This window comes from Pithys albifrons, chromosome 23 (genome assembly GCF_047495875.1).
Source record: "Pithys albifrons albifrons isolate INPA30051 chromosome 23, PitAlb_v1, whole genome shotgun sequence".
Taxonomy (NCBI): domain Eukaryota; kingdom Metazoa; phylum Chordata; class Aves; order Passeriformes; family Thamnophilidae; genus Pithys; species Pithys albifrons.
In genome coordinates, this window is record NC_092480.1 from 1,193,410 (window position 1) to 1,333,914 (window position 140,505).

The window sequence follows — 140,505 nt, forward strand, 5'->3', positions numbered from 1 at the left end:
GGGGAAGGAAGAGTGGCCACATCCGAGGGGTGACTGTGCTCAGACACTGCCACCACCACGTGTCCCACATCTGTGCTCCTGTGGCCATTGTGTCCCTCTCTGACCCCACTGGGAAGGGTTCTCTGTGCAGATGTGCAGTCCCACTGGAGCATCCATTCAGCCCTTTGCTGGGCTGTTCACAGGAGGTGTGCAACAGCCATTCTGGGAATAACAGAGGGTGTTACACAGACCACAGGGGCACACAGTGCAATTAAAGTGCACCCAGCACAGCCCGATGCACTAACACAGTCTGTGACCTACTCCATGCCTCTCACCTGCACCTTCTCCTCCCCAAAGCAGCCAAGTTGTACCACTGATGACAGGCCATGTCTGTCAGGGTGCTCCAGCCCTTTGACCTCCTGGGGTTACAGGCCAGCCTGTGCTCTCAGCCCTCTCTTCTCCTGGCCTTTCCCTCATGGGGGTATTTTCATGTCTTGAGTGAAGGAGCCCAGGTTTGAGTGATGACCTAACAAGGGCATCTCAATCTACCTGCTGATGTCACATTTTCCTGCTGAAGGACCCGACAGAGTTCAGGGTTGGCTTGGCCTAGGGCTGAGCTTGAGTGTGCATTTCCCTTGCAAAATATTTGCTTTCTCCCATGGCAGACACGTGGCTTGCAGAGCAGGCAGGAGCTGGTGCCCTTCCCAGGGAGCACTCCCTGGCAGGCAGCTGTGGCAGAGCCAACCTCCCCTGTGCAGCCACTGCTGCCATCTCCACTCAGAGACTGAGGCCTCAGCGCTGCAGGCACTTGGAAGGAGCCTCATGAGGGCAGGCAACAGGGACAAGGTCACCCCAACCCACGCTGGCACTCAAGAGAGAGCAGAGGCACTCCCAGGAGAATAAAAGCTGGCACCAACATGCCAGTAGTGATGAGGTCTCCACTTCTGGACAGAGCTGTGATGCTCTAACTGACCTCAAACCACCCTGGGAAAGAACATCAATCCCTGCAGGCTCTGAGCAGCTGAGTCTCCAGAAAGGAAACTGCATGGGGGTAGAAAACAGCAGGGAAAGCAGGGCTGGTGTGGAGGGGATACAGGCTGAGGTGGCTCATGAGGGACTATAGGACAGCATGGCTGAGTCCCAGAGGACCACAGGGCAGAGTAGAGAGGGATGGGAGGGCTCCCAGCCCACTGCAAGGTGTGCAGTGCCCACCTGCAGTCTGGACACATGGACACCAGTCTCCCTTCACTGCAGGGAGAGACCTCACCTGCCACCAGAGCTGCACTGGACACCTTCCCAGAGCAGGGGGCAGAGACAGCAGGTCCCAGCTCTGCCTGCCCATGTGCTGGCTGCACTCTCAGGAGATGAAGGATGTTTGCAGAGAGGGGGAAACAGCAGCTGACAGGAGCTATTCCCAGGCAATCAGCCCCGAGAGGCCAACGAGGGCTGCGATTGCTGCATCCCTGTTTTACTGTGCCGTTGCCAGGGCAGGGGGAAGGAGCAGGAGCTGAATGCACAGAAATATGTGGAGGAGCTCCCACTGCTCTCCTTAAAATGCAAGGGAATTTCCACACAGGATCCAGGAAAACTGCAGCCCTGAGACCTGGCCCTTGGCTTTGGCTCTCATTGCAGCGACTGGGAAGAGCTGGGTACTTCAGAGGCTCATTCTTCAGGGAGCAGTTGTGCAATCCCAGCTGCGTGCAGGGACACAGCCCAGCTCTCTCTGAAGAACTGTTTATTCCAAAGATGACAGCATTTAATGTTGGTTTGGGGAGGAGAGGTTTATCAGCAAGGTTCTGCTCCCAAGCCAACGTCCTCGTGCTGACGCAAGAGCAAGTGGGGAATGTCCATCCAGAACAGACACAATGAAGCAGTGTTTGAGATTTCTGGATTTTACTTGCCCCATTTTATCAGAGCAAGGCCAAGCACAGTGGCTCCAAGAGCCAAGTGACACCACCAGCTGATGCCAGTGCCCATGAGAGACCCGCCCTCCTGCCCTGCCCGCAGGACCCCCCTGCTCTGTGTGGCTGCTGCCAGGGCTGCAGCAAAGGATGGGTATTGGCAGGGCAACCCCCCCTCCTGCCTGCTGGCCCTGCCCACTTCCCACTCCGCAGAGCTGTCCCCGCGTCTCCGGCGTCGGAGCATCAGCGTGATGTGATGTGACACCTTCCCCCACACTTTGTTATAAATATCGTGTTTCACTGTAACTGTGTCTGACACCCCCTTGGAGGCATTTTCTCCTGCTCCCAGCCGGGATGTGGGCACGTGCTGGCTCGGATGGCACGGGCTGCCCACCCCGATGCCCACCATGCCCTCTCCCTGCCCAGCACCCGCGGGATCGGTGCCAGTGGGACGGGCCAGGGCTGGGTGAGCCTCTGCAGGGATTCCTTTGCCTTCAGCCTGATTCTCCAAGAAATAACGCTGCGAGACCGCACATCTCTGCCTTTCTGCTCCCATGGGATGGTCGGCGGGGCAGGGGATGGGGGCTCAGAGCTCCTGGTGCCCGCGGCCGGTGGTTATTTCTGTGTTGGCACCGTGCCCTCCCCACTGCCCGGGGCACCCCCTCCTCAGCCACACGTGCCTGTAGTTATAGAAAATGCCACTAGATGTCTGTCAGGGTCCTGCACATCGGCAGCTGGGGACAGGGCTGGGGTGCCAGCTGTGCCTGGGTCGGTACCGCCATCCCAGGCAGAATTTCTGGCATTTTGGGGCCTGTAGAAAAACCTTCGTTTGACGTTTCACAGAACACAGAATGGTTTGGAGTGCAAGGGACCATAAAGATCAGCCATGGACAGGGACACCTTCCACTCCACCAGCCCAGGGTGCTCCAAGCCCCATCCAGCCTGGCCTTGGACACTTCCAGGGATGGGGCAGCCACAGCTGCTCTGGGCATTTGTTTCCTGTTAAGGGGAGAGCCCCCTCCATGCCCACATGCAGACTCATCTCTTCCCTGGTTGGGTTCCCTTCCTGCAGGGCACAGCGATGCCCCTGGGAAGGGGCAGTGGGGCAGTGCCTCTACCCAGGGAGTGCTCCATGGGGCTGGGAGCAGAGGCCAAGTGATGGATCCACTGCCCAAAAGCCATCAGTGAAGCTTCTGCCAGCCAAAGGGCAGCTGTAGCTTTGTGGTTTCACCTCTTGGGTATCTCTCTGCAGCAGATGCCACACAATTACCATCACTGCTGAAAGGCAATTACTGCTCGAGCTGCTTGAGAAATGCCAGTTAGTTTTCAGAGGAAATTTGGGAAGGAAATCATCTCTTTTAGTGTTTGGGGGAATTTGAAGTTTCCACTGGCTCTTCTTTTTGCTCAAAAGGATGGAAAACATGCTTTTAAAAATACTGTTGATGCAAAAACATATTAAGGAAACACAAGGATAAAAAGAGAGGAATGTATTTTTGAGCAGAAAAGAGAACACTTTACATATTTTACTTTTTTTTAATCTATAACCAAAAATTTTATTTTTTTTTCCATTACAAGAATATTTATCTTGCTATGTAATATAGTTTGTAAAAGTAGTAACCAGCTTTAGGTCCAGGTCTCTCCTGCAGAGGTCAGGATAGCACAGGAGCCTCTGCATTCCGAGATGTCTCTCCCCATGGCTGCACAGCCCAACTCCAGGCCAAGAGGGCCGTGATAGTCATGGAGCAGGAAAACGATTTCCTTCCCTTTCCCTCACAGCTGCCAGCCCAGTATGGCACCAAAGGTAAAACCTCCCAGAAAGGAGCTGGCTGGAAGGAAAAGCCAAAGGCAGGAGAAAAGTAACAGAGAGGACAGAAGAGAAGAACAGAGATAGAGACTTGGCTCCCAAGATCTGGCAATGGAAGGAGCACCGAGCATTTGGAAATGTTCAGAAGTTGTGTCTGAAAAGCTGCCCTGGCTGGTGTGTCAAGGAGCTTCCAATCGCCTCTCAAAACTTCCCTTCCCTCTGCTGCCTTTGTAATGGGTGGTTGTTTCTAATTATCTGTAAATGTTAAATGTTCTCTAATTCAATCAGAACAACTTGTTCACAGATGGCAAACCCTTCATCTGCTCAGCGTTCAGCAGAGTCTCTGACTCAAGAGCCATTGATCTCTCCCTTCCTGGAGAGGTTGGCTGGAGGTGTGGAAATGAAAGGAGTGTACAGGAACAACTCCAGGTCTTTCCCTTTTCCCTGACAGCTCTCACACCATGCCCTGCTCCCGTGCAGCCCATCCTGGGCAGGGCACAGCAATCAGAGGCTGGCAGAGCATGGCTTGGGTTCAGTCTCTGCTCTCTCCCACTGCCATGTTCCTCATCTCGTCTGTGCAGTCCTGTCCAGTGCCACCTCATCCCACCCTGCAAGAGGTGCCCCGTGTGGATTGCTGGATCCTGCTGCAGTTATGTCACAGGCTGGCAGTTTCCCCCCCTCCATCCCAGCTCCTGTCACCACCATGCCAGCTCATGTCACGCTCATGCCCATCTGATGCTGATCCCGTCGGACTCCACATTCTTATCTCGTTTCCTGCTGGTGAATGGCACATGCCAACACTCTGTCTGTTCTCATTCACTGCTTCCAGCACATCTATCCCCCTCAGCCACAACGCTTTCCCCCCTGCTGCTGCCCAGGCTTGGTGGGTAGGGCAGAAAAGTGCTGCCCAATGCCCAGGAGCAGCTGTGACAGTATCAGGTATGCCCATTCATGCCACTGGGATTTGCAATGTGCACCACACAAAGCCAGGGGCACCAGGGCAAAGGAGGAGGGTGGAGAGGTTTCCTCATTAAACCCAAGAGAAACTCTGCTGCTGATTCTTAATGATTTATTGAAGCATCTCATCTTCCACCCAGACCTAGAAAAGGGTCTTGTCTTTGATCAACTGGTGACTCACCATCTGCAGCCTCGGTGATTTACGACAAATGCAAGTTATTTCTGCACATGGAAGGGGAGCAAAATAGGCCTCCTCATCAGCGAGGGGGTGGCAAGGATGGCAAACAAGCCACCCACGGGCCAACGGTGGCTGGGCTGCTCCCCTGGCACCTCACGGCTCCCCATGGCAAACACACTGTGCTGCTGCTGCTGCTGCTGCTGCTGCTGCAGGGGCTGTGTGGGGGCACTCTCACTGTGTGGGGGCACTCTGACGTCTCACACAAGTGGCTCCCTGCCAGGATGGGAATAGAACAGCTGAAATTATCCTCCTCACGGCGCACGGTGGTGCTGGGTGTGGGTCTCCATCACTCACGATGCCAGAGAGGGCTGAAAGCACAGCCCACGGTGAGAGGAGTGTTGGCAGACACTGCTGAGCACAGATCCTGATGGTGCTGCCATGGCTGAACCTGCTCTTTTCAATGCCCATCCTTCTCTCCCTCATGGCACAGCCACAGCCTAATCCCTTCCAGACTGGGAAACTGTGTTTCCTAGAAGAGCTTTTCTTTTGAAGACAAATCCTGGCACAAAAATGAAATCCTTAAAGACCCCCATGTGCTTTCCATGACATGTTTAAAAGCTGAAGTGTCACCTCCACCATCCCCAGACTCCACTTGGTGACTAAATGCCTTTAGCTGAAAGACCATCCCCTCTTTGGAGAAGGAAGATGTCTGGTTGTTCAGGACTTGAGCAGATTCCCAGCTCTCCTCAGCCAGCCCTGAGAGACTCCCAGCACAGCGAGCAGTGCACAGTCACTGCTCCACAGCCTCCAACGACTGGCTAAGAAGCAGCAAAGGCATTAAAGTGTGTGTTATACTGGCTGGAAAAATCCTTGGGAAGAAGCTCCATGCAGAGCCCCACTGGGCAGAGTGCTCTGCTGCTCAGGAGCAGTGATTAGGGAGGGTTTGTTAATGAAGCAGATTTTAGTGACTAAAGGCAAGTGGGGAGAGAAGAGACAGAGCAGGCTGTTCATCAGATGGTATAATGTGGGCTTGCTGCAGCTGCTCCTTGATGGACATAAATCAGCTCAGTTCTCCCAGCTTTTACCAGCTGAGGATCTGATCCAGGAGATGGGGGAACCATTGATGGCCACAGGACCCTCACACCATACATAATAAAACTGCTCAGCTTTGGCCACTGCAGGTCTCAAAGCCTTTTGCAGACATCCAAAGCTGCTCCAGAGCCACAAAGCTTTTGCTCACTTTTCCAAACTTGCCTTTTTTCATGCAATCTCTGAAAGTTCAGCTGCTTTAGAGGAGGGTGATCCCCTTGAAGCAGAGCTGTAATGGGACCTTGAGTAAAAGCAGAGCCAACCTTGCTGTTCTGATCCCACTGGGCCCTCCTCCTCTGGAATGACAATCAGCACACCCCGTGGGCTCCAACAGAACATGCCCAGTGTCCCCTGCCTGGGGCTCTGCTCCCAGCTCCATGGTACGTGTTTTTCCCAGTATGAGAGATGAAAGGGTGGATCAGTGCCCTTAAAAGACCCAACAAGGCTTTCCCAGTGCACAGATGGTGTGTACAGGAGGATTGTACCCAAACATGCTGAAAAATATGCTTCTTGTTCCCTATTTCCCTCTTCCAACCTGTCATCCTCCTCCCCACCTTCACACCTTTCCCTTCGAGCAGGAGCCACACAGGTCATTCCCATTCCCTGCAGCAGATTCCCAAATTGCAAGGTCTGAGCTTCTCCCTCTTTCCCTCAGTGATGGGCAAATGGTCCAGTCACTGGGAAAGGAGCTCATGGGAGTTTTCCAGCCCAAGGGAAGGGCTAGTAAAGTCTTGCTAGTAAGACCAAGACAAGCCCTCCCCCAAAAAAACTCTTGTTGGATGCATGAGAAATGTTCCAAACTGCTTCAGAGCAGTTCCCAGACACCCAGAGCATGACTTTCCACTGGCTCTCTGGTCATGCCAGCCTTTATCCTCTGCATTATCCAGAGTGGGAGCACACCCAGGAGTTCTGATCTCCCTCCCCATGCTCAGCCTGCTCTGACAGGAGGAAATTAGGTTTGCTGGGAGCAGGGATGGGTGGTGTTGGAGAGACAGCTCTCCTTCCCAGAGGGAAACTGGGCCATCCACAGGGAAAGAAGACCCCTGTGGAGGGAGCTGGTGGACAAGCACAGCAGGCAGAAGCAGAGAGAGTGCAATCAGCTCTTACACAGGTTTCCACACATCCTTCAGGCTTTGGCAAGCCCTTCTAAATCTCTGCAGTTAGCAGCAAACCCAAGGCACTTTCCCAGCCACCATCTGATCCTCTTCATCAATCACTGCTCTGCACTGCCCACCCAGCCCTGCTCATCCTGAGGCTGAAGCCCATTTAGCCAAGCCCCTTCCCATCCAGCCCTTCATCACCAGGGATCGATATCCCTTATTGACTAAGCAGGGCCCAGCCATTAACGAGTTCATTTTCCATCACTTAGATGCAGATGGATTCCCTCAGGAGCCCCAGGGTCACCAAAGTTTCATTAACAGAGGCTGTAAAAGTATTTAAATACATTTAAAAGAATCACTTGACAAATGGTGTGAGCCCATAGTCCTACTCCTCTCAGGTTATCTGGAAAGAGAAGAGAGACCTTTGGTGCCCACAGAAGGACAAAAAGCCCTTAACAGCTTGTCCCTGCTATTATCCATCTCACAACACATCACTTCCAAAGAGATCCAGTTTCCCATAATGCTCCAGATGGAAACCAGCTCCTCATTTATCCCAGCTCTGGCTGAGCCTGTTCCAGCCACTAAGGCCTTTTGGATTCCACATTTTCCTGTTGGCTGTGACATGTCTGGTGGTGAACTGAGGCACGAGATGAGGGAGACTCAGCCCTAGATCTTAGTGACTCATGAAGTCACTTTGCAACTCTCAGTGGGTGCCCAGGGTGGCAGGGGCTCACAGCACTTGGACACGGAGCCACACCAGGAGGGAGGGAAACTAAGCTTAGTTCCCCCAAGTCCAAAGCCTGCATGAATCCTTTCTCCTCCTGGGAAGGCTGTAAAGCACCAGAGAGCTACCAATTTTCTTAGTATCTTTTTCCATCACACAGAAACCCCCAACTAAACAGCTAGTAGGAATCAGGAGATAGAGGATGAGTCTTTGGCTGGTTGGAAGTTTGGATAGACTTGCCATGGGGACAAGTGCCATGCTCGGTTCCAGACCAGCAGCTGTCCCAGGGAGAGGGACAAAGCTACACAGTGCTTTTGGAAAGGCCTCAGGGTTCCCTGGGAGCTCAGCATGGGGAAGGTGACCTCCTCCCTCCAGCATCTGCAGGAGAAAGCAGAAACTCCTGGGTGGAGGAGAATGATTGCTCCCACAATGAGGCAGGAGGAGGGAACTGGCCCACGAGGAGAGGTTTGTCCTCTGGGAGAGAGCAGTACCATCATTCCACTGCCCCTCTGCAGTCATTCCAGGCTGACAGAAACATTTCCCTTGGAGCCCCTCCAAACTCGCATTGCTAACTCCTCAGACTGCAGCAAAATCCCTCTGAATAGACATCAGCCAGCCCCAGTTGGCATTGACAAAACAGGCTGGGAGGGGGATTACTCTGGGCTCACACAGCATTGTTTGGAGCAAAACCCCTTCCCTTCCTGGGGGGTGGAGGGACGTGCACAGGAAACCTCCAGTGCCAGCCCAGGCTGGCAACAGCCCCCCTGCACCCCAACAGGAGAGCCAGTAATGCCAACAAGGTAAACTCAGCCTTTAGTATTCAGTCTGTGTTTACCAAGGGGTTATGCTGACACCCTCGAGGGTGATAAATCAGCATTCCCTGGATGTGTTCCCGTGGCCCATTTGGAGGCTGCCAAGGCTGACGCCCACCCGGCCTGGTGGATGGGGGCAGAGGGGCTGCAGGGGAACAGCTCATTTGGGACAGCCAGGAATTAATGGCGTGGATGGAAATGAGGGATAGGGAGAATAATCTTTGCTGGGTGTGCCTTAGATACCAGAGGCACAGATTGAGAGGGGCAGCCCACAGACAGGGAGTGGGGCTGCTCCATGTTCACAGCAGGGATTGGGACCAGCTCTCTCCAGATTTACACCAGAAATTCCCATGTCAGGGCTGGATTTGCTAAATGTAACACACCAGAGCTGCTCCAGAGATAACCTTGACATGGGGGAGTGGATCTGGCCCAACCTCACAGATTGCAGGGGGTGACAGTGGCTTTCCCCTGGTGAAGGCAACATCCCCTCCACACTCGTGATGGCTGCAGGAGCATCACTCCCCTTCCCCAACAGCAGCTCTACAGCATCAAACTGACACCCTCGTGCTGTTGGCTGACAGCCTGCAAATGAGACAGGCCCGCAAACCTCTCGCCTTCTCGCCCTGTGATCCACAGATCAGGTCCCAAAAGAGCTTAGGCAAGAAAAGAAGCCTATTTGTCCAACCACCGAGAGCAAAAGGCTTATTTCCACTTGCGCATTTGCAGCGTGTCCCGCTCCCGAGTCCAACCCGAAGCAAAGCGTGTCAGAGGATTTCCAGCACAGCAGAAATCCTCTCTGTGGCTCTTCCCTCACGGATGGCTGCACAGCAGCTCCTGACACCCTCCGTCAGGAGGCTCTGGGCTGGGACTCTGTGCCCTGCCTTCCTCGCCACGCATGGGCACTGCCAGGGCCCTGAGGAAGGCAGGGCACGGAGCTGTTCAATAATACATGCCATTTTCTAATACAATAAGTGCCTGAGCTGAAGGGCTGTGCTGGTGCTGGAGAGCACATCGTTCAGATGCTGGAGCTGAGAGACACCCCCGAAGAGCAGAGAGCGAATTCCCCTTTTGCTGGACCTCATCAGCAATGCCCTTTGAAGTGTTTCTGATGGTTTCATTTCTTATTTCTCCTCTGTTTTTTCTGCCCCCTGTGCCATGGGGTCTCTGTGGATGCTGTGCCTCATCCCTGCCTGGTGCTGGCCCTCCATGGGCACGCAGACACCACGCCAGTGTTTGTGAGCATGTAAGACAGACCTTCTAATTCCTTCTTCCATGTCAGCTCCATCTGGGAAGATGACAGCTCCCTCTCTCAGGCATTTCATCAGCTTGGGCAAAGGAATTATGCTTTGCTGGTTGGAATAGACTGACACAGACCCCACATTAGACAACGTACCCATGTCCAAACTGGCAGCTCCCTGCCCGTGTGCCCACCTCTGGTTTGAGCTAGAAATGCTTGCTGTTTGCAGCAGTCTTACCCATGGGAGAGCCCAAATTCAACCCAAATTCCCCCCTGGTGGGTGGCTGGTTGGATTAAAAGCCACTCAGTCCAGCCCTTGTGGGGCATTTCCAAGATGTGGGCTCTCCCAAGCCCACCAACCTTGCAATTCCAGCCGCCTTCCACTGAAAGCCCAGAGCAGAACTCATCCTGCTTTCTGCAAGTCTGGGATTCCTAATCTCCCTGGGCTTCTTTTCTCCACGTATAATGAGGATTACGGTTTAATTCCGGCCTCACAAGGGGGTGCTGTGGGGATTGCGAGGTTGAGGCACTCAGACGGCATTGCAGCGAGGCTGTTACCGACCCTTCAACGGAGGGGGCCACAAAAGCCCCAGTGCTGTTTGCAGACTGCTTACAACTCACATCAGCTCCCATTAACTGGGAGGCAATTTTCTCACCAGTTCAGCCTTAATTCCTTCTCCAACTGCTGGCCCTATCCAGAGAACAGCAGGGTAGCAGTGACTATCAGCGCCGAATTGCCTTATAAAATAGGATGGTGCTTTCAGGTCTGAAGGAGTGCCTGCTGTCTGTTCAGTGTCTGTGTCTGTCTGTCTGTCTGTGCATGTAGGAGGCTGAATCAGGAGAGCTCAGAAGTGAAGCCAAGCAGACAATCAGCTCAGGAAGCCCTTTGCACCTCTGATCCCTCATTGTTGACTGTGCTGCAGATGCATTGTGTGTGTTTACAGATGAAAAGGCAAAAATAAAACTGGTGCCGGCTTTAAAATTCTGTTCAGCACAGCCTTGTGCACCGATTCCAAATGTTTATAAACAGAGGAGTTAATGTAATCAGCACTGCAGCAAATACACACCAGGTACACGGCGCAGACAGGAGTGTCAAACGCGCTCCCAGCTCGGAGTGACAGGTCTCTGCTGTGGGCTCTGCATCAAACAAAAGCAGCTGAAAAACCCCACTGAGGACTCTTTTAAAGAGCATTTCCTTCCCTGCCCTTCTTCCCTCCTTCCAAGCCTCTCTGGTAATCATAACTATAAATAACTAATATAAGATATCCATTCCCACTGAGCCTTTCAAGTCTCAGGGAGCCACTGGGAAGGGGCCACTGCTCAGGAAGACACTGGGGGAATCCCTGAGTTCCCTGAGGGATTTCCATCAGCCCAGCCCTGCTGTTCCTGTGCTCATCCCAGAGCAGACAGGAGCTATTTTACAAAGATTTGGATGAACCATTGTGCCTCCACTCCAGCCCAACCACTGTTCTGCCCAGGGGAAGGATGTGCATCAGCTTGCCAGGGAAGACCCCGTCCAAAAGGAGTTGTGTCATTGCAGAACCCTTCCCAAATCCATCCAAAAGGAGTTGTATCATTGCAGAACCCTTCCCAAATCCATCCAGAAGGAGTTGTGTCACTGCAGAACCCTTCCCAGCCCCATCCAAAAGGAGTTGTATCACTGCAGAACCCTTCCCAGCCCCATCCAAAAGGAGTTGTATCACTGCAGAACCCTTCCCAGCCCCATCCAAAAGGAGTTGTAGCACTGCAGAACCCTTCCCAAATCCATCCAGAAGGAGTTGTGTCACTGCAGAACCCTTCCCAGCCCCATCCAAAAGGAGTTGTATCACTGCAGAACCCTTCCCAACCCCATCCAAAAGGAGTTGTGTCACTGCAGAACCCTTCCCAAATCCATCCAAAAGGAGTTGTCTCACTGCAGAACCCTTCCCAAATCCATCCAGAAGGAGTTGTGTCACTGCAGAACCCTTCCCAAATCCATCCAGAAGGAGTTGTGTCACTGCAGAACCCTTCCCAACCCCATCCTGTGTCCTCCTGCCAACAGACCATGCTTGGCCACACTGGGCAGGGGGGAGGATTTGGGGAGGTGCTGGTGGAACAGCAGGTTGCTGAGGAGACGTTACCTCACATGGCAGCATCAGCAGAAAACTCTTGTGCTGGGGGAGCAGCCAAAATGCTGGGAGGACAAAACACTGCAAGCCTGACTTGGTTTTTTGTGGTTTTTTTTCAGCCAATTGTTGTTTCATGCTTTAATGGCAATTTTCAAGAACGATATGAGCGTGACAACCTATGGAAGTGGCAGCCAAGTTCCTACACCACTTCCAGTATCTGTGCCTAAAACAGATTTCACAGGGGTGCAGAGGAAGGGGCTTGGTCTGTGTTCTGATGGTTACTTGCCATCTACAGTGAGACTTCTCCCATCTCTGAAAATCAAGAGGGGGTAAGTATCACGACATTAGAAATTATTTTCCTTGGAGAACATGAGATTCCTCACAGTCCAGTTCTTCACACCGTCTGAAACACCTGCTGGGCTGTTTTACTCTCTTTGTTTCTAGTGGAATACGTTTATAGATTTATGAAAGGAATTTCTGAGCCTCAGAGGGGTTCATGTGTTCCCATACTCAGAGTGCAAAGGATGGGGAACTTTTAAAACCCCTGACCTGTTGTTGCAAACATCGTGGTATATAAAATAGTGAGGGCTCCTCTTCTACATCTCTGGCTGGGATGAGCTTTAGAAACCAACCCACTGCTGTGAGGGTTAGAACAAGGAAAGAAACAATTGGCTAAACCAGCTGATTCAGCAAAGCAGAAGGCAGCCCCTGCAGCCCCTCAGAGGACATGCACACAGAGACCTGCCCAAACCAAAAAAATAAGTATGATGCAATTAAATATGTTACATATTATGATCTTCCTCCCCTAGAAATAAGAAAAAACTGCCAAACCAAAGTGTTCTGCTCCTGCCTTTCCGGCTCATGCAGAAGTCCCCTTGGGCTTCACAGAAATTTTGGACTCACAAAATGCAGCAGAACAGGGGCCCCCTGGCACTGTGTAATAAATCTTAGAAGTTAACAGCCAGAACTGTGCCAAATGTGATGGGTTCTGCTTTGTGCAGGATCATGAAAATAACACATTCTGGCTCAATAAGTCAGGCCTGATGCACCAGGGCTAATGGCCTACTGCTGCTGCTGCTAAATGGATTTACAGTTTCTTTCTCACATGTTTGAGGTCTGTGATTTGGGAGGGCCAAGGCCCAAGGCTCCATCTCAAGGCCAAGGCCCAAATCTCCCCATATTCTTGAAGGGAAATCTGAATTGTGCCTTGGACGTAGCACTGAAGTGTCACCAGGAGTGCAGGAAGCTGAAGTGTGGCTGCCCCACACACCCCAGCAGAGGCCACTTCAGGTGCAGGGACTGTCCATTAAATGAGAGATGGGACAGTGTAACACTGGAATAATGTAAGTTGAAACATTGATAACTTGAGGGACTCTGGTAACTCAGAGAGCCCTGCCCAGGGGAGCAATGTCTCATTGGAGGTATCTCTTTAATGGAGTTGGGAAAAGAAATAATGAGATTTTATGGATTAAAACTGATATTAAACAGATAAACACCCCACAAGGATTCTGGGAACACTCCATGGCCTGCCTGTCCCCAAGGACAGGGAGTTGCATCCTAAGCTCGGGTCTGCAGCTCTACAGCAGAGGCAGGAGGCACAAATCACCAGGATAAGCTCAGCAGTCTCAGCTCCACAAGCAGGACGTCCAAAGGAATCCCAGTGGCCTTACAGTCTGTGAATCTATTAACTAAACCTCATTACTACGCAATAACTTTTGTTATTTCAGAACAAACCTTGTATCGGGCTAATCCGCTTTGTTACAGAGCTGTCCATCCTTCCCTCGACCAGGAATTAACTTCTAAAGGAATTAAAGGGAGGAGGAGACTGCCGAGGGGTCCTTAGGGGTATCTTTTTATAGCTGCTGGCTGCCCCCACCTCTCCCTTTCCCACTCCGTGTGGTTTCCTTCCCCACTGGTTCTGTCCTTTGCTGCTTGCCAGGCATTGATTTGTTCCTGTGTTGTTCTAATGGAGCTTGAAATCAACATGACTTTGTTGTTGGTTGTTGTCGTTGCTGTTCACATCTTTGTTTGGGGTTCAGCATCCTCGCCGAGGCCAGGGCAGCTCCGGCGTTAGCAGGCTGAGCATCTCCCCGGCAAAGGAGCCACAAAGGCTGTGTCTGTGCTCATAATAGAGCCTGTCACAAAGCACAGCAAACGCTGCCTCCCTCCTCCGGCTCATCAGCCCCCGTGGCTCTGAATTCCTCGCTTATCAGCGCAGACGGGGGGTGTCCCGACCGAACAAGCTCTTTCTTTCAGGAGGCCCCATGAAAATGCCGTAGTATCTACACCCAAGGCGTTGAGAGTGTAAATTTATCTGCCACGCGATGGTTGTGCCTGTCTGTGGAGGGTATTTTTGTGTGATGTATCGGTAGGTGGGTATTCATCGCTGGCAAAGGGCACGGCCCGGCCGCTCCTCCGTCCGAAGGGAATTCAGGAACAAGCCCCAAGTCCACCAAACCTGGGGGTGCTGAGGCACCTCAGGACACCCACAGAGAGGCGCCCCAGGGCTGCGAGATGCGGCCGGACACGGCGAACAAAGCCCAGCCGCCCCCAGCCAGCTGCCAACAGCTGGAGGGGCGGGAGCCGAGCGGGGCGAGCGCGGCCAGCCCTCCCGCCCCTTCCTCCAGCCCTCCAGCCCTCCAGCCCCGCATCCCGCACCCCCGCGGCGGGCGAAGGGTTAACGCAGCGCCCTCCTTCCGCCGAGCGCTGACATCACGCGGGAGAGGCTCCGCCCGCGGGTGTGCGTGTGTGTGTGTGTGAGTGTGTGTGTCCGTGTGTCCGTGTGTGCGTGTGCGAGCGCGGCCGCCGAGCCCCGCAGCCCGCCCGGGCCCCGCACGCCCCGAGCCGCGGCCGCCCCCCGCTCCGGCCATGCCGCGCCGCCCCGGGCCCCGCCGCGGGCCCCGCACCGCCCCCCGAGCCTGAGCCGAGCCTGAGCCCGAGCTGAGCCTGAGCTGAGCTGAGCCCGAGCTGAGCCCGACCCCGCCGGGCGCGGCGCCCCGCGCAGGGCAGCGCACGGGCGGGGGCTGGAGAGCCCCGCCACGGCCGCTGCCTCGCTGCTCTCTGTTTGCCTTGCCTCCCCTTCCTTCCTTCTTTCTTCTTTCTCCCCCTTTTTTTGATCTTTTTTTTTTGGAATCGCGTGTTTTCCCCTCCCCTTCTCGCTCGCCGGGGCTCTGCGGAAGGAGCGCTGCCCCGCGTACGGAGCGCCCCGCGGATGTGCCGAGCTCCCCGCGGAGCCCTCCCGCCCTGCCGCCGCCTCTTTGTCCTCCCGCACCTCCGTTTTTTAAATTTTTTTTTAATATTTTTTTCCGACCGGACCTGAGCATCCCCCGGGGGCGGGGAGGGTGGGGGGCCCCCGCGGCGCCGCCACACCGACCCCTCGCCCATCGCTGCCCAGGAACTCTCATGGCTTCACGGCTGCAGACAAGTTGCCGTGCATCGTGCTGGACTATCGGAGTTTGCATCCTGGCGGCCGCGCTCCTCCCAGGTGAGTCGCTCCGGGGGCGCGGTGGGCACCGTCGGGGCTCCGCGGGCACTGGGGGGCAGCCCCGGCGAGGGGGTGCCCGTGCGGGAAAGGAGTGCGGGGAGCGCCGCGGAGGTGCGGGCAAGGGCGGCATCGGCGTTGTGGGGTGCGCGCCCGGGGCTGGAGCAGGTGTGGGAGCATCTGTGCGAGGGTGGGAGAGCGTCGGGGCCGGTTTCGGGTCCGGTTTCGGCTCGGCTCGGCTCGGCACAGCACGCCCGTGTGTTTGGGAAGCAGCTGCAGCCAGAGAGCTCCGCAGCCCTGCGAGCCGAGGCCGTTCGGTGGCTGTTTTGGATGGAGCAGCGTCTGGCGAGGCGCAGCAGCCAAGGCTGCCCGGGAAAGGCAGCCACGAGGCGGGCACCGAGCGCAGATGTTTCGGGAGGAGGGATGGAGGGTTTCAGCTCTCCAGCATCCACGAAATCCCCTTCACATACACACACACACACTTCCCACGGGTTCCTTTGCGGAGAGGCTGGACCGCTCCCAGGTTTCAGAGCTTCCTTTCACCGCCTTTGCGCTGGGCTGCCTGATGGCACCTTATTCATTGCTTTGGTTCTCAGCCATGCCTTTGGTTCTGATCCATCCCTGGAAAGGAGGAGATGGGTACAGATGTGGATCGGCTGCTCCCCAGCTCGTTGGACCCACCCGGGCGGTCACAGAACAGTCCGCGTGCCCCCTCCCTGGGCTCAGTCCGTCCCTGGGTTCCAACACAGCTCTGGGAAGCAGGAGAGTGACCCACTTTGGGAAGTGCCCTGCGGGGACTCATTTATTCTGCTCCAGTGCGGAGTGGGTTAATGCCATCCTGGAGGGCTTTCCGGAGCCGGAGCCATGGAAAGGGGATCGGCAGTCTGGGTTTACAGCATGTGAATGAACCGAGAGATGCAAATAGGGTCGGTGTTTGCCTTTTCGGGTCTAGGCTGCTGGTGGCTGGGGCTGGAGTGCTGGCAGCGGGCACATGTGCCACCCCGGGTCGGTATCCAGCGTTCTGCAGGGGGGCGAGAGGCAGTCGGTGCCTGCAGCAGGAGTGGGATCTGCATCTGGAGAGAAGTTGCAGCGAAGGCAGGGTGGCAATGCCTCCACTCCTCCTGTGTTTGGGCTGGGGCTGCGTCTGAGGAGAGCAGCCAGTCTGGCTGGGCTGTGACTCGGAGATGTGGCTGCAGTTGGCAAGGTCTGAGCCAAAGAATGGGCCATCAGGGGAAATGCCAGGGTCCAGAGTTTCCTGGTGCTGGCAGAGACAGAGATGATAACACTCAGGGCACGGGAGATAACAGAGCACGGTGACTGCGTGGTCTGGCTAAAATGGATGAGGACAGAGGTGAAATGGGAGTGGGTGGTGGTCCAAAAACCAGGGAGACTGTGAGAGGGAAAAGGTTAACAGGGTGATGAGAAACCAGGACTGGGTCTGCCTCTGTGTGCCTGGGACAAAGGGATCTGCTGTGCATTGCAAAAAGAGGTGACGGAAGGGACAGCCTCGGGCTGAGCTCCCTGTGCTTCCAGGCAGGTGCCTGGCTGAGCTCTGGCTCCTCACAAGGCGTCTCAGAACTTTCCATGTCGTTCTTCACCTGGTCTTCCCTCCTTCTCATCCTCCCACCTGGCAGCCCCATGCAGGAAACCCTCCCCACAACCCCAGGAAAAGGCACTGGAGATGGAGTAATGCTGTGGTGACTGCGCTGGGTAAACCAAAAGGGCTTTATGCTCTGCCAGTCCCTCTAGGAATTGCTTTCACCAAGGAGACACACAGTGACCCTGACACAGCCTGGCATCTCACCTTGTCCTGCCAAGAATCACTTTTCTCCCCCACTCATCCTGGTTTTGGCTGTTCCCAAGGCTTTGCTGCCAGGATTCAGGCGGACTCATCTCCTGCCACTGCAGTAGCGTGGTAGTTTGTCTTGCACTGTCCCGCTGACAGCTCTGCCAGGATAAGCCAGTGGTGCATCTAGTGGTGCCTTGCCAAGCCCAGGGTACAGCCAGCTCTGCAATGTTCTGGGAGGATAATCCTCCCCCAAGCCTGCCCTGATCTCCGGGTGCCCTGCAGCCTGTGTGGGCGCCACTCTCGGCTGGACCAGTTCAGTGGTGGGTGCCCTGCAGCTGCAGGGGTGTCTGATCCCGTGTTGCCCCTTTATTCATTCATTTGTTTCATTCATTTGGGTGCTTGTGTGTGCTGGGGATGGCTCCTGAGCTGCAGGGCAGGACCAGCACAGTGCTGTGCTCTGTACAGCAGACTGGCAGTCCTTGCTAGACCCCAGGTCTGGATGCCTTGCCGAGGCAGGTAATTCCTCAAGTTCACAATGTATTGTGCCAAATTCAACTGAGGAGATATATACAAGTATTTCTAAAACAGGCCATATGTAAGCTTTGAAGGCAGACAAGCTTTGCATATCAAGAAGAGGATAAGGGAACTCAGGATCCTCTACTGTAAGTGAAAAGTGCTGTGTGGACTTGTTGGCAAATGTGGTTTCTCAGCCTCTGAGCAGGATGAGAGGAAAGCAGGAGGCACTGCTTGACTTCTGGAAAACCTTTCATGTCCATCTGATCAATGCAATTTCATTTTGTTCCCATCCACGTATGCTGCTTCCCCTTTCAGATAATGTTAGCTTTTTTTTTTCTGATAAGGAAATAAAAGTTCCCTGCTGTAAAAGCTGTAAGGAGTCTCTTATAAAAATCTGCTTTACAAATTATCTTTAATGTGATCGGTTCAATCGTCCAGAACGGATTCAATTCGTGGTTCCTGCAGCCTTCTGTGCACATCTGCCCATCCATTTGAAACCAGGTATCAACTCATGCTACATTAGGGCTTCAGGATATTTGTATCAACAGGGGCTACTGAACAGCCCTGGGGGAAGGGCAGGAGAGTCTGAGAACACTTGCAGTTAAATTTATGCTTTACAAGTCTTAACAATCTTTTTATCCCTGCCATGAAACTCGAACAGCTTGAGATGCAACCACAGAGAGCAGAGGCATCATCCTGTGCTTGGTCCTGCATCTGCACGTCTGGGTTTCTGTTTCCGAGTGCTCCCCTCGGTCTGGGGATGAATTCCTGTCTGCTGTCCCTGGGCTGCCTCCTGGGCCCCAGAGGGGCCTGTGAACACTTTGCAAAGGGCTTTGAGACGCTCTGCAGGGGAGAGCTGCAGAGGTGGCTGAGGCTTTGACACAGGGTTTTTCCATCACGGCGTTTGAAAGCAGCATTGAAGGGAGCTGTAGTGACCTGGAGGGCTGAGGTCAAGCTTGGCTGCAGCTGGAGGGAGGGTTCGTTTTTGGGGAGGTACAACAGCTCTCTGGTGTGCTGGGAATAGTCAGTGTGTCACTGCAGGACCTGGTCCATCTTGTACTTTATAGAGCTGCTTTAATATCCCATAGCAGCTTCCAAAACGCAGAAACAAAGTTGCCAGAGCCTTGTTCAGCCTTTGGTTTCGGTTCTGGGTTGTTAATTGTTTCTTTCCCCTGCCTGTCTCCTCTCAAAACTCAGAAACAGTAGCACCAGGCTATTTCAGGAAGCAAAAGGGAGTCTTTTGCTGATATTTTCTCATTAAACCTGGCTTGTTGCAGTGGAACTGACCCATCAGGTTCTACCCTGGTGTGGTGAGCTGCTGAGTGTGACGTGGGTGAGGCGATGGCTGTGTGTGTGTGTGTGTCTGTTCTGTGTGTGCGTGTCTGTGTGTGTGTGTGTGTGTGTGTGTGTGTGTGTGTCTGTCTGTCTGTCTGTCTGTGTGTCTGTCTGTCTGTGTGTGTCTGTGTGTGTGTCTGTGTCTGTTCTGTGTGTGTCTGTGTCTGTTCTGTGTGTGAATGAGCCCCCTCCAAGCCCACAAGCAGGAGGGTGTGTGCCCGATGGCCAGAGAGCGCCAGGGCTGGCCCTGGTTGGTGCTGTTTGCTCCCTGAACCGGCAGAGTTAATCAAGCACGAGCTCCCAGCCCAATGCACATGGAGCCATTGGCAAAGAGACCACAGGGGCAGGGGCATCACCAGGTCCAGCAGCACATCCAGAACGGGGCGAGTGCTGGGATGAGCTGGTGCCCGACAGGATGCAGGTGCTGGCAGAGCCTGGCACTGCAGCTGGACCAGCCACAGAGCCAGGCCTAAAGGGAGGCACTGAAGGATCCTTGGGGCACCACTCACACTTGAGCTGAATCACCACGGGAACCAGAAGAGCTGGTTGTCATGACCTGCTTCCACAGGCACCTCTTGCCCCCTGCTAGTGCCACTAAGGCTGGGGGCAGTGGGCACAGCCCCAGGGGGAGAGCAGTCAGTGGCCACCACCAGCCAGGGGAAGGCTCTTTCCCCTTCTCCTGTGCCCTGAGGAGTTGCACAGCACTGCCAGCAGACAGGGATGGTGGGGCAGCACCAGGGCAAAAAGATGTTTTAATCATAAAATGGTTTGAGTTGGAACGACCTTAAAGATGATCTCATTCTAACCCCCCTGCCATGGGCAGGGACACCTTTCACTGGAGTAGTTTGCTCAAAGCCAAAGTTTTTGGGAAGAGCAGGAGCCAGGCTGCCTGTGAGTGCTGCAGGGATGAGTTGGTCAGTGCTCAGATGGATGGTCCTCAGGGCTGCTGAGAAAGGGTTTGCCTCTTGCAACATCATTGCTCGAGGTCGTGGTGGCTCTTGCTCAGTGCCTTTCTCAGGCTTATCAGTGCAAAGAGCAGAAACAAATGAGGGAGGGACAAAGGTGCTCCAATCTCACAACCCCCAGAGATCTTGCTTTTCCCAATCTGTCGGATTAAATCAGGGCAGCTCTGCTGAAGGGTGAGCTGGTGCCGCCAGCCACTGGAGCTGGGACCCGCTTTGCATTGGAGACACTCATTGTGTTAATTACCGGAGCTCAGCCATCCCAGCACAGAGAATTCGGAGCTGTGCAGCCAGGCCTCCCTAACCCACATCAGTGTGCCAGGTGAACATTTGTTTAACTAAGGAGTGAAACCTCTCATGATACATCCTCTTGCATTCCTCCTGGCTACTGTCAAGCCACAGACACTCTCCTGGGTGTACAGTTTTCTTTGCTTCTCCCAGTGAAGGTTTAGTCCAGACTAGATTGATGCAAACACTCACGTACCCTCCCAGGTGGGGTTTCAAGGGGAACTCCTCATTCCCATAGCAGAAAATTAGCCCCTACCCCAAGCTGCTCAAATGCAGAAGTATCACTCATGGGAGGAAGGACAGCTTCCTCTGTGGCAGCCAGGCAGTCACCTCCCTGTCCTTCCCCTCTGCCACCACGCTGGGTTTAAAGTCCTGCGTTTACAATCCCATCTCTTGTCACACAGAGAAATGGGAAGCAAAATCTGCAGGCTCAAGGGCTGCCCTTCCCAGCACTGTGTTACTTTATATGCCCTGTGCTGTCATCCTGTGTTCCAGCCTCCAAGGGCACCCGGGGACACGTGGGGAGTTTATCACCTGGTGCCCATCCAGCGTTTCTCCCGTCTGGAGGCTGGTGCAGCCGTTCCCACAGACTGGCATCATCAGAGCTGCCGCAGCTCTCGGCTCTGCTGCAGTCCCAAGGCAGACAAACAGCAGCTACTGGCCATGAGAGCGGGAGAGAGCTCCAGTGCCTCGCTGTTCCCCAGCCTGGGAGGGAGGACAGGAGGTCCCAGATGAGGGAGGGGCAGGGGAAATCTGGCCAGCACTGCCTTTTCCCTTCAGCATCTCTGTGGGGTGCTGGGGACGGGTAAGGAGGAACTGATCCAACGTGATGAACCATCTCTTCTCCATTCCCCCACCATAAAGCAGTCCCTGCAGGAGGTTTATAATCCTCCTTTGACATTATTTGGTGTGATGCAAGAGGGAAGCCTTTCTAAGCACTATCCACCCAACTCTGCTGCTCTCCCTCACTCTGCTCCTGGCCCTGAGCCACACTGCTTGGGTTCTGGTGTAAGCACTGCTTTCCATCCCCATTCAGCCTACAGGTGGGCAGGAAGAAGAGCTTAAGAGAGGCAGGATCTGTGTGACCCTCCTCCCTGGAGGTTAAAGCACAGGCATGGGGGGTTTCTGTTCCCCATCCCAGCCAGTTCACCTCTCTAGCTGCAGGAAACAGCAAAGTGCCTCCATCTGCTCCTGACCATGCAGGGATGCTACAGATGCAGTACAGGACCTGCAAATCACATCTCTGCCTTGGAGCAGCGGCAGGCACCAGATGGACCACCTGGCTGGGAGACAGCAGGTACTCCCAAGCCTGGTTAGTCAGGAGGACTCAGCCTCCATCTCTCTTCTCAGCACTTCTCTCTACCTGGGGAAGGTCTCTAATCAGGCAGTTTTTGGGTCCATTTGTCCTTTCTCCTGGAGGATCCATTCCTCACCCCCGTGCTGGAGTGAGGCATCCAGAGCTTGTCCAGGAGTGACAGAGTGTCCCTGCAGCTCCCAGACAGTGGGTAACACGCAGCCTTTCTGCTCTGGGGATGGGCGAGAGCCATTCCCAGCACAAAGGGCTGTCTGTGCAGGACATGAGGGGGCTGGAAGGAAGAGCTCGTGGCCACCTGAGAGCAGAGCCAGCTCTGTTCTGTGTGTGAGGCTGCACACAGGCTGCTGCAGTCTCGTGGATCCACTGGAGATGCTGGATCTCACCTCGTATCTACTTTTTACACACGTGGCTAAAGCAGGTTTTATTCCTTATCCCCTGGCAGGACACCCTCTGGATCCAGGGGGTTACTGCTTGACACCATTCTCATTGTCCCCAGGAAAGAGAGCCCAGGGGGACAGTCTGGGGACAGAGTTCTGCCTGTGGACTCAGGGTCTGATGCTAATGTGTAGAAGAGGCTGGTGTGACTCAAGAGCTCAAGCAAAGGCCTGTAATTAGAGGTTGTTGTGCTGAGTGTCCTGACAAAGCCAGGGGTTACAAATGGTCCATGATGGGCAGAAGTCACAGACCCAGGAGGGAGTTTAATATGATGAGCAGGGTTTACTGGGAGGCACATTCAGAGAGCTGGAGAGTTGAGGAGAAAGGTCAGGGTTTCTGTCACTCTCTTTTCCTGATTTCTGTGTAAAGCAGCTTGATACAGGATGGTTATGTTGGTCTGTGTGAGGAACTGTGGCACTCAGGGCAGGGAGAGCGGCAAGGGAGCAATGAACCCTTACCCTGTCCTTGAATAGCCAAAGAAATGAGCCAGCTCAGCTCAGAGTCCAGTGCTGGGTGAGTTATCAGTTCTGTGGAGTCATAACTCACCTCTCACCCAAACCCATGGCCCTGATGAAGGTTCCCCCTGCCTTGAAACATCTCCTCACCCTTCCAGTGGACTGGGACTAGAAGTAACTCCATACAGAGCCTGCAGTCAGGAGGACACTGTTTTCACTGAGAATTAAAGCTGCATCAAGCTATGACTACAGTTTTTCTTAGGAAAGGGCATCCAATGGGCTTTAGTCTCTGACTTCTTTTGGGCCAGGTAGTCAGCAGAGACCCCTTGCAGGGTAAGCCCAGTGTCACATTCCCACCAGTGCTGATGGCCTTCCTAGCCTGGAGTGGCCAAAACGAGAGGAAAGGTTTAGGACAGGCACTCAAGGTCAGTTTAGGGGTTGTAAGTACACACAGGAAGAGGTTGTATTTCCTTGCTGCTCCTGCCTCTCACCTTACTTAGCCAAAGCCTGTGCCATGTGAGAAGCAATGTTGTTTCAAGAGCTGGAACAGAAGGCAGCAGAGAGAGGTTTGGTGGTGCACAGCAGGGGCAACTGCACAAGCTGTTCATTCCTGGACCTCTTTGTGCTCTTCCCCTTGTCAGCTGTACCAGCACAGGGGCTGGGGGCAGTGCTGGAGAAAGGGGTATCTCTGCATATCAGGGAGAACCAGGGCTGTGCCCATTTATGGCCATGGAGGATCAGGGATGTGTTGCATAGCAGCATCCTTGCCATGCTGTAATTTCTCCCAGCTGCCAGTTTCCATGGGATACAGGACCCCTCTGGGCTCCCCAGCAGTGCTGCTGGGTGCTCCTGGTGTGAGCACTGCACCCCACAGCTGGGCAGGATGGGGTATTCCACTCAGGAAGGGTGAGTTCACTTCTGTGTGCCAAGGGGCTGAAGAAAGGGTGGTCTCAGCTCTCCTTCCTGCAGGACATCTGTGTGCTGAACGGGGCTGGTGTGGGAGCAGGAGAGGCCTGGAGCTCTGTGTGGGGGAGATCTATGAAGAGACTTCTACTGGTGATGGGGCTGAGCTTTGCCAAACTTATCTCATGCTCAGGTTCAGCAAGAACCCAGGGAAGGTGGGGAAGGGCTTACTGGGCTGTCCTTGCAGAGGGGATGATTACAGTGTGCTCTGATCTTCAGAGGTGGCTTGTTTGGGGATTTGCTTGGTGCTGTGATGCCTGATGTGCTCATGTAACCCTCTGATAGGAGTTGATAGGATCATTTTGGGAGGATGGCAGCAGTCCTGGCAGGGGGTGGGAGGGCTGGGAGGAAGAGGGACATGCACAGAGCACAGCTTGTACCAAGGGCAGTGTTCTCCATGCCCGAGAGCCCAGGGGAGAATGAGGAGCAGGGCTCTGGCAGGAGGAGGGATGCAGTGGTTGCAGGGGAAGGCAGTGCCCTGGCAGTTCATCTTTGGGTCCTCCAGGAGAGCCAGGCTGAGGACTCTCACATCATCACCTCCCACTGCAGACTTGCCATGCAGGCTCATTCAGGCTGTTGACAAGATTTCCTAGATGACCTCCAAAACATGAGCCCACCACGCTCCCCACCCTGCACAGGGAGGGAAACATGAATGAACTGGAGGACAGCAAAGTGTCAGAAAGGAAAACTGGCCTGGTGATGCTGCACAAGGTGGTGGGTGGATTCCCTGCCCCAAAGCTCAGGTGTCCTCAGCACATCTGCTCCTGTGGGCAAAGCAGCACGTGGGCTCTGCCCTGGCTCCAGCTGCAGTGCCATGTCCTCCAGCTGACACCCACGAGCTGGTCCCTGTGTGCTGGTGCCCATCCCTGCTGTGTCTGACTCCTGGCCCAGCCAACCAGGCTGCTGCTCCCACAATGGTGCTGCTGTGCAGAGCCTCTTCTCCCATGGGACCTTCTCCCAGACACCAAGCAGGCAGGAGCCACCCTCAGCATTGAGAGGTCTCCATTTGCATTTGCTGCTGGTTCAGTTGGGAGCTGAATTAGCAATTTGCCAGGGAAGGAACCTTCATCCCCTGACTACCCCAGTCCTTCTGGGAGTTTGATTTCTCATCTCTCAACAGAATGACAGTGGTAGGAATGAATTCTCTGGGGCTAATATTGCCAGCTATCACACTATAGAAAGAAAATTCTTTCTTTCATGGCATGGCAGGAACAGACTTTCAAAAATGTACCCTGGTTTTTAAATACCCTTTTCGCCTGTGGTGTAAATACTAAAATGTGTTTTTTCTCTCCCTTCTCTCTCTCGGAGTTTAAAAATATCGTTAGCCTGGGGAGGTGCATCTTTCAGTGAGATTTATAACTGCTGCTCTCAAGTGATGTGGAAAATGAGCCTCCCTCTGCCCCATCCAGCCTGGCACCTTCCAAGAATTTATTCCCTTTATTTGCGTGAGCCTAAGAATAGTTAGAAGCTGCATCTTCCACCCAAGCACTCTAATTATTTAAGTTCTGTTTATGGCCAGTCTCAGGGGAGCTGAGTAGGTCGGGGCTGCTGATCCCTCCCTCCTCTGGATAATTCAGCCCTGCATTACTGCAGTTTGATAATGCTCAACAAATCACAGCTGCTGGATCTATTGCCCACGATGGATTGCCCTGGCTCTGGAAATGGGAGCTGGGGGGAGCAGGATGTGCTTGGCCTCCTGTGTGAGCACAGAGCTGTGGCTCATTGATGCCCAGCCACCCAAGTCTGCTCAGTGCCCCGTGCCATGCCCGTGCCAAGCTGCCTCATGGCTTACCCTGTGATCCCACGCTCAGTTTTGGCTCTGGAACCTGCTTCCGTGGGGAGGCAGGGGCTGGGATTGCCAAGAGATAGTGAGGAGGAAGAGGGAGGCTCCTTCCTTGGCATGGGCAGGTGAATGTTTGGGCTCTGCTGATGCCACTTTCCTTGGCATGGCCAGGTGAATGTTTGGGCTCTGCTGATGCCACTTTCCTTGGCATGGCCAGGTGAATGTTTGGGCTCTGCTGATGGCCACTTTCCTTGGCATGGCCAGGTGAATGTTTGGGCTCTGCTGATGGCCACTTTCCACCTCTACAACCAACTGTGGCTGCCTCTGGTCTTACCCTGGTGCTGCACCCTCTTCCCACAGCATCCCTCCATCCCAATCTCTGCCATATCCCTGCCCAGCTATGGGGCTCCAGGCCATCTCTTCCATTTACCTGCTTGGCCAAGGGCAGGCTGGAGAGTTCTGGCAGTGAGAGGCTCCTTTCCCACCCCTTTCCAGCCTCAGGAAAGGTTCCTGAGCTGAAGGAATCTCATCTCCAGGAGCCTCGTGGCTGGCAGTGCCTCTGCTCCCGTCACGCTCCGTGACGGAGACAGCGAGAGAGAGTTTGATTACATTATGACAAGCAACAGGGAGATGGAGTGAGAGCTGCAGCCTGCCTATTGTGATTCCAATTAGCAGGGGTAATGTGGCCAAGGCCTGACAGCTGTATCGACCCAGCTTCGGGTGGGGAGGACCCATAGCTGCAGTTTTCCAGGATGCCCAGGGCAGGGACCGGGCACATGGGCAGCTGTGGGGCAGGGACCGGGCACATGGGCAGCTGTGGGGCAGGGCAGGAGGAGACAGGCCTGGTTATAGCTGAGAACAGGAGCAGGCAATGCATCTCTGCATCCAAAATGCCAGAGGCAGCCTGGTAGTTCAGCTCTCTCTGGATTTGCCTCACAATCTGTGCAGCAAAACCCCCTTGGACCCCTCAGGATTTCTCTGCACCTGCAGGGTGAAGCAGGTTCCTCCTTGGTGTGCACGTGGGATGGGTTCCTCAGGCCTCAGTTTCCTCTCCAGACAGAGTGTACCCAAGTAAAATCAATCAGCAGAGCTCTCCCTGCCAGGGAACAAAACCCCAGGGCTGCCTGGGAAGGGGAGGAAGGGGGAGTTCCCCTCTCACACTTGAAGGCAAGTCCTCAAGGTCAGAGCTGAGGCAGCCTGGCAGGGGCTGTGGGCAGGCTGGTGGTGCAGATGCTGGCTCAGCTGTACCCTTTCTGTGGTGAAGGGGAGGACTCCAATTTGCAGCTTTTTCCTGGTATTGATCTGAGACCTTTCACTGCCTCTAAACTCACTTTGGAAATAAAAGGCTGAAATCACTCTCTTGAAGTACATGTATTTTATTTTGTATTCTTGACATTTCAAATGCTGCCATGCCCGTGGAGTACCTTACAGTTCCTCACTGGAAATGGCAATATCTGCTGCCTCACACCGACTCCTACCAGGCATGAATCAGCTTTTACTTACAGGGAAAGAATGGCCTGGAGGTGATGGCAAAGGCAGGCTGAGCTCAGAAGGGCTGGCAGCAGTTCTTGGCTTTGCCACAAGCTCGCTGGAATCTCCTTGGCCACCTCCCTCACCTCTGAGTGCCTTCCCTGGTCGGGAGCTGCTGTCCCTGTCTCCTGTGCTCACATTGCCCCATGTCTGCAGGGTGTCCTGCACAGCTCCTCCTCCCCACTGGGCTCTCTCTGAGCAGGAGACCATTACAAAGCACAGGCAAAGGTGACTCCCCTTTGTTCTGTCATTTTTCAGAGCAGGCAGGAGCTGACAGCTCCTCGCCCACATGTTTTAGAAGACAGGAAGTGCTTTCAATGTACAAATATCCTGTCAGTGTGGACACTGGACCCGGTTTCTGCCTGCTCTGAGTGTGTGATGTGTGGGTTGACATCATGGAGGTGGGTGAACATGGGCCATTTGCTTCCCTGCCTGGTTTCATCTGAAGGTCTCTTGATTTCTTGCTCCACTGGTTTTGTTTGAGCCACTTCTGGTTTCCAGTCCCTGTCTGGGGGGTTGCAGGGCAGTGAGAGGTGTGGGCTGGACATCTCTCCCCAGCCCTGCTGCCCTCCCACCCACAGCCTGGCTCTTTGCTGGGCAGCACACCAGGAAAGGCTGTGACAGGTTGTGCTCTGTCCCTGGTGGATCTGTGGGTGCTGGGGCAGGAAGGATGCCATGCCAGGGCAACAGTGAGAGCCTTCAGATCCCTACAATGCGTTTTGCTTTTGCCCATAATTTCCTCCATGGCTGTGAGCAACATTCCTAACACTTCAGTTGCCCCATGGAGGTGACAGAAAAAATACCCTTTGCTGCATGAGTAGCCACTTCCAGAACTCTGGCCCTGCCATCAGAGGGCACAGGTAGCAGCAGACCCAGGCCTGACAAGCCAGGCACGTGTGAGCCATCACATGGCACTGATTATAGTTGCCTCAGACAGCAGATGGATTTAAACAAGTGTCTTGATGCTGTAAAAGCTTTCTAGTCTCTCTCCTGGGTAGAACACAATTTTAGCCATATGCAGGAGTCTGTGGCATTCCAAGGCTGGGGGGAACTGCAGAGAGAACCACAAGGAGCCATTTCATTATGTGGCCAAAAGAGCTGCAAGAGGCATTGAAGGAGGGACAGGAGGTTCATATCCAAGTTCAGTGCAGAAGAAAGAAAGCAGCAGAGTCAGCAGCTGCCTCCTGCCTGCCCACGGAGTCTGTCTGCACCCTCCTCCTCATCCCTGCAGCCCCAGTGCCCCCCAGCAAACCAGGAGGACTTATTGCAAAATCCTGTCAGGGCAGAGACAGAGATGGAGGGCCTAAAGTTTGATAATTGTTAATTATTACCCAAGCTTCCCAGGAGACCTTCTGGGAAAAAGACATGGCTCTTTTTTGCAGAGGTGTTATGTGGAACATCAGTCTCTGTCCTGGCCACACTAAACCCCTTCACTCCTCTTCTTTCTGCCTCCAGTGGGATTAATAAAGAGCTGCTGAAGAGCTGCTTATCCAGCAGCTGAATAATGTTTGTGATCCAGGGAGGGGAGGCAGCTTTGGGGAGAGGGAGCAGAGGGAATGAAGCAGAGATGGGCTGTTGGGGCAGGGGAGGGCGTGGGCCAGGCTGGGTTGTGCTGGCGCGTGGGAAGCGGGCACGGCTGCTCCTGCACCCAACCTGTTCTGCAGAGAAAAGCTGTGGCTTTCCGGGGCTTGGTGGGGCTGGGCAAGAACGGGCTGAACCCAGACACCAGCAGGAAAAAAAAATTATCTGGGAACCTCCTGTGAAGGAGGGGAAGTGCTGGAAAGGGGTGCTGTGGACAGACCCATCCACAAAGGGGTGCGCAGCCTCCCCTGAGCTGCTGCCCTGGCACGGAGCAGCCTGGCACAGCTCGGCTGCTCTCCCAAGCAGAAGTGGCCACATCCAAGCTGGCACCAAATGCCCTGGGAGCCCTCAGGGGAAGGGCCACACCTGAGAGGCAGGACGGGCTCTGGAGCTTCCCACGGGTGTGGGTTGGGAGCCGGTCGGGCCAGGCTGGTCCCCCGGGGCAGCAGCGCTGTGAGTGTGCCAGGGCCACGGAGAGGAGCAGGGAGGGGATGGCTGGGAGGCAGGAGGGGGTTGGCTCCCAGCACACTCATCTCCCACCCTGGCACCGCCTGCTGTGCATCCTCAGCCCCCTCTGGCTCTGGAGCCCTGGGAAACGCTGCTTCCCAGCGGGATGAAGTCTCCTGGGACTCCATGGGCAGGGAAGGCAGCTGTGCCCTGTGGGACTGGGCACAGGCTGCAGATCTCAGCCAGCATCCACAGAGGCTTGTCTGGAGCTAAGGAAGTTGTGCTAATGATGGTAACAGCCTCAAAACTGGCTCTGGAGAGCGAGTGCTGCTCTGGGTTTTTCAGGAGAAGATGGGCCTGAGCTGATGAGACAGCCTGTGAGAAGGGTCCTAAAGGAAAAGCCACTTCTTACATTTTTTTCTTTATTTCAAGAGTGTTTCTTGATGTCTTTAGCCTGTGCTTCCCCATAGAGAGTCCTTCTCTTCTGCAGGCCCAGGCAGCTTTGTAGGCTTTGAAGTGCAGCTTCACACTTGCTGATTTCCCCAGAAAAACAACCAGTTGTGGGGCTGAACACAACAAGCTGTATCAGGTCTGCAGCTCCTTCTGCAGATGCAACAAGGAGAGCCAAGGTGTGTTCCCCTGAGAACACCCTCTTCTCTCTGAGTGCCTGGCACATGCCTGGCTGCCTCTCTCAGACACTCCACAGGAGCTGTGGGAATCTCCAGGAGGGCTCAGAGGTTGTTTTCCTGCTCCAGAGCCCCACGCCACGGCCCCACGTGGACAGGCTTGAGGCTTAATCCACGGGGAGATTAGTGGCTGGGTTTTATCTTCACACCCCCTGGATCTCATGCTGGTGTGGTCAGATGAATCCCTCTGGGGAGCCCCGAGCCCTGTGCCCAACTCCCTTCAGGGGTGGGAAGATCTGTCCCCTGTGCAGTCCCCTGGGGCAGGGGGCAGGTTTGCCAGAGGTGGGCAGGAGATGCTCTGGCTTGCTGAGATGTGCCTCTTGCCATAGCTGGTGAAGCCCAGGTGGTGGGTGGTGGGTCTCAGAGGTTTCAGACCCGTTGGGAGGGGAGCATCCGTGTCCCTCCCTCCTGCAAGGACATCCCGAGGAGGCACCAAGCCTGGGGATGTCTCCATGGCTGGGAGAGGAGCGTGAGGGGTGTCCCCCCTGTCCCCAGGAGGGTGGCCCTGTGTGCTCCCCTCGAGGGGGATTTGGTTGCCAGGACCATCTGTTCTTTCGGCCCGTTGCCATGGTGACAGGGGGCTTGAGATGGGTTGATGAGCTGCGGGCTGGGCACGCTGGGAAAGGAATCCAGGCAGGAACAGTCTGCCTTGTTTTTCCTTGATGAAAATGAAGGGGAGAGGGAGGGACCCTTCTGGCTCCTCCCTGTGCCCCCCACAGGGCTGTCCTGGCCCCAGGTCCTCCTGCTCTCCCCTTTCCTTCTACCCCAGGTTGGGTCTCCCATACAGGTGTACAGCAGCAGTGAGGTGGGATGGGGCTGTACAGGTGTCTGCAGGTGTGTGCTGGGGCTGCTCAGGTGTGTGCTGGGGCTGTACAGGTGTGTGCTGAGGATGTACAGATGTGTGCGTGTGTGTGCTGGGGATATACAGGTGTGTACAGGTGTGTACAGGTGTGTGCTGGGGATGTGCAGGTGTGTCTGAGGCTGTGCAGGTGTGTTTGAGGCTGCACAGGTGTGTGCAGGTGTGTGCTGGGGCTGTACAGGTGTGTTCAGGTGTGTGCTGGGGCTGTTCAGGTGTGTTCAGGTGTGTGCTGGGGGTGTTCAGGTGTGTGCTGGAGCTGTACAGGTGTGTTCAGGTGTGTCTGAGGCTGTACAGGTGTGTACAGGTGTGTGCTGGGGCTGTAGAGGTGTGTACAGGTGTGTGCTGGGGCTGAACAGGTGTGTCTGAGGCTGTACAGGTGTGTACAGGTGTGTGCTGGGGCTGTACAGGTGTGTTCAGGTGTGTCTGAGGCTGTAGAGGTGTGTACAGGTGTGTGCTGGGGCTGTAGAGGTGTGTACAGGTGTGTACTGGGGCTGTACAGGTGTGTTCAGGTGTGTCTGAGGCTGTACAGGTATGTACAGGTGTGTGCTGGGGCTGAACAGGTGTGTCTGAGGCTGCACAGGTGTGTTCAGGTGTGTTCAGGTGTGTCTGAGGCTGTACAGGTGTGTACAGGTGTGTGCTGGGGCTGTACAGGTGTGTTCAGGTGTGTACTGGGGCTGAACAGGTGTGTCTGAGGCTGTACAGGTGTGTACAGGTGTGTGCTGGGGCTGTACAGGTGTGTTCAGGTGTGTCTGAGGCTGTACAGGTGTGTACAGGTGTGTGCTGGGGCTGTAGAGGTGTGTACAGGTGTGTACTGGGTCTGTACAGGTGTGTTCAGGTATGTCTGAGGCTGTAGAGGTGTGTACAGGTGTGTGCTGGGGCTGTAGAGGTGTGTACAGGTGTGTCTGAGGCTGTACAGGTGTGTACAGGTGTGTGCTGGGGCTGTACAGGTGTGTTCAGGTGTGTCTGAGGCTGTACAGGTGTGTACAGGTGTGTACTGGGGCTGTACAGGTGTGTTCAGGTGTCTCTGAGGCTGTACAGGTGTGTACAGGTGTGTGCTGGGGCTGTACAGGTGTGTTCAGGTGTATGCTGGGGCTGTGCAGTGTAGCCATGACCGGGCTCCTGCTCAGCCCCAGCCCCAGCTGAGCCCAGCCCGTGCAGCAGAGTGGGCACATGCCCTCCCCTTGCCCGTGGGTGCAGCCAGGAGGAGTTTGGCCTCTCAGGTTTGATGTGAAGAGTCACTTGTCAGACCAAGTTACTCCCAGTCTTGCCTCTAAATAAGCCTGGAATAGAGCGAGCCTGGTGAAGGTGGTGCCCTGCTGTCTGTGTGTGAATGGCTCTGCCTGTGTGTGCTTCAAGCGGAAAGGACTAAAAAAAACACAAAAGGGGAAACAGTAAATAACTATCTGCTTGTTGACAGTAAGATCTGGGCCAATTCTTGACAGACGAAAATGAAATGAACGCAAGGTGACAGATTGACAGAAAGACAGGCATGTTGTTGTGCTAGTTTAGCATCCCGACAGAAACAGCAGCTAATTCGGGTTGCAGAGGACCTCGGGAGGTCACTTACCTGCCTGGTGAGGTGGATGGGTGTGCTAAACACCTGCTGTCAGGAACTCCATACCCCTAATCCCCTCAGCTTGCAGCAGCCAGCAGGAAAGCTGGGGGAGATCTGTGGCTTGGCCATACGATGGTCACAAGGTTGGACTGAGTGATCTTGGAGGTCTTTTCCAACCCTAATGGTTCTGTGATTCTAAACACAGAGCTGCTTTTGGGCAGGACAGTTGCTGCAGAGGCAGTCTGGGGTTTTTGATGATGAGGCTTTTTGTTTGTTTCTCCTAAATCTGGGGAAGCAGGATCAATGAGATGAGTTATCTCTGTACTCTGTGGTGGAGTCTCTGTGCTGGCTGCAGTCCCAGACAGGAGATTTTCCCATCCCTGGCCTTACCCCTGCCCTGGACACAGCTCTGGACATGTCTGCTCCCAGGGCAGGAGGCAAGAGGAAGCATTTCAGGTTGGATGGGCCTTAAGCAACCTGGTCTAGTGGCAGGGAGGTTGGAACAAGTTAATCTTTGAGGTTCCTTCCAACCTAAACCATTCTATGATTTTAGGATTTGGAGCCAGGAACAAGTCTTGAAGGTAAGTCTTTGTTTCCCCAGTGAGAGCTGTGGGAAATGGAGAAGCAGACATAAGGTTCACTGGCCTGTGCTGGGAGCTGAGAGGAGAAACCAGAGGCTCACATGGCCCTTGGGAGTGCAGGGTGGCTTGAAGTTACCTTTCTCTTCCCTTGCATCCCAGGTCTGAGTGCAGCAGGACCGAATGTCACCTGTTCCCTTGTGACCAGCAATTCACAAGCACTCATCCTGCTTCTTGTTTGCAGAGCAAATGCCCTTTTCCTGTTGGCTCTGCCCTCCCTGCAGTGGGGAATCAGCATATTCTGGTCTTGAAGCTTCTCCCAGATTTATGAGCTTGCTCTCACCTTGAGAGTGAGGCTCCCTTGCCCTGGGAAAGCTCTGAAACCCAAAACACCAATTGCTGACTTAAGCAAACACCATTGATCCTCCTGCAAATAAAAACTCTTTCCTTTTTAGGACAGGGGTGGTTGAGATTTTTATTGTTGTCCTCTCTGTATTTCTCTTCCTCTGGAGACATGAGTCCCAAAGGGTTCTGAGCAAAATCAACGTGATTTGAAAACAACTCATCGATGGTTCTTATGGGGGATATTTCCTCCTTGCCAGAGACCAACAAACCCCCCACAAAAACCTCCTCTCAGTTTTCCTCCTCTCCCCTTGAAAGGCAAGGTTCTTTAATTGGCTTTTAATCTGGGGAAGACAGAGCTGTTTGCATTGAATTGGTAATAGGGGATAATATCTTACCCTGAGTGATGGGTTATTTGATCCTGTGCGTCAGAAACCTGAGCACATGTCTGGGAAACCGGGTGGGGAGGGGGATCCCAGCCTGGCTCAGGGCCCAAACAGGAGCACAGCTGCTTTTTTATTCCCAATAAGAACTGGAAATAAGGTGGGGAACAATGACCTTTTGTCCTGGTGCTCCAGGGGATCCAAAGGTACTGGGGCAGGCTGGGGAAAGCCTTCAGAGATCTTTGAGGACAAGGGGGGCTCCCACTGGGCAGTTCTGGTGTGGGGACATGGTGTTGACCTTCCAGTGTCCCACATTGGCCCTGGCTGTGGCTGCACAGGCACAAACATTGCCCTGGGTGCTGGCTGAGCCCTGCTCAGTCCCTCCACGGGCTCTGTGCCTCCTGCACACACTCACCTCCTTCTGTGTCCCTGAATGTCACTGCCAGGCACTGCCAGTCCCACACTGGGCTCTGAGAGGGGCGATAAATCAGGCAAGTCACCAGTTCCCTGGCACAAAGTGTTCCCAGCTCTGGGAGCACCACGGAGGGTTGTGTGAGACCCAGAGTGAGGAGCATTGGTGTCCCCAGCCCAGGGTTTGGGTAGGAGCTGCTTCACCCACTCCGGGGGTGCTGCTTTGGGTCTGGGGGAGCTGTGCCAGTCCCTGAGCACTGAGCCCAGTGAAACGTGCTCTTAAATGCCTCCTGGCTCAAAGCTGACTCAAGCACACAAGGGAAACTTGTTGATGTGGATGACACTGTTCGTTCCTGGCTGGTTCTGTTTGGTTTGGTTTTGTTTCTTGCTGCAGCTGCCTTTGGAGCAATAAATAGCTGTGGAGCTTGCCTGTGGTCTGTGCAAAGTAGTTAATATTTAATCAGAGGGCTGAAGCTGGATTTGTTCAGTTGGCACAAAGATAAAAATTGCTTTTTCTGGGTTTAGAGCTAGGCTGAGAAGGCCAGACTTTCAAAAAAAAAAGCCTGGGGTCAGCTTTTAATTAATCAATTTAAGATTGGAACACACTGGTCAGTGACAGATTTTGTAAACACCTCAGCTCCCAGCAAACCACTCTAATAAATGCCAAAGCATCTGAAATGACTGGCACTCAGCATGCCCCTGGTGTGAAATATTATTTATAGAGTAAGTCCTGCTGACACAGTCTAGCAACGTGTTATCTCCATCCACTCCCCTCCTGCTCCTTCTCGGGGTTTTCCTCCAGGTCTGTTCCCATGGTTGGATTCTGCTTCCCAAGAAACAAAAGCTGAGAGGGATTTCCTTCCTCTAACAAGATCTGGCTTCCCTCTGGCTTTGTTGGTATTAAGGATCCAGGCCCTTGATGACTATTCATGCAGAAACCCTGCTGAAAACTCCTGAGGGAGAGAGGTTGAGCTTTTATTTCCCCATTAGCAGTTCTTACCACCTTTCCAGCAGGTATCCAATCGGATTCCATGGCCACACTGCCTGGAAAGACAGAGACACACTGACCTTAGAAATTGGCTGTTCCCTTTGCAGAGACAGAGGAGTGAACCCTGTGGGTACCCAGGGCCAGCCAGACCCCCCTGCTGTGTTGGCAGAGCTCAACCCCTGCTTGGGGGATCCCTGGTTGGAGCCCAACTGCTCCTGTTTGCAACATCTCCACCTCGACTTCAGCTCGTTGTAGGAGTTGGGCAATCCCTGAGGTTCTCCAGTATATTTTGCAGTGCCAGGTCTCTGGATTATCATCCCTTGAGACTGAGCAGAGGGATGGCCAAGGCTCGGCCAGCTGGTGCTCTCCTTGTGTAGGAGGGCACGGCTCACTTGTGAGAAGGACCAAGCAGCAGCATGTCAGCTCTGGCTCCTGATGACTGGAACATCGGGCTGCTAAAACCCAGCGACTGGATGAGGTCATGGAGCCCAGCTGGCCACCCCCAGGGGCCAGGGCCCTGTCAGGGCTTGTTTCTGAGCGTGCTGGGGTTTGTGTGCTGGGCACTTGTGGAAAGGATGGAGACCTTGGTGCTGACCCTGCGGGTTAAAACACTCCCTGTGTGGGCTGAGCTGCCTCGGGGACAGATCGTGTCCAGTCACCCTGCAGGATGGGATGTGAAGGGTGCAGGATGGGATGTGAAGGGTGCAGGATGGGATGTGAGGGGTGCAGGATGGGATGTGAGGGATGCAGGATGGGGATGTGAGGGGTGCAGGATGGGATGTGAAGGGTGCAGGATGGGATGTGAAGGGTGCAGGATGGGATGTGAGGGATGCAGGATGGGGATGTGAGGGGTGGAGGTTTGGGGGGTGCAGGATGGGATGTGAAGGGTGCAGGATGGGATGTGAGGGATGCAGGATGGGGATGTGAGGGGTGGAGGTTTGGGGGGTGCAGGATGGGATGTGAAGGGTGCAGGATGGGATCTGAGGGATGCAGGATGGGGATGTGAGGGGTGGAGGTTTGGGGGGTGCAGGATGGGATGTGAAGGGTGCAGGATGGGATCTGAGGGATGCAGGATTGGGGGGTGCAGGATGGGGTGTGAGGGATGCAGGGATAGGGATGTGAGGGATGCAGGATGGGGATGTGAGGGATGCAGGATGGGGATGTGAGGGATGCAGGATTAGGAATGTGAGGGTTGTAGGACTGGGAAGGCAGTGATTGCAGGGTGAGGATGTGAGAGATACGGAATGGGGATGTGAGGGATGCAGGATTGGGAAGGCAGGATGGGGATGTGAGGGTTGTAGGACTGGGAAGGCAGGGATAGTAGGGTGAGGATGTGAGAGATACAGGGATAGGGATGTGAGGGATGCAGGATGCAGATGTGAGGGGTGCAGTGTGGGAATGTCAGGGATGCAGGATTGGAAATGCAGGGGTTGCAGGGTGGGGATGTGAGGAGTGCAGGATGTGGCTGCAGGGGTTGCAGGATGGAATGTGAGCGTTGCAGGATGGGGATGTGAGCATTACAGGATGTGGAATGTGAGGGCTGCAGGATGGAATGTGAGGGCTGCAGGAAGGGGATTCCGAGGTTTCAGGATGGGGTTAATGCTCTGCACCAAGGCATCCTTTGTTCTGGGCAGGCTGCTGAGGTTTGGAAATGGAGCGCTAAGGAGTGAGCAGCACAAAATAGATACGTCCGCACTTTATGCTGCTGATTCTCAGTTTCAACAGCTGTTCCATTCGGAAGGGATGAGCGCGTACTCCGGCTTAGCAGGAGTCAATTAAAAATAAACCGAGGGAGCGGATTGGTGTCGGAGCCCAGCGACGCTCATCGGCATAAAAGTTGCATCCTCTCCCGCTTGAATTCTCGCTCCAATTTGCCACGGGCGGCAGGAAGGGACCGGAGCTCTCATTAGCATGGACATGCTTTGGTTGCACCGATTCCCGGCTTTGTTCTGCTCCGGGTGGGCCGAGCCCCCCTGCCCCGAGCCCCTCTGTGCCGCGGGAGGGTACACGGCTGTCCCCGCGGGTGGCACTGCCCGCCTGCCCGGGCGGATTGGCAGCGGCCAGCGGGCATCTGCAGGCGGCGGGGAGGGGCAGGAAAGCGCTGCTGCCTTTTGTTCTTGCCTTTTTATTTTTTTTTTACCTTCCGTGGCCAGAATATGGCAATGGGTTGTGGCCATCCTTGGGGGACCTTCCCTCTGCTTCCCCAAAGCTCTGGCTGAGCCCCTCACCTGCACAGGTGACTTCCCACTGTCTGGGGTGCACAGAGAGCATCCTGCTGTCTGGGGTGGGATGCACAGGGAGCATCCTCCTGTCTGGGGTGCACAGAGAGCATCCTGCTGTCTGGGGTGGGATGCACAGGGAGCATCCTCCTGTCTGGGGTGCACAGGGAGCATCCTGCTGTCTGGGATGGGATGCACAGGGAGCATCCTCCTGTCTGGGGTGCACAGGGAGCATCCTGCTGTCTGGGGTGCACAGGGAGCATCCTCCTGTCTGGGGTGCACAGGGAGCATCCTGCTGTCTGGGGTGCACAGAGAGCATTCTGCTGTCTGGGATGGGATGCACAGGGAGCATCCCACTGTCTGGGGTGCACAGAGAGCATCCTGCTGTCTGGGATGGGATGCACAGGGAGCATCCTCCTGTCTGGGGTGCACAGGGAGCATCCTGCTCTCTGGGGTGGGATGTACAGGGAGCATCCCAGGGTCTGGGGTGCACAGGGAGCATCCTGCTGTCTGGGGTGGGATGCACAGGTGACATCCTGCTGTCTGGGATGGGATGCACAGAGACCATCCTGCTGTCTGGGATGGGATGCACAGAGACCATCCTGCTGTCTGGGGTGCCCAGGAGAGCACAGCTTCAAGCAGAGGGGTTTAATTACAGATAGGACTCCTCTTATTCCTGCTCTGACCACTGGTTTGGTTTTTTTTGTTGTTGTTTTGTTTTCTTTTCTTTTTCTTTTTTATGGCAAAAACCCCTCTCATCTTCCTGCTTGTGTGTTTGCCAGCAAGAAATTGCAAGCCAGGCATGGGCTACGGGGTCATTCAGGGATGTGTGTGAGGTGTGTGGAATGGAGAGGACCTGCTGGCCCATGGTGGGATATTAATTTTCATGCCCTTCCTATTATTGCTACATGGGTGCTCCCATTGAACCTCTCTCTGCCCAGGTGGGAAACATGGACAGGTCCTGCAGCATCAAAGCATCAGTGCCTCCTCCCCTGCAACAAACCCGTCTGGGTTTCTGCTGCCTCTGTCTCATGGGAGGGCAAGAGGGGGTGGGACCAAGCCTCATTTTACAAGGCTGGACTGAGCTGTGGGCCAAGATGCATCATCTTTAAGTGATGAGTCAGAAATCTGATCCACAGCCAGTGTCACTTTTCACAGAGGGGGAGTCTGTGAAGGGAGAAGAGAAAAGGCAGGGCCTTTGCTTAGACACTTGGGTGGCTCTGGAGGAGGTTCAGCTGATGTTCTCCCTGCAGCTGATGATTTGGGCTGTCCAGGTTAAGGCCCACAAAGGAGGGCAGCACTTCAGAAGTCATTTCAGACCTTCCTGAAGTGGGATCTCCTGCTCAGCAGCTCCTTTAGAAAAAGGTCTCCTGAACAAGTGTTTGGGAAGTCTCTGGATGAGCAGTGTCCAGGTCAGAGGGAAAGTTCCCTGCAAGCCCCTGCTTTGACACCAAATGGGAATATGGAGCTCATCACTCAGACTCCTTCATGTCCAGGGAAATAAACAGGCACGTTCAGGCTCAGATTTATCCAGCCCTGGGAGGGTTCCTTGTGCAGTGCCTGAATTATGTGGTAGGAATGTCTCTTCTTGACTCTGCAGTGAATGCAGACACACAGCCAAGAGGAAGGTGGCTGCACTCTGGGCTGTGTTTTTCCATGAAGGGGAGGCTGCTTGTGGTGCAGGCAGAGTTTCTGCTTCTCTCACCTTTCTGCCACTGCAACTTTAGGAGCCATTTCACTAGATGGAGATGCTAAACAGCTTCACAGAGGGGAAGAAGGCCCTTCTTGGAGCCTCCTGCTCCCCTTCCCTGCCTCCCTCAGTCACTCCTTGTGCCTTCCAACATTTTTAGCAGTGTGTTTGTGTGACAGGAAGAGAAAACACAGGGATTGGAAATTAAATCTGGAGAATATATGAGAGATTTATTAATTTATTAATATGACAGGAGTAATTACTGTCTCTCCAAGACTCATCTCCTTGCCTGGTTCCCACACACCAGTGGCTCGGTCCCAGGAGTCACATTGCTGTGACAGCAAGAGCTTTCTGGGGGGAGTGAAGGGCAAAGCACCCAGGCTGGGCAGGCAGGGCACAGAGGCAGCCTGGCACTCAGGCTGAGGGTGAGGCAGGGCAGGGATGACTCGACTGAAGCTGAACCATCATGTCCCTCTCAGCTGCCTGTGCCCAGTGCAGGTGGGTGCCAGGGCAGTGCTTCCTGTGGGACAGCAGCTGTGGTGCTGCAGAGGACAAGCCCAGCCAAGTGGCCTGGCTGGCAGCTGCTGCCTGCACTGCAGGACTGACTCTTCTTTTGTTTAAAGGAGGGGTTGACTCCAAAAGCTGAATTCTGGTACCAGCTTCGGTGGTTCTTGGAGCCGCTGAGAGTCTTTGCACTCCTCTTGCACTCCTGCTCCTGTTAATGTGGCATTTAACAGTGCTGTGGGCAGGATCCTGCAGTCCCAAGGGATGCCAACACATGCTGATGAATGCCTTGGCTTCAGCCCTTGGCATTATCAATGAGAAAGCTGTTTGTCCTCAATGTGTGCATCGAAAAATTCTCAGCTCATTTTATTCCTCAGCACCCTCAGAGCAGAAGGCCTGGGACTCTATTTAAACTCCATTTGAACAGTAGTTCAAAGGTTTCACAATGCCTTGGTGAGGCTTCCTGGGCTGGGCATTCAGTCTGTGACTTCTCTGCATCCCTCAAGATCTTCTGCTCTGCTTCTGCCTCTTTGCAAAAAGACAAAGGCCGTGGATTGAGAAGAGTTTAAAGCAAGTTTTGTGCATGCTTGGGCCTGATCCTTCCTCAGCTGCCAGTGGCAAACAGGGACAGTGGGTTGGGGCTGAAATGCTGTCGTGGTGCTTCCAGCTGGTGGATGGCTTTGCATTCATGGTTGGGAAGTGCAGAGATTTCAAGACAGGGGTGGCAGGGAAGTGTTTCTGCAGTGAGACAGGGTCAGATGAGGCTCTCCAGCCCTCCCCTTCCCACACACCTGGCTCCCTGTGTGCCAGGGCTGAGTTTTGCTGCTCTAAATTTGTCAGCTTGCCCTTTCTGGCACAGAGGAGCAATGCTGTGGTGTGCAGAGGTGCCAGAAGGGCAGAGCAAAAGGGTGGGAGGGTGGGAGAAAAGGGAAAGGACTCACCAGTGTGAGTCAGGTGGCTCTGTGCGTGTCTCTGAGCCTGGCACTCCACTGCCCTTCCTCCTGGGAGGGCAGAGCTGAGAAGCAGAGGGGGAGCCAGTGCTTTGCTGCCTGTCCTTGACATGCAGCAGGGAAATCACCAGCCTGGCAGGGACCCCAGGGAAGCAGCTCCAGCACAGCCTGTCTCCCTCACATGGCAGCCCCCAGGAGAAGGCAGGGCTGATGCCAGCAGGCCCTGGCACCACAGCCACGCTGAGCAGCTCCAGAGAGAACCCAGGGCTTCCCCTGGTGCAGCACAGCCCTGGCTGGGGGTGCTGGAGCTCAGGACCCTGGCCCCAAAACCAGCTGGAGCTCTGCTTGTGGGTGCATCAGAGCTGAGCTGTGGCACAGGTTGGAGTGAGCAGAGAGGGGAGCCCAGCACATCCTCCTCCTGTGGCAGGATCTCCTGGCTCTGCAGATGCTCCTGCAGTGACCTGGTGACAACAGGGCAGTTGTAAATGCCAGTGTGAGATCACTGTGGATGCCCATGGGGGTTACTCACCAAGTCATCCTGCACAGCAGCCACAGAATCAAAACACCCTGAGTTGGATATTTGGGATACACAGGATGGTGGAGCCCAGCTCCTGAGTCCAGCAGTCTGCATCCCAACAGGATGGGGAGAGTTACAGGAGCTGTTTGAAAACTGTTTGAAGTCTCTTCTTCGTGGGCTGTAAAACAGTCCAGTTGCTGGAAGGCAGCAGGATTTGAGCCCCACTTCTGCAGATCTGGGCTTTGGACCTCATCGTGCCTTTCAGCACAGAGAAAGGGGTTGGCACGAGCAGTAGCAAAGAAGGGACAGTAAGTACCATGCCTTGGAGGGGCAGTTCCTCCCTGGTGTGGCAAGCCATGATCAGCTCCTGCCCTGAAGCACCAGGGCTGAAGTGTTGCCTCTGTTCTCCTCCAGAGCTGTGGCCAAGGGTGCTTGTTAGAGGGGACTCCTGTGCAAAGAGCCCTCTCCACGTGTGCTGCACCAGGGCAGGGCAGGACAGACCCACCAGGCACCCCTGGGGGCTCTGCCATCCTGGGCACCTGGCAGAGATGACAGAGCTGTGCTCACAGCCCCAGGCAGCTCTGGCACAAATGAGGTCAGGCCAGGAAGCCTCAGCCCTGCTCTGCTCCTGCTCTGCCCAGCTGCTCAGCACTCAGCTGTGTCTCTAGGAAGGTTCCTCATCTCTGGGCTGGGTTTGTCTTTTGGCTGCTTTGTTTACAGGGGAATAAATGACACAATCAGGCAGCCTGATCTTCTGTGTTGGGAGGGAAGAGAGGATTGATGCAGATCTTCACTGCTGTTGCAATCAGCTTAGTTGTTCCCAGGATCAGGGGCTGGGGAGATCAGCCTGGGGAGGGAGACCGAGACCCTGCTCTGCCAGTGGGAGCATCACCAACTCCAGTGTCATGCTGGGGCTGTAGCCAGACTGCTTTAGTCTTCCAGCCCTCTTTTCCCCATGTGTTTTGAGGCCTGTCCCTGTGGCTGGGGCTGTGAGTTCCTCCCCTCCTGTTCTCTGTGCCTTTGTGCTTCTTTGCTCCATGTCCAGGTTTCTGGGCAATGCTCCTTCCCATGCAGCTCCTGGCACTCCTTCTCTCCCCGTATCTCACCTCTGGTGTTCCTGTTTGCTCAGTTGTGCTGTGGCTGGAGGGGTAAGGCAGAGGGAACAGGAGCAGTGCCCGCCCCCCTGTGCCCGCCAGCCCTGGGGGCTCACAGCTGGCACAGGAGCCATGGCCGGACGTGGGATGGGCAAGGTGGAGAGGGAGCGTGGGAGAAAAGGGCCTGTGCATGAAATATTCCAAGTGAGGAAAATTGCCATGATTGCTAATGCTCTAAAGGAGGAGGCAGCCCTTTCTCAAGGCCTGGGGCACATGGGTAGGCAATAAAGGAGAAAAAAAAACCCACTAGAAATGAGATCCGCCAAGCTGACGGCCCAAGCAAGCTGCAACCTGCCTGGTGAGGCAGCTTGTTCCAGAGTGGGAAGGGGCAGATTCCGTCAGGACTGACTCTGCACAGGGCCTTTCTCATGGTAATAGAGCCCAAAGTTTCCAGGAAAAACTGGGCTTTCAGTGTCTGGAGGGGAACTCTGCCCCCCAGCCCTTAACCTCGACTCTGGGCTGCTCCAGGCTCGAGGGAGCCTCTGGACCCAGTTTATGCCCAGTTTGAAATGAACCCAGTTTATGCCCAGTTGAAATGCAAACCCAAACCAACCATTTGTCTGTGCAAGTCACAGCTCACAGAGCTGTTATCTGGGTCCAGGCTGAAGCCACGCTGGGGCTGATTTGCAGTGACAGAATAGAAGCAGGTTCATTGCAGCTCCACACCAGGACCTTTCACTTGTGCTCCAACACTGAGAGCCCACCAGAATAGGAATGAGAAGGGAAGCCTTTCGGGTGGATCTGCTGTGGCAGCTGGATTTTTCCTTTACAGGAAAGCCCCAAATGCCACCCCACTCCTGGGCTGCTCTGCTCCACCCCTGGACCATAAGCAATGTGTGCATTGCCCTTGGTTGTCACACCAGCTGCATTCAGCCTGCCTGCCCTTGCTGAGGCTGCAGGAGGGGAGAGGAGAGGTTTTCCTGCACAATTCCCTTGTCCTTAGGGCTGGGAGTCAGGGTACATTCCTCAACAAGCCAGCACAGACTGCACACCTCATCCCTGTGCTCAGGATGGCCTTTGTGTGATAGGACCCAAGTGACAGGCACTGCTGCCATGTCCCTGCTGCTTTCCTGCTGACATTTCTCACTAAAACTGCCTTTCTGGGGCAAGTCAGAGCAGGCAGCCCAGTTTCTGGTTGGACAGGCTTTGTTTGTGCTCTGGGAGAAACGAGGGGTTGGGAGCTGGGATGGGAGTTGCACAGTTGTGGCCTGGGAGAGGTAGAGGGGACGTGCTGCAACTTGTGCCCTGCTGCTCCCCTTCTCCCATCTCAGGGTGTTTGAACTTTGGAAATGCCTTCCTGAGAAAAGGGGTGTGAAATGGGGCCAGAGGGAGGCAAAGAAGGGGAAAGGAGGAACAGCAGAAGCAGGTGATTGTCTGCTGGGAGTCAACGTGCTGGAGTCTGAGCACTGTCAGGGTGGTGTGGTTTGGAGGCACAGGGAACACCAGCTGGCACTCCAGGCTCTGGAATTAAATGGGGTCTACACTCCTGTCCCTTTGGGGAACACCACCCCAGTGGCACATATAGCACCTTGGTAGCCTCAGGAATGTCCTCTGAGTTCCCAGGGCCAAGCACAGCTGGTTCTTTGCCTTTGGGGGTGGACCATGGGAGGATGGTGGGAACCAGCCTCCCCCCTGCCATGTTGCTGTGCCCCTGAGAGCTCCATGTCACATCATTTCATAGACAGCTGGACTTCTGATGGACAGAGAAGCATCATGGGCACCTTGAAGATGCTGCTGAGGGTTCTGTTTCCCCTCCATCCCATGACTCAACCACGGGACAGGGCAGTGCTCACATAGGATGAGAAGGAATAGCATCGTTTCCCTTCCCTTGATTCCTTCTCTTCTACTCAGCTCCTTCTCCATTTTAAATGTGGCTTTTTTACCCCCAAGCCTTTGTGTTGCCATCACTCTCCTCTCTGTGCCATCCTTTTGTCTTTCTGGTGTCAGCCCCTTCCCTGCATGTCTGCAGATGCCTCTGCCCAGACACAACAGATGCTGAAGGGCAGGACTGGAACTACTCTAGATGCAATCTCCATTTTGCTCAAGGATCATTAATTACCTTGATGATTAAATACAATTAAATATCCGTAAGACCTTTCTGATATCAGAGCCTTTAGCAAGGGCAGCTTTTAGGAACCTGCACCAGCAGTAAAACAAAGGGAGGAGACAGACCAGTAAATCAGGGAATCCCAATTAAAATCCGTGCTTAGCTCATTAACCTAATTACACATCGTGTCTCGCTGGCCTCTGCTCTGCTGAGGGGGGTGAGAGGCAGTGGTGGGGGCAGGCTGGGTGCCATGTGCTCATCCTCCCAGGTTGGTTGTGGCAGTCTCCAGAGCCTCTCTGGCTGAGAAAATGCCCTTTGTGGGGGATCTGAGCCAGGCTGTGGAAGCAGAGCAGCGTTTGTGCCAAGCCCTGGAAGTGCTGTGTGTACATGGATTTGCAGCATGTGTTTCCTCTTGCTGGAATGTTCTTTCTGCACACACCCTGCTCTGTGCCCTGCTCGTCAGGTGGCTCCTTCTGCCCAGCTCACCCTCACCCCTTCCCCCTGGGGAGGCACTGGCAGGGGGAGAGCAGCTGAAGGGGGCTGAGGAGGACAAAGGGTCTCTGAGAAAGGCTGGATGAGTAGGTGCTGAGAGGAAGACTCCTGGGGAGCTGAGGCTGAAGCACAGCAGAGCCCTCTGAGCTGGGGTTGGCTCTGCAAGGAGCTCCTGATCTGGTTGTCTGCTGTGGCACGAGACATCCCTGTGCCTTCTCTCCTTCCCCCTTCTCCCACTGGGCTGCAGAAAGGCCTCCCATCTCCAAGGGTCCGAGGTCCTGCTCCCAGAACCTGCCACAGAAGATTAACCCAGAGTTTGTGCTGGTTGTTGGGAGGTTTGGTGTCCTGGGTGTGTCCCTTGGGGAAGGGGCACAGGGACATTCAGAGGCTGTTGGTGCTGAGGGCAGGTGACTCCTGGGTCTGTGGTTCCTGCAGCCCAGGGACTGTGGACTGGGTGCTGGGTGCTGAGGGCTGGGGGCTGGGTGCTGGGTGCTGAGGGCTGGGTGCTGGGGGCTGGGTGCTGAGGGCTGGGTGCTGGGTGCTGAGGGCTGGGTGCTGAGGGCTGGGTGCTGGGTGCTGAGGGCTGGGTGCTGGGTGCTGAGGGCTGGGTGCTGAGGGCTGGGTGCTGGGTGCTGAGGGCTGGGTGCTGAGGGCTGGGTGCTGGGTGCTGAGGGCTGGGTGCTGGGTGCTGAGGGCTGGGTGCTGAGGGCTGGGTGCTGAGGGCTGGGTGCTGGGTGCTGAGGGCTGGGTGCTGGGTGCTGAGGGCTGGGTGCTGGGTGCTGAGGGCTGGGTGCTGAGGGCTGGGTGCTGAGGGCTGGGTGCTGGGTGCTGAGGGCTGGGTGCTGGGTGCTGAGGGCTGGGTGCTGAGGGCTGGGTGCTGAGGGCTGGGTGCTGGGTGCTGAGGGCTGGGTGCTGGGTGCTGTGGGGAGCAGCTGTGCCTACGTGTCTGCTTTCAAAGGGCCAGGGAGGAGGCAGCAGGTCCCAGCATGTCCTCCCCAAAATCTGACAGATTGGGACCAGCAAGTCGGAGCTGGAAGAGGTCAGGGCGCGGCTTCCCACATGGAAACGGGAGAACTGGGGAGCCTGAGTCCCGTGGGAGCAAGGCTGGGGCTCTCCTGGCTCCTGCAGGCACAGAGGGAGAGGGGAAGGAGGCAAGGAGTCAGGAAAGCATGGTGGCCTCACAGCAGCAGAGCCATGGCCAGCTGGGAGGGGACAGAATTCCCTGGATTGCCTTGAACTGTTTGGGAAGGAGGCAGAGGGAGAGCAGAGGGGAGTCAAGCACATGCAGGGATTTTGGCAGAGGCTCAGCTTGCCACTGGGCTATTGGAGCTCGTGGTGGGGAGCCCTGTCATAGCCTCAGGTGACTCCACACAGGGCCAGGGTGGCCCAGCTGGCAGGTGAGTGGCCATCCCTGCACTGCCAAGAGTTGCTGTTCAGCATCTTAGTCTCCTGGGAAAGATCTGTGCCTTCCCTTCCCTCTGCCCACATATAAACACACCCAAACACCATTTTCTTTCACTCTGGGGACATGTGAGGAAGATGGCAGGGATATGAGGGGACCACAGACCGTGGGGATCTCCTGGGAGTTGGGTAGGGTGGGGTAGGATGGGGACAGACAGAGACCAGAAATCTGCCTCTCTGCGGTGTCAGGGATGGGAAAGCACCAACTTCAAACCCTGCTGGAGTTGTGGCTCCCTGGATTTTGCAGGGTGTGTTGTGATCCAGGTGGGAGGTTTGCTGTTCACTGCTCTGGGATCACAGACATTGCCCCAAAGCAAGCACTGGACTCTGAGGTGCAGGAAAGTTCTCCCCATTGCCATAAAACCCTGGGCCAGCTCTGCAGAAGAATTTAATCTAGCAGAGGATCAGGCTGGGTGAGCCATCCCAGCCCCTCTGGGACAGCAGGGCTTGCTTTACACACTGCCCATTCTTTGGCTGGTGCTCTGCTTACAGGTAATTAAAAAGGCTTAACCCTGCAGCCCAAACAGCTGCCTGCAGATAATTTGTCTTCCTGCCCAAGGGACCCTTAGCTCACTGTCTGCTCCAGAGAACCCCTGCACTGCAAGGCAGGTTTGGAGGAGACAAAGATTTCATTACATTGTGAGAGAGTGAAGGCAGAAACTCAAATACTTTTTCCTAAAACCAGTGGAATGGAAAGAAAGAAGGCAAAGGAGAAGAGAAAAAGCACATCCTAGAGATGTGAAAGAGCAGAGGGTTTGTAGATCCTGCAACAGGAGAATTTTGAGTCTGTTTCTCTGTTGTGCCAAGTGTGTCTGGAGTATTCCCAGAGCAAACAGTGCAATTACTTTGGATTCACACTATGCCACTGAGTTGTCAGGCCTGAGGTTCCAGCTCCCAGAGGACGCTGTGCAGACTTGCACAGAAGTTGTTATACTTTCCCAAGGGATATGGAAGCTCTGAGAAGAAAGGCCACGTTCACTTTTCTAAGGACAACTGTAAACTTCCTCTTCCTTTTGGGCTTCCTGTTGCTTCCCTGTCTGAGTCCTTCGCTCGAGGACATCACAGTCAAAAATGCCGGTCCTTTCCTTGGTGCCTGTTGAGCTTGTGTAGCCCCCAGGGTTGGGAGAAGCCTTGGGGAGCACACTGGGTGTCCTCTCAGCTGGCTCTGCACCCCACAAAGGGCCTGTTATTTTCCTTTTCCGGGGTGTTACTCCTTTGTGATGGGATCTCTCCTGAGGAAGGTGTGTCTCTCCCCTAAATGAAGGCTCTTCACTTCCCTTTGGGGCACATCATTCTTGTCCTCTGTGCTCTGTTTCCTCCCTCTCTCTGCCCCTGTTTTGCTGGGTTGGGGCACAGGTTGACTTCAGATGCAGAACTCATCACTTTGCATTCTTGGATGGATCTGCTCTCCAACTATTGATCTGTTCAGAGTTCCTTGTGACTGTCACAGATCTGGTGTTGTGACAGCCTCAGAAACACGAGATTTTCCAGTCTGGTGCCTTCCCCCTTTCAAGGAGAAACTTTTGGTTTACTTAACTGCCTCCTCTCAGAGTTCCTACAGACACAGTCGATGAGACCTCTACCCTTAGCTGAGGATTGAGCCTTTGAACTCTCTAAATCCTGCACTAACAGGAGTTAATGACATTTATCTACGTATTTATCTTTCTTTTCCCCTGCCTGCTTGTCACTCCTCACACTGAAGTATCTGGTACCTTACCAGCAGTCATGGTTTGTGGCATCCAGGTGACATTAACCTTTTTTCCATGATGAGAAATGTGCTGTTCAAACAAGTCAAGAAGCTCCCTTTAATCTTTTTCCCTGGTTTCTCTTTTCTTTTAATTTCTTTTCCATTCATTTAATACCCATGTGGTTATTTCTGGAAGTCTCTCTCCACTCTATTCTGGTCATTTTTTACCAAGCTGGAAATGGGACTTTTTGTCCTCTTTTCTCCTGCTTTTAGCTATTTATATCCTTCCATCCATCTTAGGTAGTCAAGCATCCAGCTGGGCTATATCTGTCCCCTTGCTACCTAAGCAACAAGTAAAGACGTTTCTGGACAGCTGTTGGTTCAAGCAGTGGCTGTTCTAGGGGTGGCAGATGGGGACACTGGAGCTGCTGTGCAGCTTGGGAACAGTCCAGGCCCAGCTGCCAAGCCCAGAGGTGGTGAAGCACCAAGGAGAGCCATGGCCTGGCTTGTCCCATCCTTCTGTGGAGCATCAGGACAGTGGGGGAGGTGGTTTTGTCTCCCAGGGATTCATTCTGCACAGTCCCTCCTTTGTTCCTTGGGTGTGCTGGTCCCCAGCTGGGACATGGTGTGGTAGGTTAAGAAAGTCAATGGTTTGGGTTGGACATAAAAGACCATTTAGTCCAACCTCCTGTCCTGGACAGGGACACCTTCCACTAGACGAGGTTGCTCCAAGCCCTGCCCAGCCTGGCCTTGAGCACTTCCAGGGGTGGGGAGTCTACAAGCTCTCTGGGAAAAGCCCATCACATCTCACCTGGAGGTCTCCCAGCTCTGCCTCCAGAATTGTGCCCCCAGAGCCATTTCCCCCATCTACTGGCACTCTGTGGCTGCCTCTGTGGGAGCTGGGGGAGGATCCACCCTGGCTCCAGCCCCCAAGGGAGCAGCAGGCAGGTGGGTGCTGTGTTGAGGGACCTGGGGTGCTGCTGTGAGGAGCTCCCAGCTCTCCCCAACCCCTTGGAGAACAAGCACTGAGCCTCCTGACTGCACAGCCAGGTGCTGAGAGATCTTGCCCAGTTGTTTCCAGCTTTTCCAAGACAAAAATTCTCCCAGAAACCCGGAGGACCCTTTAGATTCCTTGCTCTTCCTCCTTGGCTGACACCTTCTGTGGCAAAGTGTGTCTTAAATATGTAATTGTTCCTCGGGAACTGTGTCCATATTGTCGTGTCTGCTAAAAAATGTAATAGTCTGCTTTGTGTTCTCTCTCTCCCTCTTTATTCCCCCCTGTCTGAAAAGAACATAAGTTCTCTTAAATAGCCTCCCATGTAGTTGTCAGCGAGTGGCAAGACACAAACAGCAGAAGGAGGAGGAGGAGGAGGAGGTGGGCACTCCAGGCAGGTGGAGGGTGGGAGCAAATCCGTCTGTCAGGAAGGAGGAAGAGACAGGGAGTGGAGGGAGAGGTGCTGAGGACCCACACAGCCTGGGGAGGTGGCCCAGACCTCCAGAAAACTCCTGACCAGGGTGGGCTGAGACCCAGGAGAGAGTGAATCCAGATGGAACAGAGCCCAGAGGGGGCTGTGGAAGATAAAGGTGGGGAGATTCACAGGGAGGTGCTTCCTCCCTGGCTGTTGGGAAGGTTGGTGTGGGGATGACTAAACGCAGGATGGGCAGTTGTTGGGTGTTTCAGAGGGAGTTTTCCTTCTGCTTTGAAACCATCGTTTGAAAAATTGCCACAGAAATGAGATTTCAGAGGAAAAATGTCCCATTGTGGGACAGCCAAAACATTCCATTCTGGCTGCAGTTCTGGTTAGTGTTTTACCACGTACCACTTCAAAGAAATGAGGGTCCAAAAGCAAAAGTCATCCCAACCTTATCAAAAGGCTTTTTCTATTTTGTTGTTTTTTTTTTCATTGAATTTTACCAAAATCAGCACGTTCCAGTGGAGAGTTTTGGCTTGGACTAAATGGCACTTTCCATCAGAAAAATATGCTGTGCTGGAAGTTTTTCCACTGGCTCCAGTGATTTTTCCTCACATGCTTTCCATTTTTGTGGCAACTCCATCAGTGCCCAGTTTGAGCTGGGACAAAGCACACAGGAGTCCCCAGACAGCAGCTGACCTCCTGCTCTTTGAAGACCAGGATGATTCACTGCAGCTCTGCCCAGTGGCTCAGGAAAATCCATCTGCCCTGCTGAGCATCCACATCCTGTGGAACGTGGCTCCCAAGAAGGAAACAGGGGCCTGGTGCTGATGCAGTTTAACAAAGTCAATGAAGTAACTATGAAAGGCAATGAAATATGTCAGTTGAGGCCAACTGAGCTGTTTAACCCTCACCCTCTGGGGCTCGAGGCTGGAAATGGGGTGTTGGCTCTTGGCTGGCTCCATCCTGTTGGCTGCTCATAGATCTTTGTGGGGAACTGATTGCTCTTTGGTTCTGGCTTGTCTCTCAAGAGTCAGGGCTTGGGGAACAGTAAGTCTAGAGCAGATATGTGGCTGAGGTTTGCCATGGGGCTCAGAGCCACCTCCATCTCCTGTCAGAGCTGTTGGTACCCCAACAGGTGCTCAGGCACCCCCAGATTTGGGATAAAACTGAAACATGCTGAGAGAGGCCCCAAACCAGCCCAAACAGCAGCACCCAGTGCAGGTGGTTGTGTCTGAAGGGAACACCTTTGTACTTGGGCATAAGAGGTTGGGTGAGTCACTCAGCTCAGGGTGTCACTCCACCCCCGAGTGACATTTGTCATCAAGTTCCCCTGAGTGTTCTATCCCAACCCAGCTCCTCCCTGGGGCTACCTGGAAGCACAAAGCTCACTTTGTTTGAGAAGGAGATAATAAGATATGGAGAAACCCTTAGTTTCTCTTCCTGGAAGTCCATCTCATTGGACTGCAATCCCTAAGGATGTCCTACTCTTGAGTCCTGACCACCAGTTCCCCCTGTTTGCCCCACCTGGGAGAGCAGTGCTCCCACTGAGAGGTGTCCAGAGTGAAATGTGATGTGCCCCTGTTTTTTGTAAACCAAAGCAGGACAAATCATCTTTTTTTTTCCCCCAGAAGTGCCCTTGGACTCCTGCCCCTCCAGACTGTGCTCTGGGCTGAATGCTGCCTGTGTCTGCAGTGCCCTCAGCCCTTGCTGTCTGCCCTCACCTTTCTGGGCAGCCAAGAGTGGGCCTGGCAGTGTTGGTCTCCCAGGAAAGCAAAGCCACTGTCCCAAGAATGCCAGAGCTGTGGCCAGCAGGGCAAGCAGGGAGCATGACCCCGGGTGGGAGGTCTCCCTGCTGGGCTCTGACCCTCCCTGCCTTCCCCCCACCTCAGGTTCTGTGATTGGGGCCAGCACAGGTTGCCTTTAATGGGTGGTCTTGTCACTTGTTTACAGTCCTGGGTCTTAGAAGCTCAGCAGGCCCCCTGTAAGCCCTTTTGGAGCTCAGAAAACATTCCCCAGACAGCCTGGATGGAGGTTGTGACCTTCACAGATATGGGAGCTGCATCTCCACCCGGCCTGGGCATCCTTCTGCCAGCCACCCTCTGCTCAGCTCCCCATCTCCTGTGAGGTCTGGAGACACAGGGACCCCCTGAGCCCAAACCTGTCCTGCCCAGGTCTCTCCCATGGCTGCTGAGGTGTAGTGGGCTCTGCCAGCTCTAAACCTGGGTAAGAAGGATCACAGCAGCCCCTGATGTGGCAAGAGAGAGAGATGAAGCAAACCTGGAGAGCATGGCAGCTCCCTGGGGCAGCAGGGACTGGAAATCAGAATCACTGAATGGTTTGGATTGGAAGGACCTTAAAGGTCATCTCATTCCTTCCACTGGACCTGGATGTTCAGAGCTACATCCAACCTGGCCTTGGACACTTCCAGAGACGGGGCATCCACAACTTCTCTGGGAAATCTGTGCCAGTGCCTCACCATCCTCATAGTAAAGAATTTCTTCCTAAAAGTCTAATCTCAACCTACTCTTTTTCAGTATGTGGAGTATTCTCAGAAATGTGGAGCTGACTTTGCTCACAGGGTGAATGGGACACTCACTCTGAGCCTCATCTCTCCTATTTTCTGGCATGTTCTTAATGCACAATGTCATAGATTTGGTTGCAACCAATTTCCTCGTTGTAGAGACAAACAGAAGGCACGTTTTGGGAACCTTCAGCTGTTGACTGGGTAATGTTGAGGTTTGCTTCCAGGCTCTGTGGATAAAATAGGTTTTCCACTTCATCTCCCTCGGTTTCCTCAGCCATGAAAATGAGGGTGACTTTCATTTGCATGAGTGGTGGGTGGGGCTGTGGGGCCTTCCCAGAAATGCCTCCATCCTGCTTCCCTGGGTGAGAATTGCCACCATAATATGCAGATCCCACATCTAACCAAGCCATCCAGGGGAGATTGCCAGTGCTTGCCCGGGTGGCCTTGGGCACATCTCTTTGTCATTCAGCAGCTCTGATTTCCCCATCCCTGAAAGCAGGGGCAATAATGCCTTCCTGCCTCTCAGGGTGTTGGAGGATTAATTAGTTACTGTTTGAAAAGCCTTTTGAAGATGCAAAGCTTTCCATAAATATGCAGAGTTATTCCTACAGATGGGGCCCAGGTAGGGCTGAAGCTGCATCTGCCTCTGCACTGTGGAGTTCATAAATCCGGGAAGAGGTGAAATTTGTGGAATTAGTTCCTTGCACAGGGACTTGGTGATAAGGAAGCTGAGCAGCAGCAGGTTGGAAATCAGGCAGGGCACTGAATGTCGGTGTGTTTGTGCTCACTGTCCTTTATGGGCTGTTGTTCATGGGCAGGAATCCTTAAACAACCCAGAGAAGGTTGGGAGGTCTGAGGCTCCTCCACTGCCTGCAGAGATATCTCTGGGGCAAGATAAAACACATTAAAAGAGGGATCCCAGGCAGTCAGGCAGCCAAGGGGGTCTGTCCACTGCATCTCTTGGGGCCATGTTTGCATTTGTGTTGTTTGCAAAGATTTTTCCCTTCGTTGTCAGCCACCAGAACACACATCACATTTTTCTGGTTACAAAAAATCTCGGCTGTTTCTGTCTTGGAGCAAGTTACAGAAGAACAGAACGTGGCATTCCCACTTGTGATAGGAGAAAACATTTCTTTTTAACTTCAGGAAGGTAGTGAAATACCAGCAATATTCGTATCCTGAAAGATAATGGGAGGAGAGACAAAAGGAAAGCAAAGCCACAGAGAGAAAGCTGTGACTGTGAACATGCATTTGAACTGTAGGAAAGGAGAAGTTTTGATCTTCTCCATGAGAATTACAGGCCTGCCCAACACCAGCGTGGTTTGGCAGGGATGTGTTTTTCACCATGTTTTGGACACAAGAGCAGGGTTTGTATCCTTTGGTAATTTCCTGTGGCCTGGCATCTCCCGTCTGATAGAGGAGGCTTGATTGGCACGGGGCAGAGGGAACTGGGTGCTGGGGCAGTGCCCTGAGGTCTCACTTGCCCTGGCTGAAGTCACGCCTGAGTCAGCAGAGTTTCGGCTTTGTCGCCTTCCCATTGTGGGGGAGTGAGTCAGCCCTGATCCATCCAGGAGAGTTCCCTGATTCCTGCCCCAGCTCTGAGCCCTCAGCCCAGGCAGGGAAGGAAGGAAGGAGCTGCTGGGCTCTTTTTTCTGTGCCATCGAGTTTATTTTTGTTTTCATTGAATCTCTTGTGTCTCGAGTTGCTTCATTTCGGAAATGAGGCTCTCTCTGGATTACTATCTTGATCCCCTCTTCAGAGCTGCTCATTCAATCCCTCCTCCTCAGCACCTGGAGAGCTCTAACAGGGTATTGAGCATTGGACCAAAACTCCTTGAGCAATGTCCAAGGCTCAAAAAAAGCCCAAGAAAGAGGCAGTGCAGAGAAAACCCTCATGTACATTTGGGGACTGAGCCCATCGAGATAAAGTCTCGGGACAGTCTCAGCTTAATTAACATCCCTCTGCTCAGGGCTCCAGCTTCTTTCCCCTCCTCCACACTTGATTTTCCAGCTGCACTGTTCTTCCCCACCCAACCACCAAATAAGCCCTGGCTCTGCATGTGGTCCCCTTTCTCAGTCTTCTCTTTGCTTGCAGGTCAGACTTGGTAAGCAAAAACACTTTGGTTTTTCCCTTGCTGGCAGGGAATGAGGTGACTGGAGAGAAGGGTCTTGGGTGGTTTTGGTCTTTGTCCTTGCCTGACCAGATTCCCACTTTTCCCAGTGCAGAATTATGATGCTGACATCCTCACTGGTGCCTATCCAGAGGAACTAGTGGCTGGGAATGGGAAGAGGCAAGTGAGTGGCCTGGGATGTGGTGATGATGTTGAGGAGACAGAAGATGGATGGGAAAACTTGTAAGGCTAAAATGGAAGGGTAGCAAGTCAAAAGAACAAGCACTGTTGAGCAGGTGGACAGGCAATCCTGTCCCTGCTTGTGGAGACAGGGCAGAAGGAGATGTGACTTAGCTGTAAGAAGTTGGCACAAGGCCACTGGAGGAAGGAGAGCAGAGTTGTGAACGCAGGCACTGGGCAGGAGTGGGTAAAAACACAGTGGGAAAAGAGCTGAGGAAGGAGCTGGAGCAAAGTCCAGTCCAAAGGCCCTGCGGGGAAAGGCAGCAGGGAGGGGCAGGGGGTGCAGTGAGTGGAGGGGCAGGGGGTGCAGTGAGTGGAGGGGAAGGGGGTGCAGTGAGTGGAGGGGCAGGGGGTGCAGAGAGTGGAGGGGCAGTGGGTGCAGTGAGTGGAGGGGCAGGGGGTGCAGTGGGTGCTGTGAGTGGAGGGGCAGGGGGTGCAGAGAGTGGAGGGGCAGGGGGTGCAGAGAGTGGAAGGGCAGGGGGTGCAGTGAGTGGAGGGGCAGGGGGTGCAGTGGGTGCAGAGAGTGGAGGGGCAGGGGGTGCAGAGAGTGGAGGTGCAGGGGGTGCAGAGAGTGGAGGGGCAGGGGGTGCAGAGAGTGGAGGGGCAGGGGGTGCAGAGAGGTGCAGGGGAAGGTGGAGCAGTGAGCTGGAGGCACAGGGCAGGCTGGGTTGCTGCCCAGGTGTGTGGGAACTGGCAGCTGTGCCCAGGCTTCGCTGCTGTGCCGCGGGGCAGGACGGGATCCGATGCTCTCCGGGACGGCACCTTTGTGCTGTTTGCTGAGCATGGGCTTTCAGAGCTTTATTGCAGGAAGGCCTTTCCCAGTGCTGTGTCAGCTCTTCCTGCAGCAGCCCTGCTCTGCCAGCCTCCCTGCTTTTGCCATGGGGCATGTGTCCCCTCCCCTTGGCTGGGGGGAAGCCAAGCAGCTGTGTGAAGCCAGGGTGGGTATGGCAGAGAGGGAGAGCTGGGAGCAAAGGCACGCACTTGTTCCCATCCCACTCCTCTGGTTTCTCCCCTTTTGCTGGAGAACCGAAAGGCTGAGGCTGTTTGCAAGGCTGAAGCACAGACAGCAAGAACTCATGGTCAGGTCTGGTGTTCATCTCTGCTTGTCACTGTCCCTTCAATCTGTGGCCCATCACACTCTGGTATCTGCTTTCCTTTCATCTGTTTCTGTGAGGAACACCTGGGACAAACCTGGCCTTGCTTAGGGCCTCTGTGGGAGTCCCAATGGTGGCTCAATGGATAGACCTCCCAAACTGTAACAGAGAACAAGTGGAGCATCAATGGATGCTCCCTTTGGGAAGGAGCTTTCACTCAAGTGGATCCCGAGGCTGCTTTGTGCTCTACTTATCCGAGGAGGAAACACTGCACAGGCAGGAGGAGGCAGCCCTGGTCTGTCCCAAACACCTGGGCAGCCAGGGCAGGGCTGGAGAGCTCACTCAGTGCAGTCACTGACTGGTCACAACATCTCTGCTGCCCCTGCCGTGTGCCGGCCCTGGGGATGAACCAGGGACCTGGAGGGAAGGGCCCCGTGTTTCCCATTTGCAAACCAAAGCCAAGGCCATTCTTTTCTTATTGAAGAGGGATTTGGCTGAGAGCCAGCCCAGGCCATTGTATGCTCTGCCATTTCCCGTTTGCATCCCATGCAGCTCCTGAATTCCATACAGTTCCCAGATCCCTTACAGTTCCCAGATCCCAAGCAGCCCCCAGATCCCAAGCAGTCCCCAGATCCCATACAGCCCCCAGATCCCAAGCAGTCCCCAGATCCCATACATCCCCCAGATCCCAAGCAGCTCCCAGATCCCATACAGCCCCCAGATCCCATGCAGCCCCCAGATCCCATACAGCTCCCAGATCCCAAGCAGTCCCCAGATCCCATACAGCTCCCAGATCCCATACAGCCCCCAGATCCCATACAGCCCCCAGATCCCATACAGCTCCCAGATCCCATACAGCCCCCAGATCCCAAGAAGCTCCCAGCTGGGGAGGGGATGTTTGGCCATGCAGTTTCTCCTGGGGTGCCCCCATCCCATCACACCGTTATCTTTCAGGTGCAGCTGTGTCACCTGAGCTGTAATCTTGCCACATCTCTTTTCTCTCTCATCTCCCTTCTAAGGCCCCCTCCCTCTGTGCTGGAAATTCTAAAGTCTTTTAATCTCTGTGGTGCTCAAGCTCCACATTTAAATGGGGCAGAACTGAATCAGTGGATGACAGAGAGACCTCCAGTGAAACTCTGATGCCACAGGAAGTTAGTTCATGGTGGTGACTCACTGGAGACCACTCCTTCATTGCAGTGGGCTTCAAGCCATTGCCTGAGCAGGGTGAGGCAGGCACTGTGCTCTTGGAAGAGCAGCAGAGTCCTGATTTAAATGCCTGGCAATCAATACAAAGTCTCCCTGGCAAGAGGAAAGGTACTAACCCCAACTTCTTGGCCAAGTGCCACCTCACACCTTTGCTTCTTGCCACCTGAAATTCCCCTGCTGGGATCGAGGAGCTTCTTTCCCATTTCCCACCCTGCCTGACGCACCTGTGGCGTTCCTTTGGGCTGTTGGAAGCAGCAGGTGGGGTGTTTCAGACCTTGTTTTCCACTTAAAAATAGAGAAGACTTGAAAGATGAGCCCAGAATACCAGGAGAGAAATTTATAAGTGTCACCAAGCGGAAAGTTTTGAGCTCCTGTTCCATCCCCTTTTCCCCCTCACAGAAAATTCTTGGACATCTGTTTGTAGTGTCTGTGAGGCTTAGGGACCATGTATGGGACATTATAGACCATGGCCAAGGTGCTGTCTCAAAATCAGGGGCTTTTTGTAGGATCTTTGCAGGTTGAAATGTGATGCACTGGTTTGTCTGTCACTAAGATCTGGTTGCTGTGACCCTTCAGTTTAGTTCTGAGTGATGCAAAGACCATCAGGAGTGATTCCTCTGACATTTGCATCAGTCATGCTATTGCCACACCAAAGGGTGGCTCATCACACTTCTGCCAAGGGCTGTTTCAGTGCCCTGGGGGGCAGATGAGTATCAGGGAACAGCAGGGAGAGAAATTGGTGAGAGGCTCAGCAGAGGCAAAGTTGTGCAAAGCAGCGTGGAGTTCACAGCATTGTTAACAAAGAGGCATTGAATGGATTGTGACAGAGCTCACAAGTGCCTGGGGATCGTTTCCAGAGCTTTCTATATGGGGGAGCAAGAACCAGATTTGCAAGTGTGGGAGCCTCGATGTACCAGCACCTCCTGGGCTCTTGGGAGAAACAGTTTTCAGGTTCAAGGGCCACCACCTGCCACTTGGTCTGGTCCCTCCCCAGTGTCCCTCACACCAAGGGAGTCCAGACCTTCCTTCCCAGCCCACTGTCTGTGCCCCAGGGCACCCCCAGCTCTCCATGGTGCCCCCAAGGCCTTGCTCGACCTGGTGAAATATCTGGGTTTGGGATCGTGGGGAAAGGCATCAGCACAAACCACTTCAGAGGCCAAGGTGGAGGAGGAGGATCTCAGAGGTCTCCTCTAATGAGGCCTTGGCACCAACATGTCTTTGGCACACAGCTGGGCCTTTTTGGTCCTTGACAAAAAATAACACCATGAAAACTAATGAATAAAACTGCAGCTCTGCAAGCTGCAACCCATACAGCTAATCCTTCCTCGTGTGCTGGCTGCCCCTGGGAGGTGCCAGCGTGGATTGGTGGGCACTGGGAGACCTGGCACAGGACGTGCCAAGGGCAGGATGCATCCCAAACCCTTTCTCTGCTGCTCCAACCACACAGATCGTTCAGCAAAGAAGAAACGAGGTGAATCCCAGCACTGCACACACAAACACACACACACACATCCAGTTCAATGTGCTCCGACCTCTCCAGAGGCTGATTAGTGATTTTAGTTTCCCCTCCTCTCCCAGCCTTGCCTGCTCATTGCCATCAATTATCTGGGTGTTTTTCCTGATGAATTATTGAGTGGCAAGGGCAGACCCACCACCCCAGCCCTGGCACCGTGCAAACAAGTGTTCCCAAGAGATGGCAGCACTCTGAGTTTGCCCTCTGGTTTCTGATTTAGGATGGGGGACATGGGAAGCTGATCCAGCAACTTGAAAAAACCCCTTTCCTCCATCTGTTCCCTTCCTCAGCAGTGCTGTTGAGGTGAAGCTGCTTCTGCCACGGGAGGGAGCAGAAAGGGTGCTTTATTTTCCTGGTGACAGGCTTGGATGAGTGGAACATAAAGAGTTCATCCTGTCTTGCAAAAGAGCCATGAGTTATTCAGCCACCTGGAAAGGAAACACGATTTCCGTGCAGTGTTTGGCATTTTTCAGGGTATTTTTTGTTTGTTTTGTTATTTCTTCTGTTGGGTGTATTTTTTTTTCTCCTTTTCCCCTGAAGCCTCGAGAAAGTTTGGAATGTGTTTTTGTTAAAGCTGGTACATGTAAGGGCCTGAATCCCAGCCTTGGCAGCATTTGGTTGTTGGCAAACAGTTCTCACTCAACTGGCACAGCATTTTCCCTGGCCAAAAGTTTGGCTCTTTGCACTTGGAGAGGGTTCTGCAGGACCATTCTGGGGTCTGGTTCAGGATGAGCTCCAGAGTCCACTTTTCCTCCTCCAGTTTCTGTCCAAGTCCAGTCTGCACTGCTGCCTGGATCCCATGGCAGGGGGAGGGTGGAACTGGGCATTGGTGCTACCACTCAGGGTCAAGAAAAATCACTTGATTTTTAAAAGGGTCAGTTCATTAATTTGCAGGGAAATCACAGTAAAGGAAGGTCATGGCAGTGACTGAAGGGAGGGTGTGGATGATCTTCCTGTGCTGTGTATCACACTCCCTGCTAGGCTTGGCTGTACCTTTGTTTAAGGGGCACAGCTCAGGTGGAATGAGATGTCCCAAGAGGGAGAGACAGACTGTCTGCCCTGCAAGGGTGACCCCAAGGAGAAGCTGGTGGCTTTCCATCCTCTCCTCTCTGCAGCTTGGCTCATCTCTTGCTCTTCTGGCACCTCGAGGAGACTCTGAGCCTTGACTTCCTGAGTGCAGCCTCTTTATTGGGATGTGGAAATCCTGGTTCAAAGGGACCTGCTGAAGCCTGTGGGGGGTCAGGGAGCTTGTGTGGGAGCAGAGCCAGCTGTGCCATCACCCCAGTCCTGGCAGGCTCGGGGGGGACATGAGCCCTTCATGAAGAGGTGCTGATGAACTCTCTGTCCCCCAGCCCTGGGGGCAGGAGGGAGAGCTGAGCTCCCCTGCAGCAGGCAGTGCTGGGGAGGGTGCCAGGCTGTTCCCAAGGCCCTGGCTACGTGCTGGAATTGCTCCCCTGCAAGCTCCCACATGCTCTGGGAGGTTCTGAAGTCCTTCAGGCTGCTTGGCAGAGCTGTTCCTCACCTCCACACCGTGGGCAATGCTTGAAGAGGCTCACTCACCTCCGGGGGAGGAGGAGCAGCATGTGCTGCAAGGCATGTTGGAGTCACCTGCCCCCTCCCCATCCACCTGTTCTTTCCTCAAATCCCAGCATGGAATCATCCAACCCCAGCCCTCATTTCATCAGGAGGGACGTTGTGGGCACAGGGTCCCACAGGGCACTGGTGTCAGAGGAGTCCTTCCTTGTGTCCTGCTGCTGGCACATCCTCCAGTGGAGAAACACAGTCCAGATGTGACTTTTTCAGAGCAGAAGCATCCCTCCCCTCTGGTTTCTGGAGGGAAAACCATGGCAAAAATGTCCCTGGCTATGCTGGGAGGGGAGAGGAGCACCCTGCCAGCTGGGCTGAGCCTCAGAGGACACACTGGCTTCGTGCACGCAGGCACAGGAGGGCACCAGCGCTTTGCTGTGGCTGTGAGCAGCTCTGGAGAACATTCCTCAGCACCCAGCTGTGGTTCTGGGCTGTGGGGCACACCAGGGCTTGGCTCAGGGAAGGGGCAAGTCCACACAAAGCTCTGGAGCCCCAGTTTCGGGCGGAACTGCTGGTGGCTGTGGTCAGCTGGTGGCGTCTCATGGCTGGGCTGGGCTGTGGAGGCTTGTCCTGGGGTCACAGGAAGGAGAGGGGGAGGGAGAAGAGGTGTGGATGAGATGTGGGGATTGGGATAAGGCTGAGGGCAGCAGGCATGGAGTGAGGGGGAACGTGGAGCCTGAGGTTTGTGGGTGAGAAGGCTTCTCTCTGCCTACACTTGTGTGTGTGTGAAACTGCAGGAGGGAGAGTCTTGCTGAGGTTCCCATGGAGGAGTCCCAGGTACATCTGCCAGGGATCTGTGGGGACTGACACTGGGAGCTCATTCTGGCCTTCTCAGGGAGCCCATTCATGCCCTGGAGCAGCAGGGTAGGGTGACATTTCAGTTAGAAGATGTTGTCTTCTTTCTCTTACTTGCATTTTTCTTTCCCCAGCCTCTCTTTCATTCCCCCTTCATGTTCCTCACCCAACATCTTTCTCTTTTTATTATCCTTTCTTTCCTTTACTCTCAGGCTCCCAGAATAAATCCAATTCCAGATTCTGCCAGAAGCAGGGAGCAAAACTCGCTTTTCTTGTTCTTACCACTTTGCTTCTCTATTGTATTTATAATATAAATACTGGCTGTATAATTACCAGAGTATTATCTCTAAACATACAGATTAGAGAAAGACACAGTGGCAGCAAAGATGAATTTCAGGGTCAGTGTGGTGGGAGACATTTTTCTCCATCTGTCAGGGGAGGAATCAATTGAGACAGAAGAACTGTCATAAGCTCCAGTCACCACTTTCCCCAAGCACCTTTCATCTTTACTGCACAGAATCAAGATGGAAGGTTCCTAAATCCAGCCACTTTGGGGTCAAAGAAAGGCCACAGGAACGATCAGATGGTGCAGGTGATGGTGCAAGGTGGACAGGCAGTGCTGCAAAGAGATTTTTAGCTGGGAATTGTTGCTGCCCTGAAATGAGGGCTGAGTCTTTGCAGCTTCTTTAATTACTGATGCAGTTCCAGTGGGATTAAATGCATGTGTGAGTGTGTGATAACATATGTCAGGATGTGCTGAGCTGATAAACATCAGGCCTTTAACATGCCTCCAGATATGCATGCCCTGCATATTTACCATAACTGATCGAGTGTCACCCAGGGTTGAAGACAAAAGGAGGGAAAGGATTACTGATCCAAACTTCTGGTGATCCTGAGCCCATGGTTGGCTGGTTGTGGTGAAGGATTGTGGGGAGGAAGGTGTTTATGAACAGGAATGCAGCTCCAGGTGGATGCCAAAGGTACTGAGAGCCACAGACTCTTCTTGTGTCAGCCGTGCTAAGAAGAGGGAAATGGAATAAATAAAGGAGTTCAGGAGCCTGATGTGCAATAACCTCATTGTTTCTGTCCTCTCTCTGGGCAGCACACACATACCCCTGTGTTCCATCTCCCTGCAGGGCTGCAGGCTCAGACTGTGCTGGTCAATGACACTGTGTCAGGGTTCATCGGGACAGACGTGGTCCTGCACTGCAGCTTCACCAACCCTCTGCCCAATGTGAAGATCACGCAGGTGACGTGGCAGAAGGCCACCAACGGCACCAAGCAGAATGTGGCCATCTACAACCCTGCCATGGGCGTGTCCATCCTGTCTCCCTACAAGGAGCGGGTGACCTTCCGCAACCCTTCCTTCAAGGATGGCACCATCCAGCTCTCGCGCCTGGAGCTGGACGACGAGGGCGTCTACATCTGTGAGTTTGCCACTTTCCCAACCGGCAACCGGGAAGGTCAGCTGAACCTCACAGTGCTGGGTAAGCCTCTGGGGAGCCCGGTGGGGTGGGCATTGCCTAACTCCAGCAGAGCTGAGATTCATGGCCCGGGAACTCAGGACAAAGGGGAATCTTTGGGTGTAAATTTTACCAGTGATGGTCCCTGAGGTTGAATGGAAAGAGCAGGAACTCAGGTTCACTGAGCTGTCACACTTCTTTCCAGGCCTCAGTGCCCCTTTTCCCTCCACCTGCACTCTTAAAGCAGGTGCAGAAACAGTGGCCAGTTCCCTGTGGGAGTGGTGAGCTGTAATAAGCTGGTAACTGTCAAGTGAACAGGAAGAAAAACCAACAGTGACATCCTGAGCACAAGCAGAGCTTGTCCATGGAGCTTATTGTTGTGAATGAACAGACCCCACCCAAGGGCTACATGATTCCTTTGCTCTCCAATTTCAGTGTCTTTCTAACATAGGGCTGAAAACCTCTGGCAGGAAAGGATTGACTTTCTGTCATGTGTCTGTGCATCTGGGGCACTTCCACCATTCTTCCCCCAGAGATGGTGCAGGTGGATGGTGCAAGCATTTCTTATATAGGAATAATTGCTGGCAATTTGCAGCAGCTGTGGACTCACCACAAGGTCTGTCACAGGCTCAGTGGTGCTAGTTGTCCCTTGGGGGGTGGCAGACAGGGTAGAATTGCTCTTCTAACCATCCCTTTGCACCCCTCTCCTCCTGCCCCTTTTTGCACTCCCTGCAGCCAAGCCCACAAACTGGATGGAGGGCACCAAGAGGCCACTCATTGCTAAGTCTGGCAGGACAGAAAAGATCTTGGTGGCCACCTGCACCTCCTCCAACGGGAAGCCCCCCAGCACTGTCACGTGGGACACGAGGCTCAAGGGGGAGGCCGAGTTCCAGGAGATCCGGAACGGCAACGGCACCGTGACGGTGGTGAGCCGGTACCGGCTGGTGCCCAGCAGGGAGGCCCATCGGCAGCAGCTCATGTGTGTGGTCAACTACCAGCTGGACAGGTTCACTGACAGCATCACCCTCAACGTGCAGTGTGAGTGAGCCTGGGCAGGGCTGGCAGCGGGGTGGGAATGGGGTGGGAGTGGGGGGGGAGTGGGGTGGGAAGCGGGGTGGGAGCAGGGTGGGAGCAGGGTGGGAGTAGGGTGGGAGCTGGGTGGGAGTGGGGTGGGAGCAGGGGGAGGGAGCAGGGTGGGAGCAGGGTGGGAGAGGGGTGGGAGAGGGGTGGGAGTAGGGTGGGAGCTGGGGTCAGTGCCCAGTCCCTGCCATGGGTGGGAAAGTCTGTCAAAAGAGGGTTTTCTGGAGGGAGGGAGATGTTGGTCTGGTAGAGGGGCTCAGTGGAGGCTGCCCTTTTTTTTTTTTTTGAGAGGGGAAGTTGAAATGATCCTTTGGAATAATCATATGTTTTCTCTTTTTCACACCTTCTCTCTCTGCCTCTGCCATGTCCCTTTTGCTCTCCACCCTCACATTTCTTGTCCTGTCATCTTTCCCTTCCTTCAATATCTCTGCTTCTCCCACCCCTGCCCCCTCATCTTTTCCTATGTCATTTTCTCCTTCCTTTTCCACAACTCTTTCCTCTCCTTTTCCACAACTCTTTCCTCTCCTTTTCCACAACTCTTTCCTCTCCTTTTCCACAACTCTTTCCTCTCCTTTTCCACAACTCTTTCCTCTCCTTTCCCCTCTTTCCTCTCCTTTCCCCTCTTTCCTCTCCTTTCCTCTCTTTCCTCTCCTTTCCCCTCTTTCCTCTCCTTTCCCCTCTTTCCTCTCCTTTCCCCTCTTTCCTCTCCTTTCCTCCACTGCTTTTCTCTCTTCCACCCCCCTGCAGATGAGCCAGAAGTCACCATTGAGGGCTTTGATGGGAACTGGTTCCTCAACCGAAAGGATGTGAAGCTGATCTGCAAATCTGATGCCAACCCCCCAGCTCACACCTATGAATGGAAGCTGTAAGTGCCTCCAGTGCCTCTGCTCTCAGCAGCACTTGTCACCTTCCAGCAGGGCCAAGGAGTCTCTGCAGACACCTCACTCACCCTCTGGTCAATTAGGGCCCAGTCCCATTAGTGTCAGTGGTGTCACTCCAAGGCAGAACCTGTGCCTGAGATGAAACTTGCTGCCAGCCTCAATATCCAGGAAAACTTCCTCTTCTCACCTCCCTGGAATAATATTCTGTCCTGGTGTCGTGAAGCAGCTGAGATATGACAAGGTGATTAATTTGCCCAGCACCACCAAGTGCTTCAGTAGCAGAGCTGGAAGAGAACTCAGGATTTAAAGGGGCACAAATAGCACAAAATTTGTCTGTGTGTGAACAACCTTTCCTTGGAATCAGCTCCAGGAGATCCCCACGTGACTGACATTAAACAGAACCAATTCCTTGTCCTCCAGGATTTCAGCTTTTGGCTAAAAACACTAAAGGGAGATGAAAAGTGAGTGAGGGGTGTCTGGGGAGTCAGATGGGAATTGATACAACCTGATGTGATTCTCTCTCCTGCTCCCTCTCTTCTATGAGCACTCATGTAGCTTTAAAAGAGAAAGATCAAATGGATCCTTTCTTCTTTTCAGCTGGCATTTGTCACCAGGAAAGAGGCTCTCAACATGGCTTTGCAAGGAGCATATTCTCTCTCTTTTCACTTCCCAGATCAAACTGTTCAAAGGGAAAATCTGAAGATGATTGTTTTTCTTGCCTTTTTTTCTAGTTCTCATCCCAAGCTCTCTCCATCTGTTGGTTCTGTCAGTCTGATTTAAACTCTGAGGGGCATTTTGGGTTCCTCACAACATTTCCAGGAAAGCCTCAGAGACAAAGATGCACCCAGGGCAGAAGAGATGCCACTTCAGGCTATTTCTGTGCTCATGTTCCTCTTCCCCTTCCCGGAGGTCAGGAAGCAATTACTGCTGCTGTTGTTTGGCTCCTGCCTGGAATGTAAAACCCAGCAGTGCTTTCCTCTGCTCCCATTTGGATGGTGATGAGCAACAATCCAGGGAGCTGTCAGAGGAGACAAGGGCTCCTTCAGCATCCCACACCACTCGCTGTGCCCTTGTCTTTGCAGATTCAGGGCTCTGCAGGACCAAGGTTAAGGTGTTCAGTTCTTCCATCAGCGCTGGGAATTGGATTGATGTAGCTGGGAAAGACTGATATGTTTGCTGGACAAACCTGCCTGTGTGTGGATGTAGACATGCAAAATAAGTGCATGTGCATGTAGGCACTTCTTTACAATCCTAATTATGCCCCCATTGTTCCCTTTTGTTTCTTACAAATTGCTGACAATATGTGCACGTTTGGGTTGGGAGGAGGGGAAGGAATTACTTGAGTAATTTTTAATTGCCTAAGAGAAGTAATTACTTTACTTTGCTTCAGTAATTAAGAATAACCAGGCCATGTGTGTCTTTCCCTAACACACAGGGGCTTTTTTATTTTTTATCTGCCTTTGTTCATTTATTCTGTGTATCTCTAGATTTGGGTTTGCCTTATTCCAGCTTCACACAAGCTGTTTTCTGACATGGGCAGGTCATAGATGGCAGGGCTCTAAATCAACACCACTCTTCTCCAGCCTGAGTTGCAATTAACTCTGGCTGATCAGCTGCCCAGGAGTGTTCCATGGGCAGGAAATTGGAGGAAAGCAGGGTCAGGCTGTGTCCTTTTCCTGACTACATTAATGGGTGTCTTCCAGACAGCACCACCAACCTCTGGACCTGCCCAGGCACACCCAGCGTGTCGGTGCCACCTCTGCAACCCTGGGTGTCACCTCTGGGGCCAACCATGGTCTTTGTTTCCCCCAGGCCAAACGGGACTCTGCCAGGGAGTGTGGAAATCCAGAACAACACCATCTACTTCAAAGGGCCCGTGTCCTACAGCGTGGCTGGGACCTACGTCTGCGAGGCCACCAACGCCATCGGCACACGCTCGGGGCTGGTGGAGGTCAATGTCACAGGTAGGAGGACACCTGGGGGGCTTGGAACATGGTGAGGAGGAGGGGGAGCGAGAGGAGGGGGTGAGGGGCTGCCAGCTCCCCCTCAGTCCCACCTCCTTGGTCACCACTGTCTCCTTTCAGGGGTGGGGAGTTTCACAATGCAGAGGGAGCTGTGGAGTTCTTTGCTTGGACTGGTTTTGCACTGGTTTGCCTTGGGGGTTTTTTTCTCCTTTCCTCTTGTTGTCTTCTCCTTTCTTGCATTCAATTGGTTTCATGCTTTTCTTCTGCTTTGGATTAAGAGATCACTGGGCATGTTAACAGTGAAGACACATCAAGGAGATGTTTATTAGGAGGTGGAAGAGGGGTAGGCTGAGGATATGGACAGCACTGAGGCAGGAAGGCGTGAGATGGATGAGTCACTTGTTCAGGATGGTGTTTGCTGGTTCGGGTGTTGGGTAATTCCCACGGTTTTTCATCTGAGCTCCTTCCAGGGTCATGTTGGTCTGTGCACTTGCTCACCTGCCTGATTTCTGAGGGGCTGTGAGCACTTGAGTAACTTTGTCTGAGCCCCAGAAAGGAATAACCTCACTGGGTGCAGGCAGGGGGAAAGTGTTGCTAAGTGATGTCATATGAGACAGAAGGAATTTGATGACTTGCAAATCAGTGTCGCCACAGGAGTGAGGAAAAGACATGTGGATAAAGCTTGGGTAGTGTCAGGGAGAGAAAGGGGTGTCAAGAAATAGTTCAAAGAGAAGAAATAACATATGGCAATAGCCTGATTTCAGAGAGTCAAAGTGACATTGCAAGGCATCACCAAAGGGGAAAAGTGGCTGTTGGTGCTTTGAGAGCAGGAAGGGAAAGTTCACCCCATTTCTTTGGCGTAAAAAGAACAATTTGGTTTATCAGTGGGTTAGTGACAGGCAGTGACCAGCAGCTGTGGGTCTCAGGAGAGCTGGGAGTCCCTCTTGTAGCAGTGAGTTGGAGCATTGCCACACTCCAACCAGCTCTGGGCTGCAAATCCCACAGACAGCCCAGGTGGGGGGAGCTGGGTGGGGAACGAAGCACACTGGGGGCTCCCAAGGGAATGCAGGAGAATTTCCCAGGGTTTTTAGTCCTTCTGCTGTCCAGCCTGAGGCAGTCAGAGCCCTGCTGTTCTGCCAGCAGACTCCTCTCTGAGCCACCCCAGTGCATGGAGAGTTGTCTAAGCTGAGTGTGATGGAAGGATCTTCTCAGGGGGCTGAGCTCCAGCTCCCCCCACCCCCTGTCTGTGATGGCAAATGCTGAATAAGCACAAAGATGAGCCCAGGGCAGCTGAAATGAGCAACAGCTCTGTGTTTGGCACCCTCACCACCTCAGTTCCCCTCTCTGTAAACCAGACTGATCTTCCTCTATCCAAGTGCTTGGAGGTCAATGGATGGGATGTGCTAATTAGATGCTAATTACACAGTATTTATTTATGATCATTATCACTGTAGCAGGCCTTTAATTCACACCTCCTGTCCTGGATCCTTGCCTGCTGAGTTGTTCCTGCTACATGCTTTTCTCTGGGGGCTATTTCTTTTGCCAGGGAAAGGCAATGGAGTAACAGAGCCCTTGGTGCCCAGCCCTGCCCATCTGCCTGAAGCAGGGCAAGGTCATGGCCAAAATCAGCTGCTGGCCCTTCCATGGGAGTTGCCACCAAGGGCACAGTGTCCTGGGACAGTGCAGGCAGTGCCTGGAACAAACTGAGCTGACTCCCCTCAGCACAGAAATCCATCCCATGCAGTAACTTGAACATTGGGTCATGTTTGGAACAGTGGGCAGAGGGCAAAGCCTCCAAGCTGAGCCCCCAGAGGCAGAGAAGGAGGTGGAATAGGTATTGCTGAAGACTTTGAGAGAACAGGCTCTCTTCCCCACGTCTCCTTTTCCATTCCTGCACATCCTGGTGTCTGTTTCCTGCTGTCATTCTGTCTGTCCAACGCTCCCATACCGTGTGTGGGGTCAGGGCAGATGTTTCCAGACACCACACACTGCCCTCTCCTCAGGTTTCCTGCCAGTTTTTGCTGTGTCTCAGCACCACAACAGCACTGCAGCCCAGGGGGGCTGCACCAACTCACCTGCACAGGCTCCTCTGGGGATCAAGGGCTGTGGTTTCCCCCTCTGCCTTTTGGAAAAGCCTCTCTCTGGTTTTTCAGAGGACTGGTAGGACATTGTTCTCACGCTCCACCAGCCCAGAGCTGGCAAAGGAGGAGTGGGCTGGCAGGATCTGGGCTCTGGGTTGGTGTCTGCCTGCCTGTAATCTCAGATTATTCCCAAAGGTCCAAGTTGTGGGGTTGAGGTTAAATGAGACAGAACGAAGGGCACACCCACAGCTGCCCTGACAGGAGACTCTGCAGCCAGCCCAGTAGGCCAGGCCTCCACCACATAAAAAAAGAAAATGTCTTTAATAATTCATGGAATCTGAATATGTTTATCCAGCTCTCCCTGAGGACCGATTAGGCCAGTGCTGGGGAGGGCTCAGCCCTCCTCACTCAGCTATTACAGGTACATTTGTTTGGGTCTTGCAGGCAATTGAGGGATTGTCAGCGGACCACGAAACCTCTTTCAAGAGCTGCATGCAATAAATGGAGTTCAATCTAGTGAGCAGCCAGCCTTGGGAGAAAAAAAACAACACAGAAGGCTGATGCAGAAAAACCCCTGCAGCAGCTTTTCCCCTTTCTGTCTCCCTGTCTCCCCCCTCCTGCCACCCAAAATCCTTCCTCCAGGCCCCAGAGAGGAGCAGTGCAGGGATGGCTCAGGCCCCTGATGGGGAGGGTGACCTGCTCACAGGGAGAAGGCTGAATGCTTCTGTTCGAGTTATAGTGCATTAAAGAGATTGATAAGTGGAAATTTAATATTTTATTCCAGCAATCTGTTCCTATAATAGCTTCTCCTGCCTTGCAGGACCTTTGTCAGGCACAGCCAAGCCATGTAGTGTGACATGTAGCTATTTATTGCAGGCACTTGGGTGACATAATAAAGGGCTGTGGTTGCAGACTGCACGTGTGGCTGGGGGTCCTCCATGAGGGGCTGCCCATGGGCACACACACCTGAGGGACCCCATTTGAACCCTGGGCATGGTCACACATACACCTGAGTCACCACATCTGCATCCTGGTCATGGGCACACACACCTGAGTGACCCCAGTTGAACCCTGGTCATGGACACACACACCTGAGTGATCCCTTCTGCATCCTGGTCATGGGCACACACACCTGAGTGACCCCAATTGAACCCTGGCCATGGACATACATCTGTGTGACCCCAATTGAACCCTGGCCATGGACATACATCTGTGTGACCCCAATTGAACCCTGGCCATGGACACACACACCTGAGTGATCCCTTCTGCATCCTGGCCATGGACACACACATCTATGTGACCCCAATTGAATCCTGGCTATGGACACACACACCTGTGTGACCCCAGTTGAACCCTGGCCATGGACACACACATCTGTGTGACCCCAATTGAACCCTGGCCATGGACACACATCTGTGTGACCCCAATTGAACCCTGGCCATGGACATACATCTGTGTGACCCCAATTGAACCCTGGCCATGGACACACACACCTGAGTGATCCCTTCTGCATCCTGGCCATGGACACACACATCTGTGTGACCCCAATTGAATCCTGGCTATGGACACACACACCTGTGTGACCCCAATTGAACCCTGGCCATGGACACACACACCTGAGTGATCCCTTCTGCATCCTGGCCATGGACACACACATCTATGTGACCCCAATTGAATCCTGGCTATGGACACACACACCTGTGTGACCCCAGTTGAACCCTGGCCATGGACACACACATCTGTGTGACCCCAATTGAACCCTGGCCATGGACACACATCTGTGTGACCCCAATTGAATCCTGGCTATGGAGACACACACCTGTGTGATCCCAATTGAATCCTGGCCATGGACACACACACCTGTGTGACCCCAATTGAATCCTGGCTATGGACACATACATCTATGTGACTCCAATTGAATCCTGGTCATGGACATACATCTGTGTGACCCCAATTGACCTCTGGCCATGGACACACACACCTGTGTGACCCCAATTGAATCCTGGCTATAGACATACATCTGTGTGACCCCAGTTGAATCCTGGCTATGGACACACACACCTGTGTGATCCCATCTGCATCCTGGCCATGGACATGCACACCTGTGTGCCCCTGGTCTGTGCCCTGGCTGTGGAAAGGGGCTTCCCAAACCTGCCTGCACAGGGGTGCCCTGTTGCACAGTCAGGTGTGTGTGCAGCAGTGACACACCAGTGCCTTTGGATGTGTGAGTGTGCATGTGTGTGCAAACCTGTGCTTTTCTGTGTGCAGCAGGGCACGGACACAACCCTGGCTCTGTGTTTGTGTGTTCATATTCATTTGTGTGTGTCTGCAAGGGACTTGTGTACTGGCTTCAGCAGAAGGAGGAGGATGTTAAAGCACCTCTTGTTCCTCATGGACCACTAAAAGAGAGCTGGGGGAGCAGGGAGAGGCTGTGCCAGCCCCGGCCTTGGATGTGTTACAGGCTGAGGGGAGGAGAGGCTGGCATGGGCTGATCACTCCCCCTGTTTCCAGGCTTGCAGCAGGGAGTTATTTACACACCAGCAGTGCTCTGGTCCCAGCAAGGTCAGTGCAAACAGCCCCTGGGGCTGGCTGGCACCCACTGCCATGCAGCAGCAGGGCTTTGCTAAGGCTCAGAGCACACAGGAAAAGCCCTTTCCGGGAAGTTCTAAATCCCAAGCCTAAAGCAGGTGCTCCCAAAGCCTCAGCACCAACCAGGCAGCTTGAAGGGGGAGGATGTAGGGTTGGAGGGGGGGCTAAGAGGAGGAACAAGCCCGGGGTGGGGGTGTCTGTCTGATGCTAATCTCCAGAGTGTCTGCTGCATCCTGTCTGGTGGCATCTGTGCCAAGGCCCCGTGGGAGCAGGGCTTGATTGACAAGTGATAGGTGACCTGACAGAGAGATTAAAACCTAAGACACGTTTGGCATCTGGCCTGGAAGCCGTCACACTCTGAAATGCCAGTGGCAGCTGCTGAACTTCTGGATTAATTGCCAGTGGTTTTTCCACCCCCAACCACCTCCTGTCCATCCATCTGCACCAGGAGACCCCTGGAAGGGAGAGGAAAGGCAAGATCCTTTGAAGCTGGACATGGGCATGCAGAGGTGCAAAGGGAAGCAAAAAGGGCTTCTCCAATTGCAGCTCAGTCCAGGCTGAGGCAGGTCCAGAGGTATGTACGTGTGTATGTCCTTATCTTCACTCGTGTACACAACTGTAACCCAGGGCAAAGTCTGGGATAATTTGGCGTGGACTGTTCCGGCAGGGAAAGTTTGCCATCAGCAATCTGTCTCTTAAAAAAACACCCACATACAGCAGTCATTGTTGTATTTGCTGAGGCCATCTGGAAACTGGGAAGCCCCATGAATCCAGTGGAGTTCCTGCTCCTCCCAGAGCTGCTGCTCACCCAGCCTCCCATTGCAGTGGGTGTTGGATTTTGCAAGGTAGAAGGAAATCCAGAGCCTTCCTCTGGAAGAGCTTCATGCAAGAAGAAATTGGGCTGACACATGTCCAGAAGGTCATTTCTCATGGAGCTTGGCATTTTCCTCAGTGCCTGTGGCTGCAGGGAGAATTTTGGCTGGTGCTGGGTTGTTCCTTGGTCTTTATGATTGATGGCAAAAGGGTGGAAATGTGGCTGCAAGAAAAAGTGTGTCCACAGGAAGCAGAATCCTTTAAAATTTCCAAGCAGTGTGCTGAGCAGAAGGGCTTTTGAAAGCTGCTGTCCCGTGGATCTGCATATCACAGAAGAATTACTTGGTGTCTAAAAATACACTTTTTCTGATCTGGGCCCATCCTGCCCTTGGGAGCAGCCTCTTGTCCCTGTGGGTTCTCTGATGTCTAATGAGGTTTAGCTCCCACCTCCACCAAGGATCCCACTCCAGCTCTCCCCAAGAGCTTTATGATAGGGATGATTTTGGTTCATTTTTGTTCTGTCAGATAGCACAGAAATTGGCCAGCAGGTTCAAAAGGCATTAGATGAGGGATTGATGGGCAGGTGGGATGATTTGCATGTGTCTCATTTTTACTGGAAACAGCCATTAGAAAAGAGATGTGATGTTTAAAGTGTCTTATTTCTGAAGCCCCTCTGGTGATGGGGAGGGTTTGTCCCTGCAGTGGCTGCACTGCTGTGCCCCAGTGGGGTGCAGGGGCAAGGAGGAGGTGCTGGAGCCTGGGCTGGAGGGATCAAAGAGACCCTGTGGGCTGGGCCAGGTGCCAGGGTGGAGCACAGGGTGAACCCCTGGCATTCCCAGCTGCTGTCCCAGAGGTCCAGCTCCTGGCACGGGGACAGGAAGCTGGGCTGAATGCAACAGCTGGCAGAGCTGGGCACGGGCAGATAGTGTTGCTGCTGTAATTCCTATTCATACAGCACTCCCTCTTTTTATGAGGGCTGAGGGGAGCAGGAGGGGGGAGCCTTTTTATGCTGGTATTAAAGCCTGGCTTGTTCCCCCTCCCTCCGCTCTGCTGTCTCCTGTTTCTCCAGGCTGCTTTTCACAGTGGCTTTAATTCTCTCCAGACTCTTCCTAATGGATTTTTCACATGGGGGCCCCGGGCACGCTCGGGCATCGCACCAGTGGCCAGAGATTTCACGCCCCCCTTGGACACAAAGAAGGGATCCTTTTCCCACACTCTCCCCAGGCTGCAGGGCTGCTCTCTTTGCACCCCAGACACGAAACCCAGTGGGCAGAGGGTGAGTCCCCCTTCATGGGGCTGGCAGCAGTGGCTGCATGCAGAGAGATGCCCACTGGGAGCCGGACTGGTCCCAGTCATTAATTAACCTGGGTGCTGGATGAGGAGCACCATGGCAGGGCTGGGGCACAGGTGTGGGGCACAGGTGACACTCTGCTCTCTGCTCACCATCTGCCAGTGCCAGGGCACCCTGTTGCACTGCTCCTTGCCCAGGGAACAGGGCTACCTGCCCAGGAACAGGGCTACCTGCCCAGGAGCAGGGCTCCCTGCCCAGCTCATCCCTCCCTCACTGCTCCTGCAGCCCACGGCGAGGGTCGCCTGCAGTGCCCACCCTGCTCTGGAGCAGTGCCGGTCTGTGCCGCCATCCAGTGGCAGTGCCGGGCTCTGGAGGGGCCGGGCCCCCTCCTCCCTGGTCCCCTGGCCCCTCGGTCGTGCCCGTGCCCCCACCCCGGGGTCACTCCCCTCCCCTCCACAACCCAGAGCCTCCCGGTCCGGAGGGATACAGTGGGAGGAAACTGTAAGGAGGGGATGATTTGGCTGCTGCCTTGTGGTCTTCCCATCCTTCTTCTCCCTCCCTTCCCACACTTGGGTTTGTTTTCTCTGGCATGGGAACTGGGCCACAGCGAGGAGGATTGGGACGGGATGTGAGCAGAAAATAGTCCCTTCTCCGAGCGACGTGTGAAATCCATCGCGGCGTGTTCGTGTCCGTGTCCACGGCGTTGGCAGTGCCAGGGGGCGGCACGTGGGCGAGTGCTATCTCAGGGGTGGGCAGCACAAAGAGCAGGGAAAAATAAATATCTATGAGAAAGGTAGAAAAACATACCCCGTCTTTTCACTTCATGTGTCCAACCTGGACTGTTAATGAGGCTTTTAACAGAAAAGTGGGCCAAGCTCCTTTGGAAATCGTGCACAGACTTCCCTTCTCGGCTCTGTTTTTCAGAGCAGGAGGCAGAGGAATCAATGTGGCTTTAGGGACACTGCACACCACATCTGGGTCTTTTCAGGGTGGGTTTTGGACCCAGCATCCCATGCACAGAATCAGCCTTGCTGAAGGGAACACGGGCTATGGGATCTGTGGGAAAATAGAAGATCCAGCCCCTGGGGACTGAGCTGCTTGCTGGTGTTTCCCTGCTCCCACTCAGCTCCAGGTGGTCCCCTGCTTTGAATTGGGCAGCCTGGGGTTGCAGAGGGCAGGGAGCAGCCCTGGGGAGGGGGCTTGGGCAGGGGCAGAAGGAACAGTGGGGGAGTTGTGTGGTTGAAGTTGAACCCTCAGCAGCCAGGACGGTGAGGGGATGGACGTGACTTTTCCTGCTGCCCCTGCAGGGAGGTTTTGCATTAACCAGCTGGCTGTGACAAGCCTTCTGTTGATGCAACATGTGGTTTTGGCTTTCCAGAACCAAGCCCAAGCTCCCTGTGCTGAAAGACATGCCCTTGCTGCTGCTCCAAAGGCTGTCTGTGGAAAACGATGCTGGCTCCTGCCTGCACAGCATCTTGCTCCTCATTTTGGCTGCAGCAGGGACCCCTCCATCTGCCTGTCCCCAGCCCACTCTGCCCAGGGGGCTGCTCTCTGTGTGGGTTCAGCTTCATGAGGCTTTGCTCAAGGCAAGGCAGCACTGCAGAAACCAAGATGCTGTTGTCGGGTTGGTGTCTCAGGAAAGACAGGAATAAATCAGCCTTCAGGCACAAAAAAGCCCCATTTATGGATCAGTCCAGCAATTGCTCAAATTCAGTGCCCTTGTCCAAAATCTGCAGCTGTTTCAGGAACTGCCTCTCTCTGGGGGGGAAGCTCTTTTCTCTTCCTCAGCTGGGCTAAGTGTGCTGCAGGAATCCACTGCCTGCCAGCAGGGACATGAAGAGGGGCAGGAAGCAGACACTGCCTCATGTCCCTGTGCAATCTGCTGCCCTTGAGCCCTCTGTCCCCATCGTGCTGTCCTGGCTGCCCTCTGGGAGGGTGTGTTGAGTTTGCTGCTCACCCTGCGCCTCTCCTGGGGTACAAGTGAGGGCCAGGAGCCTGCAGGGCAGCAACAGAGGCTTAAAGTTCTGAGCAGGGCTGGGGTGGGAAAAGCAGTGGGAGAGGTCTGAGCCTGGTGTGCGAGGGCAAGGCTGCCACGGGGCATTAACCAGGCGCCTGCTGTCTAAATTCTGAGACAGGTGAAGGACTGAGACAACCATGTGGTGCTTAATGCTGCAGGACACGGGTGTTCAACAGCCTCTGTGTGAAGGCTGGGTTTGGCCAGGGGCTGTAACTGTGCCCAGGGAGCTTTAGGAAGTTGATTTAAGTCCTGGATCAAACTTTATCTGTGCCATAGTGTAGGTGTTGAACAGCATGAAAGGGAAGAGAGCTGCTTTCTCATCTCTTTTTCTCTTTCTCTTTTGAGTTATTTATTTTTTTAAATAGGTCAGGGTAACTGTAGGGACAAGATTAGCACAAGCAGTGACACTGTGCTGGCCATGGAAGAAAAAGGAGCAGAGGGAGGTCTGTGTCCCTGTGCTGCAGAGAACAGTCACCCGGGTCAGCACACGGGGTCAGGAGCCAGCAGGACTCTGGGCAGCCACAGATGCCCTGTGGGGTGTGGTGGGGGATCACAAGGTGCTGCTGCTCTCTGGGCTGAGCTAAACTGGTTGTGGTCCAGGCTGGGATGCCAGGAGGGGGATGCCAGGCTGGTGGGTCCAGCGTGGCACCTCCTGGAGCAGTCATGGCATCTCGGTGCCCACGGCTGGATGGGGTGTGGGTGCTGCTCCCCACCAGGAGTGCCCCAGGGCTGCCAGTGCACTCTGGGAAACTGGAACTGGACAAATGTCACCCGGTAAAGTGGAAAGCGTCCGGACTGGAGCCACTGGGCTGGTGGGATCTGAGCACATCTGCAGACACCAGGTGGGGTGGGGAGGACCACACTGCTTCCAGCCTGCTGGGCTCCTGCATGAGGCTTGGCCAGCTTGGCACGGCACGCTGCGTCCCCCTGGCTAAGGCAGAGCTGACCCCCGTGAAGACGCCCTTACTCCCTTTTCCCCAGTTTTTCCCTTCCCTGTTCCTTACCCTCATCTTCCCACCCCCCTCACCCCCCACCCCCCAAACTGGCAATGAAAGCATGGAGGGAGGGGCCGCGTTTCCGCATGGTTTGACACTGTTCCCCCTTCCATCTGTCTTTTCCTACCCAGAATTTCCCTACACCCCGTCTCCAATCGATGATCACAAATCCATGGTGCAGCCGAACATCCCCACACCGGTGATTGGGGGCATAGTGGGCGGAGTCTCGCTGGTCCTGGTGGTGGCCGTGGTGCTCTTTGTGGTACTCCGGCGCCGGCGTCACACCTTCAAGGGTGACTACAGCACAAAGAAGCACGTGTACGGCAACGGCTACAGCAAGGCTGGCATCCCGCAGCACCACCCGCCCATGGCGCAGAACCTGCAGTACCCCGACGACTCGGACGACGAGAAGAAGCCTGGCCCCCTGGGCGGCAGCACCTACGAGGACGAGGATGAGGATGCGGGTGGCGAGCGCAAGCTGGGCGGCTCTGCCAAGTACGAGGAGGATGCCAAGCGGCCTTACTTCACCGTGGACGAGGGCGAGCCCCACCCCGAGCCCTACGACGAACGGACACTCGGCTTCCGCTACGACCCCGAGCAGCTGGACATCGCCGAGAACATGGTGTCGCAGAACGACGGGTCTTTTATTTCCAAAAAGGAGTGGTACGTGTAGCTGGGCACTGCTGCACACCCCCAGAACACACACACACACACACACACACACACACACACACACACACACACGATGCCCTCCTGCTGCCCCGCTTGCACACCCACGCTCCCCCTTGCACACCCAGCACGCCCCGCCAGCCCTGGCACGGACTGTGGACACTCCAGCGCTGGGCACAGCGGGGAAGGGAGGGAGGCTTTGCTTACAGATCATTTCTTGGGGGGGTGTCATTAACGGGAGGTGGGAGGTTGGGTAATTATTTCCTCTCGGTTTTTGGTTGGTTTTTTTGTTTTGTTTTGTTTTTTTGGCTTTTTAATTTTTCCCTCGATGACTTTTTGTCCCTTCTGTGGTGTTTGTATTGGTCGGTGGCTTAGGTGTTCCTCTTTGCTTTAACGACTGTTGCCCAGCCTGTATATTACACTCTGTTTGTGTCTTCATGTCTCAGAGTGCCCTTGGGCCCCACTTCCCTCCCCGAGGGCTCCTACTCCCACTCCCACCCCCCTGAAACACTGGAATTTGTTTGTATGTCGTCTTCTTTGTTTGCTTTTAACCTTGGGAGTGGGGTGAGTGGACTGTCCATAGGACAGAGGCCAGGAAAGTTCATGGCGATGGAAATGTAGGTGCCATTTTATCAGGTCAATGGATTTGGTTTTTCCCTAATCACTTTTTTTTTTCCACTGGGGTCTGGGTGACATTCCCATTGCCTGCTGCACACCTGGAGAGATCCACACCCAATTTTTAATGACTCAATAAAAGGAAAACAAGGAGAAAGGGGGAAAAAAAGCCCTAGACCAAACCCCAGGTGCATGGGCTGATAGCAGAGCAGGGAAACAAAACTGCAATTTTCCCTCTACAATTTATTATTTCCTGGCTTTTCATTTTCTGTCTTCGTCTGAGTGTTCTTTTAAAAGAAAGAGAAGCAGTATTTATTGCTGACATTTTTCCCCTTGTGATGGCTCAGAGAAACGCTGGCTCTTTTTGTTCTTGTTGCTGTTGTTGTTGTTAGTACCAGCCACAGAGCACCTCACTGGGGCACAGCTGTGTCGGGCACACGTCGACTGGGGAGGGACCAACTCAGAACACACAATTCCACACACTCACTGCCTTCAGCTCTGCTCTGCAGCCCCTGGCAGGGCAGGATCAGCCCCTTGGTTTTATTATACCACTAAGACTTAATTGTCATGTGTTTACACTTTATTTTTTTATTTTTTTTTTCATTCTGGTCAGAGCATGGGGATGCTTCTCTCTCTCTCTCTCCTAGCAACAACCCCAGCCCTGGGCTGGATCACGTCGTTGGCATTGATTGCCACTTCTTCAGTATCACATCCCTCTTCTAAGCACAGGCTTGGTAGACAGGGTAGGAGTGATTGAGCCCAGGGTATTGATCTCGTCCTCCTTCCCCTGAGCCACTGCTTTTGATGGGGAGGTTTGGATTGCTGCTATCTCTGCTCTGTGGATAAATGGGATTCCAGACTTCAGGGCCCTCTGTCTGACACCGACCATCTCCAAATAAGATTCACTGGGTTGGGGCTTATTTTTCTTCTTCTGGGTTCATTTTATTTTTTTTTTAATTTGATGTATAAATAAATCTTTTGTTTGAAAAGAAATCCCCAGTTTTCTGAGCTGTATTATCATGCACATCTAAAAATAGCAGGACTAATTCTCCTCCTGCCTTACCCGCTGGGTTTTGTTCCAGAGCATCCAGTGGTTATCCTGCTGCAGAAGGGAGGGTGGGGAGCAGGCCCACACAGATGAGGCAAGGTCAGATCTCTGATCCAGGCAGCCCCCAGTGCTTCCCTTTGCCTTGTGGTGCTTGGGCAGAGCACATGAAGCTCAGCCTGAGCCATCCCCAGTTTGTCGCTTGCTCTGATTGTGTTAGTGGGGAAGGGGAGTGGGAAATCCAATTGTTGGGCTGTAATCTTCCTGCTGTTCCTGCCAGCCCTTCAGGCTTCCTGGCTTCTGGCACAACAGCCACATGTCACAGGAAGGCTGCTTTGTGTCCTCTGGAAGCCAGGGCAGACAGAGATTCCCTTGGGATCTCTCAGGCTGAGGCTTAAAAAATAAGGCTAAACCTTCCTGGGTCCGTGCAGTGCCACCAGGAGCACCCTGCTGGCAAGAAACCCCCCAGCAAAGGAAATAAAACCTCTTAACATCTCTCCATATCTCTGATGACTAGTGGGGGCTGATGCTTAGGAGTGGGAGTGACTTCCCTCCAGTGCCTTGGGATAGCAGCAAACCCAGGGCTCTGATTGCCCAGAGGGAGAGCCTGTAATGTGGCTCAGGACAGAGCAGCAGAGCCGAGTGCTGTCCCTCAGCCCCAGCTCACCCCAGTGCAGCACAGGGTGTGCTGCAGAGCCCACACAGGCTGTGCTGCAGAGGGAATTCCCAGCAAAGTGCATCTCTCCAGTGAATAATCCTTTAGGTCTGAATTGCACAACCAGGCTCTGAACAGGATTGTGACAGTCTCCAGCACCAAACTCTGGGTGGTCCATCACCAGAGCACAGTTGGTGGCACAGACTCTCCTCTGCAGATTTCCCCCAGCACAGATACACTCTGTGAGGAGGTGGGTGTGGAATAAAACAACCCTTTATAAGGTCTGCAGGGTCCAGCAGTGATTCTTCATATTCTTTATTAGTCACAGGCAGAGGCCACTGCTCTGAGCTGGCAAATTCCCATTGCACTGACCCCACAGCACTGCAGGGCCCCCAGGGAAGCTGTGCCCTAAAGACCAAGGGTACAGAGCCTGGCAAATGGAGCAGGAGGGCCTGGGGGACAGCAGGACAGTGTGGCTGTTCCCAGGTTCAGGTGTGGCTTTCAGGAACTGGGAACAAGGAGTCCCAAGAAATCTGCTCTGGGTGGTTATTGGCATTTGGAGGTGTCATTTTTGAGATGGTTTATTCATTGCCCACAGAGGGAACTGAATGGGGGCTCAAAATACCAGCGGGACCCAGGGAGAGGAAAGGAGATAGTGGAGCAATAACATATTTCCAAGGTAGTTCCCTTCCTGCTGCAACACATTTTTCCTCCCCACCAACACAAATGCAGGACTTGGCTCAGCCACTTAACTCATCAGAGTGGTTCAGAAAAGAGGTCAAATGATTATTTTTCATCCAGAACCTGAAGAAGCCTGGAGTGGCAGATCCTTAGGCAGCATTGCCTGCACAGCAGTGAGGTGCCCTGCAAGGTCAGGGTTCAGCAGTGCATTCCTCTCATCCTTGGGCCCCTCAGCTGTGCTCCCTCAGGCACAGAGAAATGCCACCTCTGTGCAGTGATCTGCTTCTTGCTGTCCCATGCAAGGTCAGCTAAATGGCCAAGAGACCCTTGGGGTGGTAATTAGCCAAGTGATTAGCCATTAATCCACAGAAAGGTAGAAGAGAAAAGAAATGTGAGGAAAAAAAAATCAGATTGATGTTTCATCTGAGAGCTGTTTTGGTCCAGTAATAGTATCTCTGTCTTCTCTGGGTTAAATTGCCCTGAGGGGGCCCTTGAAGGTAATTAGATCAGGTTTTCCAGCATCAGCATCATCAGAAAGTGGTACCTGTCTCTGCCTGAATGCAGGGTGAGCTCAGGAGAGATGCCACACTGAACACCACGTGTGTCCTGCATCCTGGGGGGGTCTGCAGGGGAGGAGAGAAGGTTCTGGAGCCCCTGCAGAGCTCCCCTTGCAGGGACAACCGGCCTGGTGACCCCAGGGGCCTGAGGGGAGGCAGAGGGACAGTCTGTTCTTTGCTCAGGGGTGGTGTCACCTGTCCCTCTGTGCCCCAGTTTCTCCCAGTGGGCAGGTCCTGTCAGGTTGGGGTTGAGCTGCCACCCATTTCACAGCAGCTCCCAGGCTGGGTGACTTCTCCAGGCCCCTCAGGCTGCCTCAAGTGAAAAATCCCCTGCTTTTCCACCCCTCTTTCTTCAGAGGTGCTAAGGAGGTGGAAAATGTCCCTGTGGGACCTGGGGGAGAGCCAGTGGAAGCTGTGCCCATCCTCTCAGAGCCCAGCCCAGTGCTGGCTGCCCCCTCCTCGGTGCTAGGGAGCTGCTGCTCTCCAGGAATTGTCCCATTTTACCCCAGACCTGAGCTGGTGTGTCCCATAAGTGGCATCTGGGTTGGCTTTTGTGCCTGGGAAATGCCCTCACCCTGCCTGGGACTGGGTGGCAGTGCCTCAGAGCCACGACTGGCTGTCCTACCTCCCTTTGCAGGGATCCTGGTCCACATCCCTGTGCTGGGTTCTTGCCAGACATATCAGGGTGGTGCTTTTGCCTTCCCAAGCCCTGGTCCTGGATGGCAGCCTGGGGCAAAGCTTGGGGGACCTCAGGATTGGGAAGAGTGGATGGGGAAGATGACCAGGCTGAGAGAGAGATGGTCAGTCTGAGCTTGAAGGGTCTCATGATCCAAAATGCAGGTGAATTTGAGCTCGTCCCCCAGTTCAGGGAGCTGTGCAAGCAAACCCATCTGTGTCACAACCCAAAAGGAGCCAGGGGTTTATGTACAAAGACACCCCAGCTGTTTTCCTGCTGGGGCTTATTTCCAGGATTATTCATTGCAATTCACCCCAGTGATGTTATTTTCCCTTATTTAATTACCAGGTTGCTTTTCCCCTGTTAAGTCATTTTCATTCAACCAGGGAGAAAAAAAAATTATGAAAAGAAACAACCTGAGGATTTCTTCATGAAATAAATCAACAAACTGAAGTGGTTACACCAAATTGATTGCAAAGACATAAGGGACAAAGGGAGCCATTTTCCTGATGTTGAGTCAAAAGGAAACACAACAACTGTTCAGCAGAAGGCACTGAGGGTTAGAGAGAGAGAGAGATCCCAAAGATTGATCTTGAAGCAATTGGAGAAGGGAATGTGATTAGAACAGGGGCTGCTGCTCTGCTTTGCTGTTTTCCTTTTCCAAGCACAAGCACACACACACACAGAGGTTTGTGGAGTTTGGGTGGAGGGTAAGCCCATTGCCCAGCTCTGGGTGGCACCCAGGTGGCATTCCTGAAGGCTCCCAGGTGTCCCACTGTGGAATGGGGGTATCCCAAGCCCAGTTTGTTCCAGGAGAAGCAGTGAGATGGGTTGGAGCTTTTAGCCAGCAGGTTAAAATCCACTTTTCACATTTTCCCACCGTCACCACCTCTTCTGTTTGTAGCACTGAAGTTTTGGGTCTGTCTGGGCTGTGGGCAGTGCACTCTGATGGGCAGAGGGGGCACTGCCAGCCTCGTGTGCACTGATGCCTGTTCTCATTCCCTGGGCTGTAAAACAACACTTCACCCTCCCCAAACCTGCACTTTCACCCCTTCTTTCCATGCCCTCAAATCTGCTGCCAGTTTGAGCTGCCAGCTGGGAGAGGCAGGGCAGGCCTGGGGCAGGGCAGGTGGGAAGGGCTCAGGTGCCACCACTGCCTCACCATCACTCCCAGAACTCCCCAACCTCTGCCCAGGGGCTGCAGGGGTGGGGGCACCAGGGGGCCCTGGCAGAGGGGCCAGGGCATGGGGGTGAGGGGGGATTCAGCCCACCAGCAAGGGAAGGAAACCCAAGCCTTAGAGAGGAGGTGGAGTTTGTTCTTTGGACCAGTGTGACTTCCCAGATGTCACTTACTGTGGGTGAATGTAAGGAGCATTTGGAGTCAGACCCTCCACTAGCACCAAGTGGATTGGTGGAGGGACTCACACTGAGGAGCTGGACTTTTTTTTCTTTTGCCTTTTTTTTTAAAACATGATTCCTTAGCTCCAGTGATTTTATCTCTCTTTTTCTCCATCTTTTTGCTGTAATTATCATTGTGGAATAAAGACTGCAGACAGACAAACAACCCCAACCCCACCCCTTTTATTTTTTTTAATCTGTGTTGTAAGTGCTTTTGTAAAATATAAAAAAATAAAAATAATAATAATGTAATGGACTTTTATGATTTTTGTTCATTTTGGGTTTTTTGTTTGTTTGTTTTCCATCCTTTGTAATTTGGAGTCTTGGGGAGGGGGGCATTTTCATGGTTATAATTTGTGTGGGTGGGGTGTTGCATCACCCTTCCTTTTACTTGTATAAAAACCAATAGTGGCTCAGCTGTGGAAAAAAAAATGTACTTTTTTATAAATAAAGAATTTTAAAAAAAGAGACATTCTCCTTGGGTTTGGTGCCTCTGTGACTCGTCGTTGTGCACTCTGTGACTGGGACCTGGGGGGAGAGTCACAGCAGGACCTGTTTGCCAATGACTTAGGCTGGAAATATCCCAGGATGTGCAGTATTTTGGAATGGGAGTGGCTTGTAGATGAAGGCTGAAGGCTCAGGGTTGAGAGAGCTCCAGAAGGGCAGTGGAAATGACTGGGCTTGCCACTGAACAGGTGGTATTGTATGGAATTGTTGGGCAGCACATTCAAGACAGACAAAAAGAGGTGGGAGCCTTTCCCTCTTACTGATGTAAACAGCAAAACTCCTTGGAGGATGCCAAAAGTTAACCTGAGCTAAAAAAAAATGGCTAGGAAAACATGGAGAAGAAAAATCCATGAAGAGCTGTTAAGAATTAGGACACTGTCTGTAGCTGAGGAGGTTCTGAAGTCGCTGTTGGCTGTAGCAGACGGGACAGGCTATTGGAAAAATGGCAGGACACACTTGCTCTCCTCTTTTCTCTGGGCATGTGGAATTAGCTGTGGGGAGGGCAGGACACAGGCTCTGACACAGGAGGGTGTTCCTACAGTGCAACACTTGCCTGCCATGGCAGTGGGGCATCAAACCCTCCTGAATGCCATAGGGGTGCCAGGAGTCTGCTGGGAGGTGAGAGCAGTCGCTGTGTCTGTGTCTCCATCACTGATCTCTGCACTGGGAAGAACAGTTTGCCTTCCTCCTTCCCTGCCCAGCTTCCTGCCTGGGAATAGGTGCTACAAAGCAAGCCTTGTTCCCAAAGATAAGGCCAGGCTTCTGCAAGGGAGGGACACACAAGGCAAGCAGGAGATCAGAGGGAACCTGTGTGCTGTCCTTGCTCTGATACCAACAGACACTTTGCCTGGAGAGCAGAATATTCCCTGGGAAGGGATTTTTGCACCCACCATCAGCATGTGGGTGATGTGGTGGGATCTGAAGCAAAACCCAGTGCCCTTCATCACAGACCAAAAGGGAGGGGGATGCTGACTCAGATTTGAACTTGAACTGGTCTCCATGAGCTGGATGGAGAGGGAAGTGTTCAGGATTAGGCTGGGAAGGAGTGGTTTGGTGCAGATGGTTCATTCCCTGCCAGCAGCGTGGGGAGGCTGTGCCAGAGCAGCAGGAGGCTGATTCCAGGCTGGTGATCAATGCCCTGTGTGCTGATGCTTGGCAGGAGACTCCTCCAAAGCCTGTGCTGCTGTTGGAGCCAATTCTCAGTGGTTCTGAGAAAGGAGTGTGCTGAACAACTCCCTTTGGAAGGCAGGAAAGGGAGCCTTGGGAATGCTTTCCTCAGGTGCAAAGGGAGGGAAAGCCATGGACACTCCTGTTGTTGAGCTTCAACGTGCCCAAGGAAGGAATTGTGGCCTCTATTTGAGCTGTATCTATTTTAGCCCTCTCACTTTGCCATCTGCCAGCTCATCTTGGCCAATCAAAGTGTTGGAAGTGCAGCTTTCCTTCAGCTCAGCCCTTCAGGGCAGCAGCCCCAGGAGTGAGTCTGGCAGTGATGCTGAGGGGCACCATCCTGCAGAACCAGACCCCAGCAGCTGGCTCAGCCACTTCAGCCAAGTTTGGGGGTGGGGAGGAACAAAAGGAGCACTGGGGAGCTGGGTCTAAGATGGGAAGAAGGATAAGAGGGACTATCCCTGCTGGGATGAGCCCCTGGGAATGCTGTGCTGGTTTCCCAGGCCGTGCCTTGGAGCGAAGTGCTGATGGATAAACCCCATGGCAGGGGCCTCTCAGCAGCTCAGGTTGCAGAGGGCTGAACACAGCAGGAACAGCCTCCCAGGCAGTGCCCCCAAGGATTGGGTTTCTGTGGAACAAACCAGAAACACTTTGGGGGTGGGAATGCCAGCAGTGCATGCAGCCCATGGAGAATGGCAGCGTGGCTTGGAGCTCTTCTCCAAGCCACAGCTCTGCAGGAGAGCACTGCTGGCCCCAAAAAAGTGACTTCAGAGCCCTGAGCATCAGCAGAGTCAGGGGAGGAGCTGGGGAAAGGCAGGAGATGAACCAGAGGCCTGTGCTTGCTGTGTGCCCAGTGCGGAGCATGGTCCAGCAGCAGAGTCTGAACCAGACTGACCATGGTGGGATTTACCTCCCTGGACCTGGGAGATGTCTGCAGAGTTCAGGGCTGGGATGTTCCTGATGGAGATACAGAGCCAGATTCCCTCCTAGTGCAAGAACCTCCAACTTTTCTGACCTCAATGGAGTTATTATTTCTGCCCATACAGATGAATGTGGCCTAAGAAAGATTTGTGGGGAGTGAGAGTGAGATAAAGCCCAGAGTAATCAGGGCATTTCCAGTAACTTGCCCAATATCCCTGGGCACAGGCACCTGGGAAGGGATGTCTCTCCCATGCTGGGGTTGATGCCTGGCACAACACCCAAAGCAGATGGATCCCCCAGGGATCCACGTGCATGGCACACTCAGAACTGGAAGTGCAGCAGGCAGAGGAAAAGTCAGTGTGAGTGGGAGATGTTATCCAGGCTGTCTGGGAAGGGTTGGGGGCTCAGGGGCACTGGAAACAGGTCCCTTTAGAAATACATGACCTTCAAACCCCAATTCCTTGGGAGGTGAGAGACAAGCTCTGCTTGGGTTCAAGTCAGAGCACACAAGGTCACACACCCCATTAAATCTCCTCGAGGAACGTGGATAAATTGAGCTGAGAACTTACAGTGTTGACTGAATGACTTGCAGCAAAATATGTTTGATTAGGACTGGTTTTTTTTTCTTTTTTGTGGTTTCAAATTATTTGCAACCTTGGGTTTGATTTGAATGAACATATTTGTTAGAGGAAATTGCTTTATGCAAATGTATTCCAGCTGGGGGACCTGTGACACCGAGCAGTGCTGTTGAGCCTCAGATGCCCTGAGTGGTGGGGGCTGGTTCACTCCTCCTCCTCCTCCTCCTCCAAACGAGGCATTTCACAGCCTCCCCAGACGTGTCTGAATGCAGGCTGGCTCTCAGACAGTATTTGCAGAACAAGGAGCAGCCTGTAAAAAAAAAATTAAAAATGGATGCGTGTTGCACTCCTAAAATTTGACATACTAGCAAGCAGGAATCAGAGAGTCAGGCATGGCTGTGCTTATATTTTAACCTGAAATGTAGGTTAAAAATGTTGTATCACCCTCCAGGGGGTGAATTATTGAAAGGCAGTGATTTGTGGACACCTGCCATTGGAGCTGCTCACTTCACCTCAGCAGCTGAGGGGAATGTGGCCTCATCTGACTGAGCCCAGCTCAAGGTGAGATAGGGACACTCCTTCCTCTGCAGATTTCACAACTGCTGGACCAAGCCCAGATCCTGGCAGCAAACAGGCAGGGGGGTTGTCTGAATGCTTTGGAATTTGGGGAAGAAAATGGTTTGAATGCAAAGAGGCACTGAATGCTCCTTCTGCCTCTCTGCAGGAAAACACTGCCCTGTGGTTTGCCAGGGAGCTCAGAGGAGAAATCCAGGGCTGGTGAAATCCCAGGAGTGAATAGGGAGCAGATCTTTAGGGAGCAGGAGCTGTGAGAGGAGGGAGAGGGTTTCTCTTTTTCACTCCTGCCTGGTTCTCATGTCCTTTGCTCCCACCTGAGTCCCAGGTACAGCTGGGGCTTTGCAAAGCAAACACCTCCCTCCCTCCACCTGTCCAGGAGCCACCCCATGGAGAGAGCCTGCAGGAAGGTTTCCATTTCTCCCTTCTCCCCCTGCTCCTCCCAGACTCCTGCCAGCCTGTTCACCTCACAATTTGGAAAAGAAAATTGCCAGCTTCACACCTGTCAGCTTTAACTGATTGCCTGTGGCTTGGAGGGAGGGGAAATGCCTCCAGCCCTCAAATGCTTCATTTCCCATCTCCCACCCTCATCCCGCTGTCCTGCTGGAGCTCCCAGCCCTTCCAGTGGCCACGTTACACACTGATGGACTAAAGGCACAGCTCTGTCCACCCAAGGAGCTGATCCCAGCACTGAACACTCACCCCAAGGCCCATAATTTGGCCAGTGTGTAACAGAGGGACACCCAGTGCAGCTGTGCCAGCTGTTGGGATGAAGGCTGCAGCTGTCTGGGTGATGAATGGAGAGCAGAGTGGGGAGGCCAAGGCAGAGTGACTCGAGTAAACAGTGCAGAGCAGTCCAGGAATGGTGGCATGGAGGCTTTGGAACAGGGAAGAATCATAATTAAATAGGAATTAGTTACTTAAATGGTCACTTCCTGGGGTTTTGTTGGCGTCCGATTAACTTAACTTTTAATTTGCATAAGCAATAAATGTTTAATTATGTTATTAATATATTTGAGTTGAGGAGCTTATGGGGTTTTATAATTGGCATTTAACTAGATAGTTCCAGCATATTAACTGATGTTTTATAGCTCCACACGAGGTTTCCCAATTATAGCTGACCTAAAAATTTGCTTGGAGGACCTGCCTTCAAAGTGTTACCTGAGCAACAGAACAGGGGAGGGGATGGAGAGGAGGGTGTGTGGAGCCTGTTCCTGAACGGAGGGATGTGCACAGGCAGCTCTGCACCCTCCTCAGACCCTGTGAGACCTCTCTGCCCTCCCGAGGATGCTATTTCCTTAACCCCCACCACCTTCCCTGTGTCCGAGAGGTGCCACCTCCCCTCTCTGGGCATTCAGCTGAGCCAAAAAGGCTGGCACACAGAGGGGGATTGGAGTGGGCAGAGATTCAGAGATGGGGAAGGCTTGCCCTGGCTTCCAGTGTCACCTTGGGACTGACAGCTCTGGCAGCCTCTGGGACTCTGTGTCCAAGCCCCAGTGGTTCCCTCTTAACAACTCGAGACCTGTCAGTTGGCCACTCTAGGTTTATTTTCTATCCCATCTCTACACTGATTTGATGAGATGACTGGTTTACTAGGCAAAAATGACATTGTGTTTGGCTGACTAGACCAGTTTCCCACGAACCTTGTAGACTGGCATTGATTATATTCCCACCTTTTAATTCTTTATTAACTGAACCCTGTGTGTGCTTTTCTTTGCTGCCAGGAAATCACCCTATAGGATTCAAGTCTTTCTCTGTGTCCCCTTCCATTTGCTACAGTTTAACCTTCTAGAATTGAACTAATTTAACAAATAGTAAAAACCAACAGCAGTGGGTTAGGAATCTTATCATCTAAGTCTTTCCACCTCTCTGTTTGCTTTTAATAAGTGGAGTATCCAAGGAGATGGTGTCCAGCAAGCTCCTCACTCTTGTCATCCTCAAACATGAGGAAATTGTTTTGTCATCTCAGAAGCCACAAACAAATGTGTGTTGGTCTCCAGAGACAGATCATGAATAGTTATTCAAATCTTCTGCCTTTTCTGAATCATTACAGCCCTCTTGACCATACCCATCTGGTAAAGTGTCTGTGGAGCTCTGCAGAGATTCTGTTTATTCCTGTTGTGCTCCCCAGGGCAAGTCTGGCTTTTGTATCATCCCCTGCCCTTCACAGCTCCTGTGTCCTACTGACTGATTGCTCTTTCCAGCTTTGATCCATACTGGAGATGGGGGAGGCTCCCTGTGTGGAGCCAACAAACCCCCTGCTGAATGGCTTACAAGGCTAAATATTGGTGTTACCTCCTTTGAGAAGTTAGGAGGGAAGGGAAGGTGTGTTGGAAGTGTTTCAATGCCACAAACGGGAGGGAGAAATCAGGAAAAGGGTCAGGGATGGAAGTCTGAGTTGCCTTTGCATCATGTCCCTGTCCTGGAGCAGAACTGACTGGGGCAGCCAGGGCTGTGCTGCAACTCCCCAGCCAGGGCAGGCACAGGGACAGTCCTGGCTCAGGAGGGGCAGAGCTGACCCTCACACTGCTGGTCAGGAAGGTGCTGTGAGGAGCAGCAGCACCAGAGTCCCTGTGAAAGCCAAAGGAGCTCCAGCAGTTTCATTCTCACACATCTGGCAGCTCCCTCCCTGCTCCAGGAGCCTGAAGAATCATTCTTTGGTCTGGCCTGCAGCAGGTCTCAGGGGTGTTTGGGAAGCTGTGGGAGAGGAGGGAAGGGAAGGGGGAGTGAGGAGACACAGCAGGCTCAGCCCTCCTTGTGCTGCAGCTGCCAGGGCAGAGAGGAGAACTGCAGCCCTGCCCACCTGCCCTCCTGCCCAGCTATTGAGGCACTTCTGGCCAGGTGACAGAGGCAGAGCAGCTCCTGCTCACCCTGCCAGGCATTCCCTGTGTTCCCGTGCATGGATGCACAAGGGAGAGACCCCTGGAGACACCCCTGGCACAGCTGCCCAGTGCTGTGAGCATCCCCAGGGCAACAGGAGACAAATGCAACCCAGAGCACAGACCAGGAAGAGTGAGATGTTCCCAGGAGTGCTGCTGGGGATTGTTGAGCAAATTAACTCTATTAACGCAAATGATGAGAGTCTGAGCTGTCTGAGCTCCTGTACCTTCTATCTGACAGAATTCATCTGGTGGCTGCTTGTAATAGCATGACCTTAATGGACTCATCAAGGGAGCAAGGCTGGATCTCTGGCTGAACATGGGGCTGGGATCACACTGTGCTCTGGGCAGCTCCAGCAGGCTGCTGGGGATCAAGAGACAACACTGCTGGAACAGGGTTCAGGATCTGGCCCCTTCATCCCGCCAGGAGAGGCAATTTCAAGTGTCATCACCTCCTCGAAACTGTACAGCAGAAGAAATAAATTACTAAAGGGATTTGATTGTTCATTACTCTGCCGAGCTGCAAGGAAATGAAGCAGAACTAAAATTAAGGGCTGGGAGGCAGAGGAAATGTCAGAAAACGTTTCCCTTCTTCTCCAGGGCTCATCTTCTCCCCCAAAACAGGCTGGGGCACTCTGTCTGCTGCCCTGAGCTGTCAAGCCCTTGGCTGCAGGAAGGCAGGAGGTTCTGTGGGGTTGGCCAAGCAGGTGGAGAGAGGCCAGGTGAGGTTTGGGCTGGGTTTGGACAGGTGGGTTACAGGTAACAAGGTCGTGTTTGCCCCCTGTTTTGCTAAAGAGGCACAGGGAAGGAACACCAGCCCAGCAGGAGGTGTCTGTAGTGGAGTTCCCACCTCTACAGCCCCTCTGCAAATCCTCATCTCTGCTGGATCCCATGGGGTTAACATGCTGCTCCCATGGCTGCATCCAAACCCCAGCCCTGTTAGTGGCCACTGGAAACGCAGCAAGGGGAGGTCTCCGGGGGCTAAAGTCACATTCCAGACATGCCTTTGCAGCCAGTGGCTACTTAAGCAGATGCTGTTTCACCAGGGATGATGCTGCTTCCTGCAAGAGAGGAGGGGAGAGGGAGAAAACTGGTCATCACTGGAGGGAGCCAGGTGGCTCCTCCCTTGGTGAATGGCAAAGCAATTGCCTTTGCTGGAATGTGTGAAATCTCCACTAATGTCCAGCACATCCCTGGGTCCACTTCAAAGCAGGCACCCCAGGGAGGGCTGGAGCCACACACCACCCTGCCAGCCTCTCCCAACGCCTCAGCAGAGACAGGAGAGTGGTTTGCACAGTCCCTGAGTGCCAGTTGGCACTGGGAAAATTACAGGGGAAGGCAAAGTGGTCAGGCAGCCTCAAGGGTTGTTGGGATTAGTGCCCAGACAGTGGGATACCCACACTGGGAATGTGCCCAGCACCCAGGGGATGCCCAGTTCTCTGGGATTCAGAGGAGGGGAATTAGAGAGGGGATATATCAGGTCACTCATAGAGGGGCTTAGCAGCTGGGAGGGATTCCCACTTGTGGGAGGGAGAGACAGGCCAGTGCAGAGAGGTCAGAGGCATTTGTTTGTTTAACAACAGGCTTTTGGCCCCAGCAAACACAATGGAACCAGGACCCTCCCAGCACCCCTCTGCTGGCACCAGCTGCAGGGAGCTGAGCACCCCATCCTGGGGGCCCTGTGCACCCAGCCTGTGCAGAGGGGGGTTTGCAGGGCAATGAGGCAGTGCCAGGACCACAGCCATGCCTTGGCACTTGCCTGTGTGGTGGCTGATTGTGTAAGTGAGAGTTACATCAACAAACACCCTGATGGGGAGAAGTTGTGACAGCTCTAAAAATTCCATCTGACTTATATCAGGGCCCAGAGGCAGAAGAGAAGCTCTGCCTTCATTTTGGTGTTTAACCTTTAGCTGGCTGTGCTGCAAAATGTGGAATATGTCAAGATTATCTTAAGTCAGGATGTTCCTTGATGTAAAAGCTTCGTACACTTTCAAGCCTAATCAGCAAGAAAGGAGACCCAATCAGTGGAGCAGGAGCAGCCACAGCCCTCAGCCAAGGACATCTGGGGGCTAACAAGTCTTGAGGATGTAACAAATAAGGATGTTGTTGTGTATCAGTAGGACACAGAGCAGTCAGCATCCCCTCCTCAAGGACCTCCTTCCTGGAATTAACAGGCCCAAGGATGTGCTCAATCAAGATGTTGATGTATGTCTGTGTATACATTGCCAACTTGGCAGAAGACTCAAGGTCCATGTATCCTAGAGCTGAACTGTGCTCATTATAAGACTAAGAGATATTAAGATACCTTTTAAATAATTATAATACTGAAAAAGGCCCTGCCCAGGTGAAGACCCTTCCCTGATGAGGGGTAGGAGTTGGGTGGGGTTATGTGACTTGGATGGAAATTACTAACTAATCATAATAGAGAGGCTGCACTTGTTACTAACTCTGCATTTCTGTGTATAAATAATGGCATGAAAAGCCCAGTGGGTTTGCTGAATTTGTGGAACTCCACCCAGGCTTGGGCAGTTCTGGAATAAGTTATCAGTGTCTCTCTTGGGTGTGTAATTATCAGCTTGTTGCACACTGGGGAACGAATCCAATTTTGTGGGAACCAGCTGCACCTGCAGCTCCTGAGGTGACACTAAACCAGAAGCAATCAGGTCCTGAGCAACCTCTGTTGCTGGAGGAGCCTCTGGAAGGCCAGGGTGGGGAGGGCTGCAGATCAGTTCTGCTCTTGGGAGGATTTTACCACCAAGGGAAGTCCAGAAAAACCTACCAGCCCCCCTGCTGACCAAATCACTGCTCTTCCCTGTGCTGAGGAGCCCCTGCCCCTCCTTCTCTCACCACCTGTCACCAGATGAGCAGCACCAGGTGACAGAGCTGGGTGAGTGGAGCTGCAAACACCAAACTGTCCATGGAACGTGGGTTTGTGTTTGCACTCCACAGAACCCCCTCACTGGGAAGGGCTTTCACACGTGGCTCTTGCAGCCTGGCCACCTCCACCTGCAGTTCAGGATGGATCTGAGCTGGAGCTGGGTCGGAGGGGGCTTAGGTGGGAGCAGAATGAGATGCAGTGTCTCCTTTTCCTCCCCACTTCAGGCCAGGACCAAAGGGAGTGAAGATTTGGGACTCAGCAAATGCTGCTGCTGAAGGGGCAGGAGGGCATTTCAACCTCACCCAGTAAAGGTCCAGTGCCACTGGCTCAGCTTCCCCAGCAGTGCCTTTCCCTTCTTAATCCCTTTTATCCTCTGGATGCTTCGCTGTCCCTGGAAGGGATTCACTTAATAGACACAGCGAAGGGAACTGCCCCCAGAGAAACCTCCCCCACCTCTGCTCCCTCAGACTTCAGATCCCTTCAAATCTCCAGGGCCTTGCAAGCCTTGTGTTTATCCTCCCCTTTGGCCTCTCAGTCCCAGCAGCTCTGGCTCTGCCTCTCCTGGGAGCAGCATCTCATTAACCCTTTGCAAACACGAGCTGGGACCAGCTTGTGCCTGGGGGTGTGTGTTCTACTGGAGCGTGTCTCAAATTAGCCAATCCTGTGCTTGTCTTTAAAACCAAACTGGGGATCTATTTGTTCTGCCAAGCTTTTCAACTCGGTTTAATTTAGCTCTGTGAACTTGCCATGTCTCAGGCTCCCTGGAATGTGTCAGGTGGGGTGTATTATAAATATGCATCCTCTGAGCTCATTGGATTGCTCAGCAGGAAGAAAGTCCAGCAAGTGCTGACTCCTTCCTTGGGGTCAGGGTGACAATCCAGGGCATGGACAGGCTTTCTTTGGGCTGGCATTGCCTTGGCACAGGGTGCTTTACCCATGCAGGGATGCACCAAGGTAGCATTAACTCTGGCAGGGCTGGCTCCTGGAAGGGCTTCAGAGCTGCCAGCACAACAGAGAAGGACCACAATTCCTTCCCATGGACTTGCCAGGTGTGCACGAGCAAGGCAGCACATTGCTGAGTGCCTTGGCCAGCCAGGAAATAGGTGGGGACTTGCTCTGTGTGGGGAGATGATAAATGGAAAGGGAAACCTGCTCTGGAACTGGTTATGGATTCAGGCAGATCTCTGGGCAAAGCGTTTATCAGAAGTGTTGTGTGTTTTTGTGCTGGTTTTCTGCAAAGCAATAAGGGATCAGGTTGAATTTAGGAGGGGTAAAGGCAGGAGAGGAGTGTGCAGCTTTCTCTGAGCTTCACTCAGAGCTGCAGTAAAGCAGCCCAGAGACTGACTCCAGGTTTACTTGGGGGTGCAGGTTGGTGCACCAGCATTAGGTGGGGCTCAGGCTCTCCTTGGGGCAGCTGAACTCATGGCAGACAGTCAGACTAGGAAAGAACACACTAGCACTGTGAGACCCAGCCCTCTCACCCAAAGGAAGCGTTGCTGCCTGCCCAGACTCCCTCCCACAGACCTGCTCTGCCCACCTGCTCGGGCTGGATGGCCCTGCAGCAGGAGCACAATTAGCTGTCTGATTCCAGCTTTACTTGCAAAGCCAATCCCAGACAGGGATGTAACAGATCCCTCTCTCGAGTCTTGATCCCCAAAACAGCCAGGCTGCTTCATGATGCAAATGTCCCAGGCACACAAGTAGCTTTCAGGGAAGAGACCTCACTCCCAAAGTGTGACAGACGCCAACTCTCCTTTCCTTTCACAAATTCCTCCACATCCCTCTCTCCATACCAAGAGCAAGTGAGTCACTTCCTCTGCTCTGCCATACCCTTGTCTGGATGCTTTCCAGTTGATCCATCTCTGCCTCTGCAAGTTGCCTTTGGGAACATCTCTCTTGCTCTCTTGTAAGTTGGTTCTCCCGAGCCTTTATTGTCCCTCCATCATTATTGAGTGCTGCTCTCTGCGGCCGCGCTGTGTCACCCCCGGGCTCTGCTCCTCTGGATGGCTCTGGCCCTTTGTCTCTCTGCTGGGAAAGGCTCCCCTGGCTCTGGCAGTGAATCACAGCCAGGGCTCTGTCCACACAGACAGAGCCATCAGCCCTGGGGCTGTTTGGACAAGGGTTTTGTCAGAGTCAGTGCCATTAACTCTGCTCTCTGTGTGCTGTGCCTGTGCCCGACACATCCCTGCGGGCACACGTCGTGTCCAGCCATTCCTCACTGCCCAGCGAGATGGGCACAACTGGCAGCGCTGGAATGCTGGGTGTGATCTAACTGAGCCCTGGGACTGGGGAATTAGTGTCAGCACCTCACAAAATGGTTTAATTGATCCAGTTGGTGCAAAGATCTTCATCTGAGCAGTTGCTCTTGGAAAGGCAGACACACACCCCCAGGTGACTGGGAAGATGCTTTGCAGAGGCAGATCCACTTCTGCTCCTTCCCTGTGTCTGCCTCCAACTCCAGAAGAGCCGTGGGAGAACAAAGTAAGGAACCAAACAGCTCTGAAAGAGACTGGGGGTGGGACATCCTTCTTTCCCCCTTAATTGTAATACTGTGAATTAATTCAGTTTGCAGCAGGAATGAGGAGTTTCCCAGCAGCCCTCAGACATCCTGATAAGGCTGAGCTGTTTGCTCAGCCCCTTTGGGTTCTCTGCTACCTGCTTCACTGCCAACTGCTTCACACCAACTTTTTTTGGAGACTTTTAAATTATTCAGGCATGACACAGAGCACGGGGGTTTGCATTCTTAATTGGCAAAGCCTTTTCCCACTCCTGTCTGAAGGCCCCTGAGCTGTCCTGCCAATTTATTCTGATCCTGCTTCACAAGCCTTGCAAACATCTTTCCCAGGGCTGCCCAGAAGCCCTGTCAGTGTAACTGAATCCTCATCTGCCACTTCTGATCATCTCCTGAGGCTTTCCTGGGGTTCTCCTGTTTGACTTGTGACACCCCTTCCTGCAGCCACCCTGCCCTCCAGGAAAGCCCTGTTGGTGCCCTCTGAACTGCATTAGCCACAGCTCTGCCCCAGCAAGGGGAGATTGAGGAAATAAATAGCTGGGGATATAGATAAAAAACGGTTTAAAAAAGGAAAAAAAAAACCAACTACCAGAAATAGGGAAGAGGCAGCAGAATGGAACATTTCCCACTACTTCTCATTTTCTTCTTCTATTCTCTGCACTTTCTTGCTCTCTCAGGACATTCTTCTCTCATTTATCTTCCTTGTCTCCTGGTGTTTTCTCTTACTGTCAGCAATTATCCCTGTCACCTCTCACAGCTTCCTACCTGGACTCCTGCAAAGACGTGGCCAAGCCTTTTGCAGATGGATCAGGCTGTGCTCAGGGAAGAGCTGCACATGTCGGGGCAGGACTTGCTGTCACAGGGCTGTGTCATGGCTTGGGACTTGTCACTGCAATGTCACACAGCCCTGTCTCAGTCAGCTGGGATGGGTCTGACAGCAGGATGTTCACACCACAGAGCCTGGCAAGAAAGGGGCACTCTGACAGACCCCAAAGCATCCGTATTTCTCCCTGTGCTCCTTCATCCTTTCACTCTGCTCATCCCCTTACTGACTTTACCCAGTTGCCCTCTATTCACCTCTTCCTCTTCTGCAAAATGATAGTTGTATTTTCCCTTCTCTGAAATTTCTTGGCCCCTTTCTGCTGTTACACAGCCCTGTTCAAGTTCCTGGAGATTCATTTTATGTTTTTATTTCCCTCTTTCTCCTTCCACCCCCTTCCCCACGCAGATACACACCCCTGATTTACAGCAGTAGCAGGAGGCTGATGTTCTCTGCTCCATCCCCAGAGCCATTAGGGGCCAATTCATCACAGAAATGCCCCAGCCAAAGTGACTGGAAGATGCTTTACAGTCGCTGTCCCTGCCACAGTGTGGAGTCCTGGCCAGGGGTTTGCACTGTAACATGTCAGCTCTCTGCCTGAGCAGGGCAGGGAGAGAGCTGTCTCAAGGCAGAAATATTATTTACAAGATAATGTGGCTCATGGAGGAGGGAAGAGGAAGAAAAGTGGATGCCAGTGCTGAGGATGTCGGGGAGCAGCGAGTTTTGGTGTCTGCAGCATCACAGACACAGCTCTGAGCTCTAAATGACAGACCAGGGGAAGGCAGGGGGTGGGATGCTGCCCAGGGATGCTCTGGGGGTCACAGTGAGGCAAGAGAAACCAGGATGGCATGGAAAGGGGTGAGGAATCAGTGTCAGAGCAGCTCCTGAGCAGAGTTCTGGCTGGCAGCGATGGCCCAGCACGGTGCCAGGAGCTGGGGGGGTTTGTACCCATCAGGGCTCTGCTGTGCAGGTTGGTGTGGACCAGAGGGGGCTGCCCTGGGAGGTGTTTTCACACCTCACCACTCCTGGATGTCGGCAGAGAATGTGAGAGGTGGGGAGGGCTGGCTGGGAGCTGAGACCTGGGGCCAGGCTCCTGCCTGTGGGCTGTCAGGGAGCCCACCCTGGGCTGGGCCAGTGCTGAATCCACGGGTGGCAGGGGGAGCAAGAGGCAGATTTTCACCCTGCATAGTCTCTTATATGTTGCCCTACGTGGTTTGGGAATGTGCAGGTCTTTTATAACCACATTTACTGGGTTTTATTCCTTTGCACATGGAAAGTGAGTGTCATTTTGAGACCTTGGGGGTGGTAGTTTAGGGGAGATCCTGGTTCCCACTATGGTACCCAAAGCCCTAATTGTCACGGACCAAGGCCAGTATCAGGTCTCCAAGGGCAGCCAGTAGCCAGGGCAGTAAGAAAAGTATGAAAATTGGATGTGGTAGACAAGTTTTGCAAAGCACCTTGTTCCCTCAGCCCTGTCTTGCTCCCCTCCCCTGAATTTCTTTTCCTCCTCCTCCTCCTCCTTCTTCCTCCATTCCAATTATCTCCTCCTTTCATCACTGCCGGAGTTGTAAGTACAAAGTACCAATTAGCTACTTTTCAAGTTTAATTAGCTTGGAAGGTAGACCAAATTAAATCCTTTTATCACAGGTTTCAAAGCACTTTCCCATCAGGCCCATGGGATGGGTTTGCTTTGAGTGAGGCCCATGTTGGTCACCGAGGAGCTGGCCCAGGTCACAGAGCTCTCCAGCCATGGGGCAAGCAGGAGATGAAATGCAAGATATGTCCCCCTCTTACCCTTAAATCCTTCACTCAGGACACTCTTTTGGAAAGCCTTAGGGGTGCACATGCCCCTGCTCCACCTCAGTGCACTCAACATTGCTCTTTAGCTCTTTCAAGATCTCCTCAAACAAAGCTCTCCTTCATTCCAGCAGCACCAGGAATTCAGTGAATACACTTTGACAAAGCCCAGCAGAAGGCTTTCAAAACAGTTAAACAAGATCAAGTAGCAGGTCCCCTTGAGTGCTTGGAAGCACCTTTATTCCCTAAACCCTTCTTTCTTTGAGGACTGAACAAAGGCTGAATAGCAGAGCCAGGAATAACCACCTGATTTAAGGCGAAATTGCAGGATGGAGTAAGGAAGGGGTTAACTCTTGGAAACACAGTGTTGTAGCCACAATTCTGTTCCTCTTGAGCTCTGAGTGCTGTGTTTCACCATGACCTGTCTCCCTCCATGGGGCTGTCTGGGCACAGCCACCAGAGGCAACTTCAGGGCGAGCTGGCACTTTGCTCCTGGAATCCCTGGTGGTGCCAGTCCTGGAGCCTCACTGATGGCCTCACCCTCTCTCCTGTGCTTCCCTGTGTGTTGCAGACAAGCCACTACCTCAGAGTGCCCCAGGAGGCATTATTGGCATCGTGGGAGGTGTGGTAGCAGCCGCCCTCATCCTCGGCGTGGTCATCACCGTCATCATCGTCTACAGGCGGCAGCAGAAGAGCCGCTCGGACACAGACACCGACCTGTGAGTACCCCCCGCCCCCAGAGCCACAGCCCACTGTGCCACAGGGGCCATGGGGTGGCAGAGAGCACCTCTGGCCCCTGCACCACCTGCACACAAGGGAAAATTGCTGCCATTTCTTCCTCTCTGCCACCCCTTGGCTCACTCCCCTGATTCGCTTCCCTTCCTTGGGGCTCCCCAGGGCTTTCCATCCTGTTCTCTCCTGGGTTTGGAGCTCTTGTCACAAGCCTGAAGTGGCAGCTGAAGCACAGTGATGTTCACCCAGCTGCTGGTTTTGCTGTAGCCTATTCTAGGCCCTGGTGCAGCAGCTTTCAGTGCCCCTCTCACCTCCAGGGGTAGAAGAGGATCCTGTTCTTCCTTTCTCAGTGAAATGGCTTCAGGCTCCAGAATTGGATTGAGTGACATTCTGTCATCAAAGAGTCACCCTGAGCACTTCTGCATGTAGCCCAAAGAGTCTGGAAAGGACTCACATCCACTCTGCATTCCAGTTTTGCACATACAGTGACACGAACTCTGGCAATAGTAGGGAGAGAAGACACCCAGGGCCTGCTCTTTGGCAGGTACTTGCTTTGCTCTGCCCTGCCCTGCCCAACACAGATGCCAGGCAGGGAATTGTGTGGTGTGGAGGTCAGTTTATGCAGCATGAACCTCTTCAGAAACATTTACCCTGGGCTCTTCTGAAAAGCTCTATCTTGTCACCAGCTCTTCACCAGAGCACCCTCCTCCCTTCCCACCTCCCTTCCCTGCCATCTCACAGGGCAGGCACGGAATGCCCAAGGCCCAGAGGTTGCTTTTATCTTCCACAACCCCCCCCCTTCATTGTTGTTACACCTTGGGCACATTTTGTGCTCCATTTAGTCCCATTTGAGAGAGGGCACTGGAGGAGAGCAGCAGAGGGAGGGGAGAGGAGCGGGGAGAGCAGGAGCAGAGACAGAAAAGGCACACAAACAAAAACCAGCACCACGAGGTGCAATTGCATCAACAGCATCAGCCCTGTGAGGGAGATGCATCCTGACAATGCACTTCCCACAATGGCCCTCCACCAGGCTCAGGGAAGAGCCACTTACCAGAGAACAGCAACACGACAGTGCCCTGCTCTGCAGAGGTGCTGCCTCTATTGTGCAACCTGATCCAAAAGGTAATAGAATTTCTTTTCTCTAGAGCCATAAAGTCAATGTTTTGCAGAAGCCTCTTTTACCCTCTCCTTCACCCCAACACTCTGGTGCCACGCTGGAATCCACTGGGCTGCCAAGGGAAGTCTCCCATCTCCATCAGATCTGGGGGGGTTTGTACAGCAAGGAGGGAGGGGGAGCCAGCTAATTAGGGATCAGAGTTTTAATAAGTTTTTTTAAAAGGATTAGACACATCTGTGCATGTGAACAGAATGTGCAGAGACACCCTCTAGGCTGGGATTACCATGGCTGCCAATCCCTTTGCTCTGGGGCAAAAGCTGATCCCCTGCCTGGGGGTCAGGGATAAAGGTCCCATGGCTGGGAGGAGGATCCAGAGTCCTCCTGGGATGCCTGGGCAGGGCTGCCATTCCAGGTGAGCTGCCACACTGGGGTTGGCATTACCTTGTTACCCCTTTCCAGTACTTTGCAGCCACAAACTGAACCACCTGCCATGGGAGGGTTTTTGAGCCCTCCCAAAGCTCTGTCCCAGCTCCACCCTCGGGATCTGCAATCCCACATGGAGATTTGCCTGGAACAGGAACAGAATGCAAGGAGGGAGTTTGTTTCTATTTACAGTTCCAGTTGGGGTGAGGGAAAGGGCAGGGGGGAGCTCCTGAGAAGAGTCTATACGATTATATTGGCAGCTTGGTGACAAACACAATCAAACCTTTGGTGCATGCAGGACACATCAAAGCAGCAGATCCCTTTCCTTTGCTCTCTAATCATCAGACACTCCTTTCCCTGCAGAATTGACTTGCCTCCATCCCACAAACCTGCCCCTCCACCAAAGAGGAAACAGGAGATGAAAAGCCACCTGACTCCAGAAGATATCCAGGTGTGTGTCCCCAGCCCTCCTCTGGCAAGGGAAACCTTTTCCAAGCAGAGTCCACAGCACCCGAGTGTTGGAAAATGGGGTTTGCAAGAGCAAAGAAGTCCATGGCCTTAAGTCTGAGGGGCAGAAAGTAAAGACTTCTCAAGGCCAGGTTGGACAGGGCTGTGAACAGCCTCGTCTAGTGGAAGGTTGGAACTAAATTATCTTTAAGGTTCCTTCCAACCCAAACCATTTTGGGATTCTGGGATTCTGTGATCCTGTGACTTGTCCTCCCAGAACTGCCAGAGTTTGGCACTAATTGAAAGCTGTAATTTGGATTCTGCTAAGTCCCTTTTGTGGGTATTGATTCCAAAGGAGTTGGATTTCAGGCGGGCTCTTGGGCATGAGGATTTTTGAGCCTCCCCCTGTTTTGAATGGCACAAGTGGTAGTGAGGGATGTGAGAATGAAAGAAAGAGAGAAGGAGGCAAATAATATTGTAGGTTCAAGGAAGGAGGTGAGATGTACTGCCCTTTGTGGAGGTATCTTGTTGTGGTGTCATCTGGAGCAGACATTGCCCCAGACTCTGACAGAAGGACAGTCCTTGCTCTTCTCAACCCTCTTCTCTCTCCTCTATTCCAGGTTGTTCACTTAGACAACATGAAACACGAGGAGGAGATCCAGAAGCTCCCTTTGCAGGCTCCATACTATGACATGGCAGCCCCTGAGCCCTCTCCCTACATTGACAAACTGGTAAGGATCTCCTGGTGCTGGTGGTGCTGCCTGGCATCTCCCTCAGCTCTCCCTCAGCCTCACCCTCAGCCTCATCCTCACCCTCAGCCTCATCCTCACCCTCAGCCCCAGCCTCACCCTCAGCCTCATCCTCACCCTCAGCCTCATCCTCACCCTCAGCCCCAGCCTCAGCCTCATCCTCATCCTCACCCTCAGCCCCAGCCTCGCTGCCTTGCACACAGCATCTCTCTCCCTAAAAATAAAGACCCCCATGAGCAGCTCCACAGCCCAGGATTGTCCTGTCCTGGAGGAAGGGACCTTCCACACTGACCTCAGCTCACTTTTCAGAGACTCTAACTCAGCATTGCCCTTTTCCACAGGTCCTAGAGCTGTATTTTTATGGACCATTCCTTGGTGAAACACCCCTGCTGACTCCAAATCCTTTACCTACCTATGACACCTAAACCTTCAAGCCACCCATCCCACCCTGGCCACTCCTCACCTCCTGCCATGAGCCCCTGTTAGAGTTTGCAGCTGAAGGAAGCAGCAGTGAGAGCTTCACACAGCAATTATCTGCAGGGCAGAGCGTGCCAGTCTTTGACTCTCACTTGACAACAGGTTCTTTAAACCCCTTTTTCTGTGTGTGTGGATTTGTTCAGCCTCAGATGGGGAGATGATAATGTGAAGCAGCAGCAGCAGTGAGATTAAGGGTCAGGAAAAGATATTAGCAGCCACGTGGGAAAGGCTGGTTTGCCAGGAGAGAGGCTGAAGGAGGAAATGTCAGATGCAAAGGCATAGGAAACAGAAGACAGGTAAGATTAGAGTTCTTTTGTGATGAGCAAACAGAAAACCTTCCTCCCAGCAGGCCTCAGCCAGCATCCTTTCCCTCCCTCGCCCCGTGGCACGGAGCTGCTCCTCCTCTTTATCCATGGGAGACAAAATATCCCCGTGTAAATGCTGCAGGTCTCTCCCAAACTCTTCCTGCACCAGGGATGGTTCAGAGCCCTCCACACTGAGCCTGGTGCTCCAGCAATGGGAGCCCATTTGTTTGAGGAAGCTGTGCAAATACCAGCCCACTCCAGAGTAATATTTTATGAACATAACTAATTATAACCCAGTTCATCCTGGAATGACCCTCTAATGTGTGTTCCTGTGCAGATAATGGAAGGACAGGGCCCAGTGACCTTTAGCTGGCAGAAGTCTGCAGTGAGACAGATGCCCAGGGCGTTGGAAATGTGGAGCCACAGTTCTGTGCTGAGCTGTGTGCATGTGATCCCAATTTTCTTCATCCCAGCTGAACATGGCCAATGTCCCCGAAGAAAATCTTCCCCCTGGAGCCATCCCTCAGTCCTGGGGCTGGCCTTTCTAATCCTTGCTGAGTGGGAGCTGAGTTTTAAATGAAGCACAGGGTGCTGGAGCAAGACATCTGCTGGGGGAGCAGCTGAGAGCTGAATTTCAGGCAAGCAGGAGGATGGAGGAGCTCATTTCGGGAAATAACGAGCAGTCAGTTAATTAAGTGGCAGAGTTAGTGATGTGAGATGGGGCCTGATGGGTAGCTGCTCTGTAACCATGGGAACAGAGTTTGCTGCTCTCAGTCCTGGTCTGAGAAGATGCATTTCCATGTCCCATGCTTGGCACTCACTGCTCCCCACCCCTGGATTTAGCCAAGAGGTGACGGACTGTGGAGCCCTCGTTTCATCTGGCCCATGAAGGACTCGCTTTGCAGCAAGGATGTGGTGTCTGGGTGACTTAAATGCTGCTGCCACAGCCCCATCTGCTCCTGGCATGGGTCTGGCACAGCTGGGGCTTGGCCCTGTCCCCTGCTCAGCTCCTGCAAACAGTGTCCCACTCCCCCATCACAGCCCTGCCCCGTGCCCTGGCTCTGCCCCAGCAGCGAGCTCAGGCTCTCTCCATCCCTTGCTGCATCACCCTCTGCTTTGGGCAGGCAGCAGGCTGGGCAGGTTTGGGACTGGCAAGGGGGAGAGGGTGTTGCTTTGCTGCCAAGGAGTGCTGATTGTGCTGGCTCCTGCCCAGGTAACACAGGCAGTACGTGCTGCTGCAGCCAGGCCAGGTGTGCCCACGCTGCCCAGCCAGGTTTGCAAAGGAACCAGCTCTTGCCCTTGTCCCTGCAGGGAAAAAAGGGACCTGCATCACTTGTTTCAGCTCTTAAGCATTGCAGAGGCCCCTTGTTCTTGTCACACTTTGGGGTTTGAGAAGTGTCTGGGGCAGCACTGGTGTGGAAACCTCCAGGGAAGAGCAGCAGGGATAGTGATGCTGCCAAACTCCCAGCCCAGTTCCAGTAACCACATTCCCTGGGATGGAGCAAGGCAAGCCAGACCTGCCCAATCCTTCACCTTGGGACCTTGGTCAGATGGAGGATGAGGAGGGAAGCACATCCCTTCAGCTTCACCTGGTCCCTGCCAACCTCCCTCTGCTACAGCCCCACTCCCACCATGTTCAGACAGAGGATCTGTGGTTTGGGATCCCTTAGGGGGGCAGGCACAGCAGAAGGGCAGGATATTCCTGTTCTGCTTGTACTTCCTCTGGAGATTTGACTTGGGAGGGAAGAAGATGAGAGTGGAAGGGAAGGGATTCTGCAGGAAAGCAGGGCGGGTGCATTCAGCTTTAAATGAATTGTGCAAAACCTCATAATTTGGGATAAACGAGATTTATCACAAGGCAGCATGAAAGCCACTGCCTGGGGTGGACAATTTCACAGCTCTAGAATAGGAGGCAGAGAGTGATTAGAGATGGCAAAGAGTGAGGGAGGGGGAAATGGGAGAGGTGCCAGGAGAAAATAAAAGGGGCAGGTGGAGGAGGAACCTCCAAGGAGGGTGTGCAGGGATGTGTGTGTGGACATGTGCAGGCAGGGAACAGGAGAAGGAGAGAGGCTGGGACGTGTCTGCAGGGGCAGGACACCTGCAGAAGGGAGCAGGGGGGAGCCCTGTGGCAGAATTATGTGGGAATATGTATATTGAGGGGTTGCAGACTGTGGCAAAGCCAATGGGGAGAGACAGCCCCGAAATGCCCAAGGACAGTGGGGTGGACAGTTAAGAAGGGGGTGCAGGGGTGGGGGCACTGCCTGCAGCATTTGTGTCTGAGCTCCTGGGGGGCAAGGGGTTTATGTGAGAGTGTCAAAGCAGGGGTGAGGGGGATGGAGAGGTGTTCCAGACAGCACATGTGGGTGGCTGCAGGTGTGCCCTGTGTGTGTGAGCAGAGAGCTGGGGGTGAGTGCCTGGAGCAGCAGGGCTGGGATGAGCACTGTAGTGTCAGCATTTGCACGGGGAGAGGGCAAAGTTTCATTGCTGCAGATGGCAAAATAATTCCTGCAGTTTGCAGGGCAATTACCAGGGTGCCAATGCCAATGATTTACAGCCAGAGCGGGGCCAGACCTTGTATACAAGTCACATTATTGATATTGTAATAAATTCTGCTCCAAACGAGCAGCAGGGAGCAGGAGGAAGCCCAACAGTGGGAGAAAGCAGGGGGACACCTCCTGGGGGAAGGGAGGGCTATTTTGGAGAGCAGTGAGGCAGAGTAGGCAGGATAGGAATGAGGAGGCAAGACAGGCTGCCTTTCTCTGGGCCTAATGGAGGTCCTGAGATGCAAAGTGCAGGGGGAAAGAGTTTGCAGGGCCTGGGTTTATGTTTGAGACTGGAGTTGGCATTACTAATTTTCCTAAATGTCCACAATCTGGCTCCAGACACGAAGCAGAGAGGCCACAGGATACTCAACTTTCATGCCAACAACTTGCCACTGCCATCTGCTCACCAAGGACAGGACAGAGGTGACCTCGAGCCTCCTGCTCCCCCAGCATGCAGCTTGGGCAGCATGGAAATGCTGCTGCAGAGCTCCCCTCATCCATCCCTGTGGCTGAGGGGCAGGATCAGGGAGCCAAGCCCTGGCACAGGCCAGCACAGCAGGCAGAGATAATCACCCCCTGAATAACCCCTTCCAGCAACAGGCACTCCACCAGCTCATTACAGGGCTATAAACTTCTGAAAATGGCCCTGCCACAGCTGGTCAGTGGCCGAAGAAACTTCCAAACAAAGAGGAGAGAAACATTTTCAAATTGAACACCTTTTCCATCATTTCCATGTGATGCAGCCATTTTGGAAAGGGAAGAGAGAAATGGGAAAGCTGTTCCATTTGGAAGAGGCAACTCAGCTCTCAGAGAGGCTCAGCAGATGCCTGGCTAATGCTGGCACAGGAGCCAGCCCCAAACCCAAGGATTAAAGAAGCTCCCCAGGGCAAGTGGCCAGAGTGCCCCTCACTCTGCTGTGGGCACCAAAGCTCTTCCTGGTGGTCCATATTCCCCTCTGAGCCAGGAGCTTTCCAGGCCATCCTGCCCTCCAGGCTTCTCCTCCTGGTGATCCATATTCCCTACAGAGCCAGGAGCTTTCCAGGCCATCCTGCCCTCCAGGCTTCTCCTCCTGGTGGTCCATATTCCCCTCTGAGCCAGGAGCTTTCCAGGCCATCCTGCCCTCCAGGCTTCTCCTCCTGGTGGTCCATATTCCCCTCTGAGCCAGGAGCTTTCCAGGCCATCCTGCCCTCCAGGCTTCTCCTCCTGGTGGTCCATATTCCCCTCTGAGCCAGGAGCTTTCCAGGCCATCCTGCCCTCCAGGCTTCTCCTCCTGGTGATCCATATTCCCTACAGAGCCAGGAGCTTTCCAGGCCATCCTGCACTCCAGGCTTCTCCTCCTGGTGATCCATATTCCCCACTGAGCCAGGAGCTTTCCAGGCTATCCTGCCCTCCAGGCTTCTCCTCCTGGTGATCCATATTGCCCTCTGAGCCAGGAGCTTTCCAGGCCATCCTGCCCTCCAGGGTTCTCCTCCTTGAGATCCATATTGCCCTCTGAGCCAGGAGCTTTCCAGGCCATCCTGCCCTCCAGGGTTCTCCTCCTTGAGATCCATATTGCCCTCTGAGCCAGGAGCTTTCCAGGCCATCCTGCCCTCCAGGCTTCTCCCTTCATTGTTGTTTGCAAAGCATGAGAGATGTCCGGGCAGGAAGGATCAGACAAATTGGATAACATCCCATTCATGCAGTGCTTGCTGATAAGGCTGCTCAGTAAAGGAATAGCCATAAATATCTGCATGCCAAAGGAGGGGGCTTTTTGCATCTCTTGGTCGTTATTACAATGACAAAATCCTCCTGCATGGTTAATCTGCAGCAGCAAACTGTGCAGTGAAGGCTCGTGTTAAATGCACCACTTCAGAGCCCTACAGGCCCCACAGGGGTAAAACAAGTGTTGGCCAAGCAGTGTCATTTCCTTGTGGCAGTTCCCCTGGAGCTGTGGCTTTGAAGCCATTCCCTCCAGGTACCTCCACCCCAAGACCCAAAATCCAAGCCTGTGATTTCCAGACGTGCCCCAAGCCTGTGTGCTGTAAGGAACCCCAAATTGTTGGTCCAAACAGACAGCTAGGTACCTGCTGAGGGTTGAGGTCACTGAACCACCCCCAGCTAAGGGAAATGCTCATCCTAGAGGGGCTGGATGGAAATCAGAACAGTGAGATGCTGGCCCAGTAAAAGGGGTGGCACTGGGAGTGCTGCCAACCTGGGCTTAGCCACCCAGCTCCATGGTGGATTTGGAGAGCAGTGCCATTGGGACTTTTGTTTGATTTGGGATTTTACCTTACTGATTTGTTCATTACCTCCCTACCTCCTTCTTTTTAACTGTTTTTTCTTCCTCCCCTCCTCACCCTTCTCTTCTTTCTCCCTCATCCTCCACACGCCCCTGTCCCATCTCGCTGTCTCGTCTGCACGGACCCTCCGTCCCCACTGCCCACCCCACCTCCTCCCTCCTGTGTCCCCCATGCCTTGCTGCTCTCTTCTCTCCAGAACTCTGGCAACAAGGACTGTGATGTCCAGTATGCAGAGCTGGACACGTCCGCTCTGGCCTCGTCACCCAGCCCTCGGAGCTCCATCCCTGCTGGCGGAGACCTAGTCGAGTATGCCACCATCCAGCCCACCCTACGCTAGCGCATGTCACTCTAGGCCCTTTCCCCCCAGACTCTGGCCTCAAGGTACACAACTGCCTTCCTCACTGCACCCCCAGAGTCACTGTCCCCCTCCCCTGCAGCTCCTCCCCTCCTCTGGAGCGTCCAGTCTGTCCCCTCCCCTCCCCTGTGTGCCCCGCACGCTGCCTGCTCTCTCTGCTGCCCTGACTTTTGGGGATGCCTTTGCCCTGTCTCGCCTCCGTGCATGCCCTTGGCAGTGTTTTCCTTTGCTTTCCACAGTGGGAGAGGGGGAAAGGGTTAATGGCTTTGTTTCAGAGCAGTCAGTGTGGCTGGAGGCACAGGGAGAAATGAGGTGGGTTGGAAGGGTGCAGGTCCTGGGATTTGTGGAGCAGAAATACTAAAATTCCAATATCTGGTTCTGCAGAAGGCAAAATCCTCATGGAAATGTTAAGAGGGTCCTTCCAAGTTAGTCAGTGCAAGAAGGGGAGAGGGAAAAAAAAAGGGGGACTGACTGAAAGACAAATTTAAAAAAAAAAAGCAGAGTTTGTGTGCATGGAAGTAACTATAGATAAGATGGAGCATATGTGCATGTGTGAAAGAACAAGGTGGGAGAGGATGTGAGAGAATATGGGAACACGTAAAGGTTCCTGCACCTCAAAGAGTCAGTGAAAAAGAGCCAGTCAGAGGGGGACTGTCTGTGACAATAACAGGGCTGGTGCTGGGTGAGGTTGGTGCAGGGAGCGTGTTTGGATGTTTGGAAAAGAGGGGGAAGGATTATTTTTTTGGTGATTTTCATCTCAAAATTACAGACCTGATTTTGCCAACCTGTCCTTCCAACACTTGGTGGAAGTGTCACCAAGCTCAGGTCCTGTGGCAGGGAGTGATTAGGGCTCAGTTTGCATTTAAAGCTACAGTTTGCATTTAAAGTGGTTGTTCTGGACCATCTTTTGCTACCAGTGACCCTTTGAAAGGTGTTTTCTTTAGTGGAAGGAGGATTCTTCAGCTCTTCTTACTCTCCCTTGTCCTATAATCACACCTTCTCAGATACTAAAGCCACCAGTCCTTGTCTAAAAGGGATGCAACTCTCCCAGCTCATGGGACGTTTGCTGGATGATGCCAAGAGTTGGCCAAGGAAATGCCATTGTTGTCCCTCTCCTTGGTTACCACTCTTCCTAAGTTAAGGTGATCCAGCTTCTACCTTGCTCCTTCTTCTTTATTTTGCTGCCTTTTTGAGGGCAGGAAGGGGCTGTGGGTTTAAAGGAGCCACAGGAGTCCCCAGTGAAGAGGTGCAGGGAAGAGTGAGGAGAAGGGAAGGCAGCAGAGGCAGAGATGAGGTGCTTTGCAGCTCAGTGTCCCTCCCAGGTCACCCAGGCAGGTCAGAGGAGGCTCACAGAGAAGCAGCAGCTTGAGGATGGAGAGGGGTGGTTTGGAGGAGATAGAGGGCAGAGGAATTGGATCCTTGGGAAGGAGGGAAATAGCTCCATGCAGGAGAATAAGCAGAAAAATGGCACTTTGAAGAAGTGCCCCTGAACTAGGACTACAGTGCTGGCAGGGGAAGGTGGAGCACAGCACCCTGGGGGGAAGGTGTGCAGTGGGGTAGCTCAGTCTGCCTTTTCTCCCTGTGCTCCCTGGTTTTCCCGTGTTGGAAGCAGCCCTGTAGTTCCCCCGCTGTAGCCCAAGCCCTCCAGGGAAGTGTGTGCACAGCCCTGCCCCGGAGCAGAGCCGTAACCTCTCTCTCTTGCGGTGTCTCACCCACTCCTGCTCCCAGAATGAGGATCAAGGTCTTCGTAGACGTAACGAGCGAGAGTGGACAGTAAGTTTGGGATTGCTTTGGGGTTCCTTTCCTCCACTTTGGTTGTGGGGTGTGTTTGTCACCTGGGGCTGAGCAGCTCCCAGTCCCCTGCAGCTCCTGCACACAGGGAGAGGATGAGGATTCCTGCAAGTCCTCGGGCTGTGCTGGGGAGCTGCTCCCACTGCTCCAAACAAGGCAAGAGCTCCCTAATCCATCTTGGGAGGTCTCGCCTTGTCCTCCCAGGGGTGGGGAATTTTATTGTCAGCAAAAGGACAGTAATCCTCCAAATCCAAATTTGGAAGTCCTCCCAGTTTCTCTGAAGTAAAAATAAAGCCAGTCATATGGTGCTTTGAAGGTGTAATCTCACCGCCACGAAATCTCCCTGCTAAGACACACCACAGAGCAGGGCAATTTCTTTTTTTCTTTATGCTTTTTTAATTATTTCCTCCCCCTTCACCTCCCTCCACTCTGGTTCTTGATTTCGCTTGGAAATTTCTTGTGCTTGTTACAGCAAGAATAGCTCAAAAACAAAAGAATTGTACCAAGAACCAGCAAATTAGTGACCAGGGTTCAGATTCCTGACTCCAAATTGCAGGGGAAATAAAGCAAAGAACTAAGGTGGCCCTTTATTAGGTTCCCAGTCATAAATAACAGCCCTGCCCTTACTCCAAAAGGGTAGAGAGGAGGATTTGGGAGGGAAACAGCAAGGAGGGAAATGTTTAAGATTGTTGCTGGTGAATTTGCTGTAGGATCACGGGTCAGGTACGTGCTGGAGAAGGAAGAGAAGGACCAAAGCATGCTGTGAGAAGGAATGCAACTTTGTCAGCAAGTTCTCTGCATAACTAATGCTTGCATGTGCCTGAGTGCATCCCCGGGGGTAGGTCCTTGCCATGTGTTTGGGGGAGTTCAGCTTTCCTCATGCTCAACACTTTTGTTTGCTGAACCCAGGGGTGAGTCCCTCTGTCCCACTTGCCCTCAGTTCTGTCCTCACGAAATTCCTGAGAGCAAGCTCAGGACCACCAGTTCCTGCTCAGGGTTCCTGGTTCCTGCTCATCCCTGATACGTTAATGTTTCTTCCTTAAGAGAATTTTCAAGAACTTCCTCACAGGCAGAGCATCAAACAGAGCAGGAACGTGCCCAGAGACACCTAAATTTGTGGCCATACTTGGAAGATGAAAACCAGCTCAAAAGCTGCAAGGAGGAAGTTTAGAACCAGGGAGGAGAGGATGTGAGGCTCCCAATGATGAAATGCTTCCTATTTTTGGTTCCCACTTTATTTTATGTCTCCCAACACCTACGTCCTCTCCACTGAATGGTCCACAGTGTGACAAGTCTTGTGTTGCTGTCACTCAGCAGAGCTGCTGCTTTCTGGCCACCAGCCTGTGCTACATCCCAAAATTCAAAACCAGCTGATGGAAAAGGTCAGGTGGTGGCAGCCCAAAGTTTGAAGGGGTTTGAGCAGCAGGGACTTTTCCCAGCCAGGGAACAGGTTAACACATTCCATGAGTTCATGTTTGCCTTGAGTTTGGCCAAGCAGAGAAAACCAATACCTGCCCAACCCTCAATAGTCTTCAGATTCTCCAAAAATATAGGAGAGAAATCCTCAGGATGCTGAGAAGGAGGTTTTCACTTTCAGACCAATAAAACACCATTATTTCAAGATGATGGAAAGCACAGGGCGTGGTCAGCTGCTTCCCACATGGTTTTACCCAAAGAGCTGATCTGCAAAGAGAAGGAAAGATGGATTCAGGTGTGTGTGGGATGGAGAAGGGTCGAGAGTGAGACATGGCAGAAATGAAAGCTCTGTAATTCATTCAAATAAAGGCTGTTTAAAGGTGATCTGCCAGGCTGCCTAAAATGGATAGATTGCTGACATCCCCTTTAATCAAGCTCTTGAAAATAACACTGAGAGGGGAGGATGTAACCCAGATAATGAAGGATTGTATGGAGTCATGCTGGAGACAAAGGCAAGTGGGAGAAGTCAGGTGGGGGAAGGTGGTAGAATTGTGTGCCAGTTCAATTTAATTAGTTCATTATCCCTAATTTAATTTCAAACTTCGTTAAAGATAAATTAGATTGGGGAAAAGTCACAGTGGGACTGGGGAAGGAAGTCAAAGGGCACAGGCTGCTAAATATGTTAAAAACCACCCAGCTGATTTTGTTCTCTTCCCTTTTGCTACTTGGAAATGAGATCAGGGAGCAAAGCAGGAGTGATGTAAGTCCTGCCTTCACCTGCTGAGGAAAGGGAGAACCAGACAGGGAGGTCTGTCCTCTGACCCTGACATTCTGCAGCTGCCCTGCTCTGACCCCACTCCCACCTGGAGGAGTGAGCACAAAACACTGGCCAGAAAGAAAAGGAGAATTTGCTCCCCCTCACCTGGGCAAACAGAAGTGCTGATAGAATTGCACTCAGAGTCTTTTAGCAATACCTCATTGCTGTCTCATGCCCACATTGACTGAGAGATAAGCAGAAAGAAATATGCTCTGCTGACCCAGGAGGTTGTCCCAGGCAGCCCATAAAATAGTACCTCAAACCCCCTTTGTTGAATTTAGAGTTACCTGCTCACACCCAGCTCAACTTACACATCCTTTATGCCAACTGAGACTCTCCTTCCTAGGAGACCTTTCTTCAAATCCTGTGCTTTTCTGTTGATGCTCAAAAAGCAGAGAAACCCACCCTCCCATTTAACTGATAACTGAATACAAACCTTGTTAAGAAAACCCCTTGCCTGCTGTGTCTTACTAAATTGCAATAATTAAGACAACTTCCCTTTCAGCTCAGCTTTACCCAGAAAGTTAATGACCCCCATAAAGCAGGAGGAGAGCCTGGCTAATACTTTTTTCCCCCTCTTGCAGGTATGGAAAGGAGTTCTGTTGTGTCTGAGGTTTTCTGAGAGTAGATTATACAGGGAGAGGACTTTGCACATCCCGTGCTGGCTGTCAGCCCTTCTTTGTCCCTTTTGAGCAGCTGCTGCCATCAGAACAGCAAACAGATGTTTGAGGTTAGATGGAGTTAGTGAAGCCTCCTCCTGGCCCCTGGCTTGGGTTCCTCCAGGTAAAGGGCTCTGATGCTGCCCAGCACCACCTTTTTATCTTGCATTTAAGAGCCTCAAGTGAACAAACCCCTCCTGAGGTGGCTGTGAAAATGGCCCAGCTGAATTTAGGATACCAACCCAGCAATTCTGCACAGAATCATCGACTTCTAAAAGCTTCATCTGTGGCATATTCAGCTTTGCCAATGAAAGGGAAGTGAAAATCAGGTTGCCCTCAGCACTGCTGCTGTTTTTCTGGTGCTCAGACAGTCTTTCCATCCTCAGCAACCTTCCTTGCTCTTACCAGGCTGTCCCCAAAACTGTCTTAAGAATCTGCAGAGGTTCTTGCCTCTCCCAGCAGTCCAACCCATCAATAAATTCTTGTTGACACCTTGTTTTCTGTTTGATTACTTTTTAAAGCATCCTGGTGAAATATTTATCCAGGAACTGGCAACGGCTGAGCTGAGTAGATTGTTCTGTTCCTTCAGGCATTTTCTCCTGAGGGTCAAATCCTTGTGCTTTCCACTAAACTGCCTGTTTCTGGTATTTTTGGAAGAGAGCAAGGAAGGACTCAAGGGCAAGTTCCTTCCTTCAACCAGCCCCTGTTCAAACCACAGGCATCAAAGTGTCGTTGGCTCTCTCTTAGAGAAGAAATTGGCTCTTGGAGTGATTTTAAAAACCAACAGCCCTGTCCCTCCTGCTGGGTCATCCTGCAGGGTTTCCACAGGAGGAAAGGGGGTGTGAGCAGGGAGGAATCCTTCCCATGTGCTGCCACCCTCTGGGGAGCCGCAGCCCTGGGCTGTGGGAAAGATGTTCCCTCACCCCAGGGGAGCAAAGCACACAGTCCATCACAGGGGAGATCATGGGGCCAACGGAGCAGCCTCGGGTTTGCAGGTGCTTTATGCTCTCTGCAGATGATTTGACTCACAAAACTGGCCCCAGGTGGAACTGTTCCCACAGGAAAAGCTCAGCAGTGCCCTCCTGTCTGCCACAGCAGCATCAGGCCCAGTAACCTGGTTTGCATCCAGAGTCCCTGGTCAGACACATGTGCCCTTTAAATGAAAGAGCACCAGCTTGGCTTAGATTAATGATGCCTTCAAGCCCTGCTTTTCCAAAACTCAGGTGTGGAAGGGTTGGAGAGAGTGAAAATAAACTGTCCTTCCTTGGCTGCTTGTTTTGTCCAGAGAGCAGAGTGTTTACAGATAAGGGACAAACGGTGCTCAATCTTTACATATTCCTCAACAACACAGATATTTTGTGGAGTGACACTAAAGCTTTGCAGTGTGAGGATTTATCACCCATGTTCCTGTTTCTCTGAAGCCATCAGCACAACTGTTCCATTTGCCATCCTGCTCTCAGCAAGGAGCTGGGCAGTGGTGAAGCTTTTCCGGCCGGGAGTTTTCACGTGTTGACTTTCTCTGCTTGCAGAACTTTGGAGAGTGTCACGCAGAGGTACCGGATGCGGGTGATTACCTGAGCCGCTGCCACTCCCACCAGGATCGCTACCTGGAGAAGATCCCTCGGGTCTACACCCCCCTGCCAGACCTTCCCCAGGAGCTTTATCCTCCCCACTCCGACATGTCCTTCTGCTGCCCTCCCCCCGGCTCCAGAGCCCCTTACATCTGTCCTAAGGAACAGTATGTCTGAGTGTCAGCACAGCAAAGCCAACAAGCTCATGTTCCTCACTCAACAACCAAGGCCTTGCAGAGCCTCCCACCCTCCCTTTGCCATTGCTGATTTTATTGGTTGATTTAAAAATCTGGGTGCAATCGTCATTGCCATGGTTAGCTTGGGCATCTGCCTGGCTTGCTCCTGCTCAAGGGGACACTCTGCCTTCACCCACATCTCGTGCAGTACCTGCAGCTTTGTTTTCTGCTCCTGGCCCTCCTGTACCCAGCTGGCTGTGTGTGTGCATGTGTCTGTGGGTGGCAGCTGCCCCGTGGTGGTTGGGATGTGCCCAGCCTGGTTAAATGTCCCTTGTAGGTTCCCTTGTGTCAACCTCTGCACTGTTTGCACCAGAGTAGCCTGATGTGGATCCTTCACAGCTCTTGTTCCAGCTTGTGTGAGGTTTTACAGCACAGCCAGTGCTCAAATCTCGGGCTGTAGCTTTGGTTTTTTCTCCCTTCCTTTGGAGAAATATCCCCCTTGGCAGTGGGGATAAGAAATCCCTGTTTGTGAGGAGCTAAACAGCCAAGAAGGCTGAACCAAATCGTAAGATGCTTATAAATGAAAGATGCTCAAAACCAACCCAAAAATCGAGATCAGCTCTTGGTTTGGGGGTTTTGTTTCTGTCCTTCTCCCTTCCTGCTCTCACTCCCAGTCTCTGGGATTGACTCTTTTAAGTCCATATGATATGGGGACATATTTTGAAGTCAACACATTGGGAGAAAACATCCCTTAAATAACTGTCTTAAAACCTGAAACCAGAAGGGGAAAATAATTACAAAGGAAAACACTCTCTCTAATTTTTCTTTCAAAGCCCAAGGTGGCCCCCCATTAGCTCTTCCCCCCTCTCTTCCTTGCATCTGTTGATTGGAATTTTAAAATTAACTCAGGCAGAATATGAAGAACAAATCATGATTTCAGGTAATCTCCTTGCTCTTAAAGACGGATAAAAGCCAATAGAAGAATCTGGCCTTTTAACTTTTTTAAAAGCATCTTAGTTTTGGGACTACTTTTTTTTTATATATTGGAATGTGTGTGGGTGTGTAAATCCAAATGTGTACATTCCTGTGACCACAAGTGTTTTAGAGAAGGGAATTTATCTCCACATCACATTTGTGTTCACTTGTATTAGAGGAAAAAATAAATATCGATATACACTTCAATGTATATAAAAGCAAAGAAGAGGAAGAGGAGACAAGGAGTGAAGATCCTGTTTAAGAGCTTGGTTTCAGGGATAAATTCCACCTGTTTCACCCAGGTATGGCACAGCAGAGGTGGGACAGTCCCAAACAAGGGGATATGCCTTTGTGGCAAGTGGGCATTTCCTTCCCTTTGGCTCAGGGTGGGTATTTGGCATCGTGCAGACATTAATACCCCTCTGGAAACTGTGAGGATGCTGGAGCTGAGTGGGAGGAAGGATGGGGACCCCACCACTGCCCTGCTGCCCAGGCACCAAACAACGTGGGACATGGCAAAGGGAAACTTCCCCCAGGTGAAAGGAGGAGGAATGAACACCTTGGATGCTCCAGCCCAGCTCCTTTGGTGCCACCAGGACTGAGGCACTGATTTATGTTTGTATATGGGAATCCTATCAGGTCTAGTTGTTCTCTGCACTTTCTGTGCTCCCACCCAGAGGAGCCTCGAGCCTCTCCTTGCTCCTCCCTCCTGCCCCAGGGAAGCACATCTGGGAATGTCTCACTACCTCGTGCGTTCCCTGCAGGAGAATAAACACGAGAGGAGTTTCTACTTCAGCTAGTTAGGCAACACAGCACTGGGTGAGGATGGCACCACATGCATGGATCCCCCCAAGCCCCTGCATGGCATCAAACACCCCTGGAGAACCACCAATTCCCACCCCTTCCTGCTTCCCTGGTGCTCGCTGCTGCTCTGTGCTTGAGGAGGGCTGGGAGCTGGTCACAAGGACAGGATCCCCTCTCTGGTGGGAGCTGCTGCCCTGGGGAGGGGGATTCCTGCTGGGAGGGGATTCCTGCTGGGAGGGGATTCCTGCTGGGAGATGATTCCTGCTGGGAGGGGATTCCTGCTGGGTTGTGGTCTCCACTCCATGCCACCTGAGAGACCTGGCAGTGCTTGGCTGGCTGAGGTGTGGCTGAACAGGCACCGATGCATTTTCGGCCAGGCTGAAATGGGCAGCAGCAGCAGCTTCCCTGTGTGCCAGTGCATGGAGCACTGTCATTCCCAAAGGATCAGAGGACTACACAGACACAGCCTTAGAGCATTCAACACAACTTTGCAATGCCATCCTTTTGGTCTTGACTGCTGGAAACCTCTTCGGAGTCATTTGGATTGACATTTCCTCCCTGTCTCCAGAGAATTCAGCTGGTCACCAGTGGACTCGAGTGCTCCAGGTCTTGATTCAGATAATGTATTTATCTCTCCTGTTTTCTGCTTCTCAACATACCTTGGAGCACTTTCTGGTTACCACAGAGCTGGAAACTGGGTGTGCTCTGAACTGAAGAGACAGAAAGCACATTGATCCCAGCAGGGAACCGTGTTCAACTCTGCCAAACCTGCCTTTGGTCCCTCTGTTTGCAGAGGTGATGAGGTGCTGGAAAAGCCAAAGGTCTCTGATGTCCTGGAACCAACCCAGCACCACTGAGCAGGGAGTAAAAGCAAGGAAAAATCCTTTACACACCTCCCTCCTGGCATGTCTGCAATAGCAGAGGTAGGTTTGGTTTGGAGCCTTCACCTGATGCAGTTTCAGGCAGATCTAAGAATTTAAAGGAGAAGTGGAATATGTTCAGGTCTTCAGCTACTTATGGAAACAAGCCAGACAAAATGATTGTTTGCCAGAGGAGGCAGAGAACACGTTTCAGGTGGTTTTCTCTGCTGCCCATGGCTGGGGGGGATGATGCTTTGATGAGGAAGGGGAAGGCAGAGATTCAAACTGCAGCATTACAGAGAAACTCGGGTTGCCTTGTGCAGCTTTGAATTGGAGCTGCCTACAGGAGTCTGCCACAAAGGGGTCTGCAGAGCTAAAGGATTTCAGTCCTCCTTAGAAAAATAATAGGCAAGAGAAGCCTCAATTCAAAGCACTAAGTTTGATTTATGCCAGCACACATAATAAGTGTAGGAATGTCTTGGTTCTCTTGGCCTCTCTTTTCCATAAGAACTGGGTTGATTAAAAGAAATGGCAAGAGAGATTTGCCACACACCACCCTTGGAAAGGGGGGAAAATGCTGAAGGAAAACCATGAAGTAAGAAATAGTGAGGTCCAAATCCAGTGTTTTGGTTTTACAAATCTGTGTTTGGAAATGGTTCTGATTCAGGGCTCTTATTCCCCCCTCCCTTTCCCTGTGACTGCACAGGGTTTGCCTAATGGCTTTTCCCAAACTTCTCTGCACCTGTTGCCATGGGCTTAACCCTCACTTTGCTCCATGATGAGGCTGCCCATGCCCCTGGGGACCTTGGATGTGCTGAACTCCTGCTGCAGCAACACTGAGGAGAGGTGATCTCCTCCTGACATGGTGCCAATTGACTCTAAAGGATCCCTGCTCCAGGAACTGGGCCATCCAGTAACGTGGTTGGGCATAGTCTGCTCAACAAGTCCAACAGGATGCTGGTGGAGTGTGATCCAGGGCTGGCAGAATCTGGGAGGAACTGGTGATATGGGACATAGAACCATGGAGGTTGAAAAGACCTTTAAGATGAAGCTGTTCTTCCTGTAACCAGGGTGAAATGTCATCATTTCTGTTCCATGTGTTGGTGGCACTGACACAAGAGCTCTTGCAGATGGAAAAGACTGATCACAGAACTTAAATAAAAGTGAACTGAAGAGTTACAAGAATTTCTGTTGTACCTGTGAAACTTGGGTGGGGTGTTTGATCTCTGCCTGTCTCCCAGCTTGAGTTGTTCATCACATCCCTCCTCCCTGGCACTCCCCACCCCAAAATGTACAACATGCACTCCCACTCCTGCCTTTGCACAGGGCCCAGGAGTTACTGGCTGAGTCCTGCCTGTCCCAAAGGCTCCTCAGGACTGGGATAACATAACAAACCTTTCCTTTTGCATCCTGCAGCACCAGTGGGGACGTGGCACTTAGAGGTAAGCAGAGGAGCAATGCCCAGGTGACCTGCAAGGCAATGACTGCTGCACATTCCTCCTGCAGCTCTGCCCTCGAGCAACACAATCATTATGAAGCCCAAGAAATGCCCCTTTCCCTCCATTCCTTTTGTTAACTCTTTGGGGAGCCTCCTCCCAGCCTCCCTGTGCACCTGGGTGGGATGGAATCAGTCACAAACAGCCAGTCCTTGGGGCCAGCAGCATTTCAGGGAAGGTACAGTGAGATCATCCTGAGGCTCCCTCCTCTCCAGCCCATTCCCTGTGCAGGAAAGCACAGGGAATCCATAGGAAAGGACACACTGAACCTGCACTCATGGGACAACTTATAGAACATCAGCCCAGTGCAGCTGAACACAGAGCTCGTGCTCACTCAGGAGGGTCCCTATCAGACACATTTGATCAATACACCATTAGAGAATTTTTAGCACAAGCCACTAACCCTGAGAATGAAAAATCCCCAGGATAGTTTTTAATAACAAAGCTCCACTGCACAAGGATAGAGCCTCTGCCCCTGGATAAAGGCCTTTTTGGAACAATTCAACCACACATCTTGGTTGGCAAACAGCAGAGGGCTGGGCTGGGGGTCCATGGAGGGAGGGGGAAAGGGTCTCTGTCTTGCAGCCAGTGGGTTGAACACAGCACCAGCAGCAGCCAAAGCTGGGCATCACTGCCTGGGGTTTGTTGGGTGGCACAAGATAAGCTGACACAACCACGGCCAAGCCTTGGGGGAACTCCAGCACTTCTGTGGGCTGTTTCTCAGAAACATCAAGGAGAGACACAGCTTGTCCTCAGGGACAGAGTGGCCCAGGAGGACGTGCAGGATGGTGGAGCAGGCTGCTGGCACTCACCATGCACAGAGACAAGTTTATCCTGTATTTCTGGAACCTGGCATCTCCCCCCAGCACTGTGCTCACTCTCCAAAAAGTGGAAGAGAATCTGGATTTACCTCCTGCATGGCAGTTTATGGAGCACGAGACTCCCACCAAAGCCCAGCTAGAGCTTGGCTCTTGTGTGTTGAAAGATCACACAAACAGCCAGGCTGGTATCAGAGACACCTTGCACAGGTAAGGGGGAAAAGAAGCCAAACCAGAGGTGCTGTGAAACACCTGCATTCCTGCTCTTTTTGGTTTCCCCACTGCTCTCAGGGTCAGCACTTCAGATGAGTTTTGAGATCTCTTTCTCCACTGCTGAATGTATTGCCAGTGCCACATTCAGAATACCTCCTACTGAGTCACTTTATGGTTATACAGAAATTTATGTATCAATTTACATGTATAAAACTAAAATACAGGTATTAGTGCCCCCTGGACTGCATCAAATACATAAAACATACCAGAACACTTGTATAGTATAGGTAAATATACACTTATGCAGTGTAAGGTGAAGAGCTGTTGTTTTATCCTGGAGTTAATCACCTTTATAAAGATATTTTCCTACAGAACAAAGGAATAGGCACCGTGGAGGGCAGAGGATACACCATGAGGAGGGAGTGGAGTGGAGGAGTTGCAGATTGGAGGGAGCACAGGAAAGAGCAGCACTGAAAGTTCCACATCCCTGCTGCAAACAGGGCAGGCTGATCTCCTTTTTTTGCTCTACTGTCATGCTCTATTTTCTTCCCCTTTATGGCAGATGGGAGGTGAGGTTGTAAAGCCTGCCAAGAATTCATCCAGCCCTGTTCCTCTGGGTGAGCAGCACCAGAGACGGGAGGGAACTTTCTCCAAGCCTCCTCCCACCCTCAGCCTCCCCCTCCTCGTAATCCAGGCTCAAGTACCATCATTTTCATATCAGTACTAATTACATTAATTATTCTCCTCAGTATAAAACTCATTAAACTGGAATTTATGGTTCATTAAGTCAGAGCCAGAGTTCTTCTTCAGTGCAGTGGTGTGGGGCCAGGATTATTTCTGTCCTGGCTGGGGGCAGCTTTAATCCATGTCCCTTGGCCACGCTCAGAGTCACCTCCCAAAGCGTGACCACAGCCCTGTGTGCTCGTACAGGGCTGTCACAGCAGGCAGGGAAGGTGTCTCTGAGCCACAGGGCAACTGGAAAGGTCACCACTGCTGGTGTGAAATGTGTTTTGTTACAGCTCAGGGAAGATCAGGTGTGACGAGCAGAGTGAGAGCAGCCAAGGGAACACTCCTGCAGGCTGTGTGTGCCAGGGAGGGGCAGGGCTGGGCAGGGCTGGGCTGGGCTGGGCAGGGCTGGGGGGGTGGGCAAGGGGCTGTGCTTTCATCCAGCACCACTCTGGTGCAGAGTTGCTGGAGCCTGTGGAAGTCACTCCCAGCACAGCACAGAGAGGAGCTGCACTGCCTGAGCTAAGGCAAGGTGGGCAGGGGGCTGGGCACGGTCAGGAGGGAGCTGCTGCTCCACAAGGGCATCACTTCTGCTTCAAAGGCAAGTGGGAGCTTCCATCACTCCCTGAACATGCCATGGGCTCAAAAGGCCATCCTGGCCATGCATCTGGGGAGAGCAATGCTATGGCAGAGCTCTCTCCTCTGTGTCAGTTCTCCACATGCCCAGGGTAGAGGGATTGTCCAGTGTGGAGTCCCACCTGCACTCCCTGGGACCTGGTGGGAAAGCTGATGGGCTGCTGGTGAGAGAGGAGCCCTCACTGCCACCTTCTCTCCCAGGGACACCTCTCTAACCAACCAACACCATCCTTGTCTTCTTCTAAAGAGTAGCCAGAAGTGATCCTTCACTGCTCCTGGAGGGTAAAAGCAGTCCTGGGAATGGAAGGGAAGGAAGAACCATGAGAAGCTGCACGTGCCCTGCCCAGGACAGTCCAGCCCTGTGTGCAGCAGAGCTCCTGAGCTCCCAGACCTGGGCACAGGAGGTGGAAGGGATGGGCAGGATCACTTCCTAATGAACCCACTGGACAGAGACTCTGTTTCCTGAGTTCAGTGCCTCCTTCACAGGTTCCACCACAACCCTAATTGCTGTAATTAAGTAGTCAGGCTGAGTGATGTTAGACACGGGGTTCAGAGCCATTACAGCCCTGCAGAAGATTAAACCAGCCCCAGCTGCAGTGTCTGAGCTCTTCTTCATCATGGTGATGATGAATTAGAGTAGGAGACAGAGCTTTGTGACATGGGGTCATGGCACTTGTCATGGCTCTTGGGTCATGTCACTGGAATCCTGTCATTCACATCCTCCCTCTCCCAGAGGTGGGTGGCTGTCTGGAACAGCACATTTGGAGCTCTGGAAGGGAAAGCTCATTGTGACTGGCACAGAGATGATAGTCCTCGATGCCTACATGTCTATTTTGTCATTTGTCAAGCATGAGGATAAATACAGAGCTGAATTTGTGCAAGTGGAAAGTCCTGTGGAGCAGAGGAGGGCCCAGTTTCACATTATTCCCTCAGTATCCACTGTTTTCTCTCTCTCCTGGACCCCTTTAGGTAGGAATTCTGATATCAGTCTGCAACTAGGTATGTCAACACCATACTGATCCTGGACTTTAAATCTGTTTCCTCAAGGTTTCATACAGCAGCCTGATTAGTTGAGAAATGGCCTAGCCCAAGACACTTGCTGACAAAAGCAGAGGACTAGACTGGAGACAACCTTTTCCATCCCACATCTGCACTCCCTCCCTCCCTCCTCAGCCTGTTCTTCCCTCGAGGGCACCCAGTGCTTTGCAGATCTACTTCTGTTCACACAGAGTACAAGAGAAAACAGCTCAGTTCATACACAATTGGCATCTAATTCATTTCTTTGCGAATGTGAAAATCAATATTGTTTATAGTATCCACAAAGGCTCTTCCATCGGTCACTGTCCTTGTTAAGTTCGTTTCTGGCTGCCAAAAGATCCTTTCAGTAGGTGGTTTTATGAGCTGAAGAAGGGAAATAATGATCCCCATACCTTTAATGAAGCCTGAGAAGTCTCCAGGCTTCTGCCCTTGCCCACAGCAGAGGGAAAGTGTTTCTTGGTAATCAGCTTTATGGCATGGACTGGCTTTTCTCAGAATTTTGCCTGGCTCATCAAGTTCTGTGCTTGGTTTTGCTCCAGTGAAGGCCAAAGTGTCTTCTTACACATGTGAGAACAAGCATCTCTTCAGCAGATGTTCAGTGATTTCAGCTCTACTTGTGCTTGCAAATCTTGTGGGCATAACACTGAGAGCCAAGTTGGGCTGTCCCAGAGCATCAGAGCTCCACTTTATTTCACAGTTTCCTGTGCCTCTGATTTTATGTCTAGGAAGTATCTTCAACCCAGTGCTGGATCTCTGCATCCTGCTGCCTGTGCCAGGAGCAGCTCCAGCCCCGTGGTCAGCTGGGCCAGCAACAGCTCCCTCCCATCTGGGGGTGTTCCAGGGGTTTGCACAGCTGTTCTCTGCTTTCCCCTTTCCATCTGGTTGTCCTCTCCATGAGTCATCTGTTCAGTCCACTATTCCCAGTATGGCTCTGGTGATGCAGCACCACCTGGAGCTGTTGGACCAGGGAATTTAGCAGAGGAGGGAATCCAGCCTGAGCTCTCCAATTTGCAACTGCTCTTTTTTCCAGCGTTTGCCTTCGAAATCCCACGGAATTGTTACTAATATTCCATCCCTGCTTATTGATGGCAAACCAGCTGGAGTGTGATTGCTTGTTATATCTCAGGGCCTACTGATAAATGTGGCTGCTGAGCTGGCCATTTGCCAGTTGTCAGGGCCTCAGAACCAGAAAATCTGCATTTTCCTTGCCCTTAAACCCCAGAAACTGATGGCTCGTGTGTTCCTCTGGATTTCCACCCATTCCAGGTTGGCTTGTTATGCTCTGGGAGGGCATTCAGTCACACCAGAACAGCTCAGCTGGGTGTTCCAGGGCTTTTCAGAGCATTTTCAGCTCTCCCATGGCTGTGTGGAATAGAAATGGGGCTTGAAGCCACTCCATCCCTCCCCCAGAGGGAGCAGCCCCTGGATCAGGACAGCCCTGGGGAAGGAGCCCAAACCTGCCTTCACATTCCCTGTTCAGGAGGTGGAAAGAGGCAGCTCATCCTCCTCTGGGGTGGTTTAAAGATGAGACTTGTCTCTTCATCACCAGCAATGGCAGAGCCCCAGGACCACTCACTTTTCCACCTGCTGATCCCCAGGGCAAAGCAGGGATCACTATAACATGAGAGTCCAGCCCAAGGGCAGGACAAACCCAAAGGAACCAGACTCTGACATTGGCTTGGGAAGGGATTTATTTCTCTACAGGGTATAAAGACAGCAAAAAAAAAAACAAAAAAAACCCCTTCATGGTAAATCCAGAGTTCAAATTAATCCTTTTTCTTTGTTGTTTTTTTTTCCTCCTTTTTTGGGAGGTAATTTCCCCCCAACATGCTACGAATCCAGTCACAGAACTGCTCTGAATGTTCAGATTAAGTTTTTTGAGCCCCGGATTCCTCTGTTCCTTCTCGCTCAGCTAATTACCCTTTGAGCTTCCTTTTGCTCTATTTTCACAGATCTCCTGGTTTATTTATATCTACCTATCTGTAATGATTTCAGAGCCATTACTCACAGCAGCACCAGGAAACATTACATTTCCCAATTTACAATTGCAATTATGATATCCGTCAGAAACAAATGCAGCTGCCTTTAATTTTAAGCAATATTTTGATCATCGTAATTAAAGAAAGAACTTATGGCACTGCACACATTAGAGAAATTAATGTAATTTCCTGGCTGCCTTAAAAGGAATGCAAATAGTGGTCGCTGAATGAAAGATTTGGGGGGAGAATTAACCCTTTTTGTTGCTTTTACCACTCTTCAAGGCATATTGAAAGCCTTAATGATACGGTTTTTAAGATTTAACTTCGCTGTAGAATTTAATATGTGAGTTCTTTGTCCTTCAGCTTCTTTTTCCCCGACTTTTCTCTTTCTGAAATTGCTAGTTATGAAAGGATTTGTGTGCAAACAAGAACATTTTCCTGTCACTGTTGATTTCAGCTTGCCTGTTGGAATGAGCAGGGACAGATGAAATCCAGTTGCTGATATTATAATCATTCCCACAATTGCATATTACAAACTCAATAACAAACTCTGGCAGATCCTGGGTCTGTGTCTCACTGTGCTTTACCAGGAGGAGCATATGTAGCATAATTTTGGATTAATGGCACCAAAACATCTTTGAGGAGAGCAAAGATTCAGATGAGCAGCCACAGAACATCCTTCTCGTGGAAGTTGGGGCTTGTTCAATTAATTTTAATGTGCTGCTTTAGTCGTGAAAGGTGCAAGTTCGACTTGTTGTCTCAGCAGCAGGAGGTTCTTCTATGCTTGACTTTTCTTGTTGTGCTGTTTGCTTTCTGGTTTGTGTCCCCACCATGACCCTCTGACCACTGGGTGCCTTTCTCAGCTTGGAGCTTGTTGTCCAGCAGTGAAATGTTAATTATGGGCACCCAGGAACTGCCAAGAGGGATCAAGGCTGGGCATCACCCAACCCACTGTCCATTCTGAGAGCAGCAAAATAAACCAGATGGATGGGCTCAGGGGACAACAGTGCAGACAAGCATCATATTAACTGCAAATCCAGCCTGGTCCTGAGCAGATTAACACCCCCCCAGCTCTGTTGCAGTGGGCACAATTCAGCTGTTGCACCAATCACTGGTCCTGATCACTGTCCCTGCAGGTCCTCTCCAGCTCCACCAGTGGGAATGTCCTTGTTCTCTCACAATGACTTAATGACAAAAATATTGGGAGAAGGGAAGAGCTTTGAGCCTGGCCAGACAGGCTGGTGGATGAGCCCCTGTGATCACATGGTGGTGGCACCTCCATCCCAGCCCAAACCTCCAGCACCAGAGCGTGTGATGGTGGTGTCTTGGGAGCCTGCAAAGCTGAGTTTGTACAGACAGAGCAGAACAGAGCCCAGAGAACAAAGCAGAGCCCAGGGAAAGGGAGCTGATGACCTGAGGGGTGTCACAGAGCAGATGGCCTGGTGTCCAAGGAGCTCTGTGTTCCCTCTGAAGGACCAGCATGGCTGTGATGGTGCCCAGGGCGAGCACTCCTTACACATTCCCAGCCCGTGGACACAGCACTCCCAGGCCTTGCTCCTCACCTGCTGAGGCATCCCCTGGCCTGTCCCTCTCTCCTAAATCACCCACAGCAGCCCTTCTTTTGTTCTGGGGGTCCAGCCCTTGGGCAGAGCAAACACAAAGTACCTGGGAGAGGGCAGGTGCTTCAGGGTCACGTTGGATAAGCTGGGGGAGAGCAGAGTGACACCAAACTACATCATCTCTTCATAATTCCCACCATTCTGCTTCCTATTTCTGCCAGGGCCTGCAATCTGGTAACTGTCTGGCCACAGATTCCCATCAGGTTCAAGATGATTTTAAAATAATTTGATATCTGTCAGTAACAGGTCAGGAAGACAAAAGTGTTTTTTTTTCCCTTTAAGCACCCACAGCTACATCATGGAAAGAGACAATCCTATTTCAAACAGAAAATATAAGTGTGAGAGAGGAAAAATTGCTTCTTTTAGGAATTTTCCTTCAGGGTGACACCTCATCTTACCCATCAGGCTGATCACGTTCTTAATTCCAGCCTCAAAAGATCAGCTCAGTTCAAATTTCAGCCTCCGAAGATCAGTTGAAGCAAATCAAGCTGCAGTCAGTTGTCTGCACATCAGTGCTTGGAGCGGGGGGCAATAATCACCCCCTGATCAGAACTGGCTTTGCCATTATCTGCCTGGTGTTGCTCTATGATATATGAAGCAATTTTGGCTGCGACACTTTTGTTCTGTGTGCAAGCAGCTCCTGACTGGCAAAAACTACACAGGATTCTTGTGGCTGGTTTGTTGTTGTTTTTTTTCCTTTGTGCTTTCTTTTTTTCCTTAGGAAGGAGCAATATTTTAAACTAAAAGGAGTTTTCAAACTGTAGTCACCATCATTCATCTTTACAGTCCCGGGGTAGGGACAATCTCTTCATTAGACACTGAATTCCTCTCCATTACAGCACCATCTGAATGCATTTATTCAGCCATTTATTAGAAGTCACTTGATGGGGTGCAGGGAAGGAGAGAATTAAATTAAAGCAAAAGGGTTGTGTGTGTAAACACACTTGTATATTGTAAGTGGAGAAGTCCATAAAAATACTCCAAGTTAATAACAACCATAACTCTGTAATGCACAGAACATGCACTGAAAACCCCTCATTGCTGCAAGGATGATGGAAAAAGGGGCTGTTCTTGAGCCCCCTCTGCCCAGCTGAGAAGGGATTTCTCTTTAAATGCTGCATCAGCACCGAAGTCTTTGTTTCAGAGGCATCACCGGGGCTGCCTCGTCTGTCTCAGGACATGAGTGTCTTGTTGGCTGCACTTTGTTTTGAAAGCTCTGCAGGAAGACAGGATTGAAGTGTAACAGGGACAGACGGGTTTGATCACTCCAAGCCTTTGCTTTCAGGATTTCCCCAGGCCTGTCCTGTGCTTTGTGTCTCAGCAGTGCCTCGGGGCCAGCTGATCAGAGCCTGCTTGAGTGAATTCCAGGCACACACACCGAGCTCTTGTGCATATGGAATGGGCAGCCTGGGCACCTCAGCTGGCCTTTCACCACCTCATCAGCATGTGCAGGTTAAATCCCCTCCTGACTCCCAGGCAGCAGAAGTGGCTCACTGAAAGCAAGAAAATAAACCACAGGGGATGCTGCATGGAAATGTGGGGCACCATCAGGTTAATGCTGGGAATTTCAGCCAGGTTTTCTTGTTTTCTTCCTTCAGAAGCTGGGGGAGCTCGATTTGCACATCAGAATGTGGTAAGGATGGCAAACCTTGCCCTCCCCCAGCACAGGCACACACAATATGCCACACACATCCCCCTTCTGTGCCATGTTCATCTCCTCCCAGCCCAGTTTGCACCCACACTTCCCTCCCACCTTGTCTTTCTTCCCTTGGGAGAAGCCTCGGACCAAGGATGCCCATTGCCCCCCACGGCAGGAGCTCAGCCCTCCAGGCAGGGTTGATAGAGCTGCCCCCCGAACAGGAGGGCACACCAGGGCTCTGTTTGACTCATCAGACCATTCCTTTCCACCCAGCACCGTCCTTGGAGTGTGGCTGAGGAGATGCAAAGCCTCTCCCCCGTTCCTGTGCATGTCACACCATCCTTCCCAAGTTAGTTCTACGAGGATGCCTGTGATGCTACTAATTTTAGAGGATATAGAACTGTTTCTGGGCTTATTCTCTTCCCCCTTCTCACTTTTATTAAAACAGACAAGTCTTCCCTGCATATTCCAGAAGGGTGCAATGGTTTCTCAAAAGAGATTTGTAAAATCTAAACCAAAAAAGGGACCCTTTCCATCCAAATACTCTTAAAAATTTAACAAACCAACACAGCAGCTCACAGCTCAACAGGAGCATTTAGCCTTTTATGCTTAATTTGCACTGTGAATCTCTGCCTCAGAAGTGTGCTCATGTAGCAATTGCACAGTGAAAATGCCAGACTGAAAAACAAATGCAGGCAGGCATTTGGCCTCTCCAAAAGATACCAGGACATAAAGCAGGATTATGATCCCAGAATGCAATAAAGGGAGATAAAAAATTCAGAGGAGATCAAAAGTCATTTCGGAAGCAAATGAAACATTTACATGGGAATCAGACCTTATAAATGGAGGCAGAGCAAATGGGCTCAGCCTGTCCTGGTGACAAGGGGTCTGAGGGCAGAGATGGCTCAGAAACTCAGTTAGGTCTGAGGTGCATCCTCAGAGCCAAAGCAGGGCCAGGAGGAGCAGGAAACCTGAGCTGTGCAGGTCCCCTGAGGTGCCCAGGGAATTGGGAATGAGCTGTTGGTGAGTCACCACTTGGGGAATTGCAGGTGTCTGTGTTAACTTGTTTAGTTGCTCTTCAGGTGAATAGCCCTTTGTAGACTAGAACCTGACAGACACCCAGGACAAGGAGATTCGGAGCTTTTCCTGGCCTGAAATCCTTCCTGCAATAACCACCCCAATCTGGGAATCAGCCAAGAGGCAAAGCAACACTTCTGTGCTCCAGTTCAGGGGTGCCACACTGGGGAGGGGACCCACAGTCTGGACTGGGAGAGAACAAAGGGATGTGATGGTGCAAAGGAAGGAAAGAGCTGTTCAAACGACACTGGAGGGCAAAGATAAGCAGCTGGGGGTGAAAATATTATTATAACCATCCCTCAACCCTCCTTCAGGATCTCCAAGCAAATGGAAGGGTCAGCATTCTCCATTTTAGGGGTGGCAAACTGATGAACAGAGGGAAAGAAAGAGCTTCATCCTGAATCAATATCCAATGGAAAGGAGGAAGTTTGAGGTGGAAAGAGGAAAGGAAAGCAAACTGAACACAAGGAAAGGAAAATGAACACAAGGAAAGGAAAATGAGCACAAGGAAAAGGAAAATGAACACAAGGAAAGGAAAATGAGCACAAGGAAAGGAAAATGAGCACAAGGAAAAGGAAAATGAGCACAAGGAAAGGAAAATGAGCACAAGGAAAGGAAAATGAACACAAGGAAAGGAAAATGAGCACAAGGAAAGGAAAATGAGCACAAGAAAAGGAAAATGAGCACAAGGAAAGCAAACTGAACACAAGGAAAGGAAAATGAACACAAGGAAAAGGAAAATGAGCACAAGGAAAGGAAAATGAGCACAAGGAAAAGAAAATGAGCACAAGGAAAGCAAACTGAACACAAGGAAAGGAAAATGAGCACAAGGAAAGGAAAATGAGCACAAGGAAAGGAAAATGAGCACAAGGAAAAGGAAAATGAGCACAAGGAAAAGGAAAATGAGCACAAGGAAAGGAAAATGAGCACAAGGAAAGGAAAATGAGCACAAGGAAAGGTAGCAGGTGTCCTTGGAGGAAGAGCAGCTCTGTCTGGGGTCATTGCTGGTCTAGGAAAGCAGAAGGGCTGAGGGCCAGTGCTGGGGCTTCAAAGCTCCTTCTGGCTCGGTATCTGTGCATAGATAGGCCTGCTTAAAATTGATGGATGGGGTGTGTTGGCAGCAGGAGCTGAGCCTCTGAAACAAAGCCCTTTGACAAAGTTGTTAATTAGATCCAGCACCTTATCACCAGCATGGACTCCCCATCTATCTCCCCCCATGAGCTGGGATCAGTCCCAGAAGACACACAAAGGGAAAAGAGAATCTCAGCCCCAACCAGGCTGAGATCAATTCTAATTTGCCTGGGACGTGATGCATTTTTTGTCTCACCTGCCACAGGCTCAGAGAAGCAATTCTGAAATGTCACAGCTCATGACCTCAGCCCCTCCTGTCTCCTTTCAGGATTTTTCCCTGCCCAGGCAGGGATACGAGGCTGGTGGTGAGGAAGGTGTAACATCCCTTGGGAGACAGTCTCAGTTTCATGCCCAGCATGTTCAGCTTTGGATCCTCTATTGAAATGGAGGGAATTTGTTAAGCTGATGAGGGAAGGCTGCAGCAGAGAAACACAATAGCAGAGTGGGATTAGGCCTGGAGTAAGTGTCTGTACTTTGGAGGATTAATGAGAAAACTGCAATGGATTTTACATGGTGAAAAGGATTCACTGAACACTTTAGGTGAAATGAAATTAGTCCCACTCATGCTCTCTGAGCCTTCAAGCAGGAGAAGAGACTGGCACCCTCCCATCACGTGTAATGCTCAGATCCCCTCCAGCTGCTTTGTTTGCTGGAAAATTCCAGTACAACACTGCTGGCCATTTATTTCCATTTCATATGGCAACCCAGCCTCTGTCTCTGGGCATGGAGAAAGGCCAGCAAAGGAGGCCAGAGACTCAAGGGCTCCCTGAGGTTGAGAGGCTGAGGAGAAATACTTGGCTCAGAAATTTCAGATGCTCAAAAGCCTTGCAGGAGAAAAGGCTTGGAAGGAGAAGCACTGAAATGGAGACAGAGAAGGAATAAGAGTTCTTGAACACATCTGGTTTTTGGAGGAAAGGTAGATGGAGTAAACAAGCCTGTGGATGGATGAAACCTTCCCAGGTCACACTGGCAAGTGAGAGGGACCAGGGAAGGGCTTCCCAGATCCCTGATGGAAGGGACAGGCTGGAACAAGGGGGCTTACTGATTCAGGAGCATTTAAGTTGCCCATGCTGATGCTCCTGGATACAGAAGAGGCCATTGAGAGCAGCTTGGGCTGCTCGTGCCTCCTGTGTGTTGCCTTCTTGTCCATCATTCTTTCTAATTAGGCACCTCTGACACACAATTAATCCTATTTGCCTTCAGGCTTTTTTATCTTTCCTTCTGCTTTTATCAGACAGGGAATTAGACTCTGTTAGTATGTAAAGTGCATTGCCTGGCCCTGGCTTTTCGTGGGGATTTGGAGACTTTTAAGAAGGCAGTTTCTAACCCATGATCTTAAAAGTTTGTTATGAGTAATTAATTTCTTTCTCTCCTTTTTCTAATCACAGTGCTGATTTCACCTCTGCTTAGGCAAGAAAAAGGCAAAGATGTGAGTGGGGCAGAACTCAGATCAAGGCTACAGACTTCCAGTTCCTCCCAGTTGTCAGCCTGTTCTCCTCAGCCACCACCAGCAGCTCTCCCAGTCCCTCTGTCCCCATCCTGAGGGTGTTCCCTGTCCCAGACTTCACTTGCAAAATCCACAGACCTGCCTGGCTGCACTTCCAAGCCACAACTTCTCCACCAGGAAAGGAGGTGGGGACTGAGACCTTTGGCTGCCTGAGCTCTTCTGCCCTTTTTCACACCCTGAAAGGATTAGTCTCACCCACCTGCAAGGAAGGGATGGAAAAAAGTAAAAGCAGTGCTGGTCTGAACTCACAGCATGAGCATTTTGGTTGAATCTCATCCCTTCCTGGGATTTCCCCACAAAGGGCCTTCCTTGTAACTGGGAAAGAAGGAAAGTCTTTTCTGCCCTAAACAAGGTGAAGATGGACTACAGAAAAGGCCCAGTGGCCACTGAACTCAATCCTTGTCCTTCCCAGAGGCAGGATAAAGCCTCCACCCAGCCTGGAACCCTCATTCTGGGAAGAGGGAATAGGGATAAATTCCCTTTTCATAGATACTAAATTCCCTCCCAAGCAAACACATCCTTCCTTGCCCCTTTCTCCACCTTCACAGATATTTGCAGCCTCACCTCCAGCCATGTTTTTCTTCTTGCTGGGAGTGGGGTTGGGAAAATTCCAATAAGTGGTTTACACTTATTTAGGAGATGAAGAGGCAGGAAGAGGTGACCCTGGTCCCCCTTCCTGGGACCTGTTCAGCAGGAGCTGTGTGCCCAGTCAGGCTGTTCCCAGCCCTCCTCACACCTCCCTGGAGCTCAGCCCTGCTAGTCCCTCTTTGTTCCAGCGTTATTTTGATTCCTGTAAAACAATGATTAACAAGACACTTCTGACTTAGCAGGTACTGCAGAGAGCTGCACCTTCCTCACAAGCTTCCTGGGCTGCCTTTTATATATCAAACTGAAATGTAATTATCTTCACGGTGCAGGGTGTAAATCAGGGTGTGTGTCAGGACGATTTCCCAGCGGGTTTTATTTTATTGCGTAATAATATTTGACACAGGGCTTAGAGGTGCCGTTACCTGCCTAATCGCCTGAAACAATTTCATGTGCAAACAGCTGCTAAGGCTGCAAACCACCACAAAGCAGCTCCGGGGAACGCTCTGCTTCCCTCCTCTCCTCCTGGAAAACACCCCCTGGCGCTGATGCTTTCCAGTCAGGGTGGGAGGAACTGCTCTGCTTCCCTCCTCTCCTCCTGAAAAACACCCCCTGGCACTGATGCTTTCCAGTCAGGGTGGGAGGAACTGCTCTGCTTCCCTCCTCTCCTCCTGGAAAACACCCCCTGGCGCTGATGCTTTTCCAGTCAGGGTGGGAGGAACTGCTCTGCTTCCCTCCTCTCCTCCTGGAAAACACCCCCTGGCGCTGATGCTTTTCCAGTCAGGGTGGGAGGAACTGCTCTGCTTCCCTCCTCTCCTCCTGGAAAACACCCCCTGGCGCTGATGCTTTCCAGTCAGGGTGGGAGGAACTGCTCTGCTTCCCTCCTCTCCTCCTGGAAAACACCCCCTGGCGCTGATGCTTTCCAGTCAGGGTGGGAGGAACTGCTCTGCTCACACAGCCCAGCTCCCATCCTGCTCCCAGCTCCCATCCTGCTCCCAGCTCCTGCATTCCAGGGGGAAGAGGGAAATCAGGGTTTCCATCTGTGTTGAACCCTCCCAGAGAGGAAGGGATGAAGGTAATTTTGGAAGGGGGAGCTGGTTGGGAGGATGAGCTAAGAGAGGAAACCATCTGGGATGCCTAATCCAGCCTAATCTCCCACAGCCACATAATCTGGGAGGGAGGGACTTGCCTCTCACCCTGCTCAGGTACTGAGTTTCACACTCAGTCTCTCTTGTGCCCCTGGGTTTGGGGTGTCACTGCACACACAGAGATGTCCCAGCAAGGGCACACAAAGCCCAGGGGCACATCAGGCAGTCCATGGGAGCACAGGGAAAACCTCTGGGTGCTGAGTGCCCATCTGGGCACCTGAAACCCTGCAGTGCTGAAGCTCTCAGTCCTTGTTGGCAAACCCTCTCAGGCTCAGGCCTCCCCAAACACTAAAACGCTCCTTCACTCAGGGATGTTCAACAACACGGAGGCAAATCCAATCCAGATGTGAAACCAACGTGCATAAATTAATTTCTACAGGAGGGAAGTGGGTTAAGACACCCAAAGCTGAGCTCCCTCCTTGCCTTTCACTTTGGGAGCAGGGAGGGGGCACAGCTTTGTGTCTGTGCTGCAGCAAAGCACAGGGAGAAGAGCTGGGGGAGTGCAGAGCAGAGAGGGGAGGTGTGAGCAGAGCTGCTCTGCTCCTCCTCAGCACAAATGGAAGCCTCCAGATCAAACTCGGGGAGAGGGCAACAAAGGAGAGGCAGAGATGGCAATCTTGGAACAATGGTGGTTATTTATAAGGCTCTTTTTTTTTTTTTTGTGCACTGTAGATCACAGCCCAGCGGCATCTGCCTGAGGTCTGAATTAGTCAGAGAGGGCTTGGGAGGGGAGGTGGGCAGCTGCTTGGAATCACCAGCCTCCGAGTCACTATTTTTTTCTCCTCAGGGTGGCTGGCATTGTCAATGATGGTTTAACCTACTTACGACAATAATCCCTGTAATAAAGGCATTTTTTAAAATCTCATAGCCTGAATGGCTGCATGGAGGGGGATTGGAGCTGCTGGGCAGGAAGGCTCTCTGTGTGGCTTGCCAGGGAAGAGTGGTGAGCCAGCTTCATGCTGTCAATTCTTTCACACACTCCCAAACCTCCAACCCCTACCAGGCAAGAGAATTCCTTTCCAGGAAGAGAGTTGTGCAGGGACTGCCCCTTCCTCCTCCAAAAATGTCTCCTCCCTGTGGATTAAGGAATTTCACATCTGGAGTAATATTAGATCATCAAGGTTTCTGATGCATTCTGAAAAACCAAATGCCTCTAATCCTCACCCACCATCTGGCCCAAGCCCCTCACCAGCTGGTGGGTTCCCTTTTGCACACCCAGCAATGTTGGTGCCAAGATGTGTGACCTGGTGCTGCACAGAACAACCTGTCAGGACAGGAGCTGTTGTTTCAGGTGCCAAGGAAGGCAGGAGTGGTGACAGAGGTGTTGCAATGGGCTTTGGGAGCCCTGGGGCAAGTCCTTGAGGCAGGCAAAGATTCTTGAACAAATAGAAACCATTCTGATATGGACTGTCCCTCTGGGGCAGCTACAAGGCTTTGGGACTGTAGGAACACACAGGTCTCTCAGCTGTCTGAATTTCAGAGGGATCTTCACAGGCCATGGGTAGAGCTGGCCTCTCTATCTATCTGTGTTTTGTTGCTACTCCTCAATACAAAGCCCTTCCCTCCCCTGCTCCCTCTGCTTTCAAGACGTCCTCAAGATTTTTCCCTCTGCAGACCGTGGGTGTCCAGCAGCCTGGAGCTCACTGTCACCTCCCAACTCCACTTAATGGGGGGCAGACCTCTCTGTTTGTCTGACTCCAGCTTTGCTAAGGTCTTGGCTAAATCCTTCCCTGCTCAGCCACTTGGGAATTGGTGGCTGCTGAAGTCAGCTCGGTGTGATGGCAGAGGGCTGGAAGCAGAGAGAGGATGGGTTGGGGGATGTGTGGGCTGGAACCTGCTCTCCCAGAGCTGTTCCTCAGGCTCTGGGTGATGTGGGGAGACCAGAGGGGGTTTTGTGGGTTTACCAGGTATCTTCTTACTAAGTCACTGAGGACAGTGTGACACGAGTTGTCCTGGATGTGTAGGGAGCAGTGGGAGGGAAAGGCAGGGCTGGCAGAGAAATGCAGCAGGACTGTGCAGGGGTCAGGGTAGGCAGTGAAGGTCAGGGCTGTGATTTCTGCTGTTTCCTCCCTCTGCACACTGACACGTGCTCACAAGTGCCTGGACACTTGTCACTGAAGCTGCCCCTTATCCTGGGAAGCTTTTCCAAACAAACCCATGGTGAAGGTGGCAGGGCCACCAGATGAGGTGCCCTCAGCCAAGAGACAGCAATGGCAGCCCAGGGGCTCTGCCTGCTCTCCTCCCCAGACAGATCATTTCCATACTGAGTGGTGTTATTCATGAGGGTGCCTGGGGGGCCCTGGTGGTGCTCAGAGACTTTTATGGAGCTGCAAATCCCAGCTGCTCCAGCCAGGGGATAAGCAGCTGTGAACCAGAGAGAGAGATTTGCCAGTGCTGGGGCTGTGGAGCAGCAGTTTGCAGAGATGCCATGGGATTAATGGAGGGAAGGTGACAGCATCTGCATGGATGAGTCCTGGGAGGGAAGGAGAGCCTGGCTGTAACATCCTGGGGCTTCTCATGGTTATTCATTCTTCCATCACGAGGAGAGGAGGAAGGAGGGATGAGATGCAGACTGGAAAATCCTTGGAGGTGTAAGTGATGCTTTAGAACTCCTGGCCTTGGCTGGAGGGACTCCTCCTGCCAGGTGGCACCTGGCACACAGGAGCTGGGTGTGTGGGATGGAGGGTGACCTCCTGGTGTGGACAGGAGAGGAGGAGCCTTCCCCTCCACCTCTGGTGAGGGATGCTGAAGTACAAAGCAGTTGTTTCATTACCCTGGAGGACACTGAGGAAGACCACGAGGGTGGGAAGAAGTAGCCCTGAGCCAGTGCAGCTGATGGTGTCAGTCCTGAAAGCAGGGAGGGAAGAGAAGGCTCAGAGTGTGTCTGTGATGAGCAGTCACTTTGTGATGTGGTGGAGCCTGCCCAGGCTAATGCAGGGTTTTATTTTAAACCACCCATGAAACATTGCTCAAAAATTGCACTTGCTATTGCTACCTCAGCCACTGCAATCAAAGCTGGAGAATTGTGCAGCTCAGAGAGCTCTGAGAAGCAGCTAAAAATAAGGCAGGTCAGAAGGGAAGTGGAGGGAGAGCAGAGCTCAGCAACTGCTTTGGCTGTTTGGAGGGGTACAGGGGGTCCCCAGGTCTGGGGCTGATCCCCTCCCTGTTGCATCACCTCAGCATCAAAGGGAAGGAGAGGTATAATCAAACCCCAAATAAGAGGCAAAAGCAAATGCATCTTTACTTGAATGGGGAAACAAAATTTTAGGGGTCCCGTTAATCCTCTGAGGATCATATTAACACAACAATAAAATACTTAGACAGCCCTCTCTGTAAAAACATCAAGGTTTATGAAGTGTTGTAGTACAAGCAGCTGGATCTCATCATTGTCTTTTGCCTGGGATTTTGGAAGGGAGAGGAGCAGTGTTTGCTTTGCACATTATTTCTCAGTGACACGATTGTACCAAGAAAAGGGTGAGATGTGGTGACCTTAGAAATGTCTAGAGCAGTAATGGGATCTTCCACATGCTGTTGTCACCCAAATTCTGTGCTGCCAGGACTGTGCAGGGTCTGCCTCCTCTCCTGCCTGTCCAGGCACCAAGCAGCTCATACCTTTGCCTCCCAAATGCAAACCCGTGTCTGTGGGAAGGGCCAAGGAAAAGAACAGCCTGGGAGACAAACCCTCCTGGCCTGTGTGTGCAGGGAGAGCTGTCAGGTTCAGGTCTGGAGTCAGCTGCTGGAGACAGTCACAGGATGAATTACTTCCAGCTCTGCCCTCAGTCTGGAGAGAGAGAGATAACACACTGGGTTTATGTCACAGACCACATGCCCTGCCTTTCCATCCTTTGCATCCCTCCATTCCTCAGATTTACACACCCTCGTGGGCTGCCAGGCAGATCTGAGGTATTAAAAAGAGTATCCTACAGAAATCTGGTGAAGACTTTGCTATCTCAGACTCACAGCAGAACAAGATATGAAGCTGAAGGAACATCTATCACTGCACACAGGACCCGAAGCATCTCCCCAAAGAGCTTCTGACAAGCACAGCTGTGGCCAAAGCCACTCTGTCCTGAGATTTATCTAAGGGGAGGGAAAACATCTGTGACAAAGCAAGAAGGTTGTGTGTCCTTCACTCACTTCCCACATGCTGGGCTGCAGCTTCCTCCTCATGGGATGGCCCAACTAACAGCACAGAGCCACAAAGGCTTCTGGAAGATGTAGCTGAGTGGCTGTGGTGGTCAGATGCCCCAGCACCTGTGGGGTATGGGCATGATGGATGCTGCTGATCATCCTCTGTAACACTGAATTGCCTTTTTAGATGGGAGTTATCAATTGTGCTGCCATGGCAACCCCAAAAGTCACCCAGAGGACAGCTCGCCTGGGAGAGCAGAGATGGTGTGTGGAGGGGATTTTAGGGGCAGTCAGGATTTCTGGGACTCTGAGGCCAAGCTGGAGGGTGTGAGGCCCCAGAGACCAGGGCAGGGCAGGCTGAGTGTCCTCAGGGTGAGCTGCCCCATGGACCCCAAGGCTTTTCCCTCATCAGAACAGAACAACCAGCCCTGAAAATGGTGCTGGTGTTTCATGTCACAACTCAGCTGCTTTCCCAACATCTTTCCATCTTTCCCTCTTGCACAAACCTGTGCAGAGTTTAATGACACTGAGACCAACTGTCCCTCTGACAAACTTGAACAAAGGCTGTCAAAGAGTTCAGGAGTTGTAGGAGGGGCCAGAAAAGCCTTTTCTCACATAAACCATATGTGGTGTGATCCTATAGCTCCATTTCCTTGGAAAACCAGGGTAGAACTGGCACACTCCAACCATTTCAGTGCCTTTCTGTAAATGTTTTCAAAAGCAGAAGTTGAGCAAAACTGCCCTTTTCAATGCAAAGAGCTGTAATTTATCTAAAGAATGATTTTCCAACCAAAGATTTCAGTCAGCTGTATAGAGCAGCTCAGGGGAGCCAGGATTTCCTTCCTTCCTTCATTCTAACATTCACATATTACACATTTTAAGCATGTTCCTGTCTGTCTCTAAGCTGATGTTTGCCTTCTCGTTTGCACAAAGTGCTTGAAGTGTATTAATTTCATTGAAAGACCTTGTCAAACCTGCCTCTGTGTTCTCATCAAGGATGCTGCCTCTGAAAAGCACGTTCTATTTTCAGTCTGACCCACTGAACACTGATTGCAAGCAACGATTTCTTCTGCTTTCCCATCCACTCGGCACCGCCCCCATTTCGTTTGGAGTTTGTGGTCACTGACTCGGGTTGTGTCATTATTTGTCTTTGTTTTGTGTTTTAACCTTCGTTAGAGACTCGGCCATTGTGCAATTCCTGTTCAGTGACCTATAATACCCTAATTTAGTTGACATTTTGATCTCAGAGAACAATCCCTTGAATGCAAGGCCTCTTTCCCTTTCTGTTTTCATCACTGCCCCTCTCTTTCATTGCTTCCTACCTTTACAAAGGTCTCTTGTGTGTTTCCTTACCTTCTTCACACTCTGCTCAATGTTTCCTTGGGTTCTTTCACCCATTCTGTCTCTCTTCCTTTCTTCCAGATCAGCCTCAGCTCTCACTCCTGCTCCTCTCCCAGTCCCTGCTCCATGTCCCATCCCCAGGGGTTTCTGCAATGAAAGAAGGCACCTGTTCATCCCATCAGATGAGCCTGATAAGGACACTGCTCTTCTGCTGAGGCTGAACATTTTGCCAGAGTTAGAAGTGTTGGTGGATGAAATAATGACCCTAAAAAACAAGCTGTGGGGAGTAAAGCCCATCCAGCTCTGAAGATCAGCCGTAAGTGCATGTGGTGTTCACCATCACAAGAGGGAGTTGCTACTGCTCCTTTGATTTTGTTCCAGGAGGCTGAGACAAAGGAGAGGGACTAAGAGCCTTCTGGGCAGCTCCTGGCACTGGAGCCCTTCCCTGCATTGCCACTGGATAGCAGCAAAGGGAGGGACCTGCCCAGAGCACCACATTTGGGGATGCTGTCCCTGCAGTGTGCAGGGAGCAGACTCAGCCTCGCTGTGCTCAGCCACTGCTCTGTCACAGAGGCCCCCAAGGACAAGGGGCTGCAGCTCTTCATTCCTCCCTGCCTGTCCCAGGATCCCCGGGGGCTGAGTCTGCCCGTGATGCTCGACAGCCACACAACACCAGGGCAGAGCTGCTTTGGAGCCTGAACGCTCAGAGCAGAGTTCCTCCCACTTCACATTCCCCTGTCCCCACTGGCTTTGACTCTCTCTGCCGCATTCCTGTGTCAGGAGAGCCCAGCTGGGAGCTGCTCACAGGGGACCTGCTCGCATTTCCTCTGGCCCCGGGGACATGAATATTGCAGGATCTGGGAGGCGGCAGCGAACCAGGAGGGCTGTCGGTGCTAATTCCCCTCTGTAACACAACCTCTAACAACTTGTCACGGGTGCAGACAAGCCACAAGATGCTGGTCTTGCTCAGGCAATGGGGAAACACCTCAACCACAGGACAGCAAGAGGGCAAGGCGGGGAGATGGATGGAAAGTCCGTGCCTGGCTCTTCCAGTCTTGCAAAAGCAAGAGGAACCAGCATTGCTCCTCTGCAGCTGGTGAAATTGCTCGAGGTAATTACTGTAGGGAGGAGGTAAAAAGGATAAATAATTTAGAAACAGGTGGAGTCCTCTAAATATGACAGTGCTTTGCTTGTCTTTGCTAGGGCCACGCTCTCTGATCCTAATGGAGCAGCATCCCTGTACCTGCCCATGGAGTTTGCCAGGTGTGCCAGTTGGTTGTGCCACCCTGTCGTTCCTCCCCTCCTTGCTGCCACCCAGGCAGTCAGCTAAGATGGCAATCCTGGGAAGAAATCCTGTGTGTCCCACAAAGCTGTAAGTCTGTTCCCAAGGCAAGAGCAACTCCTCTGCTCTTCCACACCATCTGTGAGGAGTTTGTCACTCAGTGTCACTTGCCAGCACTGGGCTGTGGCTTCAATCCATTGCCAGAGTGTGAACCTCTCCAGAAGATGTGGATGGTGCTCCAAAGTTCACCTGTCCCAACAAGGAATCTGCTTTTGCAGCTCCAGTTCTCTCTGTCCCAACATACCTTGGAATATGCAACAACCAAACCCAAACAACTGCAAATTCAGGTGAAAGTCTGGGAATGTTCCAGTGGCACAGGAACCATGTTGTGCCCAGTGTACTCACACCTGGGGAGAAGGGCACCCCAGAAAACACCCCGTGGCAATTCTGGCAGCTCTGCTGTTCCATCACCCTTGAAATGAGAACATGAAATTGGAAGATAACACTGAAGGCAGGAAAACAAGGCCTGCTTTTCTCTCTCCCTCCTGTTTAGGAGGAAAGGCAAAGTATGTCACACAGGGCCATCAGATCTGTCAGCACAACAACTGGTGATGCCAGGGAAGAGCAATGTGACTGTGCCCAACACTCTGCTTGGCAGATCCTGCCTGGCTGGGGCAGGGAGAGGGAAAACAGAGGGGAAACAAGAGGCGAGTGTTCAATGAGGAGCCAGCGGCGTTTGTTATCAAAATGGAAATGCGGCTCTTTGTTGATGGAGGTGTATCTGCTTCCCATTGTCTCCGGTGCCAGCGCAGTGAAAGGCTCTTTGATGGCTCGGTGTTTGTGCAGCCGCTATGAAATTGCTTCAGAAGACAAAGGCAGTGCGTGCTGGGGGCTGATGGAGGGAGGTGAGGGCTCAGGGTGGTGGGTGATGGAGGGAGGTGAGGGCTTGGGGTGGTGGGTGATGGAGGGAACTGAGGGCTCAGGGTGGTGGGTGATGGAGGGAGGTGAGGGCTCAGGGCTGGTGGGTGATGGAGGGAACTGAGGGCTCAGGGTGGTGGGTGATGGAGGGAGGTGAGGGCTCAGGGTGGTGGGTGATAGAGGGAGGTGAGGGCTCAGGGTGGTGGGTGATGGAGGGAGGTGAGGGCTCAGGGTGGTGGGTGATGGAGGGAGGTGAGGGCTCAGGGTGGTGGGTGATGGAGGGAGGTGAGGGCTCAGGGCTGGTGGGTGATGGAGGGAACTGAGGGCTCAGGGTGGTGGGTGATGGAGGGAGGTGAGGGCTCGGGGTGGTGGGTGATGGAGGGAGGTGAGGGCTCAGGGTGGTGGGTGATGGAGGGAGGTGAGGGCTCAGGGTGGTGGGTGATGGAGGGAGGTAAGGGCTCAGAGTGGTGGGTGATGGAGGGAACTGAGGGCTCAGGGTGGTGGGTGATGGAGGGAGGTGAGGGCTTGGGGTGGTGGGTGATGGAGGGAGGTGAGGGCTCAGGGTGGTGGGTGATGGAGGGAGGTGAGGGCTTGGGGTGGTGGGTGATGGAGGGAACTGAGGGCTCAGGGTGGTGGGTGATGGAGGGAGGTGAGGGCTCAGGGTGGTGGGTGATGGAGGGAGGTGAGGGCTCAGTGCTGGTGGGTGATGGAGGGAGGTGAGGGCTCGGTGCCTCTCACTGGCTCTCCCCACACCACAAGATTCCCCCGGAGCAGCTGCCCAGGCTGCAGAGAAAATTGGAAGGCTGAGATTGGATGGGGACCAGTGGTGGGAGAGAAAGAGCTGCTGCTCTTTTGCAGGGGTAATGTGACCATCTGCTCTGCTTTAACTGGCCTGCTCCAGTGTAAGTGTTCCAAAGCCCTCCAGCCACTCATTCCCTCCCCCTCAGTGTGCTGCTTCCATCAGCAGTGAGCACAGGGCCGGGTCCTCTCCTGCTGCCTGGCACATAATGCCATCATAGGCCACTGCCAGGCACTGAGATGGGACCTGCCCTGGCTGGGGAAGCAGGAGGAATCCATTAGTGGCAGAGCCTGCAGGCTGCACATCTCTCCCCTCTCTACTCACCCTGCTGATCACCAGTGATTTAGCTGGGGAGTGAACCAGGGCTGGGGACGCATGTAAAGCAGCATCAAACTGACAGAGAGTAGGTTTAGATTAGATATTAGGAAGAAATTCTTCCCTGTGAGAGTGGTGAGGAGCTGAAACAGGTTGCCCAGAGAAGCTGTGACTGTCTCATCCCCTGGAAGTGTCCAAGGCCAGGTTGGACAGAGCAACCTGTTCTAGTGGAATGTGTCCCTTCCTTAGTGGAACAAGATGATCTTTAAGGTCCCTTCCAACCCAAAGTATTCTAAGATCAAAAGTGCAGGGATAACACCCTCAGGGGACGTCAGGCAGTGGAACCACGAGGGTGTCAGTACTCAAAGCACAGGGCGCTCACAGCCCAGCTCAGCCCTCTCTCCATCAGGCAGCATCTGCCCTGCACAGTCCCCTCCTGCTGCTCTGCTGCACCTTCATTCTCACAGACCCTCCTGAGGTGTGCCTGGCACCTGCACTGCTCCCTGGGCACCTGCTTCCCACCCTTAGTTCCTTCCCACCTCTCCAAACCCACCCAGGTCACACCACCCTGCTCCCCATCCCTCCTTTGTGCTCCTCTCACAGAGCCAGGGCCAGGTGTGGGAATCCCTGTGCTCACACACACACAGGCACACACACACACACACGCACACACACACACACACACACACACACACACACACACGCTCATTAACTAATAGCGTCCCTAATGGCCATGTGTGCCTCTCTCCCCGCTGCTGCCGGGCCGGGCAGTTCAATCTCGCAGTCACGCTCAGCCGGCACCGCCGCTTTATCTGCGCTCGAAAGAAATGGTTTGATGGCACATCGAGCCTCGGCCGAGCTGCAATTTCACACCGGCCTTATCAGCTCTCACACATGCTGGAAGGCCGCTGCAAATTAGGCTCGGGATTCGCATGTCTAACAACCAGGGTTAAATGCTTTTTTTGCCTTTTTTTTCCGCTGCTTTTCCCCTCCACTGCTCCTCTGCCTCCCCTCCCTCCCTCTCCTCACTGCTTACAATGGCTTTAAAAGGATAGTCTCGCCTGGCTTCTGGTGAAGGATGTTAATTCATTGTAGTCGGGTCTTTATTTGATTATTGGTTTATTAAAACTGCCCGAGGTGAGAGCATTTCTTCTAGAGCAAATCCTCTGATCTCTGCTTTAATCTGTCACCAGCTCTGTTGGCAAGACAAAGGCAAATGGCTGTGGCTTTTGGGGGGCTCGTGTCCCCCATCAGCAGAGGGAGGTGGGAGCACAGTGGTGCAGCCAGGCCACTGTCCCACCTGTCCTGCACTCAGGAGTTCCTGCCAGGAAGGGCTGTCTCTGGAAGCAGGTGTAGCTGTCAGACTCTCTTCTGCCTTGGACATGCTCCGTTTCTGTTTGTGGAGCTCACCTGCATCCTGAAGAGCTCTCCTGCAGTGTGCACTGACTCACTGGGGATTCACTCTATTACATCCCAGACTCTCAGCCCTGCCTAGCAGGGACCCTCTGCCTTTTGCTCCCCAAAGGGCCACGGCACCCCCAGCATCACTTCCCTGCTTCCAACAGGCTTCTTCTGTCCCAGAAATCCCAGAGAATGGGAATCCTCCTTGACTCTGTTCTTTGGGGCAGCATTCCTTGAACCCTCAAGCCCCGGTGCCCAACACCTGCTCACACATCCCCTTATCCAGAATTCAGTTGGAAGTCACCATGGGTGACTGTGGAGTCTCTTGGTGA

The 140,505-nt window shown here is 52.7% G+C and overlaps 2 protein-coding genes across 2 annotated transcripts; both read left to right on the forward strand.

Moving 5' to 3' along the window:
- The first annotated feature begins 14,604 nt into the window (after nucleotides 1-14,604).
- NECTIN1 (nectin cell adhesion molecule 1) lies at nucleotides 14,605-81,716 on the forward strand. Its single transcript, XM_071576449.1, has 6 exons — nucleotides 14,605-15,373; nucleotides 60,913-61,263; nucleotides 61,975-62,277; nucleotides 63,067-63,184; nucleotides 65,013-65,164; nucleotides 75,082-81,716. The coding sequence occupies exons 1-6, from the start codon at nucleotides 15,292-15,294 to the stop codon at nucleotides 75,621-75,623; spliced, it is 1,548 nt and encodes a 515-aa protein (XP_071432550.1). The 5' UTR covers nucleotides 14,605-15,291; the 3' UTR covers nucleotides 75,624-81,716.
- Nucleotides 81,717-95,110: 13,394 nt separating this feature from the next.
- Nucleotides 95,111-105,320, forward strand: LOC139682082 (nectin-2-like). The gene is made up of 5 exons (XM_071576054.1): nucleotides 95,111-95,132; nucleotides 96,450-96,597; nucleotides 98,514-98,601; nucleotides 99,218-99,328; nucleotides 105,147-105,320. Exons 1-5 carry the CDS (start codon nucleotides 95,111-95,113, stop codon nucleotides 105,285-105,287), a joined length of 510 nt encoding a protein of 169 aa, XP_071432155.1. The 3' UTR covers nucleotides 105,288-105,320.
- Nucleotides 105,321-140,505: the final 35,185 nt, after the last annotated feature.

Bases quoted from the DNA above. Each gene is read 5' to 3' on its own strand.
- NECTIN1 (XM_071576449.1), top strand. From the start codon at position 15,292: ATGGCTTCACGGCTGCAGACAAGTTGCCGTGCATCGTGCTGGACTATC. The intron at 15,374-60,912 runs GTGAGTCGCTCC...ATCTCCCTGCAG, and splicing joins GGCGGCCGCGCTCCTCCCAG to GGCTGCAGGCTCAGACTGTG. The intron at 63,185-65,012 runs GTAAGTGCCTCC...TGTTTCCCCCAG, and splicing joins CACACCTATGAATGGAAGCT to GCCAAACGGGACTCTGCCAG.
- LOC139682082 (XM_071576054.1), top strand. From the start codon at position 95,111: ATGTCGGCAGAGAATGTGAGAG. The intron at 95,133-96,449 runs GTGGGGAGGGCT...TGTGTGTTGCAG, and splicing joins GTCGGCAGAGAATGTGAGAG to ACAAGCCACTACCTCAGAGT. The intron at 98,602-99,217 runs GTGTGTGTCCCC...CCTCTATTCCAG, and splicing joins TGACTCCAGAAGATATCCAG to GTTGTTCACTTAGACAACAT.